Source organism: Lampetra planeri, chromosome 25, assembly GCF_965212315.1.
Source record: "Lampetra planeri chromosome 25, kcLamPlan1.2.h2, whole genome shotgun sequence".
NCBI lineage: Eukaryota > Metazoa > Chordata > Hyperoartia > Petromyzontiformes > Petromyzontidae > Lampetra > Lampetra planeri.
This window is the reverse complement of record NC_136131.1, coordinates 7612486-7756664: the sequence shown is the minus strand read 5'-3', so window position 1 is coordinate 7756664 and position 144179 is coordinate 7612486. Positions and strand designations below refer to the sequence as shown.

At 49.1% G+C, this 144179-nt stretch overlaps 4 protein-coding genes across 10 annotated transcripts in view; 1 reads left to right on the top strand and 3 right to left on the bottom strand.

Annotated features, from left to right (window-relative positions):
• Positions 1-12645, bottom strand: part of TMEM229B (transmembrane protein 229B) — a 15247-nt gene extending 2602 nt beyond the window's left edge. The window contains exons 1-2 of one of the 2 annotated variants that reach the window (XM_078606162.1): positions 12463-12645; positions 417-512 (exon numbers count right to left, since the gene is read on the bottom strand). The gene's annotated coding sequence lies outside the window, so the exon portion shown is untranslated. Of the gene's footprint in view, positions 1-416; positions 513-2274; positions 2357-12462 lie in introns of those variants that run through there. The other variant, XM_078606161.1, reaches the window with a different exon arrangement.
• Positions 12646-25070: 12425 nt separating this feature from the next.
• Positions 25071-89479, bottom strand: LOC144727381 (metastasis-associated protein MTA1-like). 6 transcript variants are annotated; one of them, XM_078606155.1, is made up of 20 exons: positions 88861-89479; positions 82892-82959; positions 78139-78232; positions 64387-64513; positions 62962-63025; positions 59631-59748; positions 57640-57742; positions 55602-55701; positions 52605-52793; positions 49640-49714; positions 49213-49271; positions 46926-47059; positions 45057-45211; positions 41798-42029; positions 39665-39754; positions 38365-38550; positions 36119-36154; positions 32888-32919; positions 31953-32107; positions 25071-30595 (listed from the first exon to the last, which is right to left on the bottom strand). In XM_078606155.1, exons 1-20 carry the CDS (start codon positions 88886-88888, stop codon positions 30439-30441), a joined length of 2202 nt encoding a protein of 733 aa, XP_078462281.1. In that variant the 5' UTR covers positions 88889-89479; the 3' UTR covers positions 25071-30438. The 6 variants fall into 6 exon arrangements, with proteins under 6 accessions (XP_078462281.1, XP_078462282.1, XP_078462284.1 ...); XM_078606156.1 differs by having other exon boundaries at positions 38404-38550; XM_078606158.1 differs by having other exon boundaries at positions 38410-38550.
• Positions 89480-106423: 16944 nt separating this feature from the next.
• COX7A2L (cytochrome c oxidase subunit 7A2 like) lies at positions 106424-110204 on the top strand. Its single transcript, XM_078606154.1, has 3 exons — positions 106424-106546; positions 108024-108155; positions 108598-110204. Exons 1-3 carry the CDS (start codon positions 106442-106444, stop codon positions 108736-108738), a joined length of 378 nt encoding a protein of 125 aa, XP_078462280.1. The 5' UTR covers positions 106424-106441; the 3' UTR covers positions 108739-110204.
• An 8004-nt stretch (positions 110205-118208) lies between these two features.
• LOC144727379 (inositol-trisphosphate 3-kinase A-like) lies at positions 118209-142111 on the bottom strand. Its single transcript, XM_078606152.1, has 7 exons — positions 141322-142111; positions 128861-128993; positions 127491-127782; positions 123723-123927; positions 122886-122987; positions 121562-121633; positions 118209-120962 (listed from the first exon to the last, which is right to left on the bottom strand). The coding sequence occupies exons 1-7, from the start codon at positions 141904-141906 to the stop codon at positions 120729-120731; spliced, it is 1623 nt and encodes a 540-aa protein (XP_078462278.1). The 5' UTR covers positions 141907-142111; the 3' UTR covers positions 118209-120728.
• Between the last annotated feature and the right edge of the window lie 2068 nt (positions 142112-144179).

Genomic DNA, 144179 nt, shown 5'->3' with positions numbered 1-144179 from the left:
AAAACTTCCCGATGGACGTTTTGAGTTTGTGTGTTCACGATGAACCGTAAACATCGGCTGAAGGAGCCTAATTATGGATTGCACAAAATCTCTCAGGACTTGTCGAGATCCACCAGCTCAAAGGAACTGCGCGTGTGGCCGATTTTTATTGTTTAGAACCGCCCGGCTTTCGGAGTTCAGAAACCGTGACCATCCCAACAGGCACCAATGGGACAAAGACACTGAGGACATGCATTCATGTTTCATACTACGTTGTAAACAAGTTTTGCTGGCTGCCTGGCTGCTTGGAGGGACGGACTGCTAGTCTGTTGCGATTGGTTTCCTCGTCAATTACAGATTTAATTACTCTAATCAGTTGTGGGGGCACAGCTAGTCCGAGGAGTGTGTGTGGGAAGTTGGGGGGGGGGGGGGGTTACCTTGAGTGTGATTGCAGCCAATCAGCAATCGGCTGCTCCCCCAAAGTGGGGCAGCACTTGCGGTCGCGAGTGGAACGAGGGCAGCAGATGAAGATGCTGTGACGAAAATGGTGCGGAGGGGGTGGGGGCAGGGGCAGGGGGGGGGGCACATGACACACAGGTCGTCATCGTCGTCCGTAAGCCATGATCTCTCCACTGCTGGATGGAGACCTCGCCAAGTCGTTGTCGTCATCTCTCACGCGGCGCTGCAAGCGATGCAGCGGCGCTACAATCCACCCCGCCAGTGCGCCAGCAAAAGATCTATCGTGCCGCTAGCGTCGCGCAACCACAAAGACAAAGGTCACCCTGAACTCAACGTTTCATCTTCTTGGTTCTTTCGGTAAAGTCACGTAGAAGGGAAATAATAAAATAATAAAAATAAAACATTATAAAATACAATTCTCACGACGTTTCGGCCACAATGCAAGCAGCCGTCCTCAGGTGAAGACCAGGTCTGTCGGGGAGACAGCGTCTGAACGACAGACCTGGTCTTCACCTGAGGACGGCTACTTGCGTTGTGGCCAAAACGTCGTGAGAATTATTTTATTATGTTTTATTTTTATTATTTCCCTTCTACGTGACTTTACCGAAAGAATCAAGAAGATGAATCCCTGCAGTCACGAAAGCTTTAAATCGAAATTTAAACGTTTTATTTTACCAGGTAAGGCCCACTGTGCTTTACGGCCTTTTTTCAGAAGCGACCTGGCCACACAGATGATAGCTCGACGAGGAGGGGCTTCTCACGTGGACATTTACGGCAGCCAAATGCTCTAAACGCGTGACGTCGATTATAAATGTGGAGGGAATAGCCGTAGGACCCGGAGAAAAATCCACGCGACCACGGGGGTGAGAGACGCAGCAAACTCCAAATATACAGACGTCAGGGTCAGGATCGAAGCCACGAACCCCTGTATACCAGGCGAGGTTGTTAACATCTCCTGGCCACCGTAGCAACCAGTGTAGCCACGCAGGTTGTTGCGGAAATTGCCGATCGTGAGCACCGATTAAGTGAGGCGGGCAGAGAAACATAACCTGGACTGGCCGCTGGTGGGTCAACAACCCACTTTCTGCGCCATCTTACTAATACATATTTGCGAAATTATTTGGTTTGCTATGAAGAAGGCCTGTCGCCCGATACGTCAAGTATTATAAATATTTATATTCCCACACCCCCCCGCTTTTATCAAAGCCACACGGTGTTAATGATGGACCGATTGCGCACATCTCCGTCGTGAACGGAATATTAACGATACAATCCACAGTCGTACGATTGTGGCCATGCAGCCTTGACTATGGGTCTTACAGTAGACCCACAGAGACACACAGAGACACACAGAGACCCACAGAGACACACAGAGACACGTAGAGAGACATTAACGGCAAGCCACAGAAGTGTGACTGATGAAACTATGGACCACGAAGTAACCCCATTAAGACCCAAAGAGGTACTTGCAGAATCCTCGAGACCCAAAAGATGGTGACCCCGCTAGATACGTAAAAGACACGAGCCACATTAGTGAGATTGTGCCCACGCAAGCTACGGACCGCGTGGAAAACCCACTGTGGCCTCCGCTCCTTCAACGGAGGAACAGCGACACGACACGAACTCTCTCTCTCTCTCTGCTGAAGAAGCCCTCTCGTCCTGGCGAGCAGCAGCAGCAGCAGCAGCAGAACTCGACATTGGTCTCAAGCTCCTGAACGACAACAACATCATCATCATTGCTGTCGCTGCCTCCGTCGCGTGCAAGGACAGGGGAGAGGTGTTACGGACAAACGCGTTGAACCGAGTTCCGTCACGTTTGCCGTACTCCGTACGTACGTGCATTGAACTTCCTTCGACCGCCCGTAGCCAACCGTGCTTCCCGCGGGCGGAGAGGTGTGTGACGCTCGCTCGCTGGGTGACCGTGACTTTTATGGGGGGGGCCCCAACTCGAGTTGCGATAACGCGGTGGGGGGCGGGGTGTGGGCGGCGGTGACATTCATGCTCCGCCGCCACCGATGTCACGCCACGGGTGTTGACTCGGCGATCGCCTGTGCCAGGCTCCGGTGATTACGGCCCAAGGGAATGAGCTACCGCCTAAATTTCGCTTTAAAGCTTTCGTGACTGCAAGATTCATCTTCTTGGTTCTTTCGGTAAAGTCACGTAGAAGGGAAATAATAAAATAATAATAATAATAAAACATAATAAAATTATTCTCACGACGTTTCGGCCACAACGCAAGCAGCCTTCCTCAGGTGAAGAACAGTTCTGTCGGAAAGACAGCGTCTTCACCTGAGGACGGCTGCTTGCGTTGTGGCCGAAACGTCGTGAGAATTATTTAATGTTTTATTTTTATTATTTCCCTTCTACGTGACTTTACCGAAAGAACCCAGAAGATGAGCTACCGCCTCTCAGATCCCTCCTCCTCCTGCTCCTGCTGTGAGCGTCCTCTAGTCCACGCGCACGGCAGAGGGCAGCGACTTTCGCCGGTTCGCTCTGCCGCAGGAGAGTCATAGGGAGCGCCGCGGTGGCCAGATGTTAACTACCTCGCCTGGTATGCAGGAGGTCGTGGGTTTGATTCCGACCCTGACGCCTGCTGTAGATTTGGAGTTTGTCGTGTCTCTCACCATCATCATCACGGTGGCCAGATGTTAACTACCTCGCCTGGTATGCAGGAGGTCGTGGATTTTATTCCGACCCTGACGGCTGCTGTAGATTTGGAGTTTGTCGTGTCTCTCACCATCATCATCACGGTGGCCAGATGTTAACCACCTCGCCTGGTATGCAGGAGGTCGTAGGTTTGATTCCGACCCTGACGCCTGCTGTAGATTTGGAGTTTGTCGTGTCTCTCACCATCATCATCACGGTGGCCAGATGTTAACTACCTCGCCTGGTATGCAGGAGGTCGTGGGTTTGATTCCGATCCTGACGCCTCTCTCCCCCGTGGCCGCGTGGATTTTTCTCCGCTTTTTCCCTCCACATTTAGAAACGTGCGTTTTAGAGTATTTGGCTATACATTTCCACGTGATAAGCCACTTCCGTTGGGCTATCGTTTGTGATACCCAGGTCACTCCTGAAAAAGAGTTCTACAGCTCAGTGGGCCTTAGCTGGTAAAATAAAATAAAAAAAGACAATTTTTGTGTTTTTAGTTTTCAGTGTTTTGTCGCCGCGTGAATTCAAACCGACATTTGAAATTCTCCGAGCTGCAGTTGAACGAAAACGAAGCACGGATTTTTGTTTTGTTATTTACGACGACGACGCCGTCTCTGAGAGATCCACCAACCCTCGACTCTCCGTGACGCTCAATTCCAGGGGGGGTGCGGTTCGGTCTCGGTACAAGTAAATGTTTGCCGATCGATAACGTAACGGGAGACGACGGATACGCCGCCCCATTGTGTTTCCGTCACCTTTGGTCCAGGTGTGAGCGTGTGTGTGTGTGTGTGACGCGCGCGCGCGTGCGTGTGGGTGTGTAGATTTCTTTCCACGTAGTTTGCTGGTAATTAAATTGAAGGTGGACGGGTTACCAGCCCCCTCGCACCCGTCCAGAGGGCCCCCATGGGGCACTGCGGTGGCCATGGGGTCCATGAGGGGAAGCGGAGGCTCAGTGGTTAGAGCACTGCGCCACGACCCCTTCGGCCCGAGTTTGAGTCCCAATAACAGCAGCGAATACTTGAACTGATCCTGTGCCTCCCCTAGGTCGACTCTACCTTAAATGACTACCCGGTGCATCTGTGTAAACATCAGCACTGGGGAGACAAAGGCGGCCGGGCGTGGTGCTAACCACCCACCCCCTCGTGTGCCATGCCGGCCTTCACCCGAGCTCGCTAACAGCACTTGCAAACCAACGGTCTCGGTGCCGGCTAGCCGTAGGCCTGTACCACCGTGCTGTTTAAATAGGCGAGGAGATTTTGAATAATTCTTTAACCTCGGGGCGGCCCAGTGGCTCATGGATCAGAGGCACCGTGCCTGCACCGCTGAGATGCTGGGTTCCAATCCAGAGTCCCTATGTGGGTCTCTGTGGGTCTCTGTGCAAATGTGAGTTTCTGTATGGAATTGGCCTGTGTGAGTATATGTGTCTCTATGTGACTCTATATTTCTGTATATCTGTGGGTCTCCGTGCGAGTCTGCGGGTCTCCGTGTGAGTCTGTGGGTCTCCGTGCGAGTCTGTGGGTCTCCGTGCGAGTCTGCGGGTCTCCGTGAGAGTCTGCGGGTCTCCGTGCGAGTCTGCGGGTCTCTGTGTGAGTCTGTGTTTCTCTACATCCATTCCATCACCAGTCTCGACCACGATGTCTCTAACCCCCCATCTACCCTGTAATCCACACACTCCTCTTTCTGTATCTTCACCAGGCAAGCCAAGATACTGATATGAGAGTATAAACACGCTGTACTCACACATGCACACACATCCCCCTGGGGCCAGTGCTGTTGGCGAGCACCTATTAAGGCTGACAAAGCGCACACACCCGGCCACCTTTGTCTCCCCCATTTCTAACGCTTACACACACCGCGCCAGGTACAGTACTCACTTAAGGTTGAGTGAACCTAGGGGAGGCCCAGGAACGGTTCAGATTTTCGCCACCAATGTTTGGCCGTGGCCGGGAATCGAACTCGGGTGGAAGGGTTCTTGGCGCAGTGCGCTAACCGCTACACCACCGCTCCCCTCTGCCGCTCACACGACAAAAACTGCTGCTCACACACACAGACACAGATAATGCAACGGTTAGTGCGCTGTGCTCGGAGCCCGGAGACCCGAGTTCGATTCCCGTTCATGGTCAACGCCAATGACGATTATCCGAACCGGTACTGGGTCTCCCCTAGGTCCACTCAGCCTCAATTGAGTACCTGGTGCGGTGTGTAAACATCGCCACTGGGGAGACAAAGGCGGTCGGGCGTGGTGCTGGCCACCCACCCCCTCGTGTGCCGTGCTGGCCTTAATAGGTGCTCGCTAACAGCATTTGCCCCGACAGCCTATTAAAGGCTATACCGGCTATCTGTGTCTTTTGTGCGTGACGAAAATATCCATCCCCAAGGAACGGGGGGACATTTACAGTTCGCGATTATAAGGCCCACAGGGGCCGTGTGCATGTGTGTGGGGAGCGGTGGTGCAGTGGTTAGCGCAGTTGGTTAGCGCACTGGACTAGGGACCCGTTGACCCGAGTTGGATTCCCGCTCACGGTCAACATCCGTGAGACGAGTATCCGCCCCCCCCCCATCCCCCAACCACCCCCTCAATTGAGTACCTGGTGTGGTGGGTGTGTAAACATCGAATGAAGCTGCCCGCCAAACCAGCTCGCACCAACTTCGTGGGAGAGGCCCCCCTCACATCTAGCAGTGGATCGTGCGTCACGTGGACGACCCGTCACGTGCCGGCACGGGATGACGTCACACGCGGGTTCCCGGTTAGAACTTAGCAGCTGCGTAGCTGCAGGCAGAGACAAAGATCCTCCGCGTAGCCTCGACAGATTGTCGGGGCAAGTGCTGTTAGCGAGTAGTACTATAAATGCCCACGTGATAAACCACTTCGTTGAGCTATGATTTGTGGCCAGGTCGCTTCTGTGGGCTTAACCTGGTAAAATAAAATTAAAATGTTTCGTTTTGAGTTCAGGAATTATTTTTACTTCTTTTTTATTTAAGTACGGTCAAGAGTCATCGTGGTCACCGCCATCATCAGCGACCAGCAGCAGCAGCATGGCATCGTGACCGGAACAGGCACTTCCTCTTCCCTCGGGATAAGAGCGAAGCGTCTGGAGTGCCCACAACTCACATCGAGTTCCAGAATCCGATATCGTTTTGTTGAACCGGGCGAGAACTCATCAAGAGGCCAAGATACAAGAGTCCCGTTTGCAGTAATATTTACGATTATTGCACCGGCGGTGATAACCGGCGCGGCCACTTGATTCGAACCGTGAACATCTGTAACAATAACACAAGTAAGTAATTTACAGTCGTGTGTCATTCCACTGCTGGATGAATGCCGCTATAAGCTGCCATCGTCTCTCGCGGGTGCTGCGAAAACGCAACGAGAATTATTATTGGTTCTTTCGGTAAAGTCACGAAGAAGGGAATTTTATTATGTTTTATTTTTATTATTTTATTACTTCCCTTCTACGTGACTTTACCGAAAGAACCAAGAAGATGAATCCCTGCAGTCACGAAAGCTTTAAATCGAAATGCAACGATAATTATTACACTGGTCAACAAAAAAACAAAACATTTTTTTTTCTGGCCTGGACTTTTGCAGCTGTTGTAGACTAATTTCAGGGTGCTGATTCCAAATCTGATCTCAGATTTGCTCTATCACGTCTCATTTTTATGCTATCGGCATACCCCATTTTCATTGATTTTACCCGAAATTAACTCTGTCACTTATGATTGCAAGTTGTTGCGAGACAGTGACTGCTTTAGTGTTAAAATACGGTGCTGTATTTTTAGGATAGTGTGTTTATAATATAATTTTATGTAGATATCCACTTTCATTTAATATTGTTCTTCTGCAGTTTTTATTGAAAATGCAATATTTGATATCTCAAAAACCTGATGTGATAGACAAAAACTGATGCCAGATTTGGAATCAGCACCGCAAAATTACTTTAAAACCGTTGGAATACCTTATGCCAGAAAAAGTGTGTTGACCAGTGTTAGAAACCCGTTGGAATACCTTATGCCAGAAAAAGTGTGTTGACCAGTGTTAGAAAACCGTTGGAATACCTTGTGCCAGAAGAAGTGTGTTGACCAGTGTTAGAAAACCGTTGGAATACCTTGTGCCAGAAAAAGTGTGTTGACCAGTGTTAGAAAACCGTTGGAATACCTTATGCCAGAAAAAGTGTGTTGACCAGTGTTAGAAAACCGTTGGAATACCTTGTGCCAGAAAAAGTGTGTTGACCAGTGTTAGAAAACCGTTGGAATACCTTACGCCAGAAAAAGTGTGTTGACCAGTGTTAGAAAACCGTTGGAATACCTTGTGCCAGAAAAAGTGTGTTGACCAGTGTTAGAAAACCGTTGGAATACCTTGTGCCAGAAAAAGTGTGTTGACCAGTGTTAGAAAACCGTTGGAATACCTTGTGCCAGAAAAAGTGTGTTGACCAGTGTAATTATCCATCTCGCTGCGTTACGCGATTTCGATGCTCCGTCTCCGTGATGGACGACATCTCGGGGGCGCGTTTTTCTTACCCCCCCCCCTCCCTCCTTTGGCTGCCACTCCGTCGTTAGTCTCGACCACCGCGCCGTCCAATGACCCGCACGGCGTGGGGGGAAGGAGAGTAGGAGAGGGGGGCAGGGAGGGCTGGTGTCATCCGGCAGGGGATTGACACCGAGCCTTGTGAACTGACGCCTCGTGTGTTGACGCAAGAGAAAGCGAGTGCCAGGCACCCGATTATTACGACTCGGACGACAGCAGTAAAACTGCGGTAAAGGCGCGGCCCCTGCAAGAGCTCGCTCTCGTCACGGGAGCTCTCGAGCAGTGTTCTTCACTCGTTCACAGAGCGGGGAGGAGGATGGGGGGATCATTTCAGTGAGGGCCGCCACACGTTTGAAACCATCGGGAGTTTGACAGCAGCAGCACGACGACGACGATGATGATGGAGGGGTCTTCTCACTCGTTGTACCTCATTGGGGAGGGGGCCCGCAGCTCAGAGGCCGCACTAAAGGCCACCAGGGACCGCCAGTGACCCGCTCGGGGCCTTGCGGTGAGAAACACCGCTCTATAGAGTCCGGCAAGCGAGAGAGAGAGAGCCTCTACAGATGGAACTTTTGGATTCCTCCCGTGGTATAGATGGATGCCTGGCGGCTCGAGACTTCTTGGAAGAGTTTGGAGCGCCGCACACTTTGCCCCGCCGCACGCGCCGAACTCCCCGGTCGACTTTGCTGCGCTGCAGCCACGCACGATGGGTGGACATCGTTCATTCAAGTGCCGCGCCGGGACATCGAAACGGCGACCCCCGCCTGGCAAGTCCAGGGTGCTGAACCACTCACAAAATAGGCCAGTGGGCATACACCGCACAAAGACAAAGAATCCCCCGTATAGCCTGCACAGACTGTTGGGGCAAGTGCTGTTAGCGAGCACCTATGAAGGCCGGAACGGCACACGAGGGGGGTGGGTGGCCAGGACCACGCCCGGCCACCTTTGTGTCCCTAGTGGCGATGTTTACACATCGTGCCAGGTACTCATTTGAGGCTGAGTCGACCTAGGGGAGGCCCAGGACCGGTTCAGATCATCGTCACCGGTGTTTGGCCGTGAGCGGGAATCGAACTCGGGTCGCCGGGTTTTGTAGCGCGGCGTAGCGCTAACCGCTGCACCACCGCTCCCCACGAACACACACACGTGCATGCAGTACAGTACAACACACGCATACACAATGCGTGTACACAGCCAATGAAACAGGAGCCTCTTGTAAAGGAGTCCCGAGACTCAGTGAGATTTCCCTGGGTAAAAAAATAGCTTTATAGCTCATGGGATTCCCCCGGTATAAACAAAGATTCTGATTACATTATGACTCGAATACATACGCGGGCATATTGACTACACGTGGTGCATACATAATCAACTACATATAGTTAAAGGATCGTGACTGAGTTACTAATGTGAATTCCCATGGTTTTCAAAGAAGGGCTGGAGAATTAAAATGTGTTATACAAACTGAAGTCTGTGTGTGTGTATAGTGAGAAACATTTGTAAACGATTCTAATATGAATATCTAAAAACTATTTAATACCGGGTGCTTCAAAAAAAAGTTTTTACACTTATATGGGACTATCGTTTTTAATGGAAAAAGAACGGACAATACACTGTAACATCATAACAAATCTAGAATTGAAGCTTTCGTGACTGCAGGAATTACTATACTCATTGGTTCTTTCGGTAAAGTCACGTATGTAGAAATAAAATAAAATTTAAATAAATCACATAAAAGAAAATTAGAAGTTAGAATATAATTTTAATAAATCACAAATAAAAGAAAATGTTATTTTAAAATAAAATAAAAATGTTAATTTCATTTTATTTGTGATTTATTAAAATTCTATTTTATTTCTACATACGTGACTTCACCGAAAGAACCAATGAGTATCGTAACAAATGTGATGTTAACAGCTTCAAAAAGTCAAAGAGTCTCCCCTTGTTCGCCATCCAGGCGGTCTGCGGAGCCAAGAGGCGGCGCATTTCTCGTGGTTGTTGTTGCAAATTCCCAGAAGTGTTACAGCATTACAATGCATTGTTTCTAAGCACCCCCTGTGTACTTCTCAAGCCGCCGCACAAGCGTCGAGAGGGAGACCCCGAGAGGGAGAGGACGCGGAACCGCAGAGGAGGATCGGGAAGACGGTAACGGCAGCCGCCGCGGCGTCGTGGTGGTGACAATTTGCCCAAGTTCTGCGGTCCTCTAAATATATACACACACACGTGAAAGGTGGCGTCGACAGTTGCTCACGGTGCCGGATTGCCCTCGTAGCAAGAGTAGCTACTACACACACATGTAGTGTGTGTAGTAGCTACTACACACACTACATGTGTGTGTAGTAGCTACTACACACACATGTAGTGTGTGTAGTAGCTACTACACACACATGTAGTGTGTGTAGTAGCTACTACACATGTAGTGTAGTAGCTACTACATGTGTAGTGTAGTAGCTACTACATGTGTAGTGTAGTAGCTACTACATATGTAGCTACGGGCCCCGCACTTTCAAAAGCCCCGCGCTAAATGCTTTCAAGATATCAATTCCGGTTCAGCGATTCTGCACTTGCTCGATTAATATAGTACTATACCGCCTTCAACTTTTACGAACGACTGCGTGTTTAAGCTTAGCGATTTGTCGTATTATCTGGCTGTATTGCAAATGAAAAAATACAATTACTTTACTGTGCAAGTTAAACATTTGTGTGTTAATATGTGTGTGTTTGTTTTAGGGCCCCGTACGAGCTGAATGCGGCACTGGTTGTTCTACCGCTGAGGCACGTGGCCGCGAAGCGTCGTGCCAAACAAAGACGAAGATTCCCCTCCCCCCGGTATAGCCTTAACAGACTGTTGGGGCAAGTGCTGTTCGAGGGGGGTGGGTGGCCAAAACCACGCCCGGGCCACCTTTGCCACCCCAGTGGTTAATTTAACCACACCGCACCAGGTACTCATTTGAGGCCGAGTCGACCTAGGGGATGCCCAGCACCGGTTCAGATAATCGTCACCGGTGTTTGGCCGTGGGCGTGAATCGAACTGGCCGCTACACTGTTACAAGCACACCCGACACACACACACAAGACACGGATAAACCCACGTGGGTAATGAGTGTGAAAGTGCTGTTAGAGACCACCTCTGTACCGTACACCGATACACACACACATACCTGGAAACCCACACGGTTCACCCCGTATTCTTGTGCAGGGAAATTGATCTTTCAAGTCCATACGGCGTACAGCCATTTCGATACGGGCACGCGAACAAAACATTGTGCATTTGTTTGTGTTTCTCCCTTGTGATGGGACTTTGTAGGACGAACGTTGATATCTTTAAGGGGCACGGGGTGACCAACAATGTCTGAATGGGTCTGTAATCAGGGGGGCAGCACTGATAAGGCATGCACACCGGCACAAGGATAGTCGCAGACACACACACACTGATACACATTGATACAAAACACCTATTCACACAAATACCCTGATATACACCACGATACGTAACGCTGACAAATACATCAACAAAGACACACAGCAAACACGCTGACACACACGTGGACAACACAGACACGAACACTTCTATCGATACACACTGATGCACAAACACCGACAGACACACACAGACACACACACCGACAGACACACACAGACACACACACAGACAGACACACACAGACAGACACACACACACACCGACATGGCTAAGACTTACACCGTCACACGTACAAAGATCCCCCGTATAGCCTGAGCAGACTGTTGGGGCAAGTGCTGTTAGTGGCGGACTATGAAGGCCGGCACGGCTACACGAGGGGGTGGCCAACACCACGCCCGGCCGCCTTTGTCTCCCCCAGTGGCGATGGTTACACACCGTATCAGCTACTCATTTGCGACTGAGTCGACTTAGGAGAGACCCAGGACCGGTTCTAAATAATCGTCACCGGTGTTGGGTCGTTCTTAGCGTAGCGCGCTGACCGCTACGCCACCGCTCCCCACACACAGCCAAAATAATACACACACACACACCGACACACCGACACACACACACCGACACACACACACACACCGACACACACACACACCGACACACACACCGACACACACACACACACCGACACACACACACACCGACACACACACGCACCGACACAATGACACTGATACACACATACCGATATTGACACAAAGACAGATACACACACGCAGTGACGATAATATACTAACACGCTGGCAAACGCAGTACCCACACTGACACAAAGACGCACACAGTGACACACACACACTGACACACACTGACACACACACTGATAAACACAGTACCCACACTGACACAAAGCCACACACAGTGACACACACAGACACACACTGACACACACACTGATAAACACAGTACCAACATTGACACAAAGCCACACACACAGTGACACACACAGACACACACTGACACACACACTGATAAACACAGTACCCACATTGACACAAAGCCACACACACAGTGACACACGCAGACACACACTGACACACACACTGTGACACACACACAGTGACACACACAGACACACACTGACACACACTGATAAACACAGTACCCACACTGACACACACAGACACACACAGACACAATGACACTGACACACACACTGATAAACACAGTACCTACACTGACACACAAAGACAGCCACGCACACAGTGACACACACAGAGTGAAACACACAGTGACACACAGAGTGACACACACACACAGTGACACACAGTGACACACACAGTGAGACACACACAGTGACACACACACAGAGAGACATCACCATCAGCTGAGCGACTGTGCCTGGGGATGGACGCAACGAGTGAGGTTACACCACGCTGCTTACCTTCATCACGCAGCCGGAATCTCTCTGCTGATGATGCTGCTGCTGATGATGATGATGCTGCTGCTGATGATGCTGCTGATGATGATGACGCCGCTGACGTGCGATGAGAACCAGGAAGGTGATGGTCGTGATGGCGAGGAGGATGAGAATGGGATGTGATGGGGGCAGGGAGAGAGACGATGGGGGGGAGGAGTGGAGTGAGGGGGGGGTCCGAGGAGGAGGTGGGGGTGGTGGGGGGGGGGTTAAGGCGCACGGCCGTGACGTCACCGGCGAGGCTGCAGCGACTGCCCGACGAGGTGACGTCACCGGAGGGCTCGCTCAAGCGCACGCAGCGTCAGTGTGTGTAGTGGTGTGTCAGTGTGTGTAGTGGTGGTGTCAGTGTGTGTAGTGGTGTGTCAGTGTGTGTAGTGGTGTGTCAGTGTGTGTAGTGGTGTGTCAGTGTGTGTAGTGGTGGTGTCAGTGTGTGTAGTGGTGTGTCAGTGTGTGTAGTGGTGTGTCAGTGTGTGTAGTGGTGTGTCAGTGTGTGTAGTGGTGGTGTCAGTGTGTGTAGTGGTGTGTCAGTGTGTGTAGTGGTGTGTCAGTGTGTGTAGTGGTGTGTCAGTGTGTGTAGTGGTGGTGTCAGTGTGTGTAGTGGTGTCAGTGTGTGTAGTGGTGTGTCAGTGTGTGTAGTGGTGTCAGTGTGTGTAGTGGTGTGTCAGTGTGTGTAGTGGTGTGTCAGTGTGTGTAGTGGTGTCAGTGTGTGTAGTGGTGTCAGTGTGTGTAGTGGTGGTATCAGTGTGTGTAGTGGTGTGTCAGTGTGTGTAGTGGTGTGTCAGTGTGTGTAGTGGTGGTGTCAGTGTGTGTAGTGGTGTGTCAGTGTGTGTAGTGGTGTCAGTGTGTGTAGTGGTGTGTCAGTGTGTGTAGTGGTGTGTCAGTGTGTGTAGTGGTGTGTCAGTGTGTGTAGTAGTGTGTCAGTGTGTGTAGTGGTGGTGTCAGTGTGTGTAGTGGTGTGTCAGTGTGTGTAGTGGTGTGTCAGTGTGTGTAGTGGTGTGTCAGTGTGTGTAGTGGTGGTGTCAGTGTGTGTAGTGGTGTGTCAAGTGTGTGTAGTAGTGTGTCAGTGTGTGTAGTGGTGGTGTCAGTGTGTGTAGTGGTGGTGTCAGTGTGTGTAGTGGTGGTGTCAGTGTGTGTAGTGGTGTGTCAGTGTGTGTAGTGGTGTGTCAGTGTGTGTAGTGGTGTCAGTGTGTGTAGTGGTGTCAGTGTGTGTAGTGGTGTGTCAGTGTGTGTAGTGGTGTCAGTGTGTGTAGTGGTGGTGTCAGCGTGTGTAGTGGTGTCAGTGTGTAGTGGTGTCAGTGTGTGTAGTGGTGTGTCAGTGTGTGTAGTGGTGTCAGTGTGTGTAGTGGTGGTGTCAGCGTGTGTAGTGGTGTTAGTGTGTGTAGTGGTGTCAGTGTGTGTAGTGGTGTGTCAGTTTGTGTAGTGGTGTGTCAGTGTGTGTAGTGGTGTGTTAGTGTGTGTAGTGGTGTGTCAGTGTGTGTAGTGGTGGTGTGTCAGTGTGTGTAGTGGTGCCAGTGTGTGTAGTGGTGTGTCAGTGTGTGTAGTGGTGTGTCAGTGTGTGTAGTGGTGTGTCAGTGTGTGTAGTGGTGTGTCAGTGTGTGTAGTAGTGTGTCAGTGTGTGTAGTGGTGTGTCAGTGTGTGTAGTAGTGTGTCAGTGTGTGTAGTGGTGGTGTCAGTGTGTGTAGTGGTGGTGTCAGTGTGTGTAGTGGTGTGTCAGTGTGTGTAGTGGTGTGTCAGTGTGTGTAGTGGTGTCAGTGTGTGTAGTGGTGTCAGTGTGTGTAGTGGTGTGTCAGTGTGTGTAGTGGTGTCAGTGTGTGTAGTGGTGGTGTCAGCGTGTGTAGTGGTGTCAGTGTGTAGTGGTGTCAGTGTGTGTAGTGGTGTGTCAGTGTGTGTAGTGGTGTCAGTGTGTGTAGTGGTGGTGTCAGCGTGTGTAGTGGTGTTAGTGTGTGTAGTGGTGTCAGTGTGTGTAGTGGTGTGTCAGTTTGTGTAGTGGTGTGTCAGTGTGTGTAGTGGTGTGTTAGTGTGTGTAGTGGTGTGTCAGTGTGTGTAGTGGTGGTGTGTCAGTGTGTGTAGTGGTGCCAGTGTGTGTAGTGGTGTGTCAGTGTGTGTAGTGGTGTGTCAGTGTGTGTAGTGGTGTGTCAGTGTGTGTAGTGGTGTGTCAGTGTGTGTAGTGGTGTGTCAGTGTGTGTAGTGGTGTGTCAGTGTGTGTAGTGGTGTGTCAGTGTGTGTAGTGGTGTGTCAGTGTGTGTAGTGGTGTCAGTGTGTGTAGTGGTGGTGTCAGCGTGTGTAGTGGTGTAGGTGTGTGTAGTGGTGTCAGTGTGTGTAGTGGTGTGTCAGTTTGTGTAGTGGTGTGTCAGTGTGTGTAGTGGTGTGTCAGTGTGTGTAGTGGTGTCAGTGTGTGTGGTGGTGTCAGTGTGTGTAGTGGTGTGTCAGTGTGTGTAGTGGTGTGTCAGTGTGTGTAGTGGTGTGTCAGTGTGTGTAGTGGTGTCAGTGTGTGTAGTGGTGTCAGTGTGTGTAGTGGTGTGTCAGTGTGTGTAGTGGTGTGTCAGTGTGTGTAGTGGTGTGTCAGTGTGTGTAGTGGTGTGTCAGTGTGTGTAGTAGTGTGTCAGTGTGTGTAGTGGTGGTGTCAGTGTGTGTAGTGGTGGTGTCAGTGTGTGTAGTGGTGTCAGTGTGTAGTGGTGTCAGTGTGTAGTGGTGTCAGTGTGTGTAGTGGTGTGTCAGTGTGTGTAGTGGTGTCAGTGTGTGTAGTGGTGGTGTCAGCGTGTGTAGTGGTGTCAGTGTGTAGTGGTGTCAGTGTGTGTAGTGGTGTGTCAGTGTGTGTAGTGGTGTCAGTGTGTGTAGTGGTGGTGTCAGCGTGTGTAGTGGTGTTAGTGTGTGTAGTGGTGTCAGTGTGTGTAGTGGTGTGTCAGTTTGTGTAGTGGTGTGTCAGTGTGTGTAGTGGTGTGTCAGTGTGTGTAGTGGTGTCAGTGTGTGTGGTGGTGTCAGTGTGTGTAGTGGTGTGTCAGTGTGTGTAGTGGTGTGTCAGTGTGTGTAGTGGTGTGTCAGTGTGTGTAGTGGTGTCAGTGTGTGTAGTGGTGTCAGTGTGTGTAGTGGTGTGTCAGTGTGTGTAGTGGTGTGTCAGTGTGTGTAGTGGTGTTTCAGTGTGTGTAGTGGTGTGTCAGTGTGTGTAGTGGTGTGTCAGTGTGTGTAGTGGTGTCAGTGTGTGTAGTGGTGCCAGTGTGTGTAGTGGTGTGTCAGTGTGTGTAGTGGTGTGTCAGTGTGTGTAGTGGTGTCAGTGTGTGTAGTGGTGTCAGTGTGTGTAGTGGTGGTGTCAGTGTGTGTAGTGGTGTGTCAGTGTGTGTAGTGGTGTGTCAGTGTGTGTAGTGGTGGTGTCAGTGTGTGTAGTGGTGTGTCAGTGTGTGTAGTGGTGTCAGTGTGTGTAGTGGTGTGTCAGTGTGTGTAGTGGTGTGTCAGTGTGTGTAGTGGTGTGTCAGTGTGTGTAGTGGTGTCAGTGTGTGTAGTGGTGTCAGTGTGTGTAGTGGTGTCAGTGTGTGTAGTGGTGTCAGTGTGTGTAGTGGCGTGTCAGTGTGTGTAGTGGTGGTGTCAGTGTGTGTAGTGGTTTGTCAGTGTGTGTAGTGTTGTCAGTGTGTGTAGTGGTGTGTCAGTGTGTGTAGTGGTGTCAGTGTGTGTAGTGGTGTCAGTGTGTGTAGTGGTGTGTTAGTGTGTGTAGTGGTGGTGTCAGTGTGTGTAGTGGTGTCAGTGTGTGTAGTGGTGTGTCAGTGTGTGTAGTGGTGTGTCAGTGTGTGTAGTGGTGTCAGTGTGTGTAGTGGTGTGTCAGTGTGTGTAGTGGTGTGTCAGTGTGTGTAGTGGTGTCAGTGTGTGTAGTGGTGTGTCAGTGTGTGTGGTGGTGTCAGTGTGTGTAGTGGTGGTGTCAGCGTGTGTAGTGGTGTAGGTGTGTGTAGTGGTGTCAGTGTGTGTAGTGGTGTGTCAGTTTGTGTAGTGGTGTGTCAGTGTGTGTAGTGGTGTGTCAGTGTGTGTAGTGGTGTCAGTGTGTGTGGTGGTGTCAGTGTGTGTAGTGGTGTGTCAGTGTGTGTAGTGGTGTGTCAGTGTGTGTAGTGGTGTGTCAGTGTGTGTAGTGGTGTCAGTGTGTGTAGTGGTGTCAGTGTGTGTAGTGGTGTGTCAGTGTGTGTAGTGGTGTGTCAGTGTGTGTAGTGGTGTGTCAGTGTGTGTAGTAGTGTGTCAGTGTGTGTAGTGGTGGTGTCAGTGTGTGTAGTGGTGGTGTCAGTGTGTGTAGTGGTGTCAGTGTGTAGTGGTGTCAGTGTGTAGTGGTGTCAGTGTGTGTAGTGGTGTGTCAGTGTGTGTAGTGGTGTCAGTGTGTGTAGTGGTGGTGTCAGCGTGTGTAGTGGTGTCAGTGTGTAGTGGTGTCAGTGTGTGTAGTGGTGTGTCAGTGTGTGTAGTGGTGTCAGTGTGTGTAGTGGTGTCAGCGTGTGTAGTGGTGTTAGTGTGTGTAGTGGTGTCAGTGTGTGTAGTGGTGTGTCAGTTTGTGTAGTGGTGTGTCAGTGTGTGTAGTGGTGTGTCAGTGTGTGTAGTGGTGTCAGTGTGTGTGGTGGTGTCAGTGTGTGTAGTGGTGTGTCAGTGTGTGTAGTGGTGTGTCAGTGTGTGTAGTGGTGTGTCAGTGTGTGTAGTGGTGTCAGTGTGTGTAGTGGTGTCAGTGTGTGTAGTGGTGTGTCAGTGTGTGTAGTGGTGTGTCAGTGTGTGTAGTGGTGTCAGTGTGTGTAGTGGTGTGTCAGTGTGTGTAGTGGTGTGTCAGTGTGTGTAGTGGTGTGTCAGTGTGTGTAGTGGTGTCAGTGTGTGTAGTGGTGCCAGTGTGTGTAGTGGTGTGTCAGTGTGTGTAGTGGTGTGTCAGTGTGTGTAGTGGTGTCAGTGTGTGTAGTGGTGTCAGTGTGTGTAGTGGTGGTGTCAGTGTGTGTAGTGGTGTGTCAGTGTGTGTAGTGGTGTGTCAGTGTGTGTAGTGGTGGTGTCAGTGTGTGTAGTGGTGTGTCAGTGTGTGTAGTGGTGTCAGTGTGTGTAGTGGTGTGTCAGTGTGTGTAGTGGTGTGTCAGTGTGTGTAGTGGTGTGTCAGTGTGTGTAGTGGTGTCAGTGTGTGTAGTGGTGTCAGTGTGTGTAGTGGTGTCAGTGTGTGTAGTGGTGTCAGTGTGTGTAGTGGCGTGTCAGTGTGTGTAGTGGTGGTGTCAGTGTGTGTAGTGGTTTGTCAGTGTGTGTAGTGTTGTCAGTGTGTGTAGTGGTGTGTCAGTGTGTGTAGTGGTGTCAGTGTGTGTAGTGGTGTCAGTGTGTGTAGTGGTGTGTTAGTGTGTGTAGTGGTGGTGTCAGTGTGTGTAGTGGTGTCAGTGTGTGTAGTGGTGTGTCAGTGTGTGTAGTGGTGTGTCAGTGTGTGTAGTGGTGTCAGTGTGTGTAGTGGTGTGTCAGTGTGTGTAGTGGTGTGTCAGTGTGTGTAGTGGTGTCAGTGTGTGTAGTGGTGTGTCAGTGTGTGTGGTGGTGTCAGTGTGTGTAGTGGTGTGTCAGTGTGTGTAGTGGTGTCAGTGTGTGTAGTGGTGTGTCAGTGTGTGTAGTGGTGTGTCAGTGTGTGTAGTGGTGTGTCAGTGTGTGTAGTGGTGGTGTGTCAGTGTGTGTAGTGGTGTGTCAGTGTGTGTAGTGATGTCAGTGTGTGTAGTGGTGTCAGTGTGTGTAGTGGTGTCAGTGTGTGTAGTGGTGTCAAGAGTGTGTGTAGTGGTGTCAGTGTGTGTAGTGGTGTCAGTGTGTGTAGTGGTGTGTCAGTGTGTGTGGTGGTGTCAGTGTGTGTAGTGGTGTGTCAGTGTGTGTAGTGGTGTCAGTGTGTGTAGTGGTGTGTCAGTGTGTGTAGTGGTGTGTCAGTGTGTGTAGTGGTGTGTCAGTGTGTGTAGTGGTGGTGTGTCAGTGTGTGTAGTGGTGTGTCAGTGTGTGTAGTGATGTCAGTGTGTGTAGTGGTGTCAGTGTGTGTAGTGGTGTCAGTGTGTGTAGTGGTGTCAAGAGTGTGTGTAGTGGTGTCAGTGTGTGTAGTGGTGTGTCAGTGTGTGTAGTGGTGGTGTGTCAGTGTGTGTAGTGGTGTGTCAGTGTGTGTAGTGATGTCAGTGTGTGTAGTGGTGTCAGTGTGTGTGGTGGTGTCAGTGTGTGTAGTGGTGTGTCAGTGTGTGTAGTGGTGTCAGTGTGTGTAGTGGTGTGTCAGTGTGTGTAGTGGTGTGTCAGTGTGTGTAGTGGTGTGTCAGTGTGTGTAGTGGTGGTGTGTCAGTGTGTGTAGTGGTGTGTCAGTGTGTGTAGTGGTGTCAGTGTGTGTAGTGGTGTGTCAGTGTGTGTAGTGGTGGTGTGTCAGTGTGTGTAGTGGTGTGTCAGTGTGTGTAGTGGTGTCAGTGTGTGTAGTGGTGTCAGTGTGTGTAGGGCAGGGGTCGGCAACCTACGGCTCCGGAGCCGCATGCGGCTCTTTACGGGCTGCTTCTTGACGATATGTACGTATGTACAGTATGTACTCAGATACATTGCGGCTCTTGAAATACTGAATTTTGTACCGAATTGGAAAGAAATGGCTCTTCTTGTTATTTTGGTTGCCGACCCCTGGTGTAGGGGGACCGCACAGACTGTAACAACTACAGGGGCATCTCACTCCTCAGTGTGCCGGGAAAGGTCCTGACAAGGATTATACAACATCGTCTTGCTAGGCACGCTGAGGAGAGGCTTGCGCAGCCCCAATGCGGTTTCAGGAAAGGGCGGTCCTGCACAGATGCCATATTTTCTGTCCGTCTGCTACAGCAGAGGTGTAGGGAATTCCAACAAGACCTACATCTCTGCTTTATTGACCTGGTCAAGGCCTATGATACCATCAGTAGGCCTGGCCTCTGGGTTGTTCTTCGTGCTTTGGGAGTCCCTGACCCTCTGCTCACGATCATTAAGGACCTTCATGATTGTGAGCGCGCCCGGGTAAAACTACGCGGCCGGGAGTCAGAGCCATTCCCTGTACACCTTGGGGTGCGACAGGGATGTCCTCTGGCTCCCACATTATTTAACATCTATCTCCATTTGGTACAGATATAATGGGAGGCTGATCGATGCCCGGGTGCGATCAAGGGATGGCTCCCTATTGGTCAACCACGTTATGTATGCCGATGATTTGGTAATAGCTGCTCATTCAGAGGAGGAGTTGGAGACGCTGCTGCTGAGACTGGAGCGTGCCACTAAGAGGTGGGGCCTTACCATCAGCCCCACCAAAACTAAGCACCTGCCTGGGTATTTTGTACAATCGGACACTCCACCCCCACAACTCCCAATCGGTGATGGGGCAGTAGTGGAGAGAGTGGAAAGTTTCCCATACCTGGGCAGTGTGTTTATGACCGGCTCCAGTTTAACAGCAGAGGTCTCACTCCGAATCAGTCGAGCGGCAATATCTTTTCATCGGTTGTGTAACGCTGTGTGGAAGCTACCTGGTTTGTCGCTCCGTACGAAGTTTCAGGTCTTCTCGGCCACAGTCATTCCCTCCCTTCTCTATGCTTGCGAAACGTGGACCCCCCCCCCCTAATGGAGCATCTTCGCCGGTTAGAAACATTTAGGCTGGCCTGCATACGATCCCTCCTGGGTTTAACCAGGCTGGATTGTGCGAGGAGCTCACAAATCCTTGAAAGATCTGGGCAAAGTCCCATCCGTGAGCTGCGTTGGCTCGCTAACAGCACTTGCCCCTAGTCTGTTCAGGCTATACAGGGGATATTTGTATTGGCATCAGTGTCTTCCAGTATCATTGAACGCATTGGTGTATAAATGTGTATCAGTGTGTCATAGCATCGACTCAGTCTAAAATGAATACCTCGTGCTGTGCGTCATTATCAACTACTGGGGATGCAAAGGGACGATTTTTGACCCCCCCCCCGTCACACAAAGTCAGACCCCCCCCCCCCTCAAATATGACGTCACAAAGCTCTGCCCCCCCCCCAACCATATTTCCATTTTGAAAATAAAACATGCTTCAAATCGCTTTAAACTATTGTCATTGTAGTGCGTATTTAATGTGGCGCTGCACTCTGATGTTGTAGGAGAAAACATTTATTAAAAAGTATATTTAATTAAGTAGAACGTGTTGTCTATATTTATTTAAAGTTGCGCATTTTGATGTGACGTCACATTTCTCAACCCGCCCCCCCTCGTCACACATCGTCACAAATGTCTGACCCCCCTCCTAGGTGCGTGACGTCATTTATGGACGGCCCCAAAGGCGATGGAGCGTGGTTCTCGCCACACCCACCCTCTCATGTGCCCGTGTTGGCCTTCATAGGTGCTGGCGAATAGCACGTGCCCCAACAGCCTGCTTAAGGCCCAGTCGACCTAGGGGAGACCCAGGGCCGATCAAGAGGGACTCGAGCTTGGATCATTCGTAGTGCAGCGCGCTAACACCACGACACACCTTTACAGGTGATGGCGATGTTAGAGAGGAGGCCTTCATTCAGCAGTGGATAGACCACGTCTCAGGATGAAGTCTTCATCTTATCGTGGTTTGAGAGAGAAATAAAAGTAGCGGTGCAGCCGAGCAAATGGTTAGGGGCCATCCATTAAGTGCGTACGCATGGAGGGGGGAGGGGGGTTAACCCAAATGCGTACGCTTGCGTATGAGGGGGGGTCTACTGACAATGTTACGTACGCATAGGAAACGGGGGAGTGGGGGTGAAGCCTCGATAATTGTCTACAGTGGCCTTCAAATTAGTTAGATAGTCCGGCGGTGGACTATCCGTTTGCTTAAACACGTTAATATTATTAATCCTTGATCGTTTCTGCGCGGATTAAATATCGGCCGTTCTATAGAATTCAGGGGGGTAGGGGTGTAAAAAGTCCGCGTGCGTACAGGGCGGGGGGAGTGGTCGAGTTTTGACAGCTTTTTGCGTACCTGCTAAATGGATGGCCCCTTACTCACAAGCAGATGTCTGGGAAGAGTTGTGAGTCCCCACACTGGGTAATCCCCCCCCCCCCACCAAACGCGACATGCCCATCGACCATACTGCTGGGTAGACGATTCATCATTTACACATTCCCTCGGAGGGAGCTGGTAGGAACGTTGGGTTGCTCGGTCAATGGCCAGGGTCAACGGCGGCGTGGTGTATTCCGCAAATATGCCCGACTGTGAGGGCGGGCACAAGCCGGCGTGAGTAGGTGAAACGTTGAGTTTTGTAAGGCACCACGGGGTGAACAGCCCAGCCCCACCCCACCCAGCCCCTCCCCACCCAGCCCCTCCCCTCCCCACCCAGCCCCTCTCTCCCGACCCAGCCCCTCCCTGCACGACGGACACAATAATCCCCTGTGGGCTGGTGTAACCAGGAAGTTCCTACCAGTATCACGATACGTGGGCACGCAGCTCGTAATTGTCCCCTGCACATCTCGTCATCTGTCTCCTTTCATGTCTTGTGCCAAGATGCTCAAGGACTTCACATTTTCCCGGCACGCAACTCTTCCGTCGTCGTCTTTGAGCCGTTCTCGGTTTAGGTCTTCCTCTATTTCCGGTTCCTTCCATGTGTACCGAACAACAACAGCAACACACTTTTAATTTCCCTGTTGTTGCCCATCCTACACGTGTGTCCAAATAGTGCCAGTTTACTTCTCATCACTGCCTGCATCGGGTCTTCTTCCTTATTTTGGTGATATTCGAAAACGTATGGTTAAGTCAAATCAAGATTAAGCCATGTTTGTTTTGTTGAAGTACGGAATTAGCCTGCTAATTTAATCTAAATTATCTTATGGTTGTTATTGTTCGACTTGCATCCCATTGGGAGTTTTGCACACGGCCTTGATGTAGGGTGCTTTTTTTCTGGAAGATTTTACTAGTTTTTCCTGGATGTTTCTGTTGCAAAACGTCACTTTAAGATGTTCTTTGTTCATGAATTGTTTGTTGCGGTTGCACCCGAGTTCAGAGTCTCATGGCTCACAGGGCGATACCTAATACATGAAACTGAAATGAAAAACTGAAATGTGCAAACTCTGTTCTTCTACGTTGGTCACTAGTTGGTTCCAGCTTAGACGCAGCATCATTCTGTAGCAACACATTTCGACGATTACTTTTAAGGTATACTCATATTCCGACAGCAAACTCACTCCCACTCCTGGCTATTAATTACTCATCGAGTCTCCACGCAAAAGCCCTTGTGTTCAACACATTCCTGCGGAGGGAGCTGGTAGGAACGTTGGGTTGCTCGGTCAATGGCCAGGGTCAACGGCGGCGTGGTGTATTCCGCAAATATGGCCGACTGTGTGGGCGGGCACAAGCCGGCGTGAGTAGGTTAAACGTTGAGTTTTATAAGGGCACCACGGGGTGACCAGCCCCTCCCCACCCAGCCCCACCCCTCCCACCCCCCACCCAGCCGCTCCCTCCCCTCCCCACCCAGCCCTTCCCTACCCTCCCCACCCTCCCCTCTCCACCCAGCCCATTTTTTGATGCACGACGGACGGACACAATAATCCCCTGTGGGCTGGTGGAACCAGGTGGTTCCTACCAGTATAACCCACGTAGTACACGTACTTGAGTGGCGATTACATGGGAATCAATGTCACGTGAATACTCGTCTTTTGAGTCCGACCCACATCCTGTACTTGGCTAATACGGACTACTCCGTGTGTCCAAAGCTCAGACGAAGTGTCAATGTTGCTGCCTGCGAGAAAAAAAAGTCACTCGGAAATGCGTCCCCAGTCTCCGCGTTGGGCACGATGGCACCGCGCAACGAGCAGGGCGCCCATTCAGCCGCTCGTTGCAATGGAATCACGGGTTGGGATTTCGGCGGCCGCCCCGATTAATACTGTGGTTGGTGTATGAAGCGTAACAAAACAAATATAAATGCGTAATTCGCAAGAGTAATAAGGCATTGTGTGTCGGCTTCAAGGTTCAAATTGGGCAAGTTTGAAGAATAAAAATCCGCAAATTACGCAATTTGGATTACACACCGCTCCCTACACACACATATATACGAAAAACCCGACAAAAAAAGAGTGATGAGACTCAGAGGCTTCCCCGTGTAAAGAAGCGTAATGATGATACTATCTCGGGACCCGAGCCTGAATATCGCACTTGAATCAGCGACCACCAAGCGTAATAAAACAACAGAGGGCAGTGCAGTATCATTGCTGTACTGTACTTCTACGCTCCGACGACTATAATTCCACTGAAGTTATTTGCCGGAAGAACATCCAACGACCCGCACAACTTGGGGATTTCCTCCTACAGCAGTGGATATTCCTTTCTTAAGTCCTAACCAATGTGGAACTCTCCATGTTGCGATGCAAAGCGTCAGGAATGATGGACACGTGGATCGCGTGTGTACAATGCGCACACAATGTGAGTGCCACTGCGAATTCTGGTAGTTAGGACTCGCAACCCTGTGGGAAACCACGATGGTTGCCCTGTTCAGTTACACTCAAGGGCATGGGGGGACTCGTAAGATTAAAGTAATTTAATTTAATAAAGCCCCCGTAAGGTCTTGCTAATGCTAACGCCAGCGCCTTTGATAAGCCAGATTAACTTACCGCCGGCTTTCCATTAAGCAGGTGTAATTCAACGTCATCGTCGTCTGCCATGGTCAATCCACTGCTGGATGAAGGCCTCCCCAGGGGGCGTCAACATCCCTCACGGTGCCACAATGCAACAATTCCACCAAGGCCCCGTACAAGATGTTTTTGGGAGTGCGTGTACATTGTCGTCTGTACTACAAATGTCTCCAACGACTTCAGCCATCGGTCATTCCACTGCTGGATGAGGGTCTTCCTATGCCGTGTGGGGGGGTGGGGATGGTGGTTTCAAGTTTGTTTAAAACCATGTGAGAACTCGAGAAGAACCAGGATAATTATTTAATTTGCGAGAGAACTGTTTATTTGACCATACTTCACCACGCCGGTCAGTGCGGGTTGGCAAAGACGGGGGGGGGGACATCGCCGTGAGAGCATAGAAGTACAGCGCAACTTAAACGTTTTACCGCACTGCCCTCTGCTGCCCACCACGCACTCGTTCCAGTAAACGAGGAATTAAACCCGTTGCAGAGGCAAGGTTTGTCATGTTAACAAAAGCTCGGGGAAGCTTTTGAGCAATTTGGGCGAATCCGGCAGATCGAGATTGGGTCCCAGCCACGGCGAACATTAGCGGCGAGTGACACCGGAATAGGTTCAGGGTCCCCCCACCCACCTCTACGAACACCACAGGATGGTCAAAACCACCCCCCTCCCTCCCTCCCATGATCGGCACGGCGCGGGTAGACTTACCGCCAGCAGTGGAATGACAAACATGGGCCGTCGTGCATTGCAACTGTTATTTATAAAATGCAGGTAAAAAAAATTTAATGAAAAGAGAAAAACGTATAGCACTGACGTTTCAGGCAATGACCCTCCAAAGCAGACTATAGTTCATTTAATGCATAGCTGGATTATGTAAATAAGCTTACGTTTAAATGTTAAATATACTTTAAACGACAATCAGCATCAATGGTCACAATCTATCCACTGCTAGATGAAGACCTCTCAAAGCCATCGTCATTAAAATTTAAATAAATAATAAATGCTATGGTGTTTTTCATCGCTTGATTGTATTATTTTATTGGCAAGAATTCCCCAAAACAGCAAAGATTCATTATGAAATTCACAAAGTATTCGTTTTTGTGTGTGTGTGTGACAGAGGGACGCAAATGATAATAGTACCGACTGAAATCGCTCTACTGGTATACACTCACAATGGGGAAGTCGGGGTATGGTTGCCCACCTTATCCACAGCGCAAACCCGGATACACTTCTCAAATTAGCAGAGGTCGATTTAGAACTGGGATGTACACACTGCAAACCCTGGCATCATTGTTGCCAGGGCTTTAAGTCCTGGCAGCCGAACACAATGCTAATTTTCTCGCACTGTCCGCGGTTAAACCCGGAGAGGTGGCAACCTTATGCCGGGGTGCAACTGCTTCCACCTTTTCCACCGTGTCTCGTCAAAGATGTCACAATACACCTCCCGTAAAGTGTGTGGAGGATGTGTGGAGGTGGGGGGGGGTCAGGTAGGGGTTGGGATGGGAGAGATTCGAACCAGTGGTGAAATCAGTGATATTCCCGCCCCTTAGTTTGTGATGTAAATCTGTGCACACGAACTCGGTGGATAAGACATTTAACTTACGGAATTCTACGCAACTTGAGCCGCAGGACCTCGCAATCAGCCATCTCCGCTATAAAGTGTAGCCGCTGATCAAATCAATCCGGAATGCGCCCCAACCTCCTCAAGTCTCGGTAGCTAAGCTACGTGGCCGGTGGTGGTACTAACTCATGGGGTAGGGGAAGGGGGTTGTTTCTGCAATATTTTTTTGGTACGTTACACGACCATATACTTTTGCTACACAACTGCAATCACATTACAGTTGTGTTAAATAATGAAGGTAAGAGACTAAATTATAGTGTTCTTAGAATGCAATGCTTTTTTTTTTTATAAGGAGCTGAATTCTAGATAACAGTTGATGCACCATTATTTTTACATGAACTAGGGCCCCTTGAGCTACTTGGGGCCCTAAACGTTTGCTTAGTTGCTTGTGCCTAGCCCCACCACTGTGCATAGTACTTGGATGGGCGCCCCACCATGCACCCCCAGTTCGTCATAGGTAAGTGCGGAGCTTTGTGTTTGTCAGCAGGAGGCAGTGCAGCAGAACATCCATCCGTTGTACTGTAGTTATATGTTCCACGTCTGCCTTCACCAATCCGCACTGACCAGCGTGGAGAATTATGGTCAAAAAACGAGCCGCGCGGTATGGGCACGTCAACCCTCATCCAGCAGTGGATTGACCAAAAAAATGTTGTACATGTGCGCATGGTAGGTACCAAATCTAAGTTTAAAACTAATTACATTAAAACTGCTTTGTGTGTTTGGTTTGTTGTCCTTCCCCCGCAACTCCGATTAGCACGGTTGGCTACGTACGATGCGAAAGAAGTTCAACATACATACAAGTACGACCACCGCATTCATTACTTAAAGTGGACTATGACAGAACTCAGGATGACCGTGGTGGTGGTGGTGAAGCCATACGCGTACACCGCCATCGCCTTTAATCCGGCTCCCTGGAGAGTGGTGTTGGTGGCCCGTGCAGAGACCACGTGTGCAAGACTCCGGATCTGATGGACATAGGCCCTGGTGGAATTCAATGGGGGGCAACCAGTCGAATTCCCCACGTGGCTCTCCCCCCCCCATCCCACCCTGCCACCTGGGCACCATTGGGCCCTGCTGCAATTGCACCGCCTGCACACCAAGTAGCCACGCCACTGCTGATGGGCCAAGAGAGGGCCAGTCATTGAAGTACAGAAAGTGGGACTGCTGCTTCGATTTGATTACAAAATTAATAGTGTGTCAATGTGGCACATCTCGTGACTGCAAGGGCTTTAAAACCTATCGCATTAAATAGATACGAATAAAAAAAAACTATTCTTGCACATTTGATCAATTCGTGCATAGTGATCATAAGAATCGAATCATTGCATGCCCACCGCTGGCCAGTGTAAATGGAATTTTTAGTGTTGTGCCCTTGTAAGTGAACGTTTTCTCTGGTGACTCCAGTTTATTTTCCAATTATTTGCCATCCGTGTAACAAATAATATGAACTAAATTCTGAGTACTCGTTAAAGAAATGGCCAAACATCTTAATGCAGCAGGAACCTCCCCCTCCTAACGTACTGAGGCTAAGTAATGCTCAGTAATGCTTCCTTGGATGAAGGGTATTGTTAAACTGTTGCTAGTCTTGTCATTTATATTATTGAGCAGTGGGCTCTTTACCCAATTCAGATTTAGTCACACTCCATGGGAGGGAATTACTCGGTTCACTGATGATGGTAAGTGCTTATCTGGATACAACTTTGAACTCTCGGTGAACGTTGCTCTACAGGTGAAAATAATCGAACCACCGGTCCTTTAATTTTTCGGAGGGGGCCCAAATTAAAAAAACAATTCCCGATTCACCAAGTCAAAAGCATCGACTCAACTATATTAAGTGCAAAATCTCTTTCTTTCGGTCCCTTCTGGAAAATAATTATAATTTACAAGTCATTCAGTCCTGATCGTGTTAGATAACGTAGACCCCTTTTCCACTGGCACATCTGAGCGGAGCCAAGCCAACACGGGGCCAACTTGGTAACACGTGATTTTCCACCATTCTTTTGCTGTGCCGAACCGGAAACCAAACCGTAATACTCTGGGGGCCTCACAAAACATGTGAATCAGGGGGGGGCCAAACAGGGCCAGGGGCTCGAACATTAATAACACATTCGTTGCGTGTTTGACGTCCGACAGTACACTGGCGAGGGGGAAATTGAACGACATGGCATCGCCGTGCAGTGGAAGCGAGGTACGAGATAGCGTGGCGCTATTCCCCTAACACTGAAAGATCGTGGGATGGAGGTGGGGGGCGTTGATGAGGTGTCCACAGATGTACCACTGGGGTTTTTTTTGTTTTTTTTTTACTAAAACGGACGCATCGCCGCCCATAAACAAATACAACTGCGGTCTCGGTCTTTTTTAGACTATAAAAAGATGCACATGAAATATATAATTGCATAATTTAGCTATCGTCTTAACAACGCTTCATACAAAAAGAGAAAAGGTTGCCGCACCTTGCTTATGAACACTAGCTTATGGCCCTGGTAACACTGTTACTGCGATGGCGCGAGGTACAACCTTAATAACGGGTACACATGAGCTGCTAACCAAAGCACAGGCAAAGCGCCGGTCTGCTGAATGTATTGTGACATCATCCCAAAGCGTACACACGCAGATTTGTTAAAAAATGCAAATATGACCCATCTGCCACCCTCACCTCCCCATTGCAGCTCCTAGCACCAAAATGCAAATTGGCATTTTTATTGTCTCAAAAAAGTCGACCTCTCTCCTCACATCGTTTCACTCCAAAATATTACAACGGTAGCAATTTTTTTTTTTAAATGTAAAGTGGAATGGCTATTACACGCTAGAAACTAAACCTAGGGTAACATTTATTTATGTACATATTAGCAAACTAATAAGCCATCGTATGCAGTATTAACAGTTTCTTTTTATAAAGAAAATAACGTGTCTGGGCGTCAGAAAAAAAACCCAAAGCCCGCGACGAAAGTTGTAATTCTTCTCACATATGTAAGCAATGATAAGCAAATTTAGTAAAAAAAAAACGAGTTTACAACTCTTTTTGCAAAAAAACTTGATTGAAAAAATTTCTTCACTTTTCGCTTTAGCAAAAAAGTCAGGGAATGGAATGGGAGAGATTTTGGGGTAAAGATAGGGCGTTGGGGTGGGGGGGGGACAGCTAGGGGTGGGGGAGAGGTGGGGGCGGGAGTGATGCAAAAACAAAAATATCGGAGTCGACTCCAACCACCACATTAGCTCATGCAAAACACGACAGAGATCCGAGCCTACGAGGGTTCAAATTGCGAGGAGAGTCGATGGGGGGGGGGGGGTAGGGGATTACCTCTCGCCAAGTGGACAAACGACACGCTGACGGTCAAAAAGAACCCAGCGCGCGCTACGTGCAGGGCTTAATTTCTCACTCAATAATTTCCGGGTCATCGACATAGGGAAATACAGGTCAAGGTGCAGCCCTACAATTAGAACTTTCTCACGTCAATGTTGGTGGAAGGGCCTCCACTAGACGGAGCTCTAAAGAAAATGTTTTGGCCTACTCTTCCACGTTGGCCAGGCGTCTTGGAAGAGGTGGGAGTACCCACACTTTACCCCCATCATGCGCGACCCGCCGATCGACGAGCCGTGGTGATCCCATTGATACCCCTGGATGGCCAGAGGCAGCACGGATTCGGGAGGAGGAAGATATATGAAGCTTGCACCATTGTTTGGACTACCGCGCCAGGAAATCTAACCAAACCGAACTGGCGACCCCTGGGATTGCAAGTCGAGTGTAGGCCAACCGTTAAGCCACGGCAACACCCTTGGCGAAGCGAAGAGGGGGTGGTGGTGGGGGACTAGACCCTTAAGAAGTACAAAAAATCGCAGTCACTCAAAACTCACTGAAATCGCACAACGTCGGAGGCACCTGGGCAAGTGGACTAATACCCGGCAAGGTTCCCACACAAGCGATTCACGTTGTTGTCGTCGTCGTCATATTTTCCGAGGAGGCCACCCCGAAATATTTTCTAGGTGCAAACGTCCCCTGCGGGGGCGGGAGGCGCTAAGGGGGGATACACGGACGTTGAAAACGGCTACGAAGCAATTGGCGTGCGGCAGCTACGACGACATTGTCGACCGAAAAAAAACCGAGAAAAGTAATAAGAAAAATAACCAAAACAGTTTAGTTTATAATCGCAGACACTAAAGCTATCATGCCTGTTTACAGGGAAGAAAATAAAAATCCTTATTTGTGCGAAATAAGAAATCGAACTAATAACATGACGTGCTGGCAGCGGCAGGGTGAAGGAGTCAAGGTGGGCGAAGCGTGCGTGTCACGAGTGTCTGTGTGGGGCGGCACTTCTAGGTAACCACAATGCTCCTCATTCCTTCTATCACGCGAGCTCTCAGCTCGGGCCACGCGCCCTCCCCCCCTCGTCACTGAGTGACCTCATCCAGCCAATTACACGAAACTCCCATTTAAAAAAAAGCGGCTTATGCCACGCAATAATCCGCTTGTGCGGTGAGTTCTCTTAGCAGGCCTCTTCAGGTGCCTTCTCCTCCTCCTCCGCCGCTGAAATCGCCATCATCCCCGGGACTTTTTTTTTATTGAGGAGGGCTTGCAGATGGTGATGGGGGTCGACGGCGTAACGATGGATGCAAGAGGGGCGAAGAGGGGGGCGCGTCACTTGGTGACATGGGTCCCCCCCCTCTCTCTTCCTCTCCACTTTCCTCCTCGATCTGCTCCTCCGCTTTCCACCGCTAGCTTGCTGTGGCTCTACCTCGTCACTCTTCCGCCTCAACCCCGACGTGCCCTCTCAGTCCTCGATGACGATGGGCTCGTCGTTGATGGGCTGGCGGGCGACGAGGTGCGAGGGCAGGCCGAGACCCAGCGGCGGTTTGACCGTGATTCGCCTGTATGGTCGCCGGGCTGCCCTCTTCATCTCGAGCGAAGGCAGCAGCTTGCGCACTTTCCTGCCGCCCGCAACCACAACAATGTCAAACAACAACAACAACAATCTTAGCTGCACAAATTAGGTACTGGACAGAAATACCTTTGATATGGCAACAAACACGCATTTTCTAATTGTAGCCACTGCGCTCAAATCATTTCTGTCACTGCAAGTGACAGAAGCAACAGGTGTGTTTGTATTCTTGGTTCTTTCGGTAAAGTCACGTAGAAGGGAAATAATAAAATAATAAAAATATTAAACAATACAAATTCTCACGACGTTTCGACTGCAACACAAGCAATCATCATCAGGTGTGAAATCCACGGCAAGAAAATTTGAAAAAAAATGGCCACTTTACCGAAAGAACCAAGAATAGGTGTGTTTGTGTTAATGCGTGGTTGCTCATCTGAGAGTCATGCAAATCAGTCAACCCATAAGGCCTTGGTTTGTCAGGTGACCTACCAGTGGCGCCTTAAACTCTTCACCTACCCTGGCACAAGGGTTGTGGTGCCGTCCCTGCCACATAATGGCAACTGTTGTTGCCCGCCAATGGAATTTGAAAGTCCTACTCGGCCCTCAGTCTTGAAAAGGTTTCCCGTCCCTGCTTTCAAAATCCAGGAGTCGTCACCGTATTACAAGCGCGCCGATTGGACATCCTTGTTTCTATCTGTTGCCCCAACAGCAACAAGCCGAAGCCCAACCAGATCACGGTGACTCCCATGAAAGCGGCGGTGGCGAACGGCACACCGCCTCTCAGCCTGGTGCTGTCGCCACCACAGAACGCCAGCATCGGACACGCCTGTAAAAGCTGCTTCGGTCAGTCGTTTGCAGATTTTTTTTATTTTTTACAGATTCCTACGGGAGGCTTTTTCATCAGCCATGATCAATCCACCGCTGGAGTAAGGCCTTCCCAAGCTACTATCGCCTTATGATGGCAAACGCTCTGTTCCTTGCCTACCGCTCCGTTATTCTTTTCCAGCGTCCCTCCGTAATCCCTTCTCACCTCGATGTGTCCTCCCCGAGCCCACTTACTTTTCATAATAGTTTGGATGATGTCATTGTATTGTATGTATGTTGAACTTCTTTCGCACCGTACGTAGCCAACCATGCATTAACCTGGGTATGTTCTATCCACGTGTTCCTAATTTGTCTCTCTGAATGTAATTCCACGGACGCATCTCTCTCCAGGCTTCTTTGCGCACTTTTCAACGTTTGACGGCAAGGGACTCACCCAATAGAAAACGGGCCAAACCGATCAAAATGTTGCGCAAACCTCAGAGCGACAAACCAGCGATTAAAAGGGGGCTGCGCCTCGGTGCGCCCGTCCTGCCGGCCGGAGAACGGTAACAAGACGCCGGGCGACGCAAACAGCTCTTCACCTCGTCTCGTCCGTGGCCATGAAGAAGACGTCGTCGGGAGCGTCGATCCAGTTCATGCGTCGTCGCTTGACAAGGGACATTCCCCCAGGCTTCAGCAGCTTCACGTTGGCCGGGTACGGTTTGCCGTTGATGAGGTACGGGCGCGTCCCCAGCGCCTGTGCGGAGGCACACGATGCGGGTAGAGTCGTGGTGGGGGGGTGGGTGCCAATTATCGTCACCGTATTCTCCGGACTTCACCGGCCACTTGGCACAGCGGTATAGCAGGCGGTCTCCCACAATCGAGCGGTTAATTAATTCAAATGAAAGTTAAAACGTGACGGATAGCAAAACTGCGGGCGAGTGCAACAAATTAATTGCCGCTCCATCATTATCCTTGACCGTCACCTGGTTAAACCGACCGGGTGGGCCACCAGTAAAAATACGCAGTTCGCAAATCACAAGGTTATGAGTTCAAATGCCAGTTAGGGGTTGGATCAGTCCACCATTCCTCTGGGGTCGATACAAATGAGGACCACTTAGTAGGGAAGTCACCAGTGGCTGTCCTGTGGATACACTTGCCCCATCTTAGGAATCTGGAATTGCCTACATCTGGCTCAGGGCTCGGAACAGAAGAGAGCACTGCCTCAATGCTCATCTGAGTAGAATCACTTTAATTCTCCAGATTATTAGATGCTTGGGAAAGTAAGACCCCCCCCAACACCAAACTTGTGTCTGGTGTCAATAACTTTATACAAATCTGGAATAACACACACAAAATAAAACACACACTGACCAGATCATAAGCTGCACTCCCAACTATTTCTTTAAAATACAGGGGAGAAATAGTATAATCTGGAGATTATGGGAAAATTACATGAGTTATATTATAACTCATAATTATTATAATAACTTACGTAATGGGAATTACACAAATATTTACAGCAGCGAACACTTACCAACTGCCTGACTTGTCCATGGTTCGAAAGACCTGCAAAAAACGAAACGGATATAATTTTACTTGGATGTATATTTTGCAACACAATCGTTAACTAATTTGGCCACAACCAATGGAAAAATGTCGCTGCAATTAAGTCCATGAGTGACTAAAGTAAGATGTTCCATTTATAGGCACGATTCAACATCACATGGCTATGGAATATTGGCCAATTATAGAGGTTATTCTCATTAAAAGGACAATTCACTCAGTGGTAGAAGGGGCACTTTCACTGAAGGCCGCTGGAAGAAACGAAACCGAACCGGTGACTTTGTCTCCAGTGGGCATTTAGCTGCGTTAATTCTTAATCAGTGACGGACAGTGAGGGGGTGTCAACAGCGTGCGGCGACAAGAGACGGATTTGAGAAGGGTGTGGGAAAGCCATTCCCTACTGCATTATCTGCACTGCCAGCCCATCGATAAACGATGCAAAAGACTTTCTGTAAAGATTAGAGAATCAGCAGACAAAAAGGTGTGTGCAGGCTGGTAACTTAAGTAGTAATACAAGCAAAAGTGTGATTTCTAGACATAAAAAAGTGTGATTGTTACGGCAAATGCATACATAAGCCACCATACAAACTGGGAACAATTATTCAATAATACGTCGATTAAAACGACTCTTATGCTCACGACACACGCAACCGAAGCATGCGTCTTATAATGTATCCATCAAATCCTTGTCCCAAGCCTTATAAACGCGTAATATGTGAAAGGATGTATTATTTACAATTAATGCAAACTAAATACAAATGATATTCCAAATAGAAACGACTGATTCACAGAGGGGTGAATGTTGACATGACTATCAGAGACCTGGCCAGAGTAAAGATAAAACACCAACACTTAAAGAGAAATCGAATCGTCAACATCCAGCCATGCCTCAACCCCACGGTTAAGCAGGAAAAACACCTATAGCCGGCGAAGAGATATGTGGTTGTCAGCATGTGACATCCATAACAAAGCACTTATTGAAGAACTGACAAAGAAATTGCTATGTTCTCCTTATCTTTAAGGCAATGGGCTATAATTAACTGATACAACTACAAATTGCATGTGCGACTAACTCCTCCATAACAGTGGCAGGAGACATCAATAGCCGGTGGTGAGTAATGTGGTCAAGCATTGCGATGTCCCTCAAAACGCCATTGTTGAAGATCTAAAGAAACGATCTGGGGCTTTTCCTCATATCTTGAAGACAGTGGACAACGTGTAACTGTATTATAGCTACATATGGGATGTGATGCTACCTCCTCCTACTCCATACGTGGGAAATAATTAGTCGCGTAAGTTTTCAATGCGATGAAGTGCAATTCATCACCCACATCACATTGTATTGTATAGTATGGGTCTCTATGTAAGTCTATTGGTTTCTATGTGAGACTATGGGTCTTTATTTCAGTCAATGGTGTCTGTGCAACCTTACCAATAATCAATGCCCAACACACATGCTTTTGCAGCATGTACAAATGTAATCAATTTCGTGGCCCCAGATACCAATGAATGGCTTTCCATATTCAACAGTCACAAACCCAGTCTGTTCATTTTAAAATGCCACATTAATGCCCTATTTATATGATTGAGCCAAAACTGCCAATTTATTTTCGACTTACATTTTAATTGTAAAGGTGCCAGAAGATGTGAAGGTGTCACATAACCTTTGTAGACATCCCAATGTAAAGCCATATGGTCTTAAAACACACATTTGTACATTTGGAGGTTATGGCATACTTCTTGCAGTATGTGTGCGAAAAACAATTTTGGTAAGAAAATTTGGTTTGACATTACAGTGTAAATTTACACAGTCATGATACGTTCCATTCAATACATCATCAACATCATTGTAACCTCCTTTGCCAGTAGCAAAATATGATAATTGGTTTTTGACCCTTTAATCTGGCAACAAATGGTGTAAATGCTTACCCCGAGCTCTCATACTCTGATGGTGCATTGTCTTTGAGTTGTGTGCCTTTTGGCGTCATCTGGTCCAACACCATGTGAGACTAGGCTCTAAGAAAAGCTGTCTCGGGTGTGGACCAATCAATTTCAAGGACAGTGCATACATTATCAAAGTTGTGTTTTTTGTTTGCATTCCGACTGCAGGTATTGTGGTCAATGCAAACATGACTCCTTGTAAAAAAGGTGTCAGTTTTGTTGCCAGATAAAAGGGTAAAAAACCAATTATCACATCATCAACATCTTCATCACTATATCAGGCTGGCTCAGTTTCATCTAAGGGCACGTGGATGAGTTTCTTGGTAAGATGTGATCCAGATTTGTTTTTATAGCGTGGTGTTTAAAATAGGAGTGCTAAAAAAAGATGCAAGTTAAATAACAGCACCTCCTCCTCCAGGCAGTGCTGTTAAGCACGACACACGTCAACAACGCACTGTAGTTTGTTTTCCAAATTCACCTCTTCAACTGATATTTGCCTCATGCCGAGAAGTTTTTAAAAAAGTGAATTAAAATACACCCCTTGACAGGGGTATACCCGCTCATCGGGACAAATACACACTCACACAGCTATGCACAATCACACGCATAGCTGTGCACACACACGCACTCACACATTGACATGCCTTCCAACTGCAACTCCACAGCTATACGCAATGGTCATTGATGCAGCAGAGCCAGCAGAATGGATCACACGCAAGGGGCAATAACACCTTGCGGGTAAAAAAAAGAAAAAAACGCTGAAAAATGTGCAATTCAGTTTGGAAATGGGGAAACAAAGTTACTATCTACAGCGGTTTCTCAACTTCTGTTCTCTTGACCTGCCACAGTCCTCGTTTGTGTGATTACCCAGACTTTACATCCACAAATTGTGTGGCGCAATGGTGAGCACGCTACGCTGTTCACCGGGTGAGACCCGAGTTCGATTTCCAGCCACAGTTAACATCAGTGGCGAGTCATGTGAAATGGCCCTGGGCCTCACACCTTCACCAACCCACATTGACCACCATGGTGAAATATGGTCAAATAACCCTCATGTATCATCACGGCGGATTGATGAGCTGAATGTTAATTCACATTAAGCCACTGCATACTGAATGCACGGGATGGTTGGTAATCGTGGAAATTTGTGCTATGGGGGTCACTACGACTGGAGTCGAGACATACTGCTGTACAAACACAGGAGAAGAGGGAAAGAAATGGACATTCAAGAAGGTGGTGCAAGCACACCATGCGTACTCACCCCTGTAGGGCATCAGAAGACGCTTCCTCATGTTGCCTGGGTGGTCAATGTGGGAGACACGCACAGAAACAAGTTAGTTTCCACTGTGGACTAGCCTCCCTGACAGTGTAGTCACAGTCCATGGACTGAGCAAAAATGCAACCAAGTAAAGTGACAAAACTTTATAGGCAGAGCTTTACACTTGAACCATTAGTAGCTCAGGGCAGTAATCAGAGCAGCAGCACATCTGTGTGTATGTTGAACTTATTTCGCACCGTACGTAGCCAACCGTGCTAATCGGAGGTGCGAGGGAAGGACAACAAACTAAACACAAAAAGCAGTTATAATATGACTTTAAGATGTTGAAAACTTTTGACATTTCTATATCACCCATGGCTAAAAACATTTTGTTATCTAAATTTTGGCAACCCAGGTGGTGTCAACAGGTGAAATATCTTGCCTGGGCAGAATAAAATTAGGGATGCTTATGCAAGCCCAGCACACAATACAGTGCTTGTTAAAGACTCCTGTGTAACCTACTAATTAATGCTCCATATGAAGAATTGTGAGAGATCATGACAGTTTCCAGATATGATTATCAGCATGGGGATGTTTTGGCCCAAACCAATAACACTATTTTTTTAGCTATGGGAAGAAGCCGCAAAACATGGAAGAAACCCATACAGAGGGGAACTTACACGCTGCACACCAAAATCGGAGTCAGGTATCGAACCCAGGCCCTTCTTACCGTGAGGCACAAGTGTCTGTGTCATTTTACTACACAATGGGCATTAGGCCAAGGTGCCACCCTGCTGCCCTTACAAATCATATACCCCAGGAAATTAGTTAAATGCTTTCCAGGAAAGACAGACAGATAAAGTGTATTTGAACAGACAATGAGTAATGTCTTATCTTCACTTCTCCCATCTGACGGGAAGTGGGCACGTTAACAAAACGACCTCTCACAAGAGATTAGATGCTGAAGAAGAGACAAGCTGAATAAATTGAATGTAAAAAAACAATTGGTCAAGGGAGAAAAATAAAGCAGAGAAAATAACAAATGCACAACAATGCTCACTGCGTAAAACTGAAGATTCCAAATCAAACGAAATACTACTCTGGTAAAAAAATTAAAATTTCTTCTGCACAATGTGAGCACCCAATGAGTATCATCCTTCCCAGGTTAACTTAAATTAGCACCGTATCAACTGCATATAAGCACCATATATAAGCACAGTTTTATCAGTATACATGCTTACATTACACTGGTGGGGGGAAAGTCAAAGGAAACATTCTGATACGAGCACACTATGGATAATAAGCACAGTTGCACAGCTTGCTTATATCCAGCTTCAGCTGTACAGATGCGTGGGGAAGTCAACAATAGTTGTTCTACTAGACCAGGGGTCGGCCACCTGCGGCTTCGGAGCCCTGTGTGTCTCTTTATAGACTTCTTCGTGAAGTTATGTATGTACGTATGCACACGCATTGCGGCTCTTAAAATATTGTTTTGTACCGAATTCGAACAAAATGGCTCTTCTTGTTATTTTGGTTCCTGACCCCTGTACTAGACAGACTTCCAACCACCAGAATAATGTGGAAATTCCACCATTGACTTGTGAAAATAGATAGGAGTACAGCCCATCGCTAGCCTCATCTCGGGATGTTTGAATTTTTCACTTCTGTTAAAACTTAAATGCGTGTAGATTCATGAGATCCTGTCTTCTGAAATCCAAACTGACACCAGAAATATCCTTTGAATATTATTAACGTTGTAGAAACTTAACAGTGGTGTCCCATGGAAAAACTAGTCCCCACTAGAAGAAACACGTTGTTTGCGAATGTCACTCTTGATAACAAGACTAGCCTGGTCTTTTAATGTTTCAACTGCTTGCACAAATTAACACACTCCTTTTCATATTCTTGGTTCTTTCGGTAAAGTCACGTAGAAGGGAAATAATAAAATTAAAAATATATAAAACAATAAAAATTTTCACGACGTTTCTTTCGTTTTCGTTTTATATTTTTATTATTTCATTGTTTCCCTTCTAAGTGACTTTACCGAAAGAACCAAGAATATGAATCCCTGCAGTCACGAAAGCTTTAAATCAAAATTTAACGCTCCTTTTCGTCCAATTTTTGGCAACAATCTGCACATGTCCTGATCACCAACAATGGGGGGAAATTGCAGGACCACGGTCACACAGACAGTCTGACGCACAGATTGTTGGACAGACCAAACGCCAACCACACACGGACACCCCTACCCATGCTGATAGGCGGGCGGTAGAGATGGTTCAACCCACCCGTACCATCCAGTCCGTTGTGCTGCTCGTAGCCGCGCTTGCCAAGGATGGTGGGGGAGCCGTGGTTGATGGTCGATCTCACTTTGGTTGGCGTGGAAAGCCCCAAACTGGGTTTTGGCACCACCCTCTTGGGGCATGGGTGAGCCTCTGTGAATGAGCACAAGAGATGTGCGACATATTTATCATTGTCACCAGCGATGATCTGTTCACTTATAGATGAAGGCCTCCCCCAAACTGGCGCCATCTCTCATGGTCATACGATGCAACAATCCATCAAACTCCTGCACATAAACTGTTCATACCGCTTCAGCTCGGTGGTGTATGCTCTCTCGGACTTATTACATAATTCACAAGATTAAACGGGCTTGGGCAGGACGCATCGCTTGATGGGATGGTGGCCGATGGATGAGGCAAGTGATGGAATGGCAGCCAAAGGAGAGAATAAGTCCAAGATGTTTACCACTGTGGAGATGGAAGCAATGAGATCAATTCATATGCAGTTGTGAAATGGATGGTAGCAGGCACCAGAGGTCGCAAACGGGTTTTGATTCCTTACCCGTACCTGGCCGCACCAGGGTCGCAAACGGGTACCCGTACCCATACCCGGCCGGGTACGGGTACGGGTTACCCGTACCCTACCCGATACCCGACCGGGTACGGGTAGCAGGGTATCGGGTAAGGTACGGGTATCGGGTACCCGATTGCAACCTCTGGGATGAAGCCATGTTGCAGGCGCGGGTGGGTTGATTCTAGGAACTTGAATTGTGAGAAGAGACAAGACGTTGGGAAATGAGTGACAAACGGTTACTCACCAGTGACTCACGGCCTTCTCACTCATTGGTTGGGGTGAGTCACGTGCGGCTACCCGTACCCGGCTGCACCAGGGTCGCAAACGGGTACCCGTACCCGGCCGGGTACGGGTAGCCGGGTATCGGGTAGAGTACGGGTATCGGGTACCCGATTGCGACCTCTGGCAGGCACTGGACCATTAAGGATGGTGACGGCATGGGGAGGCCTTCATCCAAGTGGGAACGCAATGGTTGATGATGATAACCATACTCTAGACAGCTCTAATATGAGTAATACACTCCCCGCTACTCCCGACGAGGATATTTGGCTTGACCACCTGAATGTGAAATTGTAGTTGTTGCTCTGCATTTACATCAGCCATAAGAAAGCAGAAGCGTGGAGTGGGTGTAGATGAGGTTAAGAAGCATAACAGAACTCCTTTCAAATTGATTGTGTTGAGCAGCTTATTTACCCAAGTATTTAGCAATGGTTTCCAGTGGCTTCCTGGTCATAAATCTGGGTTTAACGGGCTCCTTTGCAGCTTCAGGCAGTCGTGTTGCACCTACAAGAGCAAACACACACAAAGAAGGAAGTTGATTATTGTTTGAAATGTATTTTATCTCCCCCACCCCCCCCCCCCCTTAATTATGTTGGTGTCATGTCAGGATAAAAAATCCACGTGAAACTCTTGCGGAGCTGTTAATCGCTGTCAGAGAGGACAGCTTCCGAAATGTCTTCAAGTGACATCTGATCCACACTTGCGAGTCGGCACTATCCCAAACACCCTGACAAGAGTTACGTTTTGTTGTATGACAGTCAAAGCAATAACTGAATAATTCACAGAGCTGGACTTTAGCCAAAAAGAGTACAACCAAATGTTATGCAATTGTGCAGCCATTGGTGACCGGGCTAAAACCATCAGCCCACTACACTTTGTAATCTGGGTTAATTACAGACGGCTGAAATCTGGATTCGAACTCATGGTTTCAGTGGAAAGGATTCAGCGCACCAAAGTCTTTATTGAGCCACCCGGCCACATCACAAAACCTAATTATATTTTTATATTCAAGTCAATCCACTGTGCAACGTTTAATGAAACGTAGAGCGTACACTATAACGCACCAGGTTTTAAGGCCCTTGGGAAATAATCACACATCCATTGCCTGCATCAGCATCATAGTAGTTTCCATTGATAACATTTATATATAAAGGTTCCTCACTAGTAGCGATGACCTCAGCAGGTGTGTGAACGTGCAAAGGTCTTTTTATTTGCTATTTCTATCGAGCTAAGGCTTAACATGAGTTGATATGCACTGTACGTACTTCCATATTATACATGGATTTGTATTAGTACAGAAGTGTGATTTGCAGTTGTTCTCGCCCCGTGCAGGTAATAATAATACATTGTGATATGACAACTCCATTATTTATACGACCACTCGTGAGTTGTTTCTTGTAAAACAGATTACCCGTCTCAATAACTCATGCTCAGCGAGAAAAGCCTTCTGTTGAAGCCCCCCCAATCAACCTTCGCTCAGAGGGAGGTCACTCATCATTCTCCTCTGCTGCCTTTCCCTTAACTGCCCGTGCTGTCGACTCCCTGCCCCAGTTCAAATCCAGACTCAAGACCTTTTTAATTCAGCCAATGACTGTCTCCAAGATAAATATGCCAATTGTTCCTGTACAGCTTCTTAAGATGCGGTTGAAATGTAGATGCTAAATAACTTCAAACTGTATTGTATAATTGTATTGTAAGGCCTTTTGAGGCTGGTCCTGGATTGCAATGTTTGGCTAATTCCAAATGAAGGAACATGTCACATATAGGAGGAAACTGTATTAAGCAGGGAAAAGCTACCATGTGTATTACGGGGATATTTATAATGCTTTCAGCATTCTTAACATGCTTAAGAATAATTACACCTGAGTAGGATATCTGGGGTTTATGGAGAGATAACCTTTAAAACCAACTGAGAGCCCAATGAGATGAAGGGTCTTGTCTTCAAGGGAAAACTAGGTTGTTAAAAAAGAAACTTAATAGGAATATCAGAACTCTGTTCTGTTTCCACAATGAGATGAAAATATTTTAGTCCATCACCCGATTGGCTTTCCAGACCTATGCTATCTCATGGAATTTTGTTCAAACAAGAAAAATCTGGTGATGTCACCACGGCGCCTGTGCCAGGCTAGGTGCCGTGGTGATGTCACCGCCACGTAGTGGCAAATGGCGGTTGTTGTTGATGTGGTAATTGAGTGATCATCACATGCTTATCTGGGTTGTAGTTTCATGAATCACCCTTGCCTCTGCAACCCTACTCTCCCCTACCCAGAGAAGTGGCAGATCAAAGGGGAGGCCGATGGGGGTGATTGCTCTACTCCTGACCACCCCTTTGGAGACCCTGAAAATTAGTATTTATGATATAACAACGGATACAAAACTTGGAATGTTTAAATTTGTAAATAATTTAGTGCCCTATTTAAAAAGCTTCAAATCTCCACTCTCCCCACCCCCAATTTCGAAAGTTTCTAGATCTGCCTCTGCCCATGAGAGTCCATCGTCATCATTACCGCACCCCGCCTCCTCTCCCCGTGTGCGTGTGTCACGTACACTTGGCCTTGATGGCGGTGGTGTTGATGGGCAGGAACGGCCGGCGCGCCGCCTGTAGCGGGTGCAGAAGGTCACGGCACAGGCGGCGGGCGAGGCGCGTCAGCTTGGTGGTCTGCAGGTAGAAGGCTTGCCGCGTCTTCAGGGTGAACTTGGGGCTGCCGTTGCTCCGGCTCACCGAGCTGTGGGGGCCCTGGCAGTGACGTGACGACACATGCCCCCTCGAGCGGAATTCCTGCTTCCGCAAAAGGTGTTGTTTTTCGGGAACTTTGGTTGTTTTTGATTCCTTAATCAACATGTTGTTATCGATTATATAGTTTTTAAGAAACGTTAAACAATACAATTTGCATACATTCCTCAAAATTGCATACGTGCTTAATTTCCGGTGGTCTTGATTTGATTCCCGGATGCAGCAAACATCAGTTGTCATTTCTTCTACTGGTCCTGGCCACTCTCACCCTTGGCCAACCTGCACTGACCAGTGTGGTGAAGTATGGTCAAGCAACCTCCATTACTGACATGGCATGGAGGGTTGTTTGAACATTCCTCATCAATTATCAGATTGAATAAAGGCTCTACATTATTATTTTAGATAATTGTTATGACTATAGTGATGATATTCTTTGGGTCTTTCGGTAAAGCCACCTAGATACAAAAAAAACATGATAAAAATAATAACAATATCACGACGTTTCAATCGCAACACAAGCAATTGTCATCAGGTGAAAAAAGAGGGGGGAAGGCTGCTGAAGCAGGCTGCTTATAAAGGTTTAGAAATGGGTGGGGCAGCTGTTAATGTAGGAGAGGTCTCCTAACCTGCAGTATGTCTACATCAATCAAAGAGCTGTTTATGAAGGTTTAGAGATGGGCAGGGCAGCTAATGTTAATGTAGGAGAGGTCTTCGTAACCTGCAGTAGGTCTATCCCAATCAAAGAGCTGTTTACAAAGGTTTAGAAATGCTTGTGAATGTAAGCTTGGAGACAGCTTGGAGAGAGCTAGGAAAGAGCCATCGCCACATGGAGGTGGAAAAGGATGACAAGCCGCCATTTACTAACACAGCTAACGGTGGCTGTGTTAGTGAATGTAACTCAGAGAGTCGAAAATAACTGCTAACATAGGTAGGTAGGAAGGGAACATCACAGCCAGTTATGACCTAAACTGGTTAATAACGTCCTTCCAATGATTGCTCAGTTTGTACCCATCTTCTCGGTTAAAATTGTGTCTGTGTTTATATATCTGGATGGCTTCATGAACGAATCTTTGCTGATAGCCAGTGGGTTTGCAGAGTAAAGATCTAATAGTTATGTGGAAAAGGCGGTTACATCTAGCTCATGATTTTGGAAATATTTTTGGTGACCCCTGCTATGTATGGCAAGGTGATGGTTTTGATTAGGTCCTCAGATGGTTCTTTCCCAACGGTTGTAGTGATAGCTTTACAGATTGTGTAGTCTGAATATCCCTTCTTCTTGAGGGCTTGGTGTACGTGCTCCAGTTCACTGGCTAGGTGGTGATGGTTGGAAATACAACGAGCTCTATGTTATAGAGTTTTGATGAGGGAATTCTTCTGGAATAAATGGTGGTGGGAGTCAGGTTTTAGGTCGGCATCCGTATGGGTGGCTTTCCTGTAGACAGTGTCCCATTAAGCCATCAGATCGAAAAGAGACCTGATGGCTCAATGGGAGTACTGCTATGCAGTATGTGGACAAATTTGGTACACAGAATAAGACAAATCCTGGAATAGGTCTTTGTAAATTAGCCAATCGTTAGTAGAGTAAGACAACTGGACTTGCAACATACAAGAACATTTGTAGCCCAAGGCACTAATCCAGGCACAAGAGACACTACCTCACTACCCCAGGTGATTCCCTTTATCTTTGAGTGCCACCACCTTTAGTTCTTCTACAGGGGGTTGTTAGCTATTTAAATGAGAAAAATAATAATGCACACTCTTACAATCTCCCCCAATCTATGCTTGGTTAGAGCCGAATTGAAATGTAGATCGCAATTTCGAGACACTGTCAACACCTGTAAGGAATCACTCAATATTAAAAACATTTCCAACATTATCGCGAGCGTATCAACAGTATTCTAGGCATGAGCAGGACGCCAAAGCCCAAAGTATACTCTTTAAAAGCATTAATTGATAGAGCACTTCACACAAGGATAAACATTTATGTACACTTTCTGGAGGATAGTAAAGGTGCAGCCCTGCAACTGCTTGCTCATGCCACTGAAGACAGAAGGGCCTCCATTTGAAGGCGCTCTCAAGAGTATATTATCGTGGGTATTTGGTCTGCTCTTCCACCGACGCTGGCCAAATGCCTTGGAAGAGGTGGGAGTGCAGAGACTTCACCCAACCACATGTCACCGAATTACTAACTGTAGTGTACACAGGAAGGGGGATTTAAGGAACTTCTCCGTGCTCTTCATGGCCATGATCAGAACAACCTCTGGACTGCAAGTCCAGACTGCTATCCATTACACCAAAGAAGGAACTGATACAATTTTGAGATAGAATGATTCAGTGATGGTTAAAATAGTCATAAATACATCGAATTAAGAGTGTAGAAATGTATGCGTTTTAATTAATGTACTTTAATAGATTTTAAACAACTATATATTCATACCACTCGAGATTCAATATGCACTACCGAGGAGAAATTAACACATTGATTTTTCAAATGATTTGCCTTTGAAGACTTCAAAGCTTGAGAATTCTTTAAATCATAGAGTGGATTAATCATTGCATACAGACTTCAAATAAATTACTCTCTTGGTTAATTTAATATTCAAAAGGCTATCAACAATCCTGATCATCAGAAGCCATGATCAATAAACTGCTGCATCAAGGCCTCCCCAAGACCACACCATCTCACATGATCCTGCGATATAATAATTATCCAGAACCTGCACAGGAGCTGATATCACTACATTGCATCGGTGGACGTCCTCTTGAACGCCTTATATACCTTGGCTGCCACTCATTATTATTGGCCATCAGCCATCATCCCTTCTAGCCATGACCATTCTTGCTCAAGTCGACTTATTTTATCACTCTTCTCTCGCTACTACCATGATTCCTGTTTCCATGAACTTCAGTCATTGATTCCTCCACCCATGCTGAGGACTCGGTCTATCGGACCGACTGTTTCGTCTCAAGGACATAGTGTTCAACTACCATCCGGCACACTCACTCAAACGATAACTCAACCACCCACTCACCCACTCGCTCGCTCAAACACGCACTCACGCTCGCACATACCAGGCCTCCCGCACGGAGGAGAGCGGCACGGTCGCTCTCCAGACGTGTGGGCATCTTGAGGCCACCGTACTTCTTCCAGTAAGTCCAGCAGGCGGTGCACAGCCGGCACTGCATGTTGGGCGGCCCCCACGAGTACCACTGGCACGAGCTGGCAGCTGCGTGGGGAGGGGAAGGCGGCACAACGCCATTGACGTTCGCTCGTGTCAAAGCAAAGGTAGAACATGGGGCCCAAACAACCCATCGACCGATGAACGTCTGGTGCCGAACAGAACTGATAATAATGATAGAGCGCACTTTATTTGAGCACTATCCTGGTCTTCTTTTGCTGTATGGAAACAGCAACGTCAAGTTTTGATTTCCAGTCAAGAATAACATTGGATGTGAATTGAATGTATAGTAATTTAATGGAAAGTCGGTAGAGTAAGATTTATTTATATCGGAAAGCCCAGCTCTAAGTTTTTCTTCACCCAATTTAAACACAGTAGAGCAGTGACACCGTTGTTAGCCCACTGCACTACAAACCCAGCGGCCCGAGTTAAATTCCCAGCAACGTGGCTCTGAGCCCGTCATGTTCTCTCCCTTCCCTTCACCAATCAACATTGACCAGCTTGGTGAAGTATGGTCAAGCAACCCACATGCCAGATAGGGCGTGGGAAAGCCTCCAATCAGCAGGAGATTGATTCAGAGCTGTAGATATATGAACACATTTTAACCTGGCCATTTCAACATTCCAGTCTATGCCTAGAGTGACCTAGAAAACAATGAAAAGAGAAGGCCTGGACGAATCGTTTCTATGGCCTAATCCTCACCGTGTAGCTAGCTTACACTGACAAGAACAAGCACTCCATCTACTGACGCTGCAGCTGCAGCAGTAGCAGCTCTGACAGCTGCTGCAGTGGCTTCTCAGAACCGCACGGTGGAGACACGACACCAAGCGCTCCCCTCGCCTGCGTCTTGGCCCAGCCACCGACTTGACACAAAGCCGACTGTCTCCCCCACCCGTCCACCCACCCGCGCCCTCGGGGCACTGAACACAAGCAACTTATCACCCAGACAGCCACTGCGCCATGTTACCATTACGCAGTGGGTGATTGCTTGCCTTGTCCCGGAAGGTCGAGGGGAGGGCCTGGCAGCGGCGCGGTGGAGGGAAAGGAGGATGTGCTGTCTGGTTGGGTAAGGTAGGCTCCGAGTAGCAAGTAATACAAAATGCTCGCCAAATTCCCGCAATGATTGTCAACATCATCGGCAGCCAAGAACTACCCACTGCTGGATGAAGGCCACGTTCAAGCCAATGCTATGTCTCATGGTCTTGTCATGTAACAATCTGTCCAGCTCCTGCACATAATCTGATTTTCGTTTTCATGGTAGATGTATTTGAGGGTATGTTTCCTCCTTTGTCTGCCGCTTCACTATTGCTCACGACCACCGTATTATGTTTAATGTCCACGTTTCTAATCCAAATGTACAGTGGGTTATTTGAATAAGAGGTCACCAGGCCTGCAGAAAGCAGTGTATCAATCAATACGCAGCAATGAGACAAAGGGGCTTAGATAGCAGCTCTGCTGTGGATGGTGTGCCTCAGCCGGCAAGATCCAGGGCACGTTATTTTAGTACTGGTTTTGTCTCCAAGCTGTGTGCAACCCTTTTCATCAATTCGGCCAGTTTCTACAGGGTATATCACTAAAAGCAACACATGTTTACAGCAAAGTTCCAGTTTGCATTGAATTGTGTTTATGGGAGTTATCGTGACCACCCACTACAGACAGACAGCCGGACACAGAGAGAGATATAGACAAAGCTAACACATTCACACTTTAGAAAGCAGTTGGGATTTATTAAATAGTAAAAAAAAAGCTCCGAGCGACTGACCAAAGCAGCTTTCGCAGGCGCGTCCCACGCTGGCGTTCTGCGGTGTCGACAGCACCAGGCCGATGGGCGGCGTGCCATTCGCCACCGCCGCTTTCACGGGAGTCGCCGCGATCTGGTTTGGGTTCGGCTTATTGCTGTTGGGGCAGCAGATAGAAACAAGGATGTGCAAATCGGCGCGCTTGTAAAACGGTTACGACTGTGGATTTTGAAAGCAGGGGCGGGAAACCTTATCAGTACTGAGGGCCGAGTAGGACTTTCAAATTCCTTTGGCGGGCAAGCACAAATTAACGCACACACCTCAGTCAATTCCGACTACTTTTCTCGCACTGTTGCCCGTCACAAACACCTAAACAATGGTCTAAATGTCCAGGTGTGTATTTTTTTCAGGGCGGGCTGCGATTTCAGTATTTATTCTGCCAAGCTTTCGCTACGCACTACTTTGGGCACCTTCAAGAGTTGAAACCATACTCGGCGTTAAACGGTTTGCGGGCACGGGGTCTGGGTTTATCGGGTTGCTAGTTCAGGTTCGCGGGTTAGTAGTGCGAGTTTGATGAAGATTCTTAGTCCGGTTTTTGTGGGTGCGTGTTTTTGCCCGTACGGTGTTCGTGGTGCAGCGTGCTGGCTGCCGTTGGGTTCAAGTGGTGTGCACCATGAATACTATCTGATAAGGAAGATGTTGCGGTTTAAAAAATCAGGCTTAAGATGTATTTTATAACCTCTTTTATATATTTTCAACTAATGTGTATACTTTTTATTATTTTGCGAAACCCAAAATGTTAATGATGTCATGTCATGTTTACTTGTGAAGTGCTCTGTGACAATTGTATTATGCAGGGCGCCAAATTAAATAGAGACGGGCGTACATTAAACATTGAAATTCAAGTAAGCATTGAACGGCGTTCATCGACTGCCAATTATGAACTAATATTATACATTTCACATTACCATGGTAAGGATAAGTCTTTTCCATTGGACAAACATGGCTGACTTTCCACAAAGTCATGCTCATTCATTGTATGGATCTAACGCAGGATTTCAATGACCTGAGTTATCCCAGAACATGATTTGAACTTGTAACCTTTCAGTTTCAAGACAGGCACTGTCAAAATGTATTTAATGTTTGTATATTTAATCCAACAGAAATATCTCATAGTCCAATCTCACAGACAGCCTCACTTTTAAACTGGCCACTATGACATACTTTCACCATCCACCAGATCAGACATTTCCAAAAGGTATATCTTCTTCCCGACAATTAAAAGTGGTACACAATTTAAATTAGAAACAGAAATCCTTACGACATGAATATTTGCCAATTTGTTTAAAAAAAACCCCACCACAACAACACCTCTTTGGCACTTATAAATCCAGACTAAGCGAGTACCATTATACATACAGGGGAGCATTTAATTTTTTGTGAAGTATTCCAGCAATGAAAGCCCCCCTCTAGTTTCACCGCCACTAATTGTATGTCATGGGAATGTATTGCAATGAGCCTTCTACATTCCGTGAGAATTAGCTCCGTAATTGCCAAGACAAAGCTAAACAGTGGGAAATCTCATTACATTATTAAAACATCACACCTTTAGGAATATTTCTGGGACCAAAACACTTCAGTTAATATTGTTGGCTTTAATTGTAAGAAGAATAAAAAAAGATATCCACTGGGATATAACAGCATCTTAAACACCCCAGTCGAAATTAAAGTGAAATTGGAAGGGTGGTCACTAGTTTTGTTAAACAATAGTCATACACCAGCAACCATTTTGAGAATCTATTCCCGATTCTGAGAAGCCTAACCCGGTAATCGATGCCAAGTGGAATGTAAGTAATTAGCTTGCCGTTTTGTATGTGCAAAAAAACAAACCGCACAGCGGCCTCAGTCGCTCACCATGTGGGACATTTGCCCTCATTTATCAGTTAAACGGTAAAGGTGCAACCCTGCAATTGCTTGCTTATGACACTGCTGGTGGATGAATCTCGACTAGAGAGCTTTTAGGGGTTATTTGGTCTAATCTTCCATGCTGAACGGATGCATTGGAAGAGGTAGGCATACCCATTTATACTGCCGGGTGGACACAGGCGGCGAGTGGAATATTTAAGAAACTTTCCTTATTTTTTCTACTGGAGTGCCGAGAAATAGAAATGCACCAGCTAAAAAATTCCAGTGTGCTAACCGTTACATCATTACAGCTCCTGCAGTTTCTCAGTAAAAAAAAAGTAGAACATTTTTATTGCGAGACATTTGCGCTAAAACCGATTTCAACAGCCCCTCTTGGTCACTCACTAGTTGGGGATGTACACCTGCTTTAGCTTGCTCTCAGCCTCGGCTGCTTTGAGTCGCTTCTGAAATGCGCAAAGAATAAAAACGTATTAACATGTCAGTGTAAACCTGTCATCATCATCACGACCTCCATTATCATCACCATCATCGTCATTATTTTGAGACATTGTCTATCCCCCAGAACTGCTTTTTACGTTTAGTTTGTTGTCCTTTCCTTTTAGCACGGTTGGCTACATACGGTGCGAAAGAAGTTCAACATACATGCAGTCGATGAAAGGCCTCCGCACTTAGTGTGCATCGTGGGTGGGGGAGGGGGTTATATGATGAAACGTCACCACGATCGCCAGTGCGGGCTGGTGAAGGTGGGGAGCATTCATGTGTGAGTGGCAGCACTACAAATGCAGGTGAAACAGGTCGGTGGGAGGGTTACCTGTTGCACGTATCTGTCCGTTGTCTTCCACATGTAGTAATACTCGATAATGCTGCTCAACGTCTTCCATGGTAACTGTAGAACAACGAAAACGTTGTAGAAACTCAGATACACTTGCATCACTCACTGTGACGAATCTATACGTAAATGTAATGGGTTCCGGAGACACTTTGTAGATGTAACTTCTTTATTACAATACACCACTCCAACAGTCCTGATACACTGTTACAGCCTAGTAACACAGCCTACTTCTAGCGTGCCTGACACTGGCTACGCTCTCGGGTCCTCCGGCTACAATTACCCTAGGGGAGGCTACCTGACCCGACCCAGCCAAGGTACGGGTCTAGACTCTGGCTTCATCGGACCTCGCCCTTACAAGGGCGTAGAGCCGGAAGTCCCAAAGTCCCACCACTGGCCCACACAGGGTCCCGGCCCTTACAAGGACAAGCGGGTCGAGGGGGTCCAGGGCCCTAAGCTGGCTGGTCTTGGGTCTTGAGCTGCGACTGGTCCCGATCGGCTGGGGAGGTCCCCTTATATGCCCCTTTGCCCATCGAGGGGTGGCGTTGCGTGGGATCATAGATCCCCCCGCAGCCCCCCCCCGTTGGTGGCGCTGAGGGGATTAGCTGTCTGGGGTCCCCATCGAGGGGTGGCGTTGCGTGGGATCTACGATACTACGCAGCCCCCCCCCCCCCCCCTTGGCGGTACGGGTACCCTTGCAGATGGACCTTGTCTACCACTGCCGGTAAGCGTGGCCCATCTACGGCACTATATTTATATAAATTAAAACGATTTAGTTTTTGGTGTTTGTTCCACCAGAAAAGGTGGGGCTAGAATAGGAACCAAGCGGAGGGGCTGTGGGGGGATAGATGAGAGAGGGGCATAGCCAGAGATGTACAAAAGGTGGAGGAAAAGAGAAGGACGTTGGGAGGAGCTGTGAATTGAAGAAATGAAGACGCCTCGTTGATTTTGAAAGAGTCTTTTAAACCAAGGGCTCACCACACAATGTCCACGGATGCCTACTTTGTTGAGGGCGATATTGGCACACAAAATAAAGATTGATTGCTACACAAGGATATGCCTGGCAGCTTATTATTATTTTATGTAGTCGGTCAAATATTTTGTTGGTTAGATTACACGGCAATTGTAATATGTTTATGCAATGTGGATCTAAACTTGAGCAATGTGTAATGCTAAAGGAGATATAAAACATTGGTTGGAAAAGTGTAAATTCTTTACCTTGAGGGGGCAGTGACCATTTTATGTGACGTACCGATCCGCAAAAATATACAGTTTCAGTATTTTAAATTAAACAGAGTGATAAAGCAATAATCAATCACTCAAATGCTCATGCCGAGGTTTTGTGTGTTCTCTAGAGTCGACTTAAGACTCCATAATCCCCCATAAAGTTAAATCCTGGGCCACCAATGTTGACTGAATTAATTCGAGCGCTACCATTGAATTTGAAGCTCCATGAATATACATTCTTAAAATTAAAGTAATAAATAATGTCAAATGCTGTTTTTTATTTTATATAGTACCTTGGTTTTAACCTGTCCTCAAATTTAAATAGAGATAGTCCTTGCCTATACATTTCTGGCAGGTCACCAGCATTGCTATAAGCAAGCTTTACTGCTGATAAAGCACTGCATTTTGTAAGCCGGTCAAGAGTTTGCTTGGATTACAACCAATCCTGCTGAAAATATTCACTCTGGGATGGCCGTGCATGTGGCCAATGCGGTCAGTGTAGAACAAACAACTTAATTTTTCGATTTAAAGCTTTCGTGACTGCAGGGATTCATCTTCTTGGTTCTTTCGGTGAAGTCACGTAGAATGGAAATAATAAAATAATAAAAATAACAGACCTGTTCTCCACCTGAGGACGGCTGCTTGCGTTGTGGGAATTATTTTATGTTTTATTATTTTATTATTTCCATTATACGTGACTTTACCGAAAGAACCAAGAAGAAGATAATTGTTTTTTATCCCTTCTATCTGGCAACAAAATTGACACCTTTTTACAAGGAGTCATGTTTGCATAGACCGCAATACCTGCAGTCTTAATACAAACAAAAGACACAACTCTGATAATGTGCACTGTCCTTGAAGTTGATTGGTCCACACCCGAGACAGCTTTCCTTGGAGCCTAGTCTCACATGGGTTGGACCAGATGACGCCAAAAGGCGAACCAAGAAGAACTTAATTTTTTATGTGGAGAGACAAATAGGGCAAGGAGGCATATTCTCTGCTCAATTTGTTTTTCATTGGTGTATTTTTTTCATAATCATCTCGTGTCTTCCTAAAAAATATGAGTCTGTTGGTGAAATATTCTACTCGGATAATTGAGTGGGATATGACTTTTAAGTACAAAACTATTCGCGTGATCTTTGTCTACATTGTGTTTAAATTAAAATGTGGCAAACTTAAAATAACATATTTATGATTTACATTTCGACCCTGAACCGTGAAAATTCAGCAACCTCACGGCAGTGAGGTGGACAGGTGGTTCAGAGATCAGTGTGCTGAGCCGGCACTGCTGAGATCCTGGGAGAGTTGTTAGCCAGCTGTGATTAAACTGGTTTCGCCGGTGTAACGAGTTGATGGGTTCGGCCCCGTCACCAATGACTGTATTAAAAACATGACATTGTTGCAATAATACATTTAAATTGGCTAAATATCGGTTTGATTATTATTCGACGAACATTATGTTCAGTGGCAGGGTGGGTCGGAAAGTGCTGCCCTTTATTGTGTGGACCAGAGGTCACTTCAAGGTGTCTTAGAGGAAGCTCTGTGATATCTGCTTTTGCGGGCCGTTCTCCAATACGAAGGCTTGCGTACTGCTCTACGAGGGATCCACGTTAGAGTCTCCGTCGCTTGACACGACACCGATAGCACAACCATGATAGAAGTGTCCAAAGGCAAAAATAAGAAAAAAACATAAAAATGAGAGGGCACAAACATCACTCACAAAGTCCTGTCGGATGTCGTTGAAGTCTTTGCCGTATTTTTCGAGCGACTCCTCAAAGAGGTTTGCCTCGGAGGCCGACCACTCCTCCATCTCGTCGCGACACAGCACGGGCCCGCCCTGCGGGACCAGGCTCGCGATCGCTTTGCTCAGGTCGTAGTCGTGCTTGTGCAGGGTGTCCATGGCGTGGAACTGCATGTGTCGGGGGTGACGGCGGATGAGCGGGAAGGGTTACAAAAACATTGAAACAAAACGTGAAATGTTCTCCGTTTTTCAGCAGCATTCAATCAGTCAGTACCCATATATATGTCAACTGTGCATCCAGCGGTCTAAACGGGCAAGCCATATTCTTGGTTATTTCGGTAAAGTCACGTAGAAGGGAAATAATAAAATAATAAAAATACAACATAATTAAATATTTATCACGACGTTTCGGCCACAACGCAAGCAGCCGTCCTCAGGTGAAGACCAGGTCTGTCGGCCACAACGCAAGCAGCCTGAGGACGGCTGCTTGCGTTGTGGCCGAAACGTCGTGAGAAATATTTAATAATGTTTTATTTTTATTATTTTATTATTTCCCTTCTACGTGACTTTACCGAAAGAACCAAGAAGATGAATCCCTGCAGTCACGAAAGCTTTAAATCGGGCAAGCCATAGTTAGTCGATCAGCAGGTCGAGTGTAGAGGGTTAGAGTGTGGATACGCATACCTCTTCCGACACGTTTGGTCAATGTGGAAGAGTAGGCCAACTACCCTCTAGAGTTCACTCCCACGGAGGCCCTTCCGCCGGCAGTGGCTTGAGCAAGCAACTGTAGAGCCACACGACCACGTTTGGTGTTTTTGTCTTCAGCTCGTCGATGACAAACTGTGGACATTTGTTGACGAATCTTGGTATGTGGATTTTATTTAGCCATTTAAAGACTAAGTGACCAAATAAAATGCAAAGACTTGAATAAACATCCACAGGTTATCGGCAACTAAACAAAGACTAAAAACGACTAAAATGCTGACTGCATTAACACTGGTTTTCACGCTGTACCACATGTTGTATGGCACAATGTCCAATATTTTCTTCTAGATTTGAAGCTTTCGTGACTGCAAGGATTCATACTCTTAGGTTTTTTCGGTAAAGTCACGTAGATAAAAAATAAAATAAATAATAGAAATCATTCTAGAAATAAAATAATAAATCACGACGTTTCGAAGGCAACACAAGTCTCCGTCATCCAATATTTTCCTCCATGTGCTGGTGAGAACTTCAAGAACTAAATTCAACAAACTGTTGGGCATTGTGCCGAACAACACACAGGCACATCCCGACAGCAACACAACATTGCACCGCACGTTTGTTCATATTGGATCAGCTTTACCAGACATATAGTGCTTCCCCGCTATTATGGACAGAGCGAATGCATGAACATGATCACATTTAGTTGGAAATTGGTAACAAATACAAGTAATGCACTGGCCGGGGAGTGTAAGGATACAATAAGTAAATCTCGCAACATTCATTATTCATTCTGACGTATAACTGATAAACTATCACAAGGTGATGGTTTGCATAAAGATCCTTCCAAAAACAGAGAGAAGGCAGAGGGATCGACTGACTTTACAGATCAAAACTCTACATTATAACATGGGGTTTACAAAGAAAATTTCCTTATTTTAAGTTGGCAAGTGAACAGTTTTGAAGTGACGTATGAATAGTTTCATGGTGGTAGAGCGCTGAGTATCAAAGATATTCTTAAAACGTTGTAAAATAAAAAAAAATATGCATAAACCCATTTTAATTATAGAGTCAAATGATCAAATTTTAAGGCAGAACTGTATCGCTGGAAAGACAACTGACCAGTGCACAGCCCATTATTATTAATTATTATTATTCTGCATGAACTGTTTTCTGGGCCAAGCCATGCATAACTGCTGTTAGCTCTGGCGGCATTTATCTACGACTACAGTTTGGTATGACGAACCGCAATGGTCAGTCAGTTTTACTATAAAGTCAGTCAATATTTCTGCCTGCCCTTCATCCTTAGAAGGGCCATTGCCTGAAAAGAAAGTCTTAGAGGGTGATCCATGTACAGATAACACATTCATTTCCAATGACCCTCTTACTTTCTTCGCAACAAGTGATTGAGCATTGTGAAAGTGATGGCTCCACATATCATACCCAGTAGTGTTGAACAAATGTGTCAAGATTGGCAGGCTATATATGGAGAAGTTTTTAAATAAAATGTTGTTTCCTCTTTAATGTTACCCGCTTATTTTAGTGAGGAGTCTATAAATGGATCACTGTTATGAGGCAGAGTTTATGACTAAGGAGGTTAATTTATATACGTGGGAAGGTAAAGCATCATGTACGTTTGGTGTGTTAATTTTTTTCTTAAAATGTAGGTGGTAAAGTAAGGATGAGGTAGAAACTGGAGTAAGTGGGTGCGTGGGTGGGTAGGTAGGTAGCTGGGTGGGGAGCGGATGACTGAGACTAGGATGAGCTTGAAAAGTAAAACGACAATTCAGAAGTTTTGGGAGCAAGAGATGAAAAAGATAAGTGGGAAGACAAACGGTGAGAAACAGTTGTGGCAACGGATTTGAAGAACGCTTGCAAACACATACAATGTGTTATTGGGAATATATTTATATCACGTAAAAACTGAAAGTACAGCATCATATATTGTCTCATTAGGAAAACTCCCAAGTTTAACCAAAGGGGCTTATTAAATATATTTTCTTACCTCTGCTTCTTGGTTTAAAAAACTTTGTTATTAAAAATGTAAAAAGTCAAAACTCCCTAAAGAAAAGGCAAATATCAAGACACCTAAAGGGCTCATTATTTGGTTGACATTGATTTCATGCATGGCATCCCATCTCCCTAAATTGTTAAATATTTTAAAAATCTTACTCTCAACCCCCCCCCACACCATGCTCACATCATTAGCTTGTGGTTGTAAGGCAGGAGACTGGACAAAGAAGAACATATGAATAGAACAAGGTGTTTGCCTACCAGCGTGATGTCTCTAGAGGCAGCAGCAGCGCTCATGTGAAGGCTCGGCTGTCTCACCGAGCTGCTGCAATCCAGGGCACGCGCAAACGTGCCCACAGACCTGCATGTAGCAGAGACACACAGACAAAGATCCCCCCATGTAGCCGAGACAGACTGTTGGGGCAAGTGCTGTTTGCAAGCACATACCAAGATCAGCACAACGAAGGGTGTGGTGCGGCCAGACCACATCCGGTTGCCTTTGTCTGCCCAATGCCCACTGCACCAGGTACTCATTTAAGGCTATTTTGACCTAGGGGAAGCCAAGGACTGGTTAAAATATTCGTCACGGATGTTGGCTGTGAGCAAAAATTGGACTTGGGTCACCAGGTTCATCGTGAAGTGCACTTAACCACGACAAGAACGCTATCCAAGCACGTGTAACACACACAAGCATGTGCTTGCACGTGTAAAAGGGAATACACACACAAATTAGAAGAGTAAAAATTAAAATAATTAACCAAATTTGCTCAATCACTCACTTTCCTAATCAACATTTAGGTTTCTTCTAAAATATTGATTCGCCGCTCCTTTGTTAATCCAAGATTGGTTGAATGATTTCCAATGCCGTGTTGGTCAGTACGGTCCAACAATCCCGTTGGACCGTACTTCACCATGCTGGTCAGTGGGTTGGTGAAGGGCCGGGAAGGGGAATGGAAACCCAGAACGAGTTCGGGTAGTATTTGCCGCTAATGTTAGCTGTGGCCGGAAAATCAGATTAAGGTGTCCAGGTTCATAGCCCAATGCGCTCACCACTGCGCCACTGCGGCACCCCAACGATAGTATGCATGCAAGAAGGGTTATTTTATTTCAACATGCATATATTATACTTGTAAAAAGCATAGGTTTATGCTTTAAGGCACGAACCTCCTTGTTGACCCATAACCAAAAAAATGTGTTCCCTTTTCAATAATCTCATAACGCCTTCCCTGGCTGTTCAGAAATCTGAGATGTGGTCGCATTTAGATGCTTTATAAATCCAAATTGTATTGCATGATTGTATTGTGTTATTACCATTCAGAGCAAGGTAAATTTATCACCTTTACAGATGGTGTTTCTGGAGAATACTAAACACTACTGAACACTCCCTTATATATTGTTAATACAAATGGATGCTGCTGTGGTGTAATTGTTAGCACAATGGGCTTCAAATCCTGAATAGAAAACAATAATTCGCGTCATTGTAGAGAATGTAAATAATGAAATAAATAGGCATAAAAACACCTCTGTCCCATATCTCTCTCTCCACAAAATAGTTTTTACACATATCCCATCGCTCACACGGCCTTCTGGGAGTGATTACATTCCATAGCATTGGTTTTATACAAGCAAACTCTGAAATGGTTTCAACGTTTAGTGCCTCATCAGCAGAATCATGCTTGCCTAAACCAATGCAGGTGAACTGCCAGACATTTATATGCAAGAATCCTGTGATAGATACGGGTCCTAGTTCGACGCATAACTATACAATTCATATGATCTCCTGCCACGGCAGATTTACAATGTTCAAGTTTCTTACATTCCCCCTGCCCCTCCCCCCCAACTTCTAAACTTGACGGTGATATGGCCCCGGTGTAAGCGTATTCACCGCTTGTTACAGAGGTTCGTGGTTGGATTCCAACAAGCAACCCTAGTTATTACTGCGGGTAAATTAACCATACAATTAACCATCTGCTTCACAGTGGATGTGAAAGATCCCTTGGCATTATTTAGTAGGCCAACTGTGTGCCAGCGTCACAGCTCAAATGTGCCAAATTCAAAAAGACATACAATCTAATTGTTCAAATGGGATTACGCGTAGCGATCGTCACCCCAACTGGCAGACCAATGTCCAATTAAAAGCCAGGTGCTGAGTCACCTTGTGTGCTGCATACTCTGGGTGCCCTTTCAAAAGTTTGAGATGAGATGTAACGTACGAAGCCTATCGGGTATAAAACACTCGCTCCAGTATAAAAGGGCGGTCTTTAATTTTTTTAAAAATAATTATTATGAATGTCCATACCTGGCAATGACGAGAAACTGATCAATGTGCCGCTGCATGAGTGGATTCTCCGGGTCCCAAACTCTCGCCTCCAGCTTCAGTTGGTCTCTGCAATCAGGCTCCCCTGTGGAACACGCAGAATGCTCCATCATCCCTTGTCGCTCGACGAAGAGCGAGTGTCAGCACACCTGCTCACAGTGGCATTTAACTGGTAAATCGACGTATTATTTGCTCAATATGAGCAATGAGGCAGTGGTCATTGCATATCTACAGCCCTTGTCCCAAGTGGGAAAAATTATATTTTCCTATGACAGGGGCATGTCTCTCCCAAGGACAACCACTGTTGACTTCTTCACAAAATGATAATTCATTTACAGTATATACCTCGGAGGGATGATGTGAACTGAATCAACCTCCAACGAGGATATCTACTTGTAACCTTGCAATTGCAAGCCGCTCACTCTATTGTGAGCCACCAGGCTGGTGTAACTTACTGATGGTCCAAAAAAATGTCAGTGGCAATAATGTTTTTGCACACGAGAATCTGTTTGCTGCTACCCTCTATTAATATCAACCCTTGGAACAGGCAATTTTGGTCCTAATCGTTTTTTAAATAATAAATTATACTAATTTACGGTGCCTGTTAATATTACTGGATTGCCATCTCAGTCACGGCTTTATTTTTGTTCACAATTCAGCACGCCGCTCAGTTCAGTTTGGTGAGGTGGGTGCCCATGGTTAGATATCACTCGCCTCGTTTTCAGAAAATAAAATCAGAATTACATTTTACTGAATGACACATTCAAAATGAACTGCTCCTTAACTAATGTTCCACAAGGATCAACATTGTCGAAGCCTTGCCACCAGCAGTGCTGTGAGCAACCATCTTCACGGCATATGGGAACTAAGCCCATCACCTGTTGAGAATGCAATCTTAGCAAAATCACTATGAAAAACCCAGGCACAGCCACACAGTTTAATTAACCGTAAACATAAATCCCAGCTTGCTGAATGTTCCCGTAATGTTATCTAGACAATCCAGGTGGCTGAAATGTCACCACACATGTATTTAATCCCAATCTCCGGTTACCAAACTGCTTGTGTCTCTTAAACAAAGACGCAGCACAAAATATGAATTAGATGTTATCGTGCAGATACGACAGTGTAATTGTCCGAGGCGAGTTTGAAAGCTTCGTTAATAAATTGATGCCCTTTATTTATAACCAGTTACGCGCCCACCGGGACCAGACGTCTCTCTTCCAAAGGGTAGGTACAGTGGAACAGCAAACAACAAGGCATTCAAGAGAAAAAAAAAGACTTTAAAAAGTGACTTTCAAGAAGGAACTTGTGGTGTCACTGTTGTGGTTCAAGGATTTAAATGGGAGCCCTTGTCCAATTTCCCCCCTTTCTTCGTAGCCGGTGCCTCGGCCCTTCAAGCCCATGGGCCCCCGCTGCAATTGTACTGCCTCTGTACTTGTCAGCTACACCACCACTACATCCATATAACGAGGAGCTAATCTGGAAGTATTTCCAGAAAACCCCTCTAAGACAACTCCACCAATTTAAATGAACGAGTCGTCCTTTAAAGACTTATATGTAGTTCATGCAAATGAGCTAACCATTTTGATAAAATACTTCTGACCCAATAATTCAGCTTAATGACCCAATGTTACTTATCGGATGCACCATTTACAATAACACAGGGTTAGGCAAACACTATTTAAAATTATACAACAGGTGCATTTATGTGTATATCTCTTTGAAACTTTTACACTTGCTTCACAAACATACTCAGTAACATTATTGTTCTAGGTATTTAGTTATTATTATTATTGCACCCTATTTGGTATTTCTGTTTTGTAAAATTCACGTCATGAAATTTGTTAAATAAAATTAATCATTGTAGGATCAATGTATTAACCATGAACAATTGAGAGGCTGGCCACCAGTTTATTATTAGGCAGACATATTGGCAGCAAAGAACTCTTTGCGCTTGCAGGTGGAAGTTGTACCATCTTTGAGAAAATCTGGGATGTCAGCTTGATAGCGGGGGCCAACGCGGATCTCTCCCTTATCTGCTAGGAGTGTCTTCTGAGTCGGATCGTAGACCAATGAGTAGAAGAAACAGTCCTGCGAGGTCAGTCCCCAACACAAACAGATCAACAGCACAGCAATCAATTTAACAAAAAATGCCAACAGAAAAAACGTCAAAATAATTAACTGCATTTCTGTATTAAAATCAGTTTAACACGTAGGCTTTCGCGACCAATATCATCCATACTAGAGGTTTTTGGGTTAGATCGCGTAAATATATAAATGTGTCGTTAAAACCTGCCACCACCCGACAGCCAACGAGTAAGGGTTGTCACGTTAACAAAACATGCCAATTCTTCACTAGTACAGCACTAGTCTATAGTGTAGTATATAGTAGTGTAGTGTATAGTATATAGTGTAGTGTATAGTGTAGTATGTAGTAGTGTATAGGAGGTAGTGTATAGTGTAGTGTATAGTAGTGTATAGTAGTGTATAGTGTAGTAGTGTATAGTGTAGTGTATAGTGTAGTATACTAGTACAGCGCTAACCGGTGTGTTGGAGAGCCAAGCCACAACATTTACAAACCAAGTACGACGTTTCGCCAGTAATTACAACGAGCCTCATCAGGCGACCGCCAGATTTGTGGAGAAGTCTTACTGTTTCGAAACACTGACGAATTGGCACGTTCTGTTTATGTGACAACCCTTACTAGTTGGCTGTGTCGGGTGGTGGCGGGTTTTAACGACTCATTTATATATTTACGCGATCTAACCCATTAAAATCATCATAATTTTGGTACATTTCACCCATAGTCAATCCACTGCTGGAAGAAGGCCTTGCAAAGCTGCCATCACACCTCTCATGATCCTGCAATGTAATAATCTATCTGACATCACACAAAATGTTCTTATCGCTCCATTTTGTCGGTGGACGTCCTCTCAGATGTGTTCTATCCCTTGGCCGACACTCCGTTATTATTTTTGACCGTGGGCCATCAAGCTTTTTCGCAACATCTCCCGTTCAAGCTCCATTCTTGGATAATTTATTGTTTACCAGTTCAACATGTTCATAATCAGACATGCTCAATCCACCCGTTGGATGAAGGCCTCCCCAAAGCCGTTGCCATCAACATTTCATTATCACCCAAAATGCTGGTCAAGTGCATTTTATACTATTTTAATAGTTGGGTAATTTCCTCATACATTTGGTCTACTTCTTCATCATTGTTTAACAATTCATTTGGACAAAAAAAGATTCGTATGGTTTGACAAGTGTCCACTTATTGTTGACCACAGCATCAGACATACACCATTAAGCAAGGTGCAATATAATTCCACTCATTTAATTACAAAGGCTCAAATGTTGATTCTGGCCCGAATACACATGCAAGAGGTTTCAGGGTGTGTGTTATATTAGCCTCTTTACAACGAGGACCGTAAACTGTTCTAATGCCAAGCGCCCCCATCCCTTCCAGGTGCAGCCAATTGATAATTGGATACTTTCAAAGGGCTATTTAACTGCACTGCTTGCGAGAGCCACATTGGACGCGATTATCAGCACTCTGCAACTGAATGATAGATGGTGTGTGACTGTACGTTTTCATATGGGGTCTTTGTTGTGCATTTTAGCATTAAACACGCTCATAATGGACCCCTTCGGTGAAGCACGTTTGAAGAGGGGGGAGGGGGTTGCATGCTCCGTCCACTAATTTGCACGGAAATAAACAATCCGTTGACTGTTTGCAAAAAAGCATAGGGCGACCGCGCATTATGGTCAAATACGGTGGCACACTCACAAAGGTTAAATTATCTGAATCCTCCTAGGTGGCTGATTGGCCCAGGGCGCTTAGCTGACAATGCTGAGATCCTATGTTCAAATCTAGGCAGCAGCCTGTGATGATTAAATTGGGCTCTCAATCGAATGTAATAAATTGATGGTGTCAGCCGGTTACCAATGACTACACACAAAAAAGCCTGGTGTGTGTGAAATGTTTAATGATATCACGGTGTATTAACATGAGTTGAAAAAAAACCTGGCTCATGAGGGTGGCAGGGTGGCTCAAAGGTCAGAGATGGTTAGCTGGCACTGCTGATATAATGGATTCGAAATTAAGGTTTTAGCCACCTGCGATTAAACAGGGGTTTCAAGTGATCATCTCAACTTAGGAAGACAACGAACGCTAACAAAAACATCATCACATTAAAATAGGTGCTGCGCTTAATTTGGCTAAATTACAGCTGTGACCAGTATAAATATCGGTTTCACTGTTACGCGCCAAATATAACTCTGTGGCAAGGCGAGTAAAAAAGTGATGCCCCTTAACCTGTGGATTAGACATCAGTTGAAGGGATCTGGTTGGTTGCACTGCTCCATAACGTTCCAAATGGATACATTGCCTCATGAAAAGACGCTGATAGCATAATCAGGATAACAATTTGGTAGATAGGCGTTTCTATATAACTATTCTATAAAAAATATTCTTGGTTCTTTCGGTCAAGTCACGTAGAAGGGAAATAATAAAATAATAAAAATATAAAACAATAAAATTCTCACGACCTTTCGAATGCAACACAAGCAATCATCATCACGTGTAAAATCCACAGCAAGAAGTAAAATTATTTATTATTTTATTATTTACTTTCTACGTGACTTTACCGAAAGAACCAAGAATATTAATCCCTGCAGTCACGAAAGCTTTAAATCAAAATTAATTCTAAAAATGTCAACTTGTAACAACATGCACAGTATTTATTTACTCTCAAAACAGAAATAGAATGACTCAAAGGTGCGAGAGTCACGTGGTGAACTGGCACCAACCATTTCCCAAGCTCTATGGCCTTCTATATGAAGGTGTTATTGGCCAATTAATGTGTACACATGTGGAAATCAGGAGCAATCAGAGAAACCCCACGCGTACAAGGGGGAAATACGCTATGGAACAGATCGAGTCCACATTATTCCGTACCACCACCTCATTGATGCCCATTTCTGCCATTCACAAACCATCGCCTCCATAGTACTGGATTACTGTTTTGTGCCACCACTGCTCAGTGATGGTGGTGCAAGCCTGTAATTATTATTTTATCATCCCCTCCTCACAAATGCCTGGTAAGAGCCGGCCATTGCGGCAGTTAAGATATTGGTATAAATCGCTGCGGGCTCAAAGCTGGTATGTGGCAACGGCTGTCATATCGATGGTGGCATCATCATTCATTGAGCACGAATGCTCTGGATGGTAAATTAATTGTGACAGTTAAATGCCAATCAAAGTTTGAAGAAAAAAACCCAGAAAATTAAAGAGCGGATTACCTCCTTGTCCAGGTACGAATTCAGAGCCTCCGTTTCATTAAGTAAAGTCACTCGGCATTTCCCTCTGCAAGAAAAAAACATTAATATTTCAAAGATGCTTTTTCTAGAACATTGCACCACATCTCAAGAAATGCTGTGGCATAAAATACAAACCAGACATTGCACCAAAACCAAGCCGTAATACATATACACGTACAACCCGTTTGAGTACCCACTGCTTGGTGAGGGCCTCCCCATGCTTTGCTCGTCATGACCATATTTCACCACGCTGGTCAGGGCATGTTGGCGAAGGTAGGAGCATATATATGGAAGCACAGAAGTACAGAACAATAGAATTTGCTGCACTGCCCTCTGCTGCCCACCACATAACACCGCAATGCCCTATGACAACTTGTGCAGGGTGGTCATGCACAATCTAAGCCTCATCTAGATTCAAACTTGCTTAGCTTTCGAGATTGACCTTTCACCAAATCACCCAGAATCTATAATGTCCAACACAACTGCAAATAGTCGGAACTCACTGCAAGTTATACACAATGCATCATACGTAAACATGTAAAATAAATAAAATATATATTTATACATCCAAACCGTGTACACATGTATTATATATGCACTCTACTGTGTAACAGCCGACTTACTGAACGCAACACTAAAAAATGTATTGAACATCTGTGCCAGGATTCGGCATCTGTATAATCATCGGCATCACAGGCACAGAAAGGAGGGCACAAGTTTTTTTTCTGTCCTGTGTAGCGCTGGGGCAAATAGAGTGAGAGACTGTGAGCTGCCCAGCCTCCCACTTGTTTCGTTTTCTTTGCAAAATGGATGCTCTGCTGTTGCACAATTGTTCTTAAGAGAGCCCTAACAAAAATATTTCTATCTTGAAGAAATATATAATATAATCCGCAGACAATTGGGGTAAATAATTTAAGTTTGCGATGCATTAATGTTACAATGACAACAATGGTGCAAGGTTCCTGGGTGTTTTTATTTATCTATTTACACTTGCGCTCACATTGGCGTTCATCACCAAGATCCCGTGTAAATTCACGACAAACCCATTTATACTACTGGGTGGACAGAGGGATTTCAGAAACCAGCCTCATTGTTCCAACGGTCACGAGCAGAGAAAGAATCGAACCAGCAACCTCTGAACTGGAAGACCAGTGTGCTAACCACCACACCACGGCAGCTTAACTTTATTTATCAGTCAATACAATTTGAATGTTAAGTTTGTTACGAGATATTCCTATGTGTGCGGCAAACCAGTATTCGTTTTTTTTACATGTTTTGTTGATGCGTTACCGGTCATACAAATACAACTATTATAATTATTCTACTCTACGATACATGGTTCATCTCTACCGTGAGGCACATCTATGGTGAATTTTGGCCGTTTAAACCACCGCTTTCTGTTGTCACCTGATGTGCGTGGCGGGCAGGGATTCAAGCTGGCGCGACAGGAAGAGCTCCCGGTGCTTCAGCTGGTGTCGTTGCTTCTCTGTCAGGTCCTGCGCCGTGGTGTCCTCCATCTCCTCCTCCAGTTCCTCTGCCGAAACAGGGAAAAGTGAGACCATTTAAGCTCGCATCACTGACTCGTCGCTCTGATCATCATTTACCAGACATGATCGACCAACTGCTGGACGAAGGCCAACCCCAAGCAATCGCCATTTCACATGGTCTGGCAATGCAATAGTCCACCTAGCACCCGCATGAGTATCATTTCACCGCTCCATATCCATGGTGGACGTACTCTTGGACACGTTCTCTCCCACGGCAGGCACTCGGTTATCACTCTTGACTTTCACGACAAAGGATGGATGATAAAGGGCCTGCAATCCCCACTCCCTCTCATCGTCTTGTATTCACCCAATAGCTATTGCTTTGTCACTCAAGAGATGACAGTGAGGCTGTGGTAGTGAGTTGTTAATCCATTAAACATTTTTTTCTCGTTCTCCAGGTCAAATCACTCCCTCTCACCAAAAACCCTCCTTTTGGAAATGGCGAAGTTTTTTTGTACGCAGATATTTTGGTGTATTGTTCATTCCTGTACTGCTCTTGCTTTGCAAGTTACAACCAAAAATGACAACCATCTTTCAACCGATTAATATTAATATGACTGACAACATCACCTAGAATGTACCCAATGTCATCAGACCTCAGAAGCTAAGCAGGCTTGAACCCCCATAACGTTTCAAAGAGTGACTGCCATGCACGCCAAGCTGTAATAGGCAGAAACTTAGCTATGATACTTTTGATTTCCAGATTCAGCAACCTGCACGCACCAATGTGGTGAAGTATAGTCAACTAACCCACACCAGGAGAGTCCTCACTCAGCAGTGAACTGACAGAAGCCTGCACATGTCCATGGACATGACAGTATGATATCGATATTATAACATATACGGCTGGGGTGACGTATGTACTTTAGCACTGGCATATACCACCAAAGTCCCACACTGACCAGCATGATGAAGTATGGTCAATTAACTCCCACGAGGGGAGGCCACATCCAGCAGTGAATAGATAAAAGGCTGTACGTGTAAAAATCTACATACAGTGGTGGTGGAGTGTACACTTGAGCCCAAGGCACATACCACCCCCACTCCACCACAGCAAATGTTGTAAACCAGAACATTGGAGTTCCTGAAAGAGCTGCCCCTTTAAAAGGGTTCCCAGACAATGCGTCGCCCTGCCACCCATTAAAAAGTGCATAGTGCTTAAGCAAGTACTGCAAGTGTGTTTATCGGTTTAGACTTTTCAGCCTATTATTGGTCAGCAAGTCTGGGTAAATACCACTGGAGGCATGTGGTCTGGAGTGCAATGCCACCCACTCCACAATCATTATCAATCCACCATCATCAACCATGATCAATCCACCATCAGTCCCGGAAGGCAATCGGTCAGTATCCTTTATTTTTCTAGGAGATTAAATAAACCCGTAGAGATACATGATTCTAGATTTGAAGTTTTCGTGACTGCAATATATAATTACTCGTCACAGCCACCTCTGAGACACACTTAAGCGGTGTGCTTTCGCTAAGTTGTCCCCACCTGAAGAAGGCCGCTTGTGTTGCGCCCGAAACGTCGTGATTAAATTTATTTCAATTTTTTACCTACGTGACTTTACCGAAAAAACCAAAGAGTAGAGAGATACATAAACCATTGTGTCTATTGCAACGGTGACCTAGGTCAACAAGGCCTATATACAACTATATTTAGAAAACTATAAAAAGCATTTACAAAAATGGAAAAGCTATATTGAGCTGGCAATAATAAAGTACCAAAACAGAAGGGCGGTAAGGCGTTTAGAAATGCATTTTCTAATGTTATTCACAGTGACATTCGAAGATATTCCCTGACAATGAGTTGGAGAAACAAAAGGCGTAAATATATTATGGAGAAAACAGAAGCCATGTTGGATTTCTGACAATGCAGTCAATAACACATATTTTTACTTTGGAGAAAAAAACTAATGCATTATATAGATAATTATTATTTCATGCATTATTACGCTTGTTTGTCCAGGAAAGCCTCACTGTGTCTCAAGTCTATTTTTCAGGAGGGGCCTGATAAGTTTTAGAGGGGGGGGGATGTTGCTATGTTTAATCCCAAAAGAGTAATTTGCAGGTAATTTCTCAGCTTTGGGATGTTTGACAAATACCAGTTAGTGTTTTTTAGCTATCTATGGGGAGAAAGTGGAGAACTCTGGAAACTCATGCAGAACAGGAAAAGAACATACAAATCACCACACGGAAAGGTGACCTAGTCGGGAATGGAACCCACAAACGTATTGCTGTAGGGAACTAGCGTTACCACTGCATCAACCCTGCCGCCCCAATCGTCGAGGCACACGAACACACACATAGCAGGGTGAGAATCCGGATGAAGCGCAACAGCCAACGCACAGAGATAAGCAGCTGCATCAGGCGTTGGTGCCAACGCACTAGGCTGAATGCACCATATCAAAGTCCTCACAATTACCTAATTATACTTAATACTGAATTAATGTATCTTTTTAAGGACTCGGTCAAAAGGGACAAAAGTCAGTATCACCATACCGCACTCAACAACAACAAAAAATTTAATGTTCTTAACTGCCAAAGAAGGGGGGCCAAACTTGCTTTATAGCCCTAATAGTCAGTTGACGACGATTGTAAAATTCTCACCATAGCTACCATTGAGGTAACAGCACAGGAATAATAAAACGTGCATACTACTGCCTCAGTGATAATGCGCAAATCGGTAGAGGCACTTAACAACCATTCTGAATGTAGCGCCTGACCTAGTATTTTCAAAGAACCATTCTCCTCTTCACAGAAATGGGCCAGGTCTCTATGCAACAGGTAATGAGCACCCGACAATCGCCAGTTTTGAGATACGGTAGTAATTAGGTGCGTTACAAATTCAAGATTTTCTACATTTTGCACTCTGCGGGGCAACCAATGAACTTTCCTCTATCTTAAGAAAAAAAAGTCACTTTGAATTTTCCTTGTCAATTATTGTTCATGGTGTTGTTTGCCCAGTAAATCCTCAATGAATTCCAAGAGCATATCAGAAGTGACCTGCAATGGGATGGTTGGTGAAATCTACAATATATGTAATAATATAAATTAATTTTAATATTTATTTAAATGCTTATTTTTAGATTTCCCTTCAAACATTCACTGATGTGAAATATATAATTTGCAAAGGTGTCCATTAATGATGCCATTACCATATTTTCCAGATTATAACATGCTCCGGAAAGTAAGATGAATACCAAACTTGTGTCCGGTGTCAATAAACGTTTACAAAACTGGCCACACACACTCACCAGGTTAGAATATACACACTCGACTTTTTCTTTAAAATAAAAGTGGAAAAACATGTCTTCTAATCAGAAAAATGCAGTAAACGTGGGAAGAAATCCAGAAAACCCAGAGAAAAATCAAGTTTACAATGGAATAACACTCTAAGGTCGGGGAAACGTATTGCCTGGCCACATGATAGCATAGCGAGTTTGGGAGTTTCACAAATCTCTATGTGACCCAACAACCCTTGCAGACAAAGCATGGCCCTTGTTCACATTGGGTGAGGTCAATACATTTAACTTAGGTGGAACACAAAACTGAGATCTAGTTGCACCACTCTGAAAGCCCTGAAATTAATGATTTTCATTAACATTAGGAGTGGATGTTGTCAGTAGCAATGTAAGCATTACCAGCATATGAAAATGACAAAATAAACCACATGCACTGGCAGAGCCAATTATGTGCCCATATTTCAGCAAAGGGCAGAGAACTCAGTTATTACGACCAGTGCAGCTGTTATTATAAAGAAGCTTAGAGCGTAATTATGCTAAACGCTCAGGACTTTCTGTTTCGTAGTGAGAGAAATGTGCTAATTGTCTAATGCTGTGTAAACATAAAACAACACGAAATAATGACCCCAAGTTGGGACAATTAAAACATGAATATCTCAACGAGTCTAAACAAAGCTGTGATGGTCCACAGTCCCTTATCCTGTCATAAACGTTACATCTACAGCCCATTTGTCATTCCAGTGCTTGATGAGGGCCTCACAATGCCATGCAGGCAGTCAGGGGTTATTTCACCAAGTTTCACCATGCTGGTTGTTGCGGTTGGTGAAGATAATGTGGGGTAAAGAACAATGGATTTTGCTGCTCTGCCCTCCACTGCCCACAACACCGACTATACCTATTTTATATAACTATATCCAGGCTCAAACCTGTTTAACTTCCTAATGTCTGGTAGGTCGAATTTTGGGTGATTTGATCATAGGCAATAAACAGCAAAGTGCACACAAACCCCATCTAAATGGCCAACGCGAAGTAAATTTCACTGGGCTAGCCAAGCTCAAACCTGCTTAGCTTATGAGGTTTGACGGGATCTGGTGCATTACGGGCGATTTTGTCTTAGGCAATAAACACCCAAGTGCACACCACTCCAACCCAAATGGACAGCACTAAGGAAATATCACTGCCTCATAGCTTGCTTTGTTGAGACATGAAAAAGAAACTCTCCTAGCCACATCTAAACGTGCCCCAGTGTGCCACCTATCCAAACAACCGGTACCCTTGCTGCTACTACTGGGCAGTGACCTTTTCTAGATCGGGATGATAAACCCTACTCAGAGAAAGAAATGAAAACTGTCCGGCTAACGCCTACTCCTTACTATGCCTCGCACGTGACCCCAAGAAAATAAATTACTGTACTGTAATAAAACACAAATTCAGTAACTAACAGTATGCCTGCCTGGGTTGGGACTATCCTTCCATAAAAAGGTGACAGTTCAATATTGTTGTTAATCTGTGCCTAACAGCAAGCGGGCCGTTGGGATGTCACATGTCGTGTGAGGTCGTTAACGTGGAGCAGATATCATTAAATTTATATTCGTCACGTAAATGAGTGTAAAGGCATGAGCAGTCAAGAAACATATATACATAGACACACACTATTTTATGCAATAAATTACAAAGAGACTATGGCACCTTAAGGATTCTTCAGGTTGAAAGCAATTGCCAAAGGCTCTTAGAATGAGACTATTTTACATTTTTGGATATTTAGGGATCAATATTTATGAGACTCAGAAAGCAAATATCATGAGCTGCATAGCCATTTAAAATCGCCTAGTAAATAAAATAACCAGTAATTGGAACAAATAGTACAAGAGCATATCGAGTCATATATGATGACTCATATACGAGTGATCCAGCGTTGGTGCATCACGAAGATTTGTGGAACTCCCACACCCACTCATTTGGCTGAGAAGTGGCTAGGCGACAGCAATTCGGCAAGTGAGTTCATGCACCTGTGTGGGTGGACCTATGAGTGTTCGCCCTTCACATGTTAGTGCCTTTTCTTAAGGTAATCTGATTTCCTCCTACACAAAGCAAAACACTCATTAAAGGAATTGTCCAAACATCCTACATTGGGTCTAGACACTCAGCAAGGCCTTCCCAGATAAAAACAGGATATTTACACAACCGTATTATATATATTATAAGATGCTCCAGAAGTGAGATACAGCCCAATCATGTGCCCAGTGTGAAAAACGTGATACAAATTTGGCCTCTCAAACATGCACAACGAGCATAATATTTTTAAAAAACACCCAACTTTTTTTATTTACAATAAAGGGGGGAAACAGTGCATCTTTTAATTAACAGAACATGGTATTATTTTATTTCCAAGAATAATGTGACACGAGGGTTTAACTCTTGTCTACACAAGAGCCTGGCTACTTGACATTGGTACTGTCCAAATGGATGTGTGCATCAATAACGGCGTGGAGCGGAGAGAACGAAGGAGCTGGTTGGGGGAGAGCGCTGGGGTTAGGGGCAAGGGTCGCGAGCGTCAATCCTCATTGCTTACCTAATCACGCCGTCAAAAGGTTACGTGTTAGAGAGCAGGGTGCCACGGAGGTTTCAAAAATTGGGCCATTTGTCACCATTACTGCTGTGTGCCCACATGTCCGTCGCCAAATTACCAGAGGATAGAAAAAAGGATGGAATGGTGCTTTCCCTCCGTCACAAAACGACCGGACGTTTAAAACTCAACACACCCGCAACACAACCACGGAAAACATTTAGGTCAAAAGCCAAGATTGCCCAGTGGTGGAAAATTGTAAATAATTAGAGTATTCATTTGTAAAAACCTCCAGGCCATAGAGAAACGAGATAAAATGATGCAGCCCAATGTGGTAAAGCAAATTAATTGGGAATCAATGTGGCAAAGGCTGGATCTGGCAATTTAAAAAACTACAAATACTACACATCACAGAAGTTACATTAAATAATATATATATTTTTTAAATATCTTTTTTTAAATCACACTCAACAAATTTGGTATCGTCCGAATAATTTTAGCCATGCATGAAATTCAACCACTGACAAATGTCGTAAACACACGCCGTATAAGGCTTCGTACGATTCAACGCATTGTTTTAAACGAACGACAAAAATTGCACCGCACCCCGATGTTTTTTTTCATCCCAGACGCAAAAACATCAACGGCGGTGAGCGCGACATTACGCATGCGGTAGCTGCTTAGCGGCAAGAGGTAAAGGACCTTTTGTTGCTCATCTCTGCAATCCATAATACGGGGCCATGGATACACACATTGGGCGGAGCTTGCTATGGCTCATTACGGTCCTCCGATCTAGGGCTCTTGCATGTCTGTGTCTGTGGCACTTGATCCAGCTGCATGGGCTGCAGAAACCAGAAACCACTGCACACCGACCGCCCTGGCGCATCTCTGGTGTAACTTTTGCATCCCTATAGCAATGGGAATCTGGCCAGTGCAGCTAAAGAGCAGTGAGCAGCAGCAGAGACCGGTGAGGAGGGTGGTGGTAGGGAGTTTGGGGGGGGGGGAGAGAACGCCGAGTCAGCAATAGTGAAAAGGGGGTGTTGTGCTACCATTGACGGCAAACAAAATAATCCTGGGTTACTGTACTATGTGCGTGCGCGCGTTCAAATCTCAATCACAGGGCACTTTGTCACAGTGCGTGGTGCTGGGTGCATGGCTTGTGTGCCGGCGTGGGCGTATGGTGTGTGCGTGCTTGCGCTATGTTCTTGCTATGCGTTGTTGTGCATATAGTGTTGGTCTATCACAACGCCCCTCCCCCACACGCCCATCACTCTTCTCCCTTCCCCCACCACAGCCGCATGCTACTCCCCCACAGACGCACAGACCCCCCACCCCCCCCTCCTGCACCCCCCCCCCCCAACAGGTCTAGCCACGGCCGTCTGGCCCTGGGTCTCTGTGAGCCCTGCTCGTACAGACTGGGAAACCCCTTCTTGTGCGTCTGGTCCGTGGGTTAATTTGATTGGAAAGACTTAAATTCCCCTCCATCGCACATGTCCTTCCGAACGTGGCTGATGCAAGATTTAGCATCATTTTTCTCCCTTTTTACACGGACGTGGCAAACCTGTAAAGTTAAGACCGCGCATGAGAGCTTGACAGCTCTTTATAATAATTTCATAGGTAAATATTTTTTAATTGGCTCATAACCATTTCATATAAAGGCCTGCAGGGGGTTAAGCTAATTTGATTCATGACAAGTGGTGGATTGCTAATAATACTCGCGAGTGCTAATTGACCGCGTGCTCAGGTACAAAATTGAAAACAACAGGCCCGAGAACACTGCGACCACACAAAGCACATGCGGTACATTTTCACATGATACTCGATTTAATAACAGTCTGAATCACTATTTTCCGTGCATGAAAAGACTGTTTGTCTCTGCCAGACTCCCAGCGGGTCTTTCATCCCCCAAGCGCTCGCCTAGCTGTACACGAGCAGTTCGTATCAGCGCGGCATTAACCCCTTTTCACAGTGGCACAAATGCTTTTTCTTGTTTTACTGTCGCAAACGTTTACCGCACGGCACCAAGGGTTAATTGTGAAAAAAATAATTTAGCCCCCCGTGTTTACGTAACGCTTAGTGTGGAAGAAGCACAGTCCACTGTGTCGTGAACGCAGGTTACATAACCTCTGCAGGGAAAGCCCTGAAAACGAACGAACCCTGTTAGACACGTTTTTAACGAATGCATTCTCACATTCAGAGGGATCGTATCTTAACTCAGATTTGATGCGCGCAGAGATTTATCATCAGAGGTGGGACAAAGTCATTGTTATGCAAGTCCAAGTCGAGTCTCAAGTCATCAAATTCATGACTCGAGTCTGACTCGAGTCCAAGTCACATGACTCGAGTCCACATCTCATAGGTGGGACAAAGTCATTGTTATGCAAGTCCAAGTCGAGTCTCAAGTCATCAAATTCATGACTCGAGTCTGACTCGAGTCCAAGTCACATGACTCGAGTCCACATCTCATAGGTGGGACAAAGTCATTGTTATGCAAGTCCAAGTCGAGTCTCAAGTCATCAAATTCATGACTCGAGTCTGACTCGAGTCCAAGTCACATGACTCGAGTCCACATCTCATAGGTGGGACAAAGTCATTGTTATGCAAGTCCAAGTCGAGTCTCAAGTCATCAAATTCATGACTCGAGTCTGACTCGAGTCCAAGTCACATGACTCGAGTCCACATCTCATAGGTGGGACAAAGTCATTGTTATGCAAGTCCAAGTCGAGTCTCAAGTCATCAAATTCATGACTCGAGTCTGACTCGAGTCCAAGTCACATGACTCGAGTCCACATCTCATAGGTGGGACAAAGTCATTGTTATGCAAGTCCAAGTCGAGTCGCAAGTCATCAAATTCATGACTCGAGTCTGACTCGAGTCCAAGTCACATGACTCGAGTCCACATCTCATAGGTGGGACAAAGTCATTGTTATGCAAGTCCAAGTCGAGTCTCAAGTCATCAAATTCATGACTCGAGTCTGACTCGAGTCCAAGTCACATGACTCGAGTCCACATCTCATAGGTGGGACAAAGTCATTGTTATGCAAGTCCAAGTCGAGTCGCAAGTCATCAAATTCATGACTCGAGTCTGACTCGAGTCCAAGTCACATGACTCGAGTCCACACCTCTGTTTATCATAGCTTTTTATATCACGCCAGGTGCATTCAGTAGTGAACACCTTGGGTTATGCACTCTCTCTTAAAATTACCACTGCCTGCCACGCCTGGGTTGGGGGGGGGGATAACCACAGACTTTTGACAAACCACTCAAGCTCTAGCCAACTAGAAACAAGAACTGCGGGTGAACGTGTCACAGTCACTTCGTGTTCCATTGAGCATTAAGGCGATGATCATCTCATTAAGCGCTGACACAGTGGCAGAATTTCCACGTTCGCATGGTGAGGGCGATAACATCCACAGGACAACCACTGTCGGCTTCCCCCACGAAACGGTACCCGTTTTATGATACAAAAGGATTGGATACGTCAATCCCCAACCAGGATTTAAACTTGAAACCTTCCAATTGCGAGCCTCTAGATCGACCGCCGAGACATCTGCCTTGTGTGTGTGTAATCCATGGCAATGGAATGAAAAGGGCCAACCTGAAAATGAGAAGTCGGCACTGAGAACTGACAGGCGGCATGTGTCTGCGCGACCACTGCGTATATCTCCGTCGCATCGCCGACTTACCCAATCAATTCTCACGCAGATTTGTATCTGCTGTGCTAAATGATACCGCCTGTCACTCTTTTTTTTATCTGCTGAACCCTTCTTCTCTCACACGAGTTCCCCCCCCCCTCTCTCTGTGTGTGCAAGTCAAGCTGTGAGATGCGGCACACAGCTCGTTCAGTCAGTCGTACGAGTAACGGAGAAAGGTGAGCCAATCGGTGAGCAACACAGTGCTTAACAAAGCAGAAAACGACCCGTGACATAACAGTTCCTCAAGTATTTACAAATCTCAGCGGGGCAGGACAGCACCAAGAAAATCATGGAAGCTAAATTCAACTGGCAAATCTTTGACACGTCTTCATTGGCAATGATCACCAACCGCGGGTAAAATGCCACGTGATGAAAACCAAGTAGAACACACACACACAAAAGTAGAACACACACACACAGATATGCCAGCCGACAATTGCACGTGAGTTGTCACACACCAGCCAGTTACTCGATGCAGCTTTTGACATACCAGGTCCAGATTTTTTTCTTTTGCGAATATGAAAAGCAACCGTCTATTTGGTGCCAAAGTGTGTGACATGCACGCATTCATATGCAAAGACAACCGCTAACAAAACATCTGACAAACGACAAGGGATATTTGGAAAATAGGTCCCAAAAAAAACTCACTCAACCCTCAACTGGTGCCACACAAGATACCATGTTTTCAATTCAACTACTCAATCATAAGCGATATTTTAGAATTGGCCTTCACAATAAAAAATGCTTTCAAACAAATGGGCATGAATATGTAAGCAGATAAATCACCAGCAAAATACTGAAATCTTAAATCGTGCGGCAAACAGTCGTCTTTTTGGCAAAACCAGAAAAGAAAACAGCAGCCAAGGAAAGAAGAAATGTAAAAAAAATATTCAAAAAGGGAGAAAAAAAATAAACCGGGCAACGTGCCTGCATGAGGAAGTCTAGTAACTTCCATGGCACCTAAGCGCTGCCATTAATATCCAGGGGGGTGAAAGGTTGCACACAGGCACACGCGTAGGAACACATGCATCTAGGCACGCACGCGCACGCTCCCTCGCATAATGCCGCTGGCACCGTGCCAGGCTTGCGGCAGCCAACGGGAGGCAGCCAGGGGACCCACGCAGCTCAGTCACCTGACCCTGCCCCAGCCACACGCAATCGCCGCAGGAAAAAAAAGAGGTTGGTCTCAAAGGGTTGGAGGGTTGGGGGAAGATTGGGGGATATCTGGGGGCGGAGTTGTTGTGTGGGGGGGGTGGCGGCGGGCAAGCAGAGTGGAGGGGGAGGGAAGAGACGGCTGGTAGCAAGAGAAGGGTGAGGGGGGAGGGGCGGGGGTACAGAAATGCAGGCCCTCGTATGACAGCACCAGCAAGATGGCATCAGCTCACGTCAGCAATCACTTCCTGAACCAAATCCCTCCTCCTTCTCACCGCTGTACAAGGCGATTTTTTTTCTGTGTGCGTGCGTGTACAGGCGTTCTGGCTACAGGCAAAGGTGGCCATGTTGAACACGCCGGACAAAAGCAATGGGCTGAAGAAGGCACGCAGGGGGTGCCAAGGGTTATATTAATTTCAGTTGCTTCGCCTATTCGCCATTTAAATTTATTTTTTTGGGGGTGGGGGGGAGGTATTTTTATTTATTTTAATAGAATTTTCTGAGCGAGGATGCAGAATACGGGAGCGCCAGAGGGCATTTAAATAAGATTCCACATCACGACCTAATTATGCAGATCTTTTAACATCTCTGAAAATGGCCGCATATTCTCAGTTCCCTCCACCTCAACTACAACCGTGCCAACTGACTCCCAACTACGGCGGACGTGCCACCATTTTTTTGCACAGATTTTTTTTTGGGGGGGAGGGGGGGCGGTTTAAATAAATTAAAAAGTCCCAAACTGGATATTGTACAGATTTACCTCTGTGTGAATACAGTAATAAAGCAGCTGCATTGGTTTTTATTACAGAAGCCAAGGAATGCTTGGGGAGGAAAGAGGTTGAATGATGACATTACCTATTGAAATAAGAAGTGCATGTCACATATAAGAGACCATGAAAGTTTTCCAATAGATTTTTAAAAATGCATTTTACACATTTTCAAGGCATGTATCTCTGTGTTTGACCCCTATCTGATTAATTTATACAATAAAAGCAGTACACATTAAATATAACCACGAGAATGTGTTTGACCATGTAAAAGAAAACGATGTGAATGTGGGCGGAAAAGTCTAAAAACTATCTTCGAGCTTGAGTTTTTAAAATATATTTAGTTTTGCTTTAGAAAATAATTTGACCCATCACTGCACAAATATCACCCACACTAAGAGTCACTCAGTTTTTACACAATTACTTACACAAAGTGGCACATTTTCTACAAATTTGGGAGTCCATTTTGCAGATTATGTTCAACATTAACTTTTTACGATTTTCATCAAAAGCTGAAGAATTACTTAACCAAAGCAAATTTTCACACGAGCTCTGATAAATAAAACAAGTTTTTCTATTAAGATTTCTGAACATCTCTGCATTCAGAAGATACATTGCACAAGTGCAAATACATTTTTTGGGCTCTACTTCTAATGTGTCTAAGACAATTGTCTTTTTCAACATGCAAAAGCCGGAACATAAAAATTTTTAATTGTGAGGTAAGTGACAAAAATAATACATCGAATCCCACAATTATGGCTTAAATAAAAATTTAATAATTACAAATGGAGTGATTCATATGACAAATGTAGACTTTTAATCTCAGAATAAATTTCCCACAATTCTCGTACAAGTTCCACTCATTGGGCTCTCTACGAAAGCATCAGGCGTCAAGAAAAAAAAACAAAGAAATTTGAAAACTAAATCTGAACCGAATGAAATTTAACGTAGTCTTACATGTATGAGACACGTGTAGAATCACACAAATTGCACTGCAGATAACGCTATCAGAACCAATTTGAACAAAAAAGGAATTCCACACCTAATTTTACACATCTTGCTCGCGTTATTTTATCGACACATGCAGAAGATACGCGACTACTGTGGTGGCAATTGTGAAGTACTTCAAGTGATTGTGCTGGGATGTTGGACAACCTAGCAAATGGATTTTTTTTTCAATTCACCTTGCTTAAGTGGAGTTTTACCCCCACTCAGGTCTTCCTAAGGCAAACATTGCGAAGCGCAGAGGACAATCGCCACCGCATTCGAAAGTGAGGGGTTGAAAAAGTGATAACGCACAACAAATGCAAATTCAAAGAGAAAAGGCTTAAGCACTCCGGTACACAACCCTCTCTGGGTTGTCACACGTTCCAACTAAGCAATTTAAATTGTAATGGGATCACAAGCACAGCACTTTCTTGTGTAGTCCATATAGTAGTCTACATAATGGGATTTTCCAGGGTGATCTCTTTTCCAGGCACGTAACAAAAGGTAAATTGAAATGGACTCGAGTTCACATTTTTTCCGCAACTACTTTAATGCCGGTGTTAAACTTTTTAACATTGGCAATGAATACTAAAAGCAGCAAGCAAGATTTCTCGGTCAAAAAAAAGTGTAGAAATGAATGAGCTATCCTATGTTATCACCGCTGACTAATGGAATGCAATCTGAAGTTAAATAAAACTTCCCATCGGGTCTGCGATCCTTGAATATGTCAACCGGAGGTTTTTAACAGATACTGTGTTTTGAATATGGAAGCTGTCACAGTGTCATCGTTCACACACATGACCTGCAATCCAGAGGTCACCAGTTCGATTCCATCTCCCAGCACGGCAGTTGAAACAATGTGGCAAATGTATTATCTCCTCCCTCGTCAACTATCCAACCATAAGTTATAAAAGGGTACACCGATTAGACAATCAGCAGGTCACATGCAGTGGGGTGACCGTCTGGGCAACTGCCACCTCTCCCAAGCAGTCTGGCCAAACGTGGAAGAGTAGGCCAACATCTCCGTTAGAAGGGCTCTTTAGAGCTCTCGCTCGCCGCAGTTGAGTGAACAAGCCAATGCAGTGCTGCACTTTACCCTTCTACAACTTATTTAGCTGCTGTGCGGATATAGCGGGGTACGTAGACATAGCAGGGTACGTGGATATGGCGGGGTACGTGCACAGCGCTGCGGGGCTTGATTACTTGCGTGCTTGTCGGCGAGCGAGATGAGGTTGCTCGAGATGTCTCTCCGACGATAGAAGCATACCACTTTCGCTTCCACGTTCCCATTTGCAGTCTGTGCAGAAAGAGAAATTACAGAAGGGCAATGACATTGTCATTATAACAATGGAGTTCGCTCAAAGTGCCAACTCAGGAACACAGAGCTTGGGCAATTGTTGGTGGCAGTTCTGGACGCCTTCCCGCTCGTCTGAGGTTTCCAGCGCGTCCGTGTAAAAACCGTGTTCATTACAGAATCTGCAGAATTTTGAGACATGAGCATAAATAACGTGATATATGAATTGAAAAAACACATGTATCCTTATTATTTTCAACTCATATTGTTGCACACTTTCCCCGACACACATGAAGCTTGGTTTAACATGTAGGCTTTCGCGACCAATATCATCCGTAACAGAGGTTTTTGGGTGATTGCGTAAATATATAAATGTGTCGTTAAAACCTGCCACCACCCGACACAGCCAACTAGTAAGCGTTGTCACGTAAACAGAACATGCCAATTCATCACAAGTACAGCACACCAACAGCCAGATTAAGCTAGTTGTAATTACTGGCGAAACATCATACTCAGTTTTGTAAATGTTGTGGCTTGGCTCTCCAAGACACCGGCGTGCTGTACTAGTGACGAATTGGCCACGTTCTATTAACGTGACAACCCTTACTAGTTGGCTGTGTCGGGTGGTGGCGGGTTTTAACGACACATTTATACATTTACGCGATCTAACCCAAAAACCTCTATTATGAGCACATGAAGCTTATTCACAAGGGGGCCAATTTTAGGGTTCGGATTTTTTTTCATTTACCAGCCTAAGGCTCCTGTTGGCAATGGTTACACCACCACAGAATATAAAGACTACTTAATGCTGGATGGAACAGCAGGGTTAATTCTTACATAACAAAATCAGTTTTGATCTATCCATTTCTGGATGAAGGCCTCCCATCACGCCATTGCAACACGACAATTCATCTCGCTCACATAGAGCGGTTGCGCTCATCCCCCTCCTGCCAACCATGCTGGTTGCTTTCTCAGGCGTATTCCCCTCCTTCAGCAGGCATTCCATCACTAATCTTGTCCATCGGTCATGATCCCTTGTCGTGATGTGGCCTAACCCAAGCCTACTTTTCTTCACAATTAAGCAGATACAGTTTGGGCATACCAGAGCCACTAGCAAAAAAAAGCAAGCAGAACTGTCTCATCCTCCAAGCCACGTTTGATAGTATTTTGCCAATAACCAACGGAAGCAAAAATATATAACAACGCTATTTCAGTTTCCTTAACCTTTTCATCAAGGCTGGTCTTCAGGTACTGTAAGAAAATAAGCTGACTACATATCACTTTAACACCCTGTACAAACACACTCACGATGCTTCAACAGCCCAGACAGGGTAGTTAAAAGAGAATACAGTATATTTAAGCATATTTTAAACAAAACGTGGTCGTAAACTCCCCCACATGTATCCCCAGGCAGACAGGAGAAGAGAAGAAACACCTAATTATTTGTCCTGCAGGAAATGTATTAACCCTATTTTCATATTCTTAGGTTTTTTTTCGGTAAAGTCACGTAGGTAAAAAATTAAAATTAATAAAAGTAAAATAAAAAATAAAAATAAAATAAAAAATCACGACGTTTCGGAGGCAACACAAGCTTTCGTCTTCAGGTGGAACCGTCACAGCACGACAGCTGAAGACGAAAGCTTGTGTTGCCTCCGAAACGTCGTGATTTTTTATTTTTATTTTATTATTTTTTATTTTTTTATTTTACTTTTATTAATTTTAAATTTTTACCTACGTGACTTTACCGAAAAAACCTAAGAATATGAATCCTTGCAGTCACGAAAGCTTGAAATCTAGAATTAACCCTATTTTCTTAAAGATCTTTGCCCACAATCCATCCTGGTAGATCATCAGTGGAGCAAGTGGCTCACAATCGAAAGGCTGAGGAGTTCAAATCCCTGTTTTCGGGTTGACTGTCAATCATTCCTTTGAAGTCCTAAAAAAGTGATTGCCCTATGGATAAACTTTCCCCCGCCATAAGAATATGGAATATCCACTCCCGACGACTCAGGGCTGTAAAAAAAGAGATGAGCACCACCTCATTGCTCATATGAACAGGAAATCACTTTGGCTTGCTCACTGCTCGTTACAATAGTCCAGCAATGAGGGTAATACAAGGCAACACTGCCTTGTAGAATGGGCTCCACAGCTAATGGAAATTTCATGCACTGGAGATTCTGGAGGTACAGAAGTGGAGCAGTGTTTTTTTACCAGTACCCTGCGAATAACTGATCCTACCTCGTAAACATAATCCAATCTTTCTCAGGACTTAATATTAACACATGCTACCAATTGCCGTGTCGACATTCCATGATGATCAGAAAAAATGCAGTGAAAAATAAAAGGACGTCATAAAACATACGAGGCAATGTCTTGGCCTTAATATAAACCCTCATCCTACTCTGATGCTACTCTGATCCAACCAATATGCAATTTGTAATTTGCAAAGCAAAATGTTTTACATTTGCCTTAATTTCTCAACTCACTGCCGTGGTGAAATGGCCAGCACACTGGACTTGCAATCCAGAGGTCAGATTCAATTCGATTTCCCAACAGGGCAGATTAAACAATTGCGTAAGTTTCTTTAATCCCCCCCACTCGTCTGTCAACCCAGCAGTATAAATGGGTACACCACAGTTAGTCAATTGGCAGCTTGCTGTGATCGGGGTAAAGCCTGGGTATTTACAAAACTTCCAATATGTCTAACCAGCACGGAAGAGCAGATGAAATACACTCTATAGGCTCTCTATAAAGCTCCTTTTAGTGGAGGCTCATTCCACCAGCAAGTGGCATGAGCAAGCAATTGCAGGGCTGCACCTTTACTTTTCATAATTTATTGAACAGCTTTCAAACTAAATTTCGATTTAAAGCTTTCGTGACTGCAGGGATTCGTCTTCTTGGTTCTTTCGGTAAAGTCACGTAGAAGGAAAATAATAAAATAAAACATAATAAAATAATTCCCACGACGTTTCGGCCACAAGGCAAGCAGCCGTCTTCAGGTGGAGAACGAGTCTCAGACTCTGCCTTCTCGACAGACCTGTTCTCCACCTGAAGACGGCTGCTTGCATTGTGGCCGAAACGTCGTGAGAATTATTTTATTATGTTTTATTTTTATTATTTTATTATTTTCCTTCTACGTGACTTTCCTGAAAGAACCAAGAAGGAGCTTTCAAACTAATCAATCAAAAAAAGCATTTGAACAGTTCAATGTTTGGGGGGGGGGGTAGATAAATAAGCAGGAAGTTCTTTCCACTTGAATGCTTAGTTACTTTTTGCAGAAACAAGGCAGCAGTAGACTCTGCGGTAAGAAAAGTATGTAAATGGCTGTCATATTTTCAATCCGCATGTTAACATTACGATGCAGGTCAAGGCACTGTCACCTATACCTCAACATCAGCCTACCAATTTAACCACCCCAAAGCGTACCAACGCGAGAAATAATTTCCCAGTGCGCGGAAACCACGTGGAACCATGATGGCTTTCACGGGTCCACTAAAATCTTCCACGATGAAAACGGTTTGCAGTCCCCCACATGCTGGGACAATGCAGTTTAAGGTGGTAAACATCCAGCATAAGTAACTAATTCACATTTGTGTTGGTCCATCCGTGAGATATTGTATCAGTGGCAACACTCACACGCATATTGTTTGTCAGAGAGAAAAGTGGAGGCTCATTCTGACCAGAAGGAACAAGGAACCTACAGTATTGATGAGGAGTTAGGTAAGACATAACCTTGACAATGGTCAAAAACAACCATGACAAACATTTTCACCATGCCAATATTAGTGTTCAAGACATATCTAAAGTTGTGGCTACGTTTGAAAAATGAATACAAATCTGAGTCATGTGTGGGGGACAAATGTAATATTCTTGGAAGATTATAACAATATTTCACAAGCATTTCTCTCATACCATGCACACACAACTTAGTGACCAGGTGAGAGCCCATTAAAAGAAAGTATTTTTTCAATGTAGACCTGGGAATACCAGATCCAAATAAATCCTTATGTACATCACTAATATACCACTTTATCAAAGCCTCCTGATATTGTTTAGTATTCACCTTCTCTGCAGTGGTATGCGTCTCTCCTAATAGCTACTGGGCATGCAACAATGCAATGAATCATCGATTAATATTGATAATTTCACTCACGATACGGGCGTTGAATTGAGCATGTCACAATCAATTATTCAAATTCATGCAAATGATATGCGGTTGAATTTTGGGATAACTTAGCACACAAACATGTATAAACGAGACTGAAAACACATTATTCCAAATGAGATGATAAAAATACTTTTTTTTATTTTTATAATCAATTCTAGACTCAATTAGTTCCATGCCCACTGGCTAAAACCAACCAATGTGACACTGACAGTTTATGGTATCTCAATTTGGTGTCATTGCAAAACATTTTCATAACAGCATTTCGAGGCAAGGCACAACAATATATAACAATGTATACTTGTTGAAAGCACGAAAGCCACACAAGTGAGATAATACCGGACTTTTACGTATTACGGCACAGACTGTAATTGTATTAACAACACTGAGGAGGATGCATTACTTAATTCTCTAAATAGTCACTTCAGGCAAGGTGGTACAATCTGGCAGCGATGATTTCATGTCAGCAGCCCTTTCATCGTACTGGAACTCGTTACCTTGTTAAGTTCCTCTATTCTTCGTATTAAGTAGGGGTTGCTTGAGGAGTTTTCAAAGAAGACATAGTCTGAAAGTAGACAAAAAGTAACAAGCAATGTTTATGTCATTAAATGCACAGGTTCCATAATCGTTACACTATGTGCTTTACGTGTTGGGAGTGGTCACTTAGACGTTGGCCCACTGCATTATGAGCCCGGTGACCTTGTTTCGATTCCTAACCAAGGAAAACATCGGTGGAAAGTTATACGTGAACCTACTCCTGGGTTTCCCTCAGATTATACGGTAATCATAATTTACAGCTGTTCATCAATTAAAAAAAGAACATCTCCCCACATCATGTCTATTTCACCATACTTCACCACACTTGATAATGGAGATTGGTGACGTGGAATAACCCAGGATCAGTTGAGATATTATTTAACCACTGATGTTATCCGTGGCAGACAGAAATCGTACTCTGGTAGCCAGATTCCGAGTGCAGTGAGTTTATCACTGCGCCACCACTTCCCACCCCTTAGATGAGTACCTGGTGCAATGTTTAAACATAGGAACATCTTTTCTTTCCGTGTTAAGTATTGTACACTCTTAAACACAACATTGCACATTCATTTGCAGCGTTAATTATTTGTTACTACAATACTAAAATATGCAACGAGTACTATTTTCTATAGTAGGGCAAGGTGGGTTGCACACCAGTACTCAGGGGTTGGTGGATGACATAAATCTGTGAAACTCCCAAACACTATGGACTGCGAAGTGGGCAGGATATGGCAGTATACAGCAAGTAGGTTCATGAACCCATTCATATGGAACTCTGCGTAGTATCCCCTTGCATGTGTGGTCGATGTTTTCTGGGTAATCCTGTTTCCTTCTCCACAAGCAAAATTCTCATTAAAAAGGGAATTTACCAAACATATCAATTCACAGCCCTCCTGCAAAAAAGGCCTTGAGACTCAATGAGATTTTCCTGGATAAATAAATGACAATTATTGCACTGTATTGTCATTGTTTTTGTGTGGTCGCCAAGTGAAAGCCATTGTGGAATTTTACATAACGCTTACAGTGCGGCAGACGTTTAATGGCATCGTGTATGTGTGGTGGTGGCGACGGGTCGTGTGTGTGTGTCTGTGGGTTCTTTAAATCCAAAACTTTTATCAGGAATAAACTGCGGCATTTTGTGTTTTGTAGGAATTAGGGATACGTGGATGCTGTTGCCACCGATGCTGTGTAAAGCCATGAAGATGAAGGTGCCGGCACAAAGCGTTCACACACACACGCCTACATATTAAACAGGGCACGGTGCGGGTAATGACCAACAGCCGACACCACGGTCTCGCCATTATTGTTTTCGGGTTTTTTTTCCTTGACACGATCTACGCTCTGCAAAATCCCGCAGCACAATTAAGCCAATGCGACACGAACACGACCCGCGGTTATCACGCACATAGACACACACACACACTCTCCAACACATTTAAAGGTTTACTAACAAGAGAACGAAGGTAATGACGGTGATGATAGCCATAGCGTAATGATAATAAAAGACATGAGGAACCCACCCACACACACGTACACGGGTATGGCATGAGGAAAACGAAAGGAAAAAAAAACACAAGTGTGGCGGCCGCCTCGCTCGGGACGCGGACCCAGCGAGTAGGGGTATTGTCGAGATCGATCCCTGGGTTTCGGGAATCGGTAAGAACACTGTCGAGGAAGGATGCCTGGGACTCGGGATTCAGGAGGGCATTGCCTGTGACAGATCCCTGGGACTCGGGACTAAATGAGGACATTGTCGAGGACAGATCCCCTGGGACTCGGGACTCAGGGAGGGCATCGTCTGGCACTCGGTGAGGGGCACTGTCTGGGACATGATCCCGGGGACTCAGGACTCAGTGAGCGGCATTGTCTTTGATAGACTGAGAAAATGTTAGGATAATGTCTAAGAAGAAGAAAAACCCTGAGGACTTGGGAGAGAGCATTATCAGGGATTAGCTCCGGAGACTCAGTGAAGCATGTCTGGCACAGACCCTTGAGATCAGGGAAGGGTGCTGCCTAGAACGATTACTGGGACACACAGGACTCGAACACTGACTGGGACAGGTCCGTGATAGTCAGAAAGCGGTGAGAGCATTGTCTACAATTAGTTCCTTATATTGCCAGTGACAGATAGTTATGGCTTCGATCTCATTTAGAACATTGTCTGACACAGACCCCTGAGACTCAAGACACGATCAGAACAATATCTGCGATAGAGAGACCCCCCCCCCAACTAGCGAAGGGTGATGTCTAGGCCTTCTCAGACTCGGGACTCGTTAAGGGCACTGCCCTGGACAAATGCCTGTGCCCGAGGGAGAACAATGTGCAGGACAACTGCTGGGACTCGAAACCCGGCAAGATTGTTGTCCGGACCAGGCCACTGGAAATCAGTGCTCAATGGAACCTTGTCAGGACTCAGGAGGGCAATGCCAGGACTGATCCTTTGGATTAGGGGAGTGCATTATCAGGGAAGTGCATTATCTGGGAAGGAACTTTAGGACTCAGAACTCGGTGAGAACTTGATCTGGGACAGATTCCGGCAATGAAAAGAAGTAGTATAGAAATAGCTCTTAGTCTCGGGACTCCATGAGAGCATTGTTCAGGACATATCCCAAGGACCAATGTAAAGAATTTCCCCGGATATATTCCTGTGTACACGGTACTAAGCAGGCAACTGCATGTGGCAGATCGCTGGTACCAGGTGACAGCATGATCCGGAAAAGATCCCGGGACTCAACGAGGGGATTTTCCAAGAATATCCCTGAGACTTAAGGAGCGAACCATTGCTCAGAAAAAAATCGCTCGGTAGGCAATGCCCGGGACTGGTTGCCCGGGAGGTCATCGCCTGCGACAAAACCAAGTCCTAGCCTGGCGGCATGCGAGGCGGCATTGAACCAGGCGACCAGGAGACTCAGAATACGTCAGCCCCCGGCTGCCCCGGGTCGACGGGACGTGCCCGCATAAGGCGACAACAAAAGCCACACGCACACCCTAACAACCTACTTTGCATTGTTACAGCATCGTGTGTGTGCTGCACGCTGTGCATTGTTTATGCATGCACACATTCACATTTGCATACAAAGTGACATACCTAAACAGAAAACATGCACCGAATGTGGAACGAAGCACACGCATGTAACGTGTAAAAAAAAATACCGCAGCTATTCTTTACATGCAATACGCAAAATATGGGGTGGTCGCTAAGTCTATATACCCCCCCCCCTTCACATCTTCTGAGTCAAACAAGGTTTTAAGACGAGAGGGTAGGGTGACTTCCCGCCCACACACAAACACGTATGCGAGCGAATTCTTGGCATGCACGACAGCACAAAGGGACATCCATTAGCGTGCACACGTGTGCACCTCTGCGTGGTGCACACGTGTACTCACTGTACATACTGTACAGGGGGGAACTACACGTTAGGCCGCTGTTTGCTTGTGCACGTGCCAACACACGGGGGGGACACAGCCACACGAATGGTCACAGCGCATACTGTAAATACTGTACACGTTGCATAACAGTGTGACGCCATGGGTGTACAGTTGAGCCGTGTGATGATTCAGATGCACACGTGTGTATTGCCCCATGTGCATGGCATGCACTGCACACATGTGGTGTACACGCTAGATTGTGTACACGAGGATAACACAGAGGGTGTATTGTGTAAGCAAGCACTTGTTTTAATGTCGTGGGGGTACGAGCTTGCAGTATATGTGTGTTGTACACGTGTCCTTGTCAATGAGTCTACTCTTGGATGAGGACTTCCTCCCGCACCGTGCGGTGGCGTGGGAGGTTCTGTTGAGCATACTTCACCAAGCTGGTGTGTAAAAGGTGTAAATATAGGTACTGTGGTCCGGTTTGCGCTGCTGTGCGCGCGTGTTACACCATACACGTGCTAAGTCGTGATGCATGAACATGCGACAGGCACATTGAAGGCAAAAGCTCGTAGCCGATACATAAAACACATGCATGCTTGACATCGAGTACAAACTACACACGTAACAGATGACACGTGCATGTACGATTCATATAAGACACACATAACAAGCAACATGAAATATACGCATGACACACAACATATATATAACATATAAAAGCTACACTTAGCATGTAATATGAAACAGAATACCTTACCGTGAGCAGAACGAATAAAACATGCACTTAACGTATGCCAAACGACACAAAATGTAACATAAAACATGCAACACGCGTAATATAAAACATGCATGTAACATAAACCAAGTTCTTTACATTCACTATCTAACATAAATCACGTAACGTAACACATAAAACACACTTCACGTGACACGCTTACTTAAACGTGACGGCTAACACATAAAACACACACTTAGCATGTGCGTTAAGTGACTTAACACACACAAAACACACACTTAACACATAAAACACGCACTTTTAAGCCTAGAAAACACACTTAACATTTAACACTTAGGGTGAATTACTTAACACGTGAAACACACACAGACTTCGCACATACAATACGCACGCATCAGACTAAACACTGGCCGAGTATCACTTTCATTTGTCAACTCCTTCCTATTCTCACTCACTCTTCACTCATTATTAAATAGTACAATTGCGTTTAATTCGTTCCTCTGGACACTTAGCACCCACCAACTAACTCTTCTTAACTCATTACTCTTAACCATGTCTTAATAAAGTACTTCACGCTACGATATCACTTTCATTTGTCAACTCCTTCCTATTCTCACTCACTCTTCACTCATTATTAAATAGTACAATTGCGTTTAATTCGTTCCTCTGGACACTTAGCACCCACCAACTTACTCTTCTTAACTCATTACTCTTAACCATGTCTTAATAAAGTACTTCACGCTACGATATTGCACTCTTTCACTGTCTGCCCAGAGTCTAGAATCTAACTTCACCCATCAACACCACTGCCGACCAAGTGTATCCCTTAATAGTAAATTGTTATAACTCTTCACCAAAGACGTGTCATCAATACTTACCTTACTGGAAGTACTAACTACAACAATGACACATTACTACTCTGCAACACTTAAATATCGTCCGTCACTTCTCCAGTCTTCACCTTGCTCGCTCATTAACACTCCTTACATCTTTACTCTTCACACTCACTTCTAACACTTCTAACTCCTTGCCATTCACACAATATCCCCCCCCCCCTTACTATTCACTCCGTGCTAATCCTTAATCTTTACACCGCAGTTGTCCCCACTCTACTCTTCCTCAATCACTCCGTCAAGATGTCCTTCTCAACATTGACACGTTCGTTCTCTCTCCTCACCACTCTTATTATGTTACTTCTCACTTTGCCACTCGCTTTACTCACCAATCGCATCCTCACCACTTTACCACCCACCTCTTCTTACACTCGCATCACTCCTCCCCATCATCTCCTTCACTCGTGCCACCACTCGTCACCCTCTTACTTCTCTTCATCACGTACCACCACTCTTCAACTCCCCTCACCTCTTTGCCTTCCTATTGCTCACTCATTCCTCACCACCACTCATCCTCACCACCACTCACCACCACCACCCCCCTCACCACCACCACCCTCACCACCACCACCACTCTCAACACCACAACCACTCACCCCCCTCACCACCACTCACCAACACCACTCACCACCACCACCTCCCACCCTCACCAACCCTCTCACTACCACCACCTCCCACCCTCACCACCACCACTACTCACCCCCCTCACCCTCACCACTCACCCCCCTCACCACCACTCACCCCCCTCACCCTCCTCACCACCACTCACCATCACCCCCCTCACCACCACCCCTCATCCTCACCACCACCACTCATCCTCACCTCCACCACTCACCTCCCACCCCCCTCACCACCACCACTCACCCCCCTCACCCTCACCACCCTCACCCCCCTCACCCTCACCACCCTCACCCTCTCCACTCACCTCCCACCCGGTACATGTTAGCAGCCATTGCAGCTGGGCAGGTTCCTCCACTTGAAAGGCGGCGATGACAATTCGTTCTCTTTTTTCCCCCAGGAGTTAGCCGAAGTAGCGACTCTTCCCCGCGTCTTGCGAATCTTCGATATTGTTTATCGATTAATAAACGTGAATCGTAATCCTATCTTCCCTCAACACCTCGCGAGGCCGGCGCGCAGTAACGTTCAACACTTTAACGCGCCCGTCAAGTCAATTCACTCAATGCGCTCTTCTTCTCCTTGCTATCTTCATCATCAGTCCCCAACAATTATTAATATTATAATTCAGTTGTATTCCTTATTAATGTCTCGGAAGCGCTGGAGGGGAGGGGGGGAGGGGAGGAGGGTGGAGGAAGGGGGAGCTCCTCTGATGGAAAGGTGGCAACACGCGATTCAAACGCATTTTAAATACTACATTTTTTAAGACGTAACAAAAACTAAACTGGGGGAAAAAACACTACAGTTCCCTCACGGAAATTATAATCCGGTTAATTAGTGAAAAATTAATTATGTAAAAAATAAAAAGCGGGAAGCGAGCGGCGCGCGCGCGCGACGGCGAGAGGCAGCGCGAGGCGGAGTGAGGGGTGGGGGCCACTGTGGGGGGTGAGGGGCGGGGGCACAGGGGAACGGGGGGGGCGGGGCGAGAGGCGAAGTGAGGGGTGGGGGCCACTGTGGGGGGTGAGGGGCGGGGGCACAGGGGAACGAGGGGGGGCGGGGCGAGAGGCGAAGTGAGGGGTGGAGGCCGCTGTAGGGGGTGAGGGGCGGGGGCACAGGGGAACGGGGGGGGGGCAAGAGATAAGGGGCGGGGCGAGAGGCGAAGTGAGAGGTGGGGGCCGCTGTGGGGGGTGAGGGGCGGGGGCACAGGGGAACGGGGGGGAGATAAGGGGCGGGGCGATAGGCGAAGTGAGGGGTGGGGGCCACTGTGGGGGGTGAGGGGCGGGGGCACAGGGGAACGGGGGGTGGGGAGATAAGGGGCGGGGCGAGAGGCAAAGTGAGGGGTGGGGGCCGCTGTGGGGGGTGAGGGGCGGGGGCACAGGGGAACGGGGGGGGAGATAAGAGGCGGGGCGAGAGGCGAAGTGAGGGGTGGGGGCCGCTGTGGGGGGTGAGGGGCGGGGGCACAGGGGAACGGGGGGGGGAGATAAGGGGCGGGGCGAGAGGCGAAGTGAGAGGTGGGGGCCGCTGTGGGGGGTGAGGGGCGGGGGCACAGGGGAACGGGGGGGGAGATAAGGGGCGGGGCGATAGGCGAAGTGAGGGGTGGGGGCCACTGTGGGGGGTGAGGGGCGGGGGCACAGGGGAACGGGGGGTGGGGAGATAAGAGGCGGGGCGAGAGGCGAAGTGAGGGGTGGGGGCCGCTGTGGAGGGTGAGGGGCGGGGGCACAGGGGAACGGGGGGGGGGAGATAAGGGGCGGGGCGAGAGGCGAAGTGAGAGGTGGGGGCCGCTGTGGGGGGTGAGGGGCGGGGGCACAGGGGAACGGGGGGGGAGATAAGGGGCGGGGCGAGAGGCGAAGTGAGAGGTGGGGGCCGCTGTGGGGGGTGAGGGGCGGGGGCACAGGGGAACGGGGGGGAGAGATAAGGGGCGGGGCGAGAGGCGAAGTGAGGGGTGGGGGCCGCTGTGGGGGTGAGGGGCGGGGGCACAGGGGAACGGGGGGAGGGCGGCGGGAGGTAAAGGGCGGGGCGAGAGGCGAAGTGAGGGGCGGGGTGCGATGGAGGATGAGGGGAGGGGCGCGGGGGGCGGAGGGTAGTTGGCCCGAGGGGGCAGGGGGGAAAAAGTCGAGACGAATCGATTCGCTGTCAATAAGAATCGAAGAATCGTAACAATTCTCTGTATGCATCGATTACGAAATCGATGTTTGCTGTGATGTGCGTGACTAAGCTTGTCTGTCGTTCCAATAAAGATTAATCGATGAATTGTCACACGTTCGGTGCACGACTCGATTCACAATTCGATTTTTTTCCCTTAATAGTCGTGCTTAGATAACATACAACGTTAGAAATATATAGCGTATTTCGTGGTGTAAATCGGCACTACCATACTTTGTAGTGTCATAATATAACGAAGAGACTGACGTAATCAATTAATATAACGCGAATCGATTACTAAATCGCAGTTAACAAAATCGATTTATAATTGAGTTTCAGCTCTTGACCCCACATTCCGGCAATCTAAATCCCTTAACAACCTTATCGGTCGAAATAACCTATTTATAAAACACGTGAGCGATTCGATTACTTCGTCGCAATTCTCGTAGGCGAATGGAATCGACGAATCGTTCTACCACCACTGGGTGGGCGGGGCTTCCTCCGCCCCCCCCCCCGACCGTGACGTCATCCTCATTATCCCCGCCTCACGTCCCCACCCCCTCCTTCCGCAGCCCTCCCCCACCCACTTTATTAGCCCCCGCCCCTTGCCCCTAACCCCCCCTCCCCCCCTCACACAAGACACAGACAAAGATCCCCCGTATAGTCTTTCACAGACTGGAGTAGCAAGTGCTGTTAGCGAGCACCTATGAAGACCGGCACGGTACAGCACCACAGTGGGTGACCAGCACGATGTTTACACACCGCACCAGGTACTCATCTGAGGCTGAGTCGACCTAGGGGAAGTTCAGTACCGGTTAAGATTATCATCGTCACTGCTGTGTGTTGACCGTGAGCGGGGAATCGAACCCGGCTGGCAGTGCAGTGCGCTAACCGCTACAAAGACAAAGATCCCCCGTATAGCCTTAACAGACTGTAGGGGCAAGTGCTGTTAGCGAGCTCCACTCCCCCCCACACACACAGACACACTCACTCACACACATCGTGCCCAGCCCGTTCAATCCCCCCATGCACAACAGCCTCGCGTAATGTATTGATTTAAATGGGAAATAATGAAGAGGAAATGCTGGCTATTTTATTATTTGTCCTTTTCTACATTTGTTGTTTGTGTGCGTCTCTCCGCCTCGCTATGTCTCCTCGCGAGAGAGACGAGATGTTTCCGGCTGATTTGGCTTTTGCAGGGATCCTAATGATGCCCCTGCTACTGATTGTATTTGCTGATTGTAAATGGTGATAAGTGCTGCTGCTGATGATGGTGGTGATGGTAGTGCGCTGATGATGCTGCTGATGATGGTAGTGCTGCTGCTGATGATGATAGTGCTAATTGCGACAGTGCTGATGATAATGACGAGTGCTACTATGATGCCCGTGCATCACAGCCCTGCTGCTCATGTCGATGATGCTGTTACTGACGCTGCTGCTACCGTTGCTGATGACGATAGTCGTGCTGTTTCTCCTATTATGATGATGATGATAATAATGCTATGATGATGGTCATAGTTCCGATGCTGCTGCTGATGATGGTGACGGAGATGGCGCTGATGATGATGATGGTGACGGAGATGGTGCTGATGATGATGATGGTCATAGTTCCGATGCTGCTGCTGATGATGGTGACGGAGATGGTGCTGATGATGATGATGGTGACGGAGATGGTGCTGATGATGATGATGGTGACGGAGATGGTGCTGATGATGATGGTGACGGAGATGGTGCTGATGATGATGATGGTGACGGAGATGGTGCTGATGATGATGATGATGGTGACGGAGATGGTGCTAATGATGATGATGGTGGTACTGACGATGCTGACAATAGGGAGAGTTCTGTTGGCGCGACTGATTCGGGTGACGATGAGCGTTGTGGTGGTGCTTGCTGCTGGCTGATGATGATGATGGTAGCGCCGCTCCTGTTGGATTTTCTTCTTTGGAACATTACTTATTCATCCAGGAGAGACCAACACGCATCCAGGAGTCCAAAGACTAATTTTCAGGAGGGTCCTGCTGCTGCTACATTGGGTTTATTTTAACTTTTTTAAAGATGTTTCAACCCAATTGTTAACGTCAAGTGTTCATCACCATGCACTGAACACGTGAGAGGAGGAGAAACACCTCCGCGCATTGCGCGAGGGGGCAACACCCTATCCCCGTACAGATGAATTACACAGATGGCGATGAGTCCAGTTGCTGTGCCGCCTTCTACCTGATGAGCCAGGGGCATGGAACCTCCTGGAGGCCCACGGGAGAGGAGTTTCTCAACCCATCTGTGTGTGCGGTGATCCACCAAAAAATGTCGCTGTGCTGGATGATCACAGCCCCCCCTTGTTAAGTCATTGCGCTCAACCTTGAACAATTTCGAGTGCAACCACCATGAAGACTCGGAGGAGCTGGAGTTGAAAAGAAATCACGAACAAAACACATCGTGAGAGACCCAGAAGATTCCCCCCCCCGGCCCGGGTTTGATCTTCCACGAAGCTCGTGGTCTACCCTACACCGCATCCAGATGCGGATACCTGGTGCACAAATGGAAAGTTAAAACACATTCCTGTGGAAGGAGCTGGTAGGGACGTTGGGTTGCTCGGTCATTGGGCAGGGTCAACGGCGGCGTGGTGTATTCCGCAAATATGCCCGACTGTGAGGGCGGGCACAAGCCGGCGTGAGGTTAGACGTTGAGTTTTGTAAGGGCACCACAGGGTGACCAGCCCCTCCCCACCCAGCCCCTCCCCACCCTCCCCACCCAGCCCCTCCCCACCCTCCCCTCCCCACCTAGCCCCTCCCCACCCAGCCCCTCCCTGCACGACGGACACAATAATCCCCTGTGGGCTGATGTAACCATGAGGTTCCTACCAGTAAAACTCTCCAGAAGTGCGACTGTGGTCATCCAGAAGCGACCGTACAACGTATAACGAACGCAAATGCCCCCCCGTTCCACCAATACGAAGGAGACATCGACATCCATACACTCCGCCGCTCCTGGCGAGGTTATTTGGCTTGACCACCTGGACATGAATGTGTCGTTGTTGTTGTTGTTGTCGCTCTGCATCGACATCAGGAGCCACACGGAAGGAGAACAAAGACAGTCCACGTGCAGCAGAGCCTTACACAACACAATAGGAATTTGCATAAAATCGTAAAAGGCAAGTGCACCTCAAGACGCTGTGCAGTACTTCACGGCAGTACAGCCCCCTTGATGAATCCTCTGCTGGATGGAGAGACCCCCCCCACTCCCCATGTCGTGTCCGCGGTCATTCATTCTTTGACCATACTTCACCATGCTAGTCCGTAACCAGTTGGTGAAGATGGGATGAGGGATGAGGGGGGGGGTGCAGGATCGGTTCAGATTTCACTCGCCGACGATGTTAGCCGTGACCGGGAACTGAACTCAGGTTCGCCGGGTTCGGAGTGCAATGCGCGAAACCAGTAGACCACCGCTCCACTCCCATTGCACAACTGCTGATGGGTACGTGTGGGTGCAGCGGTGGTGCAGCGGTTAGCGCGCCGCGATTTCGTACGAACCTAGCCACCAGAGTTCGATTCCCGCTCACGGCCAACACCGGGAACGATGATCTGAACCGGTCCGTGGCCTCCTCGAGGTCGACTCAAATCTCAAATGAGTACCTGGTACCGTGTGTAAACATCGCTACTTGGGATATGACAAAAGCGGTCGGGCGTGGTGCTGGCCACCCATCCCTGGCGTGTTCCGTTTCGGTCATCACAGGTGCTCGCTTAACACTTGCCCCAGCAGTGTGTTAAGGCTACATGGGGGGACCTTTATCTTTATATACCCGTGTACGTGTGACCCTTGCGTCAAGTGCGTGTAAAAGACACGACGAGGGATCTTCGTCTTGTGTGACTTTGTAGGCGCGCGCGCGTCTTTGTGTTGGGAGCGGTGGCGTAGTGGTTAGCGCGCGGCGCTTACGACCCCCTGCGACCCGAGTTCGATTCCTGCTCGCGGTCACCCAACGCCGATTATATCTGAACCGGTGCTGGTTGAATTTTACCTCTCACCTGTCCGGGGCAGAGCTCCGGAAAATACCCCCCTCTCCTCTCCTACCTCCCCCACCCTCCCCCCACTTGAGGGGAGGAGGAGGAGGATGGTTGCGGGGCCCTGGGACATATTGCATAGAATATGAAGACCTGGTACGGTGAGACAAAGGCGGACGTGGTAAACAGACAACAGGCTGTTGGGGCGAGTGCTGTAAACGAGGGGGTGGGTGAGTCTAGCAACACGTCCGACCGCCTTTATCTCCCCAGTGGTGATGTGTACACATGTTTACACATCAGCGCCAGGTACTCATTTAAGGCCGAGTTGACCGAGGGGAGTCCCATGACCGGTACAGATAATGGTCACCGATGTTGTGCCGTCGGAATTGGACTCGGGTCGCCGGGTTTGTAGCGCAGCGCGCTAACCGCTCCTTCACTGCTACAATAAAGAGAGAGACACACACACGATGTTCACACACACACACGACATTCACACACACGATATTCACACGCACGATATTCACACACACGATATTCACACACACGACATTCACACACACGAAATTACTGGTAGGAACCTCCTGGTTACACCAGCCCACAGGGGATTATTGTGTCCGTCCGTCCGTCGTTTAGGGAGGGGCTGGGTGGGGATGGTGGGGCTGGGTGGGGCTGGGTGGGGCTGGGTGGGCCTGGGTGGGCCTGGGTGGGGAGGGGCTGGTCACCCCGTGGTGCCCTTATAAAACTCAACGTTTAACCTACTCACGCCGTCTTGTGCCCGCCCTCACAGTCGGGCATATTTGCGGAATACACCACGCCGCCGTTGAACGTGGCCATTGACCGAGCAACCCAACGTTCCTACCAGCTCCCTCCGCAGGAATGTGTTCACACACACACACACACGAGATTCACACACACGAGATTCACACACACGCGTTATACACATTCACAGCACACTCGCACAATGTACATGCACAGTATACAACACAATCAACGTTCTAATCCCAACGTAGGAACCCTCGACCGGAAGAAAAAAAAAACTTAAAACAGATGTCTCATGGTGAATTGTTAATTTATTTTATTTTACAAATTGTTCCATCATCCTAATTCCAAAAGCGGGCACTTGCCAACTCCGCTGAACCTTCGCGAGGCACGTGACAGTGCCATTAACAGATGGGCGCTAATTGCAGCAAACCAGAATGGATGAGGGTTGTTGGTGCCTTGGCGCGGGGTGATCGTGGAGCAGTTCGTGCGCTGCTGCGCTACGAACCCAGCGAACCCGAGTTCGATTCCCGCTCGCGGACAACACCAACGACAATTGTCTGAACCGGTCCCCGGGACAACCTCGCCTAGGTCGCGACTCAGCCTCTCACATGAGTGTACCCGGTGCGATGTGTAAACATCGCGACTGGGAAATCTAAAGGCATCAAACCCCATCAGCAGCGCGCGTGCTATGCCGGCCTTGTTCATAACTGCTCGCGAACAGCACTTGCTTGACCCAAAAGTCTGGTAAGGCTATACAGGGGATCTTTGTATTTTTTTTAACAAGCGCAGTCGTTATTCTTTGCTAATCCATTTCAACGCGGGCGATGGAGCGGTGGTGCTGTGGTTAGAGCGTTGCATTTTTTATTTTTTTCAAACCCGGCGACCTCGAGTTCAAATGCCGGGTTTCAGGCCAGACAGCAGTGCGCTAACCGATCCGCCACCGCTCCCCTCCCCCCCCATATTCATAATAGTACGGCAGTAGTAGTAGTAGAAATAAAATAATTATTATTGCATTTCAGCCGAAGCACGCCATCGTCGGCTTTTGTGTATCGCTCCGCGCTCGTGCGGCGATGTTTATTTTGCGTGTGCGCTGTTACACGAGAGGTCCCTTCTGCCAGGTCACGCAGTGCAGATTTATGTTCGCGCAGTGCTGCTGCTGTTGCTGCTGCTGCTGTTGCTGCTGCTGCTGTTGCTGCTGATGCTGTTGCTGCTGCTGCTGTTGCTGCTGATGCTGTTGATGCTGCTGCTGTTGCTGCTGCTGCTGCTGTTGTTGCTGCTGCTGTTGTTGCTGCTGCTGTTGTTGCTGATGCTGTTGCTGTTGTGCCCTTTGTGGCGTGACGGTGGGACAGCATAAAGGGACAACAAAGACAAAGGATCCCCCGTGTAGCCTTCACAGACTGTTGGGCCAAGTGCTGTTAGCGAGCAGCACCTATGAAGGGCGGCACGGCACACGAGGGGGGGTGGGGGAGGTCAGTACCATCCCGGCCGCCTTTGTCTCCCGAGTTGCGATGTTTTACACATTTGAGGTTGAGTCGACCTAGGGGAGGCGCAGTGTCAGTTCAGATATAATCGTCACTGGTGTTGGCCGTGAGCGGGAATCGAAACCGGGTGATAACACATAAGTACAATAATGCGCTCATATAGTGACGTGCATACACATATACACACAAGCATGTGGATACACAGTCACGTATACAGACATCACAACAACAACAACCGCAGTTTGTCCCTAAGTGGCGGCGACGTCACCACGGCGCTTGTGCCAGGCTAGGTGCACCTTGAAGGTACACAGTCGCACATACGTAAAACGCACACGTGCATTACACACTCACGTTTATAGACATGCACCGCAGTTACACACACACACAGGCACGCATACACACAGTGGCGTATACATACACACAACCACACACAAAAGACATGAAGACAAAGCCCCCCCCCCCCCCCCCCGTGCAGGCTACACAAGCTGCTGAGTGAAGTGCTCCTTCAGACCGGCACGCACACACGAAGGGGATGAGAATCGTGGACAAAACAAAGGCAAATATCCCCCGTATAGCTTTAAATATGCTTTTGGGGCAAGTGCTGTGAGCGAGCACCTACGAAGGCCGGCACAGCACACGAGGGGGTGGGTGACCTGCACCACGGCCGGCCGCCTTTGTCTCCCCAGTGGCGATGTTTACCACACCGCACCAGGTACTGATTTGAGGCTGAGTTGACCTAGGGAAGGCCCAGGACCGGTTCAGATAATCGTCACCGGTATTGGCCGTGAGTGGGAATTGAACTCGGGTCGCCAGGTTCGTATCGCAGCGCGCTAACCACTACACTACCGCTCCCCACACACACACACGTACACACACGTACACACACACGTGTACACACACGTGTACACACACACACGGACACACGTACACACACACGTGCACACACACGTACACACACACACGTACACACACGTGTACACACACACACATGGAGTGGCAGCGTGGCGCGCAGTGTGGTAACATTTGTGCCGAAACAGCAAGACAAGTAGCCTAGGTTCGAATCTCAACTCGGGCGCTATTCTGCGTGGAGTTGTGACCGTTCGCTGCGCCTGTCCTGCCTGGGTTTCCTCCGGTCTGTCCCGTTCCCTCCCACAGCTAAACAAAAAACTAAAACCCAAAACCATCCCCCTTGAAATGTAACTGTTACAGTTCTTCTTCTTGGTTCTTTCGGTAAAGTCACGTGAGGACGGACGGCTGCTTGCGTTGTGGCCGAAACGTCGTGGGGATTATTTTATTGTGTTTTATTTTTATTATTTTATTATTTCCCTTCTACGTGACTTTACCGAAAGAACCAAGGAGATGTATCCCTGCAGTCACGAAAGCGTTAAATCGAAATTTGTTACAGTTCTATATTGGCCCAACCATCTCAATGTGTAGCAAGAACCCTCCTGAAAAGATGCATACCGACCCAACGTTTCCTGGGTGAAACGTAATTATTGAAATCGGCCGACACAAATTGATTGACTTACGCACAACACAATCATCACTCGAATACGGTGATGATACATATTCAGAGCATCTCCCCGCGTAGCCTTAACCGGCTGTTAACGGGCAGCTTTATAGAGGCCGGCACGGCACACGAGGGGGTGGGTGGCCCCTCTTGCTGACGAGTACACACCGCACCAGGTACTCATTTGAGGCTGAGTCGACCTAGGGGAGGCCAAGGACCGGTTCATATAATCGTGACTGTTATTGGTCGTGAGCGAGAATCGAATTGGAGTCTCCGCCGGGCTCGTAGCGCTAACCACTGTGTCACCGCTCCCAATACATGCACGCACACACACACACACGTTCACATCGTACGCGTGTACACACACGTACACATACCCCAACACACGTACGTATACACACGGACACAGACACGTACACAAAGACACACGTACTTACACATTTACACATACAAAGGCAAAGATCCCCCGTATAGCCTGCCCAGACTTGGGGAAAGTGCTGTGAGCGAGCACATGTGAAGGCCGGCACGGCACACGATGGGGTGGGTGGCAAACCCCACGCCCGGCCGCCTTTGTCTCCCCAGTGGCGATGTGTTCACAGCCACACCAGGTACTCACTCGAGGCTGAGTCGACCTAAGGGAAGCCCATTACACACATTCCCTAACGAACACACACACGTACACACACACGCACACACGTTCACGCAGACGCACGTATACAAAGACACGTACACGCACACACACGTGCACACACACGTACACACGCAGACGCACGTACACACACGTACTCACACGTACACACACACACGCACACACACGTACACACACACACGTACACACACGCGTACACACACACACGCACACACGCAGACGCACGTAGACACACACGTACTCACACGTACACACACACACGCACACACACGTACACACACACACGTACACACACGCGTACACACACACACGCACACACGCAGACGCACGTACACAAAGACACGTACACACACACGCGCACACACACGCGTACACACATACACACGCACACGCAGACGCACGTACACAAAGACACGTACACACACACGCGCACACACGCGCGTCGTCTCGCAGACCCCACCCCCACGCGTGTTGCATCACGGCCACTCATGAGCCGATTACATCACTCGCTATAGCCCAGCAATACAGATGGGGGCAGGGGGGCCCTGATGAGGGCCGGGGGGTGGAGGGTTGATTAGTGGGGGGTGGTGGGGAGTGGGAAGGGGTGGGGAAGGGGTGGAGGAGGGAGCAGTTGCTCCCTTGCAACAACCACGCGTCCAATGAGCGCACGAATGTGTGGATAGATAAACGGCTGTTTGTGGATCCACGTGTGTGGGATGTGTGTGGGATGTGTGGATGTGTGTGGCATGTGTGCGTGCGTGTGTGGGATGTGTGGGGGATGTGTGTGCGTGTGTGGGATGTGTGTGCGTGTGTGGGATGTGTGTGGGATGTGTGTGCTCGTGTGGGATGTGTGTGTGGGATGTGTGTACGTGTGTGGGATGTGTGTGCGTGTGTGTGTGCGTGGGATGTGTGTGTGATGTGTGTGGGATGTGTGTGGGATGTGTGTGCGTGTGTGGGATGCGTGTGCGTGTGTGTGTGATGTGTGTGGGATGTGTGTGCGTGTGTGTGGGATGTGTGTGGGATGCGTGTGCGTGTGTGGGATGTGTGTGCGTGTGTGGGATGTGTGTGGGATGTGTGTGTGATGTGTGTGGGATGTGTGTGCATGTGTGGGATGTGTGTGTGATGTGTGTGGGATGTGTGTGGGATGTGTGTTCGTGTGTGGGATATGTGTGGGATGTGTGTTAGTGTGTGGGATGTGTGTGGGATGTGTGTGCGTGTGTGTGGGATGTGTGTGGGATGTGTGTGCGATGTGTGTGGGATGTGTGTGGGATGTGTGTGCGATGTGTGTGCGTGTGATGTGCGTGTGTGCGATGTGTGTGTGGGATGTGTGTGCGTGGCGCGTGATGGGGAGCGGTGGCGCAGCGGTGAGCGCACCGCGGTGCCCTGCCAAACCCTGCGAATCCCGAGTTCGATTTCCCGCTTCACGACCAATAACCCCCGTAAATATTCGATCCGGTCCTGAGCCTCCCCTACGCCTTGTGTGGCGATGGGGAGACAAAGGCGGTCGGGCGTGGTAGTGACTTACCTTCCCGGCCTTCATAATAAGTACGCGACCACAGCACTTACCCCAACAGTCTATTGAATGCTACCCGGGGGATCTTTGTCTCTTTGTGTGTGTGTGGATGTATTGATTGATGTATGAGTGAATGCCAAAATGCATGCGAGGGATATCAGAATATGTGAGTGTGTGTGTGGATAAATACGTGAACGTGTGTGGGCAAATGGATGCTTTGTGTGTGTGTGTTACGTAGCTGTTAGCGAGCTGCGTTACGAAACCCGGCGACCCCAGTTCGATTCTCGCCCACGGTCAACACTAGTGGCGATTATTATCGGAATCGGTCCTGGGCATCGCCTAGGTCGACTCAGCATCAAATGAGTAACTGGTGCGATGTGTAAACATCGCTACTAGGGAGACAAAGGCGGCCAGGCGTGGTGCTGGCCCCCCACCCTCTCTATCTTTGACTTTGGTGGTGCAGTGGCGATAAATGTTCAACTTCTTTCGCACCGTACGTTGCCACCCATGCGAATCGGAGGTGCGGTTAGGGCACTGGTGTTCATCTGAAACTGGTGCTGGGCCTCTCCTAGGTCCACGCAACCCTAAAACGAGTGCGGTGTGTGTCAACAAAACAAACCCCATCAGCACAGGAAACACAAAGACGGCCGGGCGGGCGTTGTTCTCGGCCACATCACCCCCTCGTGTGCCGTGTCGGCCTTCACAGGCGCTTGTCAACAGGATCTATGAAGGCGCTTGCCCCAACAGCCTGTGTTAGGCTCCACTGGGGGATATCGGTCTTTGGGGTGAATATGTAAATGAGACGCGCCGATGAACGGACGGATGGATCTACGGGGTGTGTGAGAAGTAGATTGTCCGATGTCGTTTGTAAGAATCGATGCTTAATCCCGATCTTAATCGAATCACCGTTGCGCGCCGCGACCGCTAAGTGAAGCGCGCACGTGCGCGTGTGTGTGTGTGCGCGTGTGTGTGGTGATTTGTAGAACAATACTCTGGGGAGAAGAGAGACAGAGAGGAGAAAACCTGGGCCCACTCGAAAAACACGGACCCCCCCCCCCACCACCGCGTAGATGAAACGCGACACAGAGAGAGACACGTCCACAGAGAGATGCAGACAGATGCATAGAGACAGATACACACACAGAGAGGTACACATAGAGACATACACAGAGGTACACACACGCAGATAGACCTTTGAACATACACATATCGAGAGATGCAAAAACTAAAATCCCCTCCGAAAGCCTTAGCGGACTGTTAGAGATGCACTTCCATCATCATCATCAACAATCGCCGTTCGCCACACATTGTCTAAGACGTCCAACTCTGGCTTGTACCAGGCTAGGTACACTTTTAGGCCACGTCAAGTGTCGAAGTCTCGCTGTTGGCAGGAGGTCACAGGCAGGTGCCATGGATTGATTGAGATGACCGGCAGATGCACCACCCGTGTTCCCCAGTGTGTGTCACAACGCTGCGTTTTAGACGCCCGGAACTCCGCTCGTCGTTGTGAGCGTCGCTCCTTGTTGGAGGGCGACTACCTCCAACTACCCAGTAGCATTTCTTCACCAGCCTCCTCCACAGAAGCCGATCTTGACACCGCTGGTACCAGTCATCGCCAAATCCACTCAGCTGCACATCCTCCTGTACCACATCAGCTCGACATCTTCCTGTACCACATCAGCTCCACATCCTCCTGTACCACATCAGCTCCACATCCTCCTGTACCACATCAGCTCCATCTCTTCTCCAGCCCGTGCCGCGCCCGTTTAGCCCCCCATGTATCCGACCAAACAGAAGTGGCTTGGACATGCGGTGGCTGGGCACGCGGGCTACGTGACCCAGCCAACGCCTACACGCGCAAATATGCATGCACACAGGCAGACATGCACATCCATACTACAGCGATCCCCTATACATATATCCTTGTACAGCATGCTGTAGTGTGGCTGTTAGCGAGCACCTATTAACGCTGACACAGGAGATGGGTGACCAGCACCACGCTCGACCGCCTTTGTCTTCCCGGTGCCGATGCTCACACACCGCAGCAGGCAGTCATTTAAGGCTGAGTCGACCTATGGGGAGGATCACTACGCATATCCATGCACGTGTACGTACGTTGAACTTCTTTCGTACCGTGCGTAGCCACCGGAGCGAATGGGAGGTACACAGATGCACACACGCAACAGTAGACGCGCGTGGTGGTGTCTCGAGGTGTTGATGATATCGCTGCACTCCGTGGCGCCTTAAATTCGCTCAATCTTTCTAGATTTGAAGTTTTCGTGACTGCAGGAATCCATACTCATTGGTTCTTTCGGTAAAGTCACGTAGGTATAAAAAATTAAATAAATGTATTTTATTTAAAATAAAAAAATGTATATTATTTAAAATAAAAATTTATTTAAAATAAAATTAATTTATTTTATTTAAAATAAAATACATTTATTTAAATTTTTATGTCACGTAGGTATAACAAATAAAATAAATGTATTTCATTTAAAATAACAAATTTATTTTATTTAAAATAAAATAAATTTATTTTTTATACCTACGTGACTTTACCGAAAGAGAACCAAAGAATATCGCTCAATCTTCCCGCCTGTCGCTTCACTCCGAATAACTGCGCCCGGTTCTACCCTACACGGCAGCAGTGTGTGTGTATAGCGACATCAACCGCACGGCGAGATGCGGCAACAGCTGGGGCACAGCTGCAGAACAAGAGGCCAGCTGCTCAACGCACAGCCACCGACAATACCACCGCTGATATTGCAAAGACAAAGATCCCCCGTGGAGCCTGCGCGTACTTTTGGGGCAAGTGCTGTTAACGAGCACCTATGAAGGCCGCCGACACTGCGCCCGGCCGCTTTTGTCTCCGCAGTGGCGATGTTCACACATCGCACCAGGTACTCATTCGAGGCTGAGTCGACCTAGGGGAGGCTCAGGAACGATTGTCAGATAATCGTCACCGGTGTTGGCCGTGAGCGGGAATCGAACTCGGGTCGCTGGGTTCGTAGTCCAGCGTAGCGCTAACCGCTACACTACCGCACACGCACACACACCACAAAGTCATACACACACCCACGCCTATACACCACGTTGGTACACACCACGCTGATACACGCACACCACCGACGTATCATGAACACCGTCTACTCACATGTCATCAACACACACCATCAATACATTAAATACATCACAACCCCCACTAACACGTGACACACACTACTAATACGCACAACACTATGACATCAGATACATCATACATCACACACACTCTACTAACATGTAACACACACACACCCCACTAACACAGACGCACACCATTATTAAATAAGTTACATCATACATCACACAACACGAACATGTCATAACACTCCACCTCTGTTACAGAGAGAGGTTCACGGTTCGATTTCAGCAGCCGCCCTGATGGGTGGAATAACCGTAATGTTACTACCCTCCGTCTGTTTCAAAGAGGGACCTGATAAGATCTCCCAGACGTCATTGTCAAGACTAGGCTATTGTGTACCAGAAAATAAAAAAAAATACCCGCACAGTACTTATTTGGGATTGTATACACAGTAGCAACCATCGCCCCCTACTGGCAGGCTAGTGCCCCATGTGACTTGCAAACGAGGCTCTATCCTTGGTTCCTTGTGGTATTATCTGGTTACACGCAATCATCTTGGAACCTGCATAGAGGCTTCACACATCCATACACACCCTAAACATTTACGATATAATCATTGTCAGGGCTTAGTTTTTTACTGAAGAGTCTAGTGATGGCTGGTAGACTGGGGGAGGTCTCACGTGACTGCGGTGGCGAGATGTTAACTACCTCGCCTGGTATACAGGAGGTCGTTTGATCCCGATCCTAACGCCTGTATATTTTGAATTTGCATGTTCTCCCCGTGGTCGCGTGGATTTTTCTCCGGGTCCTCCGGTTTTTTTCTTCCAAGTGTATAGACACGCGTTTGGAGTATTTGGCTGCTATAAATGTCCACGTGATGATAAGCCACTGCGTTGAGCTATCATCACCTGTGGCCAGGTCGCTTCTGAGAAAGAGCTACATAGCATCGCTGGCCAATATTGATCCGGAAGGCCATTAAAATATTATTTCCTCTTGGATGTGCTTTTGTTTTCGTGGAACAGATACCCCCTTATCCGTTAAGTACACACGTAAACAGTGTTTTAATTTGATCAATGTGACTCTTGGTACAAATCCGTTAATTTAATTGAATAAAATACATTTACACGTACGTAACAATTTTGCTCAACTTAGTACCTTAATTCATCATGATGGCCTCCTTTGCCAGCACCAAAATATAAGAATACGTTTCAGTTTTGTTGCCATAAAAAAGGGGAAAACCCTATTTTTTTTATTTTGGTACTGGCAAAGAAGGCCTAATGATGTAGACGCTTACCCCAAACCCTCATTACTCTGATAGTGCATTGTCTTTGAGCTGTACGCCTTTTGGCGTCCTCTGGTCGAACACCGTTTGAGACTAGGCTCAAAAGAAAACTGTCTCTGGTGTGGACCAATCAGTTTCAAGGACAATGCATATATTAGCAGAGTATTTTTTGTTTGCATTTTGACCACAAGTATTGTGGTTAATGCAGACACGGTTCCTCGTAAAAAGGTTTCAGTTTTGTTGCCAGAAAAATGGGGAAAACCCTATTCTTACACCTTAATTCAACTTACTAGTACGTATTTGCTTATATCAATGCATTGACATGCTGGCATTGCGTACCAATACATTGCACTGTGTAGATTTGAAGCTTTCGTGACTGCAAGGATTCATACTCTTGGGTTTTTTCGGTAAAGCCACGTAGGTAAAAATAAATAATACTTATAATAAAAATAATAATATAAATACAATTATAAATCACGACGTTTCGGAGGCAACACAAGTCTCCGTCATCAGGTGGGACAGTCACAGCTAGATTTACTGTATCAAGCGAGGCAACATTTTTATTATTTATTTTTACCTACGTGATTTTACCGAAAAAACCCTAAGAGTATTGCACTGTGTACCAACACATGGACGTCTCCCTACCCAATATGGCCACAGGGAATTGCAACGTGTGGCACGTGGCTCGCTCCCACGTGTCCACATCTGACCATTGTGATTGGGCCAGGGCCTCCCGGGGAGGCTGGACCAATGACGGGTCTGCTGCCCGCCCTTACCGCTGCAATGGGGGAACAAATCAATTCATTGATTCGTTCATTGGATTTATTTTTGCTGCGCTGCCCTCTGCTGACAGCCTCCGAGATTGACCCGCACGGCTGTCGACAAGACCCTCAATCCAGCAGTTGATTGATCATGGCCGATGGTGAACCATGATGGGGCCGGTGAAACGACGCGTTGTCCAATACAATTGTTGGCAGTAGTTGGGGCTGTAGGGGCACGTGACGGCGAGGAGTGATGCACGTGTGAAACGTCGGATTTCTTTCGCACCGTACGCAGGCAACCCGTGCTAATCGGAGGGGATGATAACGAGGTGGCAGCCGAAGGAGGTCACGAGTCTGAGAGATTATAAACGCCCCCAGGGAGATGGAGCGATGCCGTGCGTGTGCTGTACGCCTGTCTGTATGTTGAACTTTTTTCGCACCGTACGCAGGCAACCGTTGCTAATCGGAAGTGCGGGGGGGGGGGGTAAGGACAACAAACTAACACACAAAAAGGTGCTAGGTGGACTATTAACATCGTGGTATCGCGAGAGATGGTGACGATTCGGGGGTGAAGTCGTCGTCATCATCCAGCAGTGGATTGATCATGACCGACAACGACGATGAGATTCCCGGATCGATTCCTGGAATCGAAAGCTTCCTGAATCGATGCAGAGAGAATCGATTCCACACGTTGCGGTCATGGCTTACCGCTTCAATGGGGTTACGCAGCGTCTGGCGGGCGCCTCTCCTCAAGCCGCCTACTGCCCGCAGGTGAGACAAGCTGACCACCTGGAGATACAAAGACGGCCGGAGCGACCCCCACCCACCCCCCTCGTTGTGTCTCTCTCACGGCCGTCTTTGTATCTCCAACCCGGAACCCCTAAAACAAGTCCAAAACGGCCTCGGACTTAGGCTTCATTTAGAAATCGAAGTTCGTGTTAGCAACGGCGGCATCTGATTGGCTGTTGTAGCACCACGTGCTCGGATATTCTTCGTCGTGATTGGATGTACGCCCACCGCAGTGCGGATCCAAACTATAAAATGTAAACGATTTCTGAATTTTAAAAATGCCGTGTTCGCTCCACTGCTGGATGATGCCTCGCCGCGTCGCTCGGTCAAGGCGGTTAGCGCGACCATACCTCACCACGCTCGTTGATGCGGATAGGAGCCACCCCAATGCCCCAGGGTAGCACGCAAGGCCGGTATCGACTTTCTTTGGAGGCCTTCATGCAGCAGTGGATAGAGCGTGGCCGTCGATAATGACCGTGTGTATGTGTGTGTGGTGTATGTATGTTGAACTTCGTATGCACCGCACGTAGCCAAACGTGCTAATCGGAGGTGCAGGGGAAGGACAACAAACTATGGGTTTCTGTGTGAGTCGATGGGTCTCTGTGTGAGTCTATGGGTCTTCGTGTGAGTCTATGGGTCTCTGTGTGAGTCTATGTGTCGCCGTGTGAGTCGATGGGTCTCTGTGAGTCTATGAGTCTCCGTCTGAGGCTATGGGTGTCCGTCTGAGTCTATGGGTGTCCGTCTGAGTTTATGGGTCTCCGTCTGAGTCTATGGGTCTCTGTGTGAGTCTATGGGTCTTTGTGTGAGTCTATGGGTCTCTGTGTGAGTCTATGGGTCTCTGTGTGAGTCTATGGGTCTCCGTCTGAGTCTATGGGTCTCTGTGTGAGTCTATGGGTCTTTCGCACCGTACGTAGCCAACCGCGCTAATTGGAGGTGCAGAAGGACAACAAACTAAACACAAAAACGCAGTTAGAAAGAAACAAGTTTTCAATTTAGATTTAAAGTTGCATAGCTCCAGTGGCTTCCTAATAAATACTCCAACACACACACACAGCTCATATATTGTGGTAGTACAAACATAGCCTCTTGGGCAGTGTATATTAGGCTATTCCTTTACCAGCCTGAAGCTTCCTCCCGCAGTGGATAGGGGGTACAGCTGGTGCATCTACCGGTCATCTCAGTCAGCCAACCCATGGCACCTGGTTTTGTCCCGAGACCTCCTGTCAGCGAGCCTTCGACACTTACTTCACGTGGCCTCAAAGTGCACCTGGCCTGGCACAGGCGTCATTCGCCACTAACCTTCAATTAGTGGCGAATGGCGTGGTATTTGGTACCTGCTGTCATTTCTTTCAGCCAGTAAACGCGCAACTTTTGCCCGACGTTAAGCCGCCGATGACGCCGGCCAATGTCAACCAACGTTGGCACAAGGTTTCATGTTTGCCTGTCCCCCCCCCCCCAGGGCCTGCGGGGAGCCGTACCCGCTGAATCGCCCCCTATGGTGTTTTCCGGGTCGGTGAAGGCCGTCTCGGAAGCGAGTCAACCGGAGTTCTTGGGGAAGAACAGAGTCCCCGAGCTGCAGAAATTCTTCCAGGTAAGAGGGCTTAAGACGCTTCGCGAAGCACAGAAGCACCCCCAAACCATCTGGGGGTCATTTATAACCTCCCCCCATGGTGGCGAGATGTTAACTACCTGGCCTGGGAAACAGGAGGGCGTGGGTTCGATCACGACCCTGACGATGCCTGCTGTATATTTGTAATTTGCGGTGTCTCTCTCCCCATGGTTGCGTAGATTTTTCTCGGAGTCCTCCGATTTTTCCCTCCACATTTAGAATCAGCATCACACCTTTAGGGGGTTTGGCTGCTGTACATTACCACATGATGATAAGCCACTTCGTTGAGCTATCGTTTGTAGCCAGGCAAAATAGTTTAGTTTTAGTTTAACATTCTTGTATTCTTGGAAAGCAGGAATCATATGTTTTGCCGAATCCATTCGCGTGTGCGTGATCCTTCTCTTTCCTCTTCTCATTGCACCAGCGAGCAGACGGGCTGCCCGTGCACCTCAAGCGCGGCATGGCCGACCGGCTGCTCTACCGCACCACCATGGGGCTCACCGTGGGTGGCACCATCTATTGCCTCATCGCACTGCTCATGGCGGCGCGGCCACAGAAGAACTGACGGAACCACGTGACCTCGGTAGCCTCGCCGACGACGACGAGGTGGAGGAGGAGGAGGACGGGTTTGCGTGGGGGAGGGGGGAATTTGGGGAGGGCAAACACCTCGCCCTCTAAACCAAAAACCGTGTCGCCTCGTGGGCACGACGATCGAAGGGCGGCGGCCCACGAAACGAACAGCTCTTCTCTTGTAGCTTCACCTGTTAGGCTGCGTGCTCTGGGCAGCCGCACTTGGTAGCCAGTTTAAATTCTTCGTGACGAGGAGGTGGCCGGGAGGTGCGGGGGTCAGAGAGCCCAGCTGGAACCGGCGAGATCCTCGTTCCAAATCCAGGCAGCCGCTCGTGGTTAAACTGGGTTCTCGCCGGTCAGTGAGAGGGAGGGCAGGAGGCACGCAGGACCGGTTTCTGGCATCACTCGCCACCGATGTGAGCCATGACCAGGAACGTGGGCTCACAGTGCGTTGTGCGCTAATCACTCCGCCGCCACTAAATTATAACAGTGTCATTTGTTTACCCAGGAAAATCCCCCCACTGAGTCTGAAGATTCATTTTCAGGAGTCGGTTCTGCTATAGTTGGGATGTTTGGCAAATTCAGTGAATGAGAGTTTGGGTTCGTGTGCTAACCACGCAGAGAGGGGGATAACAATGAGTGCCACATCGTGGCCCACAGACTCACGTAGAGACCCATAGACTTAACATAAAGACCCACAGACTCGCATAGACTGAGCTGCGATTAAACTGAGTTCTCGCATGTAGCGAGTTTACATGGTCTCGGCCCAGTCACCAAAAACTCAGAATCGACATTCATCCTGGAGGAATCCAGTAGGGGCAGGTCAAACACGGTCCAACAACAACGTCACAACGTTACAACTGCACACGAAAGAAACACATTTGGCTCCGTCACTTAATTTAGCTAAACTCCAGCTTCGAGAATAAATAGTTGAGTTAGACTGTCATAGGAAGAACGTTACTCGGTGGCAGGGCGGGTGGGAAAGTGCTGACCCCTGCTGGGCGGATCGGAGCTCACTGATAAGATATCGAGGTAGCTCTGTGGTTTCCACTTCCACGGGCCGTTCGGTCATCAGGAAGGGGGTTACACTTTTGCTCTGCGAGAGTTCCTCACGGATTCTTCTTCGTCTCTCATGGCGCGACGCCGATGAGCACGATCGTGACGACGTTGAGGACAGCCCCGGTGTGTAGCTACAAGATAAGAGCTGTAAAAAAATTATTTAAAGCTTTCGTGACTGCAGCGATTCATATTCTTGGTTCTTTCGGTAAAGTCACGTAGAAGGGAAATAATAAAATAAAATCAATGTATCATTTTTATTATTTCCCTTCTACGTTACTTTACCGAAAGAACCAAGAATATAAGAGCTGTTTTTCACCTTGGAACGCTCCCTCTCTTAACTCCAGCAATTCGCGAATGACCAACTCTAAAGTAGTAAATAAATGACGTCTCATCGCGATTGTACGACAGTTGTGGCACATGTTGAAGTGTGCTTAGTGGGACTACAGGGAGGTGTGTGTGTGTGAACGTCTGTGTGTATCAGGGAAAAGCTAAATACTGCAATACGATGCGGATGTATATATCGCGGTGTCTACATGTGACTGCAGCCTGTACGGAACCGGTGGCCGTATTTATCTTGTATAGAGAGATGGTCGGTAAGTCATTGGCAGAGGAAAGAAGATAGTTCTCTCTTTTGAATTTGTCTCTCTATGTGAGTCGGTTTCTGTGACTCTATGGGATTGCTAGGTAAGTGGGTGGGTGTCTACGCAATATAATTACTGTTTGGATTTACAGAATGTCTTATCTGTGACCGCATCTCATGACTCTGTACAGAAACAGTGGGCTTGTTAATTGTGTCGAGAGGGAGAGGCAGTCAGTCACCACCGGTCTCCATGTGACTTTGGTCTCTGTGTGAGTCTATGGTTCTCTTTGTGAGTCTATGGGTCTCCATGTGAGTCTGTGGGTCTTAGTGAGTCTGATTCTCTTTGTGAGTCGATGGGGTCTCCATTTGAGTCTTTGGGTCTCAGTGAGTCTATGGTTCTCTTTGTGAGTGAAGGGGTCTCCATGTGAGTCTGTGGGTCTCCATGTGAGTCTGTGGGTCTCCATGTGAGTCTGTGGGTCTCAGTGAGTCTGGTTCGTTTTGTGAGTCTGGGTCTCCATGTCTTTGGATCTCAGTGAGTCTATGGTTCTCTTTGTGAGTCGGTGGTTCTCTTTGTGAGTGAAGGGAAGGGGTCTCCATGTGAGTCTGTGGGTCTTCATGTGAGTCTGGATCTCCATGTTTGCTTGAGAGAGAGGCAGACAGTCATCGGCAGGGGGGGAAGCTTTTGAGCCGGGACTTGAATAGGGGCAGGGAGTCCACAGCACGGATGGCTTGGGGGTGGAGTTCCAGGCAATGGGGCAGCACAGGAGAATGAGCGACCTCCCACTGAGCGAAGGGTGACTTGGGGGGAGGGGGGGGCTAGCACGCAATCTGCTGAGAGCACTCGGTTGGTAAAATGATGAGTTGCGTTCAAAATCACGAGTGGCACTCGCGATGGTAATTGCCATTCTAGTGTTCAGCTAACAATGCTGCTGTAATTGTAATTATAGTTCACACCAGATCTGGCTTAAAGCTTCGTTAATGAGAATAAAAAGGACTTACAAAGACTCCATCATCTGTGCGTCGTCATGGCACTCCCGTAGCATCACTGTGACATTACTCCCACACGGTTTTAATCCGAATCGGAATCTTTATTTAGCCTGAGGGAATCCGTGCCAGTGATGTCACGAGGGTGCTGTCGAAAGGTGCTTGACCCTGACTTCAATTTTTTTTTTCTCATAAACGAATCTTCAGTCACGTGCGGGACAGCTGGGGATACATAACGTTGGTGCGTAGCTACAAGATGAGAGCGGTTTGATTTAAACTTAAAAATGACCAAAAACTTGATAGGGACCCACGGTAAAGGTTGGGACACAATACTTTTGGTTCGGGATTGTACAGTGTAATTGCAAATAAATGAAATGAAAACCTACGACACTTTATACTCATGCCAGGAACGACGCGTGTGTGGATGGGTCCAGTGGGGAGCGGTGGCGCAGTGGTTAGCGCACTACGCTACGAACCCGATGACCCGACTTCGATTCCCATTCACGACCAAAAACAGTGGGGAATATATGAACCGGTTCGGCCTCCCCTGGGTCGACTCAGCCTTAAATGAGTACCTGGTGGGGTGTGTTAAACATTTGCACTGGGAAGACAAAGGCGGCCACCCACCCCGTCGGGTGACACGGCCTTCATAGGTGCTGCTCGCTAACAGCAACTGTTCAAGGCTATGAAAGGGATCTTTGTACTTTGACGTGTGCGTGCGTGCTTGTGTGTGTGTGTCCAGCAACGGACACACATTCACCTGCGTTGCAGGCCTGAGTGGACACACACACACACACCTGGTGCGTTGTTGATAGAAGCTGCCTGCCGTGAATGACAGTTTAAACCAAGGCCGGGTTAACCTTTGACTTACCTGAGGGCCGCATCGGACTTTTCAAATTCCTTTGGTGAACAGCCATACGTACAAAAAAATACGAAAGACACTCATGTAGCCTTGACAGACCGTTGGGGCAAGTGCTGTTAGCGAGCACCTAATAAGGCCGGCATGGCACGCGAGGGGGTGGGTGGCCAATACCACGCCCGGCCGCCTTTGTCTCCCATGAACGGGAATCGAACTCGGGTTGCTGGGTTAGCAGCGGAGCGTGCTGACCGCTACACGACCGCTGCCCACACACGAACGCACACAGCACCTCGGCCACTTCTGTCAGTGTGCCGGAAACGCAGTGGCAAACTGGACTGAGCGTGCCGCCAACAATATAAAAGGCGCCTGTCTGTCCGCCGGACTGACCGTCCGTCAGGCTGTCTGTCCAAGGCTTTGTGAAACACATTTCTCCTGCGGAGGGAGCCGGTAGGAACGTTGGGTTGCTCGGTCAATGACCAGGGTCAACGGCGGCGTGGTGTATTCCGCAAATATGGCCGACTGTGAGGGCGGGCACAAGCCGGCGTGAGTAGGTTAAACGTTGAGTTTTATAAGGGCAGAGTTTGGTGCGAGGATTTTCAGGAACATTCCCCTCTCGTACCCGATCGGTGTGGGGCCAAGATCCTTGCAGTGACGGCTGGAATACCGCAGCTCTCCGACGTTGTCTTCCGTTGTTCGAAATTATGGTGTCCCGACGTTTCGCTTCACGCGCCGATAGCAGCTTCAGGGATGGGGGGGGCAGAGGGCGAAGGGGCTGGAGAAGTAAAGGAGCGAAGCTGCTCTCGGCACGTGCAGCGAAGCGTCCGGGCGTCGTGCCGAACAACGCCAAAGCGGCGCAGCCCGAAAGCCCGCCGGAGAGCAGTGCAGGGCAGTGCAGCCCTGAGAGCAAACGCAGCATGGGGCAGCACAGATCAATATTCATGCGGACTGTTTGCAAGCGGTGGTCGCGCGAAGTGGAAGTCTAGGGCCCTGCCCTGCCCGTGGTCCGTACGGTCACTACCCCTGATTTAAGCCAGTGCATGGAGACAGCATTGTCAGGGTGCTTCAATAAAATGTTAACACTTATATGGGACTATAGTTTTTAATGGAAAAAGAACGGATAATACACTCACGTGATAACGAATGTATGTGAAAAGCTTTAAAAAGTCCGTACTTGTTCGCCATTATTGTCAACGCGTGCCCTGGAATATTCTCCAGCACATTTCTTGTGGTATTGTTGCAAATTCTCAGCAGTGTGAACATTCTTTTGAAGCACCAGTTTTCCAGTGAAGCAATACTCGACGGACCGGGTGAATAAGGCATTAACGCGTTGAGCCGTCAATCGTATCAATTGCTGTATCGTGAGAATGTAACCCTTCCGTGGCGATAATAACGTGTGATAAATAATTATAATTAATGCACGCACCTTGGTCAATCCACTGCTGGACGAAGTCCTCGGCAAACGGTGAATAACCTTCATTGGCTTATGGGCCCTGTGCAAGGAATGAATGGGGCCACCCCTCTCTACAACTCTCTTCGTAGCCCAGTACTTGGGCCCAGGGCCGTGGGGCCCGGGGGAAATCCCACTGTGTGGGCTCCCCCCCCCCGACGCCTTCAACCTAAACCGAAAGTATTATATCGGACACCGTGACATCAAAGCGCGGGGCTTCCCACAGTGCAGGGCCCAGGGCGGTCGCCCCGATTCGCCGGTTTACCTTTGGAACATCTCTGCCTGGGGCCGTCCGCAGAGGTCGCAAACGGGTTTTGATTCCTTACCCGTACCCGGCCGCACCAGGGTCGCAAATGGGTACGGCCGGGTACGGGTACCCGTTCCCTTCCCGTACCCTACCCGAAATGAGTGACAAACGGTGACTCACCAGTGACTCACGGTCTACCCGTACCCGTACCCGGCCGCACCAGGGTCGCAAACGGCTACCCGTACCCGGGTACGGGTAGCCGGCTACCCGTACCCGGCCGGGTACGGGTAGCCGGGTATCGGGTAGGGTACGGGTATCGGGTACCCGGTTGCGACCTCTGGCCGTCCGGCACGTGGGCCCCGGGTGCGGTTGCACCGCCCTGCGCACTACTCGATAGACAGCTACGCCGCTGTTCACACGCCGCACCCGTCGTGGGGGTTGTTTGACCATAATTCACCGCGCTGGTTATGTGCAGCTTGGTCACGTCGGAGGTGGCATGACAGGATCCAGGTAGGACCGGTTCAATTATTGCTGTCCACTGGTGTGAGCCGTGACCCACAGATCGTGGCCACGTGGGGGAGGCAAGGTCAGGGGTCGGCAACCAAAATAACAAGGAGACATTTTTGTTCGACTTCAGTCAAACTGAATATTTCAAGAGCCGAAATGCGCGTGAATGCGTACACGTGAATGCGTACACGTGAATGCGTACACGTGAATGCGTACACGTGAATGCGTACACACGCATCACGTCACGAAGCAACCGCAAAGAGCCGCGTGCTGCCCTGGAGCCGACCACTGGGCTAGGTGATGGAGGGGGCTTGAGTAGCTCTGGGCAGAGACGTGGACAGCCCGCACCTACACGTAGGGGAAGCAATAAACACACGGCGATGTGTAATTGAATGGCACGGTTGGTTTCTGTGAATAAAGAGAGTATATTTTAACGTGGTCGTTGACTTAATAAAGCATGTGCTGCTGCCGCTTCTGCTGCTTCCGGCTGAATTGTTCGGTATGTGTGCGTCCCGCAGTGCGCGTGAGATCTGGACAAAGTCCCATCGGTGAGCTCCTCCCGCAGGCAAGGCTGCGTTGGCTGGGTCATGTAGCCCGCATGCCCAGTCACCGCATGCCAAAACAGCTTTTGTTCGGCCGGATCGAGGGGGCGAAATGGGCGCGGCATGGGCTCGAGAAGAGATGGAGTGATGTGGTACAGGAGGACGTGGAGCGGAGTGGACTTGCCGATGACTGCTACCGGCGGTGTCAAGATCGGCCTCTGTGGAAGAGGCTCGTGAAGGACGCTACTGGGCAGTTGGAGGCAGTCGCCCTCCAACAACAACGGAGGGCAGAGGAGCGACGCTCAACAACGAGCGGAGCGCCGGGTAGCTAAAGCACAGCAAGTTGGCACAGTAGGGGGCACAGGTGGTGCATCAGCCAGTCATCTCAGTCGGTCGACCCGTGGCACCTGGGTCTGCCCCGTGACCTGCCAGCGGGCGTTCGACACTTCACGTGGCCTCAAGGTGCACATAGCCTGGCACAAGCGTCGTGGTGACGTCACCGCCACTGAGTGGCGAATGGCGGTTGTTGTTGTGAGACTGGGACTCAAGTGTCGAAAGGGGTCCACTTTTGGCAGGAGCGGTGGTGCAGCGGTTAGCGCTCTGCGCTACGAAACCCTGGCGAACCGAGTTCGTTTACCGCTCACGGCCAACACTGGTGATGGTGATTATCTAAACCGGTCCTGGGCTTGTTCCAGGTTGCCTCGGCATCAAATGAGTACCTGGTGCAGTGGCGTATAAACATCGCCACTGGGGAGACAAAGACGCCCGGGCGTGGTGCTGACCACCCACCCCCTCGCGTGCCGTGCCGGCCTTCATAGGTGCTCACTAACATCACTCGCCCTAACAGTCTGTTAAGGTACACGGGGGCGGAGGGGGGATCTTCGTCTTTGCCGTGTTCTCACGTGTTTGGAAACGTGTACAGGACCAGGCCCGCGTACGGTTTTAACTGGAATATTTCAGCAAAGTGCGAAACGTCGTTTTCAGTGAAGCCGGCATCGGTCGTCTTCGCGTGTGAAAGCTGCTTCAGTCGATCGTTCCACCCCCCCCCCTACAATTTATCTCGCGTCAATGTCGCTTCACCTTACCCGCTGCCACGGCCGCTAGAGGGCGCTCTACAGTCGCGTTTGCCCCAAGGCAGCCGCATTCACCCACCATATTTCGCTCGTCTCATCCCACACCGTGTTTCACAACCATCACCATCACAACCACCACCACCATGCCGCTGCTGCTGACACCACAGCCGCAATCCTCCACTTAAGTGGCGGTGACATCACCAAGACGCTCTGCCTGCCCCGTCTAACACACAAAACGTCTTTGTTTAACCCATCCCATCAGCACGCACGGCCTTCAGTGGCATTTGCTCTTAGAAGCAAAACTCTGGGCCGGTTTCGACGTCCTGCGTCTCATCAGCAGCAGGGCCAGATGCTCGCAGGCAAGGACCGCCTACATAAGACCTTGTGTTTCAGCAGCTCTCTCTCTCGCCTGCTCAAGGCGCGGCTCCGGCTGGAGCACGCGTATCACACACATGTCGGTGATGTGCGCGTCTTCTTCGAACGCTGGGGAGCCGGAAAGGCCCCTCTCTGCACCAGCGTGGACGGCACCCTCGTGGTGTTCACCTTCTGAAGCGCTCGCTCGTCACCGTGGCGTGCGCGATGACCACCACCATCACCACCACGTGACTTTTCTTTTGTATTGTGCGCGGTGCTTTCAGCACCACAGCGCGTGGATTTGTAACGATTTGTAACGTTTGTTTTCTTTTGTTCGCTGGTGACTTTGTGTATTTCATATTGAAATCGCTTCCAGTGCTTTTGCTGCTGGCGGCAATAAAAGTTGTTTAAATGTCAAAGTCTCTCTCACCTCAAGACGGACGCTTGTGTTGGCGGCCGAAACGTCGTGATCTATTATTATTTTTTCTACCCACGTGACTTCACCGAAAGAACCAAAGCGCAGAGATGGGGTGTTTCAGTTGCGCGTAAAACTAGAAAAGAATTATAATAATACACGTGAAAGAGTATACGAGTATGTATCGTGTTACTTAAAAGCTTGGCTTGGCAGCTTGCGTGCGTGTGCTTTTTCTCTCTCTCTCTAACCGTGAGCTCACAATTATCTCTGTGTGTGTGAGAGAGAGAGAGGCTGTGTAGAGCAATCGGGAATTAGCGGCTATTGCGAGAGGAGGGGGGGGGGGTTTAACTCCCACAGCCACGCACACACACAGAGGGATGCATTGAGGCTCGAGGCTGCGAGCCTCTGGCGTGTAAACGAAGCCGCGGTTTCCACCACCGCCACCACCACCACATTCCTTCGAGTCGCAGCGGCACTCGTAATTACGGTAATGATTTACAGCGGCGGGAGAAGCTGAAGGCGCAGCCCTGCAATCGTTCACTCACGCCACTGCTGGCGGAAGGGGCCTCCTCCCCCCCCCCCACTCCATAGAGAACTCCCACACTCGAGGGAATTCCACCAGTCAATAACAAACTACTCTACTCTGTAGGGAACCCGCCCCCCACTCTATAGCGAACCCCCCCCCCCACTCTATCGCTAAGACCCCCACTCTACAGACAACTCTCCCACTCTATAGCGAACTCTTCCACTCTATCGCTAAGATCCACACTTTACAGGGACACCCCCCCCCACTCTACAGGGAATCCCCCCACTCTATAGCTAAGACCCCCACTCTATAGCGAACTCTTCCACTCTATCGCCGAGACCCCCACTCTACAGGGACCCCCCACTCTATAGATAAGACCCCCAATCTACAGACAACTCTCCCACTCCATAGCGAACTCCCCACCTCTCTAGGAAACTCGAGGAGAGATCTATAAATAGAGAGAACCTTCATGCAAAAAAAAGAGGGGGGGGGGTGCATTTCTGGCCTGACGCCTTGGAAGAGGTGCGAGTCGCCCCACACTTTACCCTACCGCACCTGCTGACCCACGATGTAATAACAGTGCGCTTGGGGGTCTACTACTCCTTCATCCTGCTGGGTTGGATGGATACGGGGGGAAGAGGAAGGGGGGGGGGGTTAGACTTAGTAAACTTGCACCAGTGTGTCGACCGCCGCGCCGGGAGATGCAACACGCTGCTAAGCGTTCCACAACTCGAGTGGCAGGAGGTCCTCCTTTCCGGCAGCACGGGTATCCAGCGAGCCCTTGCAGGGGCTGCGCCTGCGTCCTCGCGATTTCAAGCAACACGAATAAATAATCGCGCCCGGCGTCAATCATTAACACACCACGCGAGCCCTCCGTGCGATATGCCCTGAGTGTATTTCATGAGATAAACATTATCAAGATGTAATAACGATTATTATAATAGTACAAATACTATTATTTAAAATCTTGCCACCGTGCGTGTAGTTATTACAGTGGTTACAGGTACAGCAACAGCAGCAGGTTAATTGCAATACCCATCGCAGCGGTAATTGGTGACAGGATGAGAGGTCTCAATTCTAAAAGGTCTCATTTAGGTTCTGGCTAAGTTTAAGGATTTCCGTTTGCGTCTACAATTAAATTAAATTGAGCAATCACGCGACATAAAGACTTCGTATTGTAGCCTTAACGGGCTGTTGGGGCAAGTGCTGTTAGCGAGCGCCTATGAAGGCCTGAACGGCACACGAGGGAATGGGTGGCCAGCACCACGCCCGACCGCCTTTGTCTCCCCAGTGGCAATGCTTACACATTGCGCCAGGTACTCATTTGAGGCTGAGTCGACCTAGGGGAGGCCCAGAATCCGTTCAGATAATCATCACCAGTGTTGGCCGTGAGCGGGAATCGAACTCGGGTGGCCGGGTTTTGTGGCGCTAACCGCTACACCACCGCTCCCCACCCAATGGGACTCAACAACCAACATTCACCAATACTTTCGTACTTACATACACGCACTCACCAGCTCGTACACTTGAATAGACTCACTCACCAGCCGACACTCACCAATACTTATACGTACATACTTATATACACGAACTCACCAGCTCGTACACTTGAATAGACTCACTCACCAGCCGACACTCACCAATATTTATACGTACATACTTATATACAGACACTGACCAACTCGTACACTTACGCAGCAGCAAACACTCAAACGATGCAGGTACTTACAAATACCCATAACAGCCGCCATTCGCCACCACGTGCCAGTGATAGCACCACGGCGCTGGTGCCAGGCTAGGTGCACACTGAGGCTATCGCGTGAAGTGTCGAAGGCTCAATGGCAGGTCACGGGACAGACCCAGGTGCCGTGGGTTGACCGACTGAGATGACTGGCAGATTCCTCCACCTGTGCTACCCACTGCGGCAAATGCCCATATGCACCTATTGACACTCATCGACAGCACTCGCCAATCCAAATACGCATCTACACACTCACCAGCACGCACTCACCGACACAAATACCCATTTGCACCTACTGACACTCGCCAGCGCCAAACGCTCACCGTGTGAATATCCATCCACGGCATTTGTCCAGTTGATCCCACGCTCCTGCAGACTCGGGGTCACTCCAGGGAGATGGAGACCCCCAAACGCACGAACCCCCCCCCCCCGCCCCTCCCAAACCCTCCAGGGAATTAAAGTCACAGCTCAGAGAAACTGAGGGAGAGATCCGTCGCCTTCCTTCACCGTGCCGGAAATGTGGCAACTTTCACCAAAATCCGGTTGGAATAAAAAAAAACTCACCCCTGCACTTCATATTCAACCTGAATTGGAACAGCTTGTAACACCGGTACGGGAATTATTTTGCCAGTACATTAGTATAATGATGATCATTATTAAAATAATACGGTTTGTCATAAACCCATCAGTAGGATTATGTACAAGAACATTATAGGATTGCTACGCATAGGCGTACCTTTGTAGTCTAGTGGTAGTGCCTTACGCCGCTAATCCCTGCGTGCCTTTTCACGGGAGCCCGGGCCGCGATCCGATTTCCCCCTAGCCCCCCCCCCCACCCCGGGGACGGCTGGGGGTCGTGGGGGTGGGAGTCTCACCTACGGAGGAGCAGATCGACGTTTAAGAGCCGGTGGCTCCAGTGAAGTTTTCTCCCCGACCCCCACCCCTCCGGTTCACGAGGGGCTCGCTCAAAGCTCAACGGAACGGACGAACAAACGGGCGAGCGGGCGGGGGGGGACGGGGGGGGTGGGGGTCGGGGGGGTGGGGGTCAACCCCGCACGGCCGAGGTTCACGCGGAAACGCTCGGAAATAAAATAAATAACCCGGCGCCCGTTTGGGCAGCGGCTGCGGCGATCCGAGTCCAAGTCCAGGTCCGCGCGACGACTCAAAACGCGGAACGCAAATACAAACCCGCCCCGATAACACGCGAGATTCGACGACAAATGAGAATCAACCGTAAGCGCTGTGCAAGTAAAATGGGAATAAATAGCGCGCACACGACGCCGGCGGTGGTGGTGGTGGTAGGTGTCGCTCGTTACGGTGGCGGAGGTGGCTGAAGCAGTGGTGACCCGGGAGTGGTGGTGGTGGTGGTAGTGGCGGTGGTGATAGTGGTGATAGTGGTGATAGTGACGGCGGTGGTGGTGGCGGCGGAGGTGGTGGTGTTTGTGGTGGTTGTCGGTGGTGGCACTGGTGATAGTGGTGGCACTGGTGATAGTGGTGGCAATGGTGGTGGTGGCGGCGGTGGTAGTGGTGTTGGGTGGCAGTGTTGGTGGCGTCTGAGATAGTGGTGGTGGCGGTGGCGGCGGTGTTTGCGTTGGCGGGCCGATCGTCGACGATGCCCACATCCGCGTCGCCCCGTTGCCGCGCGGCGTCGCTAGCAGCGCCGCCGGCCCCGCGGTTCGGCCCCCGCCGCCGCCACCTCCTCCAGGATGGCGACGAGGTTGTCCAGGCCGCCCAGGTAGCCGTCCTCGCGGTTGCCCTCGCGCCACGCCGTGCGGTGGTCGAGCGTCGTGCCGGGCGGCAGCGGCCGCGTCTTGCTGAAGTCGATCATCCACACGCCGGCGGGGCCGCCTGCGTCGTGCACGAAGAGCAGCGAGCTGCCGATCACCTGCGGGGGAGCGGCCGGGAGAAGGACAGCACAACCGTGGTGACGATGATGACGACGATAAAATAACGATGAGAATGAAGATAACGACGGTAACGAGAATAATAACGTTGAGAAATGTTAACAACGATGGCAATCAGACGACAACGACTTGTGTTGTCGTAACATCGCGCCGCCCTCCTCCTCCCCTAAGCTGCGGGGGTCTCCGAGCGATTCACATCTCATCACATCTCAAACGCCCCTCCCCCCCCCAGCGGCAGCTGTGTCCCTGTGCAGCACAGGGACATACAGCACAAGGACAGCTGCCTGCTGCCCGTCGGGCTACGGCGCGTGCGTGATAGCACCGTGACTACTACGACTACTGTGACTACTGGGATTACCACGGCCGTCGCACACCGCAGTATTCACCAGGGCAGCCGCTCTCCTGCCAACCCCACCGAACCCCGACCCCCCCCCCCACGCAACGCTTGCGGCGACCAACGCACGCGCCGGGGCCCGAATGGGGCCCGAATTGGGCCCGAATTGGGCCCGAATTGGGCCCCGCGTGGGTCCCGCGTGGGTCCACTGTGTCCCCCGTGCCACCCGTGCCCGCTGTGCTGCACCTCGTGCGAGCGGAAGAACGGAGAGACCTCGAGCGCCGCTCGGAGTGCGTGGAGCCTCCTGATGTAGCTCTCCTGCAGCGCGCAGCACAGACGCACGCAGCACGGGTGCATCGCCATCACACGTCAGCCCAACAACGACGCAGTATTTATATAAAACACCATCCTGTCCCATCACACGTGGCGAATCTGTGGGTCTCTACGTGAGTCTATGGGCGTCTGTGCGAGTCTATGGGGGTCTATGTGAGTCTATGGGCGTCTCTGTGAGTCGATGGGGGTCTATGTGAGTCTATGGGAGTCTCTGCGAGTCTACGGGTCTCTATGCGAGTTATTCGTGACCTGGCTGAGACCATCAACTCGTTGCGCTTGAGAACTCGGTTGAATCACAGGCGGTGGCTGACACTCGGGTTCCAAACCAGGATCTCAGCCGTGCCAGCTCAGTGTCTCTGCGAGTGGCATTTTAGAAACTTAATTAGGCCATCATCTTGCCAAGGAGCATAAACTATCATCACGCGAACTCCGCTCATCCTCACAGCAGCAGGGGCGGCTTTTGACTGGCCATCGAACAAAGACGGTGGACCCCGCGTCGCGCGCTTTCCGATGCGCTTCCTCGGCCGTCTGGAACGCGCTCTTCCGACATCAGGAAGCCACCGGAGCTATGCACTTTCAAATCACCTGCACTTTCAAATCACCTACGTTGAAAACAAATTTCTTGAGAACGGCGCTTTTTGTGCTGAGTTTGTCATCCTTCCCCCGCACCACCTGTTAGCACGGTTGGCTACGTACGGTGCGAAAGAAGTTCAACATACGTACACGAGCATCACGAACCCCACCACCTCCCCCTGATAACACAACATTTGTCACCGTCAGACTGATTCCCCGCTCGCAGCCCAGGTGCCGAGTCACCTTGAACCCAGATTCAAAACCCATGGTTCTCACCGTTGCTGGCCCAGTGTTCCCGTCAGCGACACGGCGAACATTATCATCATCCTCACGTGCCCATTACGTCCCCCGTGAAGGGAGAAACGGGCAAGCGGCAGCCTCAGGATTCAAAAACAACCCAGGATGCGGGGGTTGAGCGCCGGCCTGGTTCGACACGAGGGGGCCAGGTTCGTGTCAGGTGACGTGCCGTGTGTGTTTGTTGGACCGGCGTGGAGAGCCCAGGAGACCAGGATGTGCACGTCTCATTTGGAGCGGTGACCCGGGGTCACCGGAGAACGCCAAAGCAAAGCAAACAGAGTCACGGCCGTGACATCAAACGGCAATCGTCGCTCATCGCTCCCCATCACTCCCCCGTCACTCCCCGCCACTCCCCGTCGCCCCTCACCATGACGACGGCGTCTCCGCCCACGAACTCCTCGAGTGCGGCGCGCACCTCGTCCCTCGACTTGGTCCTCTTGAAGTCCTGCCTCAGCGTCCCGTCGCTCTTCTGAACGCGTCACAGCATCGCGCAGGCAGCGGCGGCGGTCAACGTGGTCACGGAGACGGTGAACGATGATCGCAGTGATCGTGATGATCGTGGTGGTGAGTGATGACCGTGATGGTCGTGATGATCGTGGTAGTGGTGACGGTGAGTGATGATCGTGATAATCGTGGTGGTGATGATCGTGGTGATGAGTGATGATCGTAATGATCGTGGCAATAGTGGTGGTGATAATAGTGATGATCGTGGTGGCGAGTGTTAATCGTGGTAGTGGTGATGGTAAGTGGTGATCGTGATTATCGTGGTGATCGTGGTGACCATGGTGGTGATGTAGGTGATAGTGATCATCGTGGTGGTGATGACCGTGATGATCGTGGTGGTGAGTGATGATCGTGATGATCATGGTGATGATCGTGGCGATGGTGGTGGTGATAATAGTGATGATGATGGTGGTGAGCAATGATGGTGGTGATAGCGAGTGGTGATCGTGATGATCGTGGTGACCGTGGCGGTGATGTAGGTGATAGTGATCATCGTGGTGGTGTCACCGAAAACATTGGTACTGTTGCGAGCGGCGACGATGGTGGATGTGGTCGTGGTGGTGACGGAGATGATGGTGGTGGTGATGGTGGGAGTGGTGACACTGGTGGTGGCTGCGATGATGACGACGACGATGACGCTGGTGGCCGTGGCGCCAGCAATTGACCGATAAGAGCGCCGAAATCGTCCTCCCCTCCTCACCTTGGTGGCCTCGATGCGGAATCCGAGCGAGGCGGAGGAGCTGCAGAGCTCGCGCCACTGCATGTAGCGCGGCTTGGTGACGGCGCCCCGCTCGCGCTCCAGCGCCGTCGGCGCCTTCGGGTCCACCGCCACCATCTTGGCGAGCATGTCGGCGCGCGGCTGGGGGTCGCGGCGCGCCAGCGCCAGCTCCTCCTCCAGGTACGTGCTGCCCCGCAGGCAAGCGCACGCACGGATGGACGGACACACACGCGAACACACGCACGCACGGGACACGCACGGACAGATACGCGGACACATGCACGGAGACACACGCACGGACACACGCACATAGACACACACACGGACACGCACGGACATACGCACGGACACACGCACGCACGCAAGGACACAAAGATAAAGACAAAGATCCCCCCATATCGCCTTAACAGACTCTTGGGGCAAGTGCTGTTAGCGGGTGGCACCTATGAAGGCCGGCACGGCATACGAGGGGGTGGGTGGCCAGCACCACGCCCGACAGATCTTACGGAAACGTTGGACGTTGGAAGGCATGAACAGACGGACGAACGTTAGAATTGACAGAATGAACGTGTGGACTGGTGGTCAAACTGACAGACCGACGGACCAACGGACGGGTGAACGGAGGAAAAAATGGATGGAGGGACGGAGGTCACCACGGTCACCACCCGGGGTCACCGCGACACGGTGCGATGCGATTCGGTGTGAACGTTGACGGCGCCCACGACCATCGCGATATCGTTTTTTCCCGCGAGAACAGGATCGGATCTCAGCTCCCGGCACGTGGAGCGGATCGTCGGACATCGCGCGGCACGACTCGGAGGAGGGAGGAGGGAGGAGGGAGGGGGGGGGAGGAGATCATCGCTGCCCCACGTGCTCATCAGGGTGGCCGAGCGGTGACGTCATGAGTGACGTTGTCAGAGGGCCCTTGCATATCAACATATCTGGCAATTCACCAGCACTGTTCAAGCTCGGCCTGACTCTGCTGCTGACAATAACGAGACACTCGCTAAACATCGAAGTTTCGCTCGCGTTGATCCAACGCTGCTGATGAGATGATCTTCTCCCCAGCAGAAGGCCACGGGTGGGCTGATGGCTGTGTAAAAGAAATACACTGTGTATTTTTTTTAAGCGGATGGGCAGATATGTGGAGGAAGAGGCCAATTACTGTGCAAATATATTTACTTAGTCCAAGCCCTCTGTGGGGTTTACCGGGGGGGGGGGGGGTCACTGCTGGTCTCCACGACTCATTGAGCCAGACCAATACACCCAAGGGGATCACACTACTGGGGATTAAAGTTAAACGCTCATGTACACACACACACGCGCGCCCACGCACACACCAAACACAAACATCACCCCGAAGCCTCAACAGGTTTGGGGGAAGTTGCTGTTCAAGAGCAGCACCTATGAAGGCCGGCACGGCACACGAGGGGGGGGGGGGGGTCACGTGACTCACACACAATAGAAAAACTTACGTCATCCACCTGCCACGCATACCCCGTGTACACCCCCCACGCGTACCCCGTGTACACCCCCACGCGTACCCCGTGTACACCCCCACGCGTACCCCGTGTACACCCCCCACGCGTACCCCGTGTACACCCCCACGCGTACCCCGTGTACACCCCCACGCGTACCCCGTGCACACCCCCACGCGTACCCCGTGCACACCCCCACGCGTACCCCGTGTACACCCCCACGCGTACCCCGTGTACACCCCCCACGCGTACCCCGTGCACACCCCCCACGCGTACCCCGTGTACACCCCCACGCGTACCCCGTGTACACCCCCACGCGTACCCCGTGTACACCCCCACGCGTACCCCGTGCACACCCCCCACGCGTACCCCGTGCACACCCCCCACGCGTACCCCGTGCACACCCCCACGCGTACCCCGTGCACACCCCCACGCGTACCCCGTGCACACCCCCCACGCGTACCCCGTGCACACCCCCCACGCGTACCCCGTGCACACCCCCACGCGTACCCCGTGCACACCCCCACGCGTACCCCGTGTACACCCCCCACGCGTACCCCGTGCACACCCCCCACGCGTACCCCGTGTACACCCCCCACGCGTACCCCGTGCACACCCCCCACGCGTACCCCGTGCACACCCCCCACGCGTACCACGTGTACACCCCCCACGCGTACCCCGTGCACACCCCCCACGCGTACCCCGTGTACACCCCCACGCGTACCCCGTGCACACCCCCACGCGTACCCCGTGTACACCCCCACGCGTACCCCGTGTACACCCCCACGCGTACCCCGTGTACACCCCCCACGCGTACCCCGTGTACACCCCCACGCGTACCCCGTGTACACCCCCACGCGTACCCCGTGTACACCCCCACGCGTACCCCGTGCACACCCCCCACGCGTACCCCGTGCACACCCCCCACGCGTACCCCGTGCACACCCCCACGCGTACCCCGTGCACACCCCCACGCGTACCCCGTGCACACCCCCCACGCGTACCCCGTGCACACCCCCCACGCGTACCCCGTGCACACCCCCACGCGTACCCCGTGCACACCCCCACGCGTACCCCGTGTACACCCCCCACGCGTACCCCGTGCACACCCCCCACGCGTACCCCGTGTACACCCCCCACGCGTACCCCGTGCACACCCCCCACGCGTACCCCGTGCACACCCCCCACGCGTACCACGTGTACACCCCCCACGCGTACCCCGTGCACACCCCCCACGCGTACCCCGTGTACACCCCCACGCGTACCCCGTGTACATCCCCCACGCGTACCCCGTGTACACCCCCCACGCGTACCCCGTGTACACCCCCACGCGTACCCCGTGTACACCCCCACGCGTACCACGTGTACACGAGTTTACCCCGTTGTTCATGACAAAACGTGCGGCTGAGTGGGCAGGTGTTTGCTACCATCATTTTAAACTATTTCCAAAATAGTTTACGGTTTGTTGACAACAGCGTGCTTGGCATTACTACACCGAGAGAGAATGAGGAACCCGCAAGGTGAGAAGACAAGGCCCCGGTTCACCACATCACCCAAACTGCCAACGGAACCGATGCGGAGCAACTCGGCAGGGCTCGTTACGGGCGGAAGGGCCGATGGCCGATGGTCGAGAGCAACGGCGGAGCGGCAGACGAATGAGAGAAGGCGCCCGAGAGGACGTCCAGCCAGGAGACGGAGCGATGGTGCAATCAGCCCGTGCGTGGGTGCTGGGCGGATCGTGGTGTCGCGGGCGTCATGTGGGACGGAGACAGCTTAGGGGGGGGGGGAGGGGGGCCTTGATCCAGCAGCGTTTGTGGCTCACAATGGGCGTGTCGGAGCCGCGCAAAGCGGTCGCCTGAGCGGCGCCGCAGGACCAGCGTGGCTACGAATGCTCGTCCGCCCGCCCGTCCGTCTCTCCGTCGCTTTGTCCGTCTGTCTGCCCGCCCATGTGTCTGTCCATCCGTCCGTCCGTCCGTCCGGCCATCCGGCCATCCGGCCACGTGTCCATTCATCTGCCCGTCCGCCCGTGTGTCCGTCTGTGTATCCGTCTGTCCATCCCCGTCCATCCACCCAGCCGTCCGCCCGCCTGTCCACCGGTGTGTCCGTCGGCTCACGAGCCGTGACCGAGCGTGCACCGCAGCAGCAGCAGCAACATTAGCACCGCAGCAGCAGCAGTGCAGCAGCATCAGTGCAGCAGCAGCAGCAGTGCAGCAGCAGCAACAGCAGCGGCGCAGCAGTGCAGCAGCAACAGCAGACTCCGGCCCTCGCTCACCGCACGCCCATCTTGCAGTCCATTGCGGCCGGCGCTCGGAACCCCGCGAGCAGGTCCTGCATGCGGTTGTAGCGCTGGGACGACGAGCGGTACCGGGAGGGCAGCGCCGTTGTCGTTGTCACGGCGACGGCGGCAGCGACGACGACGGTGGCGGTGGTGATGGTGGTGTCGCCGTGGAACTCGGGGACGAAGGGGCGCAGCGGCGCATCGCCCATGAGCAGCTGCAGGCAGCGCTGCTCGTGGGGACAGAAGCGCTTGAGCACCGTGCCCGAGTGCGAGGGCATCAGGCTCCCTGCGGGGTGAAGGGGGGGGGGGCCCGGGGGGAGCGCACGGCATGAGGGAACTATTATTATTATGATTACCATTATTCCTCCGGTTTACAAAACGAAATAATCGCTGAGTCTCAAGACGCTTTTACCAGGAGGGTCTTGCCAAGGGGCACCGTCGTGGCTAGGTGATGTTAACTACCTCACCTGGTATGCAGGACGTCGTGGGTTCTATCCGTACCCTGACGCCTGCTGTATCCGTGGAGTTTGCGTGCCTCTGTGCCCGTGGTCGCGTTGATTTTTTCTCCTGGTCCTTCCGTTTATCCCTCCACATTTGTAAACGTGCATTTAGAGTATTTGGCTGCTATAAATTTCCACACGAGTCACTTCATTGGGATATCATTTGTGATAGCCATGCCGTTTCTGAAAGAAGAGCTATGTAGCTCAGTGGGCGTTACCGAGTAAAATAAAAAATGGTTTAGTGGTTTCGGCAGACAGGGTGATGCTGCTGCTGCAGCTGTGGAATTCCTGCCGAATCATTTGCGGTGTCATTTCTCAGTAATGGGATGCGGCTTTGGCCAACAGCAGTACCACTCTGCGCGTGTGTGGTGTGAGTGTGTGTGTGAAAGTGTGGCTTTAGCTCTGGGAGGAAAGCGTAGAACCCAGGCCACGTGAAGTGTCGAACGCTCGCTGGCAGGAGGTCACCGGACAGACCCACGGGTTCACCGAGACGATCGGTCGATGCGCCCCCTCTACCCCGCCCCCCTACTGTGCCAACTTTCACCCACTCGCCCACACGTCGCAGCACAAGAGGAACGCGCATGACAGCGGTCACACGACAGTGTGGACGTATCCACGCGGTCATGTGACAGTGGTCACGTGACTGTGGTCATTCGCCTCTCACTGAACCTGTGACAGCCTCACGTGACCCCAACAGCCACTAGAGGCACTACGATTGCTTAGCTGCCAATCGTGTGGGGGGAGGAGCGAGAGGTCGGGGGGGGGGGACAGTGAATAGTGAAATCATTCAATGCCTACCACACGCCCGACCGCCTTTGTCTTCCCAGCGTTAACCTTTAAACGACCGCGGCCGAGTTGACCCACCTTCGTGGCCAGACAGCTGCACCCAGGAAGCACTGCGAGGAAGAGCGTTGTGGGGGGCGGACGAGGGGGCGGGGGGGGCCCCCTTAGGGCGGCAAGGCCCCCCCGTGTGGGAGTCCAAGTGGCGGGTTGCGGCCTGCACGGACACACGACAAGGACAAAGATCCCCCGTGTAGCCTTAACAGACTGTCGGGGCAAGTGCTGTTAGCGAGTAAGCAACTATGAAGGCCGGCACGGCACACGAAGGGGGTTGGGTTGCCAGCAACAACGCCCGGCCGCCTTTGTCTCCCCCAGTGCTGATGTTGTTACACACCGCGCCAGGTACAGTACTCATTTAAGGCCGAGCCGACCTACAGGGAGGCCCGGGGAGCGGCTCAAATATTCGCCGGTCACAGCGATTGCTCGCGAGCAGGGAATCCAACTCGGTTCGCTCGGGCTCGAGGCACGGCGCGCTAACCACTGCACCCGCCGCTCCCCTGGTCGTGTGCAACGCCGAGAGACACGCGCACACAGACAGAGAGAGATCCGTGTCGAGCGTGAGCTTTCGGCAGGTTGGGCGCCTTCTGTCTGCACTCGTGAGGAACACGTGTCGGTGTTTCCGGCGACACCGGTGCCCGCTCGCGTCTTGCACTCACGCTCGCAGCGGAGGTCTAGGGCCAGACACCGGCGTAAGGCACTACCACTACGACCCGGCGACGTGAACATTACAACTGACATTCCGCAATGGGCAGCGAGAGCTGGGCGAGCGATGTGAATTCTGGTGATGCTCTAGAAGGTCTTAGGGAGAGCCGAGTTGGCGGTTTGAATTCTAACTCCGCTTCTAAGGAAGGGCCAAGAGAAAAAGAACCGCCAACAATGAATATAAACCCGCCCCAAACCGACCGAACCAGTCCACGGGGCGAACCTTGGCCGACATGCGGGTGGCTTGTTCGTACGGCGGCGGTCGTCTTGGGCGCTAAACGAAACGCTTCGGTCGTTGTTGCGTCACGCAAAACCACTCGGCGGGGTGGGGTGGCGGTGGTGGCGGTGGCAGGGAGAACAAAACCGCCAGTGTGAAAAGACTCTCTCCAGTTCTTGACGCAGCCTTGGGAAATGTTAATTCTCTGTCCAGCAAAAGTAATGAATCGGGCAATAGGCATCCCCCCCTCCCCTCGCGTGGTATTCGTCACTCCACGTTATTTTACGAGGGGGGCGGGGCGGAAAACAGTTTTGACACGTGTCGTTCTGCCAAAGTTAATGTCGTGTGCCCTCCGCCACCCGACATGATTGTTGCGTACGCGTGCGATCATAGGCGGAGTTTTACTTCTATATTTGGGGGGAGGCGGAGGGGGGGGTTCGTTTTGTTTCTCACATTAGGAATCGCGGGTGCATTTAATTAATTATTCATTATCGTAAACTACTGAAAGTAAATTAATAAAGGTGACCAGTTTGGGGGGGGGGGGGGGCTTTGTTCCCCCCCGTGCCCCGTACCGCAGACTCCACCCATGATGCCAATGTATGAAGACTCCCAATCTCTCTCCTCCTCCTCCTCGCTGTGGTTTGAGACTCTTACCAGCAACACACAGGCACTCCTCTACTTACGAACGAGTTAGGTTCCAGAGGCACTGTTCGTACGGCCATTTGTCCGTAAGTCCAACTTTACTCCTGTCAATTCCACACTTGTTGTACGGCGTGTACACTAAACACGGGGAGTGGCTTGAAGATTTATATAATCTCATGGAAATGTCGATGCCACCGATTCTCCGCGTTCTGCAGATGTAGATGCCACTGGTTCTTCATGTTCTGCAGATGTAGATGCCACTGGTTCTTCATGTTCTGCAGATGCCACTGGTTCTTCATGTTCTGCAGATGTAGATGCCACTGGTTCTTCATGTTCTGAAGATGCCACAGGTTCTTCATGTTCGGTAGATGTAGATGCCACTGGTTCTTCATGTTCTGAAGATGCCACTGGTTCTTCAGGTTCTGCAGATGTAGATGCCACTGGTTCTTCATGTTTTGCAGATGCCACTGGTTCTTCATGTTCGGCAGATGTAGATGCCACTGGTTCTTCATGTTCTGAAGATGCCACAGGTTCTTCATGTTCGGCAGATGTAGATGCCACTGGTTCTTCATGTTCTGAAGATGCCACTGGTTCTTCAGGTTCTGCAGATGCAGATGCCACTGGTTCTTCATGTTCGGCAGATGTAGATGCCACTGGTTCTTCATGTTCTGAAGATGCCACAGGTTCTTCATGTTCGGCAGATGTAGATGCCACTGGTTCTTCATGTTCTGAAGATGCCACTGGTTCTTCAGGTTCTGCAGATGTAGATGCCACTGGTTCTTCATGTTCTGCAGATGTAGATGCCACTGGTTCTTCATGTTCTGAAGATTCCACTGGTTCTTCATGTTCGGCAGATGTAGATGCCACTGGTTCTTCATGTTCTGAAGATGCCACTGGTTCTTCAGATTCTGCAGATGTAGATGCCACTGGTTCTTCATGTTCTGCAGATGTAGATGCCACTGGTTCTTCATGTTCTGAAGATGCCACAGGTTCTTCATGTTCGGCAGATGTAGATGCCACTGGTTCTTCATGTTCTGCAGATGTAGATGCCACTGGTTCTTCATGTTCTGAAGATGCCACTGGTTCTTCACGTTCTGCAGATGTAGATGCCACTGGTTCTTCATGTTCTGCAGATGTAGATGCCACTGGTTCTTCATGTTCTGAAGATGCCACTGGTTCTTCACGTTCTGCAGATGTAGATGCCACTGGTTCTTCATGTTCTGCAGATGTAGATGTCACTGGTTCTTCATGTTCTGAAGATGCCACTGGTTCTTCACGTTCTGCAGATGTAGATGCCACTGGTTCTTCATGTTCTGCAGATGTAGATGCCACTGGTTCTTCACGTCCTGCAGATGTAGATGCCACCACCGCCATCTATTCCACGGCTGTTGAACTTACGACTCTCGGTCCAAACAGGAAACTGGACATATCTCTGAAAGTTCTTAAGTCGAATGTTGGAATATCGCGAAGTCCCTGTACTGAATTCACACTGCTGTTCAAGTCAGTCAGCGTCATGAGTCATCATCAGCCGTGATCTATCCACTGCTAGATGAAGGCCACTACCACTCCGGTGTTAGTCTTGAGCATCGGTCATCGGCCCGAAGAAGTCCTGCCCAGGCACCACATGGGTTTAATTAGCTATAAAACTAAACTATAAACTTTTTTATTTTACCAGGTAAGGCCCACAGGAGCTGTATAGATGTTTTTAGAAGTGACCTGGCTGTCACAAATGCGGCCGCCGACTACTCGAAACGCGTGATGTTGATTGTAAATGTGGAGGGGAAAAAACTCCCAAGGACCAGGAGAAAAATCCACGCGTCCACTGTGAGAGAGAGAGAGAGACGGAACACAGAAACTACAAATATGCAACAGGCATCAGGGTCGGGGATGGAACCCACGGACCCTCCTGTATAACCAGGCGAGGTAGTTCACATCTCCTAGCCACCGTGGAGCCCATTAACAGCGTCGGTGATGTCGTGAACCATGGTGACGTTCTCTAATCCGCGTGTTCCTCATTCTCGGTGCAGGAATTCCAAGCACGCCGCTGTTCGTGTTTGCGAGCACCCGGGCGGCTGAGCAGCGCGCGCTAGACTGTTATGAACAACGGGGTACACGTGGGGGTTGTACACAGGGGACACGTGGGGTAGGTGCTGGTGGTGGTGGATTACGTAAGTTTTTCCATCGTGGGCGAGTCACGTGACACCCCACCCCCTCCACTATCATCGCCCAGTCGTGGGTGATGTTGCAAGAAAAAGGCTTTTAGATTTTTTTTTTTACAAAAACAGGTCGCGAGAGTGTTTCGAGTGTGTGAATTCCACATTCCCATGCCGAGGCTATTCCACATATTGTCTTCCATAATTGTCCATTCATAAGAGGGCGAGTGCTGGCTCTGAAATATATACACAAAGACAAAGATCCCCGTATAGCCTCTAGCAAAATGTTGGAGCAAGTGTTTGGGGCAAGCGCCTTTGTCTCCGCGAGACTGATGTGTGCACACCGAATTAGGTACTCATTTAGGGCCGAGTCAACCTAGGGGCGCCACGGGCGCGGTTCAGATATGACTCGTCACTCTATGTGTACGCGGGTGTTTTTGTATATTGCGGGGAGCGGTGGCGCAGTGGTTAGCGCACCTAACTACGCATCCGGCGTCCCGAGTGGCGAATTCGATTCCCGCTCACGACCAATATCAGTGGTGAATATCCAAACCAGTCGTGGACCTCCCCTAGGTCGACTCAGCCTTAAATGAGTATCTGGTGCGGTTCGTAACCATCACCAAGGGGAAGACAAAGGGGGCCCCGGACGTGGCTCTGACCAAACCACGACTTCGGATGCCGTTCCGGTATTAATAGGTGCTCACACTTGCCCAACATCCTGTCCAAGGCGACAAGGGGGGAGGGGGGAGGGTGGGGGGTGGCAACCTTTGTATTCGCATGCGTTGGCATATCCGCCTGCCAGGGTTCAGAAACTTCACTTGAGATCAAAGTGCACCTAGCCTGGCACACGCGCCGCGGTGAAGTCACGTCCGCATAGCGGACGCTGTAGTTGCCGTGCTTTGTCTCGGGAGGAATGCGGTGGCGGACGGATGAGTGTCGGGGCGCGTGTGAGTCCGTGTCGATGGAAACGATGCATCATCACGGCGCCTGTGCGCGTCTCTCTCTCTGCGCGCGCCACCAGACAAGAGATTACAGTGACTCACTCATTCATTCATCGGCCATGGTCAATCCACTGCTAGATGAAGGCCTCCTCCTCCCGCCCCGCTGCACTCCCCCCAGCCGATCCCTGCGATGTTACGGATCCAGCCGGCACCGGCACACGAGCCGTTTTCATCGCTCCGTCTCCCCGGTGGACGTCTCCTACGACGCGTTTCCATTAACTTGGCTGCCACTCCGGATGCGAGATGTTAACTACCTCGCCTGGTATCCAGGAGGTTGTGGGTTCGATCCCGACCCCGACGTCTGCTGCTGTGTATATTTATTTGGAGTTTGTGTGTCACTCTCTCTCATCGTCACGGTGGCTAGGAGATGTTAACTACCTCGCCTGGTATCCAGGAGGTTGTGGGTTCGATCCCGACCCCGACGTCTGCTGCTGTATATTTATTTGGAGTTTGTGTGTCACTCTCTCTCATCGTCACGGTGGCTAGGAGATGTTAACTACCTCGCCTGGTATCCAGGAGGTTGTGGGTTCGATCCCGACCCCGACGTCTGCTGCTGTGTATATATATTTGGAGTTTGTGTGTCACTCTCTCTCATCGTCACGGTGGCTAGGAGATGTTAACTACCTCGCCTGGTATCCAGGAGGTTGTGGGTTCGATCCCGACCCCTGCTGCTGTGTATATTTATTTGGAGTTTGTGTGTCACTCTCTCTCATCGTCACGGTGGCTAGGAGATGTTAACTACCTCGCCTGGTATCCAGGAGGTTGTGGGTTCGATCCAGACCCCGACGCCTGCTGCTGTATATTTATTTGGAGTTTGTGTGTCACTCTCTCTCATCGTCACGGTGGCTAGGAGATGTTAACTACCTCGCCTGGTATCCAGGAGGTTGTGGGTTCGATCCAGACCCCGACGCCTGCTGCTGTATATTTATTTGGAGTTTGTGTGTCACTCTCTCTCATCGTCACGGTGGCTAGGAGATGTTAACTACCTCGCCTGGTATCCAGGAGGTTGTGGGTTCGATCCAGACCCCGACGCCTGCTGCTGTATATTTATTTGGAGTTTGTGTGTGCTTCTTCCAGGGTCCTCCGCTTTTCCCCTCCACATTTGCAAACATGGGTTAGTAATATTCGGATGCTATACATTTCCACGTGGACTATCATTTGTGATAGCGAAGGTCGCTTCTGAAAAAGACTGATATTGCTCGGTGGGCCTTACCTGGTAACATTAAAAAAATGGTTTAGTTTAGTTTATAGTTAATTATTCTTGGCCATCATCAAAGTCCCCCTCTGACCGTGACGCATCCTTGCCCAAGCCCCACTCACTCACTTGCGTGTGTGTTTGTTTTAAAGAGCTTCAGTGATGTAATGCACTTGCGTGTGCTCTCTAATGCCCGTGTTCCTCTCCCTGTCTCTCTCTCTCTCGTTTCCTTCCCCATGTCCCTACCTCGCGTGCTTCGTTCCCAGTCTCCCTCTCTGTCTCTGTCTCTCTGTCTGTCTCTCTCTGTGTGTCTCTCTCTGTCTGTCTCTCTCTGTGTGTCTCTCTGTGTGTCTCTCTCTGTGTGTCTCTCTCTGTGTGTCTCTCTCTGTGTGTCTCTCTCTGTGTGTCTCTCTCTGTGTGTCTCTCTCTGTGTGTCTCTCTCTGTGTGTCTCTCTCTGTGTGTCTCTCTCTGTGTGTCTCTCTCTGTGTGTCTCTCTCTGTATGTCTCTCTCTGTGTGTCTCTCTCTGTGTGTCTCTCTCTGTGTGTCACTCTCTGTGTGTCTCTCTCTATCTCTCTCTGTCTCTGTGTGTGTGTCTCTCTCTCTGTCTCTCTCTCTCAGTATATCTCTCTGTCTCTCTCTGTCTGCCTCTCTCTGCCTGCCTCTCTGTCTGTCTCTCTCTCTGTCTCTGTCCCTCCTTCTCCCTGTGGTGACCCAATCCCGTGTTCGATCCATCCCCCTCCTTGCCACCCTTTCACTGGAATCAACTTTCCCTGTACATGGAGCAGCACTGCTCCTTGAACTCAACACTGCCCATAGACTCAACACTGCCTATAGACTCGACACTGCCCTGAGATTCAACACTGCCTATAGACTCAACGCTGAACCATAGACTCGACACTGCCCTTAGATTCAACACTGCCTATAGATTCAACACTGCACCATAGACTCGACACTGCCTATATACTAAACACTGCCTATAGACTCGACACTGCCCTGAGATTCAACACTGCCTATAGACTCAACACTGCACCATAGACTCGACGCTGCCCATAGACTCACTGCCCAGACTCAACACTGTTCATAGGCCTAACACTGTACCATACTCAGCACTGCCCACAGACCCAACACTGCCCATAGACCCAACACTGCCCACGAAGGCAAAGACTCAGCACTGACAGTGCAAATTTAAGCAGTCCCCCCCCCCTTCTTAACCTCCTCCCGTTCCTCTCTTAAAGCCTCACCACCTCGTCTCCACCGTCGGCCCCTCACTTCCTCCCTCCCCTACAGCCCTTCGTGACCCCCTTCCCGTGACCCCTTCACGTGATCCCCTTCACATGACCCCCTCACGTGACCCCCTTCCCGTGACCTCCTTCCCGTGACCTCCTTCTGTGAACCCCTTCACGTGACCCCCTTCCGTGACCCCCTTCACGTGACCCCCTTCCCGTGACCCCTTCCGTGACCCACTTCCCGTGACCCCCTTCACGTGACCTCCTTCCGTAACCCCTTCACGTGACCCCCTTCACGTGACCCCCTTCACGTGATCCCCCCCATTGCGGTCACTCATCCCTCGGCCCCTACGCTGCCCCCCCCGTAATCTAAATCGCTCTGTTTTTGTTTACACGTCAGACTTTAAAGCGAAGGCGCGCGCGTGCGCTCTATAAACATAAACTAAGATCAGGGTGGATCAGGGTGGATCAGGGTGGAGGGGGGGGGAATTGTTAAAAACAACACCAGAGTCATGGCAGGTCAACGTTTGCAAGGCTGTCAACTCACACGGATTAACCCCCCCCCATTCCCCCCGTATTCTTGTACAGGGAAATTGAGTTTGCAGGTCCATACGGCATACAGCCGTTTCAATACAGGCAACAAACATGTTTAGTCTAATTTGTGTTTCTCTCTTTGTGATGGGAGTGTGTAGGATGAACGTTGAGATTTATAAGAGGCACGGGGTAACCAATACGGTCTGAATTGTTCCGTGATGAGGTTTAGGCACTGATAAGGGGTTGACAGGTATGTATTGGTGAGTGTACTCGTGGTGAGTGTAGTGGTGAGTGTACTAGTGGCGAGTGTAGTGGTGAGTGCAGTAGGTGTGAATTGTTCTGTGATGAGGTTTAGGCACTGATAAGGGGTTGACAGGTATGTATTGGTGAGTGTACTCGTGGTGAGTGTAGTGGTGAGTGTACTAGTGGTGAGTGTACTAGTGGTGAGTGTACTCGTGGTGAGTGTAGTGGTGAGTGTACTAGTGGCGAGTGCTGTGATAAGGGGTTGACAGGTATGTGTAGTGGTGAGTGTACTAGTGGTGAGTGTAGTGGTGAGTGAACTAGTGGTGAGTGTAGTGGTGAGTGAACTAGTGGTGAGTGTACTAGTGGTGAGTGTACTAGTGGTGAGTGTAGTGGTGAGTGTAGTAGTGATGAGTGTACTAGTGGTGAGTGTAGTGGTGAGTGTACTAGTGGTGAGTGTACTAGTGATGAGTGTACTAGTGGTGAGTGTACTAGTGGTGAGTGTACTAGTGGTGAGTGTACTAGTGGTGAGTGTACTAGTGGTGAGTGTACTAGTGGTGAGTGTACTAGTGGTGAGTGTACTAGTGGTGAGTGTACTAGTGGTGAGTGTGCTAGTAGTGAGTGTACTAGTGGTGAGTGCTGTGATAAGGGGTTGACAGGTATGTGTAGTGGTGAGTGTACTAGTGGTGAGTGTACTAGTGGTGAGTGTACTAGTGGTGAGTGTAGTGGTGAGTGTACTAGGGGTGAGTGTACTAGTGGTGAGTGTAGTGGTGAGTGTACTAGTGGTGAGTGTACTAGTGAGTGTACTAGTGGTGAGTGTAGTGGTGAGTGTACTAGTGGTGAGTGTACTAGTGGTGAGTGTAGTGGTGAGTGTACTAGTGGTGAGTGTACTAGTGGTGAGTGTACTAGTGGTGAGTGTAGTGGTGAGTGTACTAGTGGTGAGTGTACTAGTGGTGAGTGCTGTGATAAGGGGTTGACAGGTATGTGTAGTGGTGAGTGTACTAGTGGTGATTGTAGTGGTGAGTGTACTAGTGGTGAGTGTACTAGTGGTGAGTGTAGTGGTGAGTGTAGTGGTGAGTGTAGTGGTGAGTGCTGTGATAAGGGGGTTGACAGATATGTGTATTGGTGAGTGTACTAGTGGTGAGTGTAGTGGTGAGTGTACTAGTGGTGAGTGTAGTGGTGAGTGTACTAGTGGTGAGTGTACTGGTGAGTGTACTAGTGGTGAGTGTAGTGGTGAGTGTACTAGTGGTGAGTGTACTAGTGGCGAGTGTAGTGGCGAGTGTAGTGGTGAGTGTACTGGTGAGTGTACTAGTGGTGAGTGTAGTGGTGAGTGTACTAGTGGTGAGTGTACTAGTGGCGAGTGCTGTGATAAGGGGTTGACAGGTATGCGCGGATCTTTGCTCGGCGGGCCCTGCAAACGTCTTGGGCGAGACGGCATCCGCGGGGAGACCCGGCGGAGATGGAGCAAACGGGATCGGATTTTGCGACGCGGATCTAGGCCGCTCCGCACCGAGAGAGGGAAGGGAACGGATTGGGGAGGCTTTCATCCAGCGGTGGATAGACCATCGCTGACGATGATGACGATGATGATGCCTTCATTCGGAAGTTGATAAGACCATGGCTCGCGATAATCACGGTGCCTTAATTCAGCAGCGGATCGACCACGGCTAATGTCGATGGCGACGCAATCACGCAGCAGGAGGCAACGATTGACAATGCCGGATTACAACGCCTTCATTCAGCAGTGGACAGATCACGGCCGACGCCGCTACCAAATGCATATAACAGTCCCGTCGGCATATGCACAAGCCAACGGGCGATAAACAACCTTACAGGAGTGCTGATTGGTGTATACTATAAATAACACGTGGGTGAACCGATCGCTGCAGTACTTCTGGGCAAGCCTCTGCCGCTACCCTGTTAACCCTGACCTTAGCCTGACCTTAGCCTGACCTTAGCCGGACCTTAGCCGGACCTTAGCCGGACCTTAGCCGGACCTTAGCCTGACCTTAACCGTGACCTTAGCCTGACCTTAACCGTGACCCGAATCGCTGCGGGGGTTTGGTGATGGTGGTGGGGGCTGGAGGCTTGCCCCCCCCCGCCCCATTGTGCTCAACTCACGGCAGCCGACAACATTTGTTTTGTCCCACTGCATATCAATGCAATGCGGGTCACTCGTTTTCCACACGCACACACACAGAGAATGTTTTTTTGTTCATTTCCGCTGCTGTTGCTGCTTCTGCGTTTGTGTACAAACGACTCAACGCGTCCCCAGTCACGCGCGTGGCCTCGAAATGGGGAAAACAAATATTAGGCGACGTTTCGGGCAATGGCCCTTCATCATAGCACACAGCGCGCGTCTACTTCCACGCAGTATACGTGCACGTGAGTTATGTTACAGTGTTAACGCCACGGTGCATTGCTAAGTGCATACGTGGAGAGTACTGAGATAACACAAAACATGCTGGTAGCGAACACCTATTCAAGGCTGCACTACAAGTGTCTACCTGCCTGTGTGTGTACCTGTGTGTGCCAGTGTGTGCTAAGGGGAGCGGTGGTGTAGCGGTTAGTGCGCTGCGCTATGAACCTGGCAACCCGGGTTCGATTCCCGCTCACGGCTAACACCAGTGACGATTATCTGAACCGGTCCTGGGCCTCCCCTAGGTCGACTCAGCCTTAAATGAGTACCTGGTGCGGTGTGTAAACATCTCCACTGGGGAGACAAAGGCGGTCGGGCGTGGTGCTGGCCACCCACCCCCTCGTGTACCGTTCCGGCCTTCATAGGTGCTCGCTAACAGCACTTGCCCCTACAGTCTGTTAAGGCTATACGGGGGATCTTTATCTTTGTCTTTGCCTGTGTGTATGCCTGTGTGTGGGTGGGGAGCGGTGGTGTAGCGGTGAGCGCTACGCTGCGCTACGAACTTGGCGACCCGGGTTCGAATCCCGCTCATGGCCAACACCGGTGACGATTATCTGAACCGGTCCTGGGCCATCCCTAGGTCTACTCAGCCTCAAATGAGTACCTGGTGCGGTGTGTAGTAAATATCGCCACTGGGGAGACAAAGGCGGCCGGGCGTGGTGCTGGCCACCCACCCCCTCGTGTGCCGTTCTGGCCTTCATAGGTGCTTGCTAACAGCACTTGCCCCAACAATCTGTTCAAGGCTATACGGGGGATCTTTGTGTGTAGTGTCTATGTCGGTTTATATTGACTGTGTTTGCGTGTGTGTGCGCGCGTGTCTTTGCTGTGCCAGCCGTTATAGATGCTCGCTAATAATAGCACTTGCCGCAACAGCCCGTGCAGGCTTCACGGGGGACCTTTGGTTGTCTCTGGACGTAGTGCTCAGTCCACACTCGCAGAAGAAGGCCCACAACACAGACATAAGCTACTCAATGTACCTGTACACATGGACAGATGCTTCGACACACAGACACAGGTAGACACACACACCACAACTACACATACAGGCAGACAGGTACACAATGTGTACACAACACGCAATGGCAAAGACCACCACCACCACCCCCGTGTAGCATCAACAGATTGTTGGGGCAAGCGCCTATGAAGGCCGGCACGGCACACGATGGGGTGGGTGGCCAGCACCACGCCCGGCCGCCTTTGTCTCCCTCGTGGCGATGTTTACACACCGCACCAGGTACTCATTTGAGGCCGAGTCGACCTAGGGGAGGCCCAGGACCGGCTCTGATAATCGTCACCACCGGTGTTTGACCGTGAGCGAGAATCAAACCCGGGTCGCCAGGTTCGTAGCGCTAACCACTACACCACCGCTCCCCACATACAAAGATAAAGATCCCCATATAGCCTTAACAGACTGTAGGGGCAAGTGCTGCTAGCGAGCACCTATGAAGGCCGGAACGGTACATACACACACATACATACACACATGCACACACAGAACTGTAAATACCAAGACCACCACCCACGTTTAGTTTCTCAGTTACATCCACAACCCCAGCAAGTGAGCATGCCGGCCTCAATAGGTGCTCACCAACAGCTCTCTTTCGCGGTCACCTGGCACGATGTGAGACAATAACCCAAACGGCCCCTCTCCTTATTATTTGTTTCTTTCGGTTAAGTCACGTCTAAAGATAAAATAATAAATTAAATAATAGAATACGACGTTTCGATTGCCTAGGGGAGGTCCCAGGAGCGGTTCAGATAATCGTCACGGATGTTGGCCATGAGCCAGCACCACGCCCGCGCCGCCTTTGTCTCCCCAGTGGCGACGTTGGACACACGGCACCAGGTACTCATTTGAATTCGAGTCGACCCAGGGTAGGTCCCAGGAGCGGTTCAGATAATCGTCACCGGTGTTGGCCATGAGCTGGAATTGAACTCTCCTCTCCATAACCCTCTAGACGTCTAAAGTCCACGCCACATTGGGTGTTGACACATTCCCATCGGGGGCCCGCGTGGTGGTCCCGTGCGAGTGACATTTCGGCGGCACAAGCGGCGCTCTGACGGACAGGTTTCAACATTCAGCGTCTCGTCATTAACGCCGGGGGAGGCTTCGGTGGCAGGCTAGGTGCACAACTGTGAGATCCTGTTGCTTACCGAGTGCTCGTTGGCAGCTGCCGTCTCCTTCGCATCGGCACGAGCAGCAGCATCACCATCACCACCATCATCAGCATCACCATCATCAGCATCACCATCACCATCACCACCATCATCAGCATCACCATCACCACCATCATCATCACCACCATCACCACCATCATCAGCAGCAATCTTCCCAGAGTCTGGTATTTCTCTATCTCCAGACCGGCTTAGCGTGCAACCGCCTTGTTCATTGTGAGCGTGCGCTGATGATGATGATGTTGATGATGATGCTAGTGATATGGAGTATGATGAGACTGCTACTCTTGATGATGATGGTGGTGGTGGTGGTGCTACTGCTACTGCTGATGGTAAACGCGCTGATGCTGCTTCTGCTGCTGTTGATGATGATGATGCAGACACCGCTGCTGCTGTCGACGTTGCTGCTGATACTGATGATGATGCTACTGATGATGATGATGCTGCTGCTGATGATGATGCTGCTGCTGCTGATGATGATGAAGACAGTCCCGAGGAAATTTGTAGGCCCCGCATGGAGTCGCTGACTCGGGCGAGTCCCGTGGCCACCATCCCTGGCATCATCACGAACGCTCCTTCCCTCTCTGTTCTACGTCTCTCCCGCTCACCCCTCTCTCTCTCTGGGTTGCCCGAGGTGTACCCGACACGGTGCAGCAACCTCCGCGTTCTGTAACCTCACGCTCTCTCTCTCTACCCTCTTCTGTGCCTCGCTCACTCCCTCTGCGATCACAGATTCACCACCCCTCCTCCGGCTCTCTCTCTCTCCTCCCTCTCCTATCGCCATACCTCCTCCCTCCCTACCCCTCTCCCCGCCCACCTCCTGTCCATCACCACGAACTCTCCTCCCTCTCCTATCTCCCTCCCCACTCCCCTCTCCTCCAAACTCACCGCCAGTCTCCTCTCTCGCCACTCTCCGCTTCACTGCGCTGTTGCCACTCCTCCCTCTTCCCCGCCCTCTCCCCTCCCCTGTCCATCACCACTCCCTCTCCTCCTCCTCCTCCCTCTCTGCCTCCCTCATCTCTCTCTCCTCCTCCCCGTGGTTGATGATGGTGCTGCTGCTGCTGCTGACTGGGCCACGTGCTCCCCCTGTTGACGGCTCAGAGATCTTCTTGGTTCTTTCGGTAAAGTCACGTGACTTTACCGAAAGATCCAAGAAGATGAATCCCTGCAGTCACGAAAGCTTTAAATCGAAAGGCTCAGAGATCGGCCGTGGGTTGTGAGTCGTGAACTCCACGCGATGTTGTTGTTGTTTGTTGTCAGGGCCCATCGATTGAGTGCGTACGCATGGAGGGGGGAGGCGGGGGGGGGGGTAACCCTAATGCGTTCGCTTGCGTATGGGGGGGGGGGTCTACTGACAATGTACGTACGTATCAGGGACGTGCGGTCAGGGGAGGTAGGGGAGGCAAAGCCTCACATGTCATACTCCAATGAAAATAGCTGTTACTGAAAAAAAGAATAATAAAATAAAATAAATATTAAGATGCTTCCACTGATCTGTGTTATAAATGTCATTTCTATACGATTCCAATCATTTTTATAGTCAAAATCGCCAAATTTGCGGAGCTCCGCTGCAAATACAGGAAGAGACGGGAGGTGAGGCAGCGACGAGCTCAGCCTCCCCTCTGATTGCGCAACCCCTCAGTAACTGGATAGAGCGCGGGCAAATAAGCGCGTGTCTGTTACTATCTCAGTATGTCACCAATGTAATGTTTGTAGACCCCTTCATTTCATGTCCTCGCCTTCCACACTCCAGGTAACTTACTTCACGTAGGTGTATAAAGATATTTAGGCTCGCTGGTCTCGTCATCAAACTGCAATGAAAAAGCACCAGGGGAGGCAGCTATCACATCTGCCTCACCGAGGGGGGCGTGTCAGACACGCCCCCCTGAGTGAGACCACGCCCCCTTAGTGAGGACACTCCCCTTCAGTGAGGACACGCCCCTCAGTGAAGACACGCCCCCTTCAGTGAGGACACGCCCCCTCGGTGAGGACACGCCCCCTCAGTGAGGACACGCCCCCTCAATGAGTCCACTCCCCCTCAGTGAGGACACGCCCCCTCAGTGAAGACACACCCCCTCAGTGAAGACACACCCCCTCAGTGAGTCCACTCCCCCTCAGTGAGGACACGCCCCCTCAGTGAAGACACACCCCCTCAGTGAGGACACGCCCCCTCAGTGAGGACACACCCCCTCAGTGAAGACACACCCCCTCAGTGAGGACACGCCCCCTCAGTGAAGACACACCCCCTCAGTGAAGACACACCCCCTCAGTGAAGACACACCCCCTCAGTGAGGACACGCCCCTCAGTGAGGACACGTCCCTCAGTGAGGACACGCCCCTCAGTGAGGACACGCCCCCCTCAGTGAGTGAATCTGGCTCTGACAGGAGCCAGTGCCTCCCCAGCCATTGACCTCACCGCACGTCACTGGTTCGTCGAGGAGACGGGGTGGGTGGGGGTGTGAAGCCTCGATAATAATAATTTGTCTACAGTGGCCTTCAAATTAGTTAGATAGTCCGGCGGTGGACTATCTGTTTGCTTAAACACGTTAATATTATTAATCCTTGATCGTTTCTGCGTTGGATTAAATATCGGCCGTTCTATAGGATTGGGGGCGGGGGTGCGTCAGGCGTACGTACGCAGGTGGGGGGGGGGTAAGTACGCGTGCGCACAGGGAGGGGGGGCAGGGCTCAAGTTTTGACAGATTTTTGCGTTCCTACTAAATGGATGGCCCCTTATAGTGACAATGAGTCGACAATCAACATAACAAGAAGCGCCAACATTTGTTTAGAATTCGGTTAGCAGAAAAAAAAGCCACCCGCAATATCTCACGAGTAAT

Excerpts from the sequence above, each read along its gene's own strand:
- LOC144727381 (XM_078606155.1), bottom strand. The coding sequence starts at position 88,888 with ATGGCTGCTAACATGTACCGGGTGGGAG. Across the intron at positions 63,026-64,386 it reads CTGCCCGCCACGCACATCAG|AGGGAAATGCCGAGTGACTT; the intron begins GTGACAACAGAA and ends TTTTTCTTGCAG. Across the intron at positions 49,272-49,639 it reads CGGACAGATACGTGCAACAG|AAGCGACTCAAAGCAGCCGA; the intron begins GTAACCCTCCCA and ends TGCGCATTTCAG.
- COX7A2L (XM_078606154.1), top strand. The coding sequence starts at position 106,442 with ATGCAGAGAGAATCGATTCCACACGTTGCGGTCATGGCTTACCGCTTC. Across the intron at positions 106,547-108,023 it reads AAGCCGCCTACTGCCCGCAG|GGCCTGCGGGGAGCCGTACC; the intron begins GTGAGACAAGCT and ends CCCCCCCCCCAG. Across the intron at positions 108,156-108,597 it reads AGCTGCAGAAATTCTTCCAG|CGAGCAGACGGGCTGCCCGT; the intron begins GTAAGAGGGCTT and ends TCATTGCACCAG.
- LOC144727379 (XM_078606152.1), bottom strand. The coding sequence starts at position 141,906 with ATGATGCCAGGGATGGTGGCCACGGGACTCGCCCGAGTCAGCGACTCC. Across the intron at positions 122,988-123,722 it reads TCCGCATCGAGGCCACCAAG|AAGAGCGACGGGACGCTGAG; the intron begins GTGAGGAGGGGA and ends TGACGCGTTCAG. Across the intron at positions 121,634-122,885 it reads GCGGAGACGCCGTCGTCATG|GAGAGCTACATCAGGAGGCT; the intron begins GTGAGGGGCGAC and ends TGCGCGCTGCAG.